Source organism: Rattus rattus, chromosome 2 (assembly GCF_011064425.1).
Source record: "Rattus rattus isolate New Zealand chromosome 2, Rrattus_CSIRO_v1, whole genome shotgun sequence".
Taxonomy (NCBI): Eukaryota; Metazoa; Chordata; class Mammalia; order Rodentia; family Muridae; genus Rattus; species Rattus rattus.
In genome coordinates, this window is record NC_046155.1 from 2109320 (window position 1) to 2245259 (window position 135940).

General features: G+C 49.7%; 11 protein-coding genes, 1 long non-coding RNA gene and 1 pseudogene across 27 annotated transcripts in view; 6 read left to right on the plus strand and 7 right to left on the minus strand.

The window, feature by feature from the left end:
• Positions 1-6349: 6349 nt before the first annotated feature.
• Positions 6350-17722, plus strand: Ovol1 (ovo like transcriptional repressor 1). 2 transcript variants are annotated; one of them, XM_032891170.1, is made up of 4 exons: positions 6350-6917; positions 13339-13556; positions 15107-15296; positions 15551-17722. In XM_032891170.1, exons 1-4 carry the CDS (start codon positions 6818-6820, stop codon positions 15844-15846), a joined length of 804 nt encoding a protein of 267 aa, XP_032747061.1. In that variant the 5' UTR covers positions 6350-6817; the 3' UTR covers positions 15847-17722. The 2 variants fall into 2 exon arrangements, with proteins under 2 accessions (XP_032747061.1, XP_032747062.1); XM_032891171.1 differs by lacking the exon at positions 6350-6917 and adding an exon at positions 7727-7928 and having other exon boundaries at positions 15551-16328.
• Positions 17723-24053: 6331 nt separating this feature from the next.
• On the minus strand, positions 24054-24799 carry LOC116890726 (annotated as a pseudogene).
• A 9022-nt stretch (positions 24800-33821) lies between these two features.
• LOC116890729 lies at positions 33822-51321 on the minus strand. Its single transcript, XR_004386779.1, has 3 exons — positions 51118-51321; positions 46407-46446; positions 33822-33865 (listed from the first exon to the last, which is right to left on the minus strand). It is a non-coding gene; the product is annotated as an uncharacterized LOC116890729 (long non-coding RNA).
• A 2210-nt stretch (positions 51322-53531) lies between these two features.
• Snx32 (sorting nexin 32) lies at positions 53532-71262 on the plus strand. Of its 6 annotated transcripts, XM_032891148.1 has the most exons (13): positions 53533-53735; positions 66339-66443; positions 66784-66894; positions 66990-67111; positions 67272-67395; positions 67547-67651; positions 67774-67879; positions 67961-68036; positions 68221-68260; positions 68826-68912; positions 69008-69167; positions 69242-69327; positions 69597-71262. In XM_032891148.1, the coding sequence occupies exons 1-13, from the start codon at positions 53676-53678 to the stop codon at positions 69648-69650; spliced, it is 1236 nt and encodes a 411-aa protein (XP_032747039.1). In that variant the 5' UTR covers positions 53533-53675; the 3' UTR covers positions 69651-71262. The 6 variants fall into 6 exon arrangements, with proteins under 6 accessions (XP_032747037.1, XP_032747038.1, XP_032747039.1 ...); XM_032891146.1 differs by having other exon boundaries at positions 53532-53735; positions 69008-69327; XM_032891147.1 differs by having other exon boundaries at positions 53532-53735; positions 66808-66894; positions 69008-69327.
• LOC116893591 (non-structural maintenance of chromosomes element 3 homolog) lies at positions 60728-61899 on the plus strand. Its single transcript, XM_032895289.1, is given in 3 exon segments — positions 60728-60776; positions 60927-60957; positions 60959-61899. Coding segments are annotated over 3 exon segments (918 nt in total). The 3' UTR covers positions 61797-61899.
• On the minus strand, positions 71014-74619 carry Cfl1 (cofilin 1). The gene is made up of 4 exons (XM_032891178.1): positions 74479-74619; positions 72287-72594; positions 71846-71922; positions 71014-71650 (listed from the first exon to the last, which is right to left on the minus strand). The coding sequence occupies exons 1-4, from the start codon at positions 74479-74481 to the stop codon at positions 71538-71540; spliced, it is 501 nt and encodes a 166-aa protein (XP_032747069.1). The 5' UTR covers positions 74482-74619; the 3' UTR covers positions 71014-71537.
• Positions 74620-76477: 1858 nt separating this feature from the next.
• On the plus strand, positions 76478-82022 carry Mus81 (MUS81 structure-specific endonuclease subunit). Of its 3 annotated transcripts, XM_032891154.1 has the most exons (16): positions 76478-76870; positions 76966-77095; positions 77710-77792; positions 78150-78251; positions 78385-78453; positions 78588-78673; positions 79091-79231; positions 79362-79457; positions 79555-79676; positions 79759-79856; positions 80352-80468; positions 80556-80651; positions 80817-80945; positions 81022-81125; positions 81685-81768; positions 81847-82022. In XM_032891154.1, the coding sequence occupies exons 1-16, from the start codon at positions 76736-76738 to the stop codon at positions 81911-81913; spliced, it is 1659 nt and encodes a 552-aa protein (XP_032747045.1). In that variant the 5' UTR covers positions 76478-76735; the 3' UTR covers positions 81914-82022. The 3 variants fall into 3 exon arrangements, with proteins under 3 accessions (XP_032747045.1, XP_032747043.1, XP_032747044.1); XM_032891152.1 differs by lacking the exons at positions 76478-76870; positions 76966-77095 and having other exon boundaries at positions 77563-77768; positions 78147-78251; XM_032891153.1 differs by lacking the exons at positions 76478-76870; positions 76966-77095; positions 79362-79457 and having other exon boundaries at positions 77563-77792.
• Positions 82023-82868: 846 nt separating this feature from the next.
• Positions 82869-90608, minus strand: Efemp2 (EGF containing fibulin extracellular matrix protein 2). Of its 5 annotated transcripts, none has more exons than XM_032891156.1 (11): positions 90103-90608; positions 89389-89506; positions 89105-89153; positions 88260-88466; positions 86894-87016; positions 86555-86671; positions 86324-86443; positions 84535-84654; positions 84324-84450; positions 83941-84136; positions 82869-83169 (listed from the first exon to the last, which is right to left on the minus strand). In XM_032891156.1, the coding sequence occupies exons 2-11, from the start codon at positions 89497-89499 to the stop codon at positions 83008-83010; spliced, it is 1332 nt and encodes a 443-aa protein (XP_032747047.1). In that variant the 5' UTR covers positions 89500-89506; positions 90103-90608; the 3' UTR covers positions 82869-83007. The 5 variants fall into 5 exon arrangements, with proteins under 5 accessions (XP_032747047.1, XP_032747049.1, XP_032747046.1 ...); XM_032891158.1 differs by lacking the exon at positions 90103-90608 and adding an exon at positions 89796-89894; XM_032891155.1 differs by lacking the exon at positions 90103-90608 and having other exon boundaries at positions 89389-89734.
• Positions 90609-96271: 5663 nt separating this feature from the next.
• Ctsw (cathepsin W) lies at positions 96272-99675 on the plus strand. Its single transcript, XM_032891162.1, has 10 exons — positions 96272-96390; positions 96921-97005; positions 97695-97808; positions 98140-98294; positions 98392-98488; positions 98566-98646; positions 98728-98853; positions 99023-99087; positions 99162-99362; positions 99441-99675. Exons 1-10 carry the CDS (start codon positions 96310-96312, stop codon positions 99549-99551), a joined length of 1116 nt encoding a protein of 371 aa, XP_032747053.1. The 5' UTR covers positions 96272-96309; the 3' UTR covers positions 99552-99675.
• Positions 99676-99844: 169 nt separating this feature from the next.
• Fibp (FGF1 intracellular binding protein) lies at positions 99845-104208 on the minus strand. Of its 2 annotated transcripts, none has more exons than XM_032891164.1 (10): positions 104049-104208; positions 103681-103879; positions 103353-103479; positions 102360-102460; positions 101523-101656; positions 101100-101208; positions 100961-101024; positions 100592-100678; positions 100404-100501; positions 99845-99974 (listed from the first exon to the last, which is right to left on the minus strand). In XM_032891164.1, the coding sequence occupies exons 1-10, from the start codon at positions 104131-104133 to the stop codon at positions 99905-99907; spliced, it is 1074 nt and encodes a 357-aa protein (XP_032747055.1). In that variant the 5' UTR covers positions 104134-104208; the 3' UTR covers positions 99845-99904. The 2 variants fall into 2 exon arrangements, with proteins under 2 accessions (XP_032747055.1, XP_032747054.1); XM_032891163.1 differs by having other exon boundaries at positions 101502-101656.
• A 3325-nt stretch (positions 104209-107533) lies between these two features.
• Ccdc85b (coiled-coil domain containing 85B) lies at positions 107534-108565 on the plus strand. 2 transcript variants are annotated; one of them, XM_032891176.1, is made up of 2 exons: positions 107715-107772; positions 107928-108127. In XM_032891176.1, the coding sequence occupies exons 1-2, from the start codon at positions 107715-107717 to the stop codon at positions 108125-108127; spliced, it is 258 nt and encodes an 85-aa protein (XP_032747067.1). The 2 variants fall into 2 exon arrangements, with proteins under 2 accessions (XP_032747065.1, XP_032747067.1); XM_032891174.1 differs by having other exon boundaries at positions 107534-108565.
• A 587-nt stretch (positions 108566-109152) lies between these two features.
• On the minus strand, positions 109153-117357 carry Fosl1 (FOS like 1, AP-1 transcription factor subunit). Its single transcript, XM_032891169.1, has 5 exons — positions 117299-117357; positions 117023-117203; positions 114575-114772; positions 110540-110647; positions 109153-110180 (listed from the first exon to the last, which is right to left on the minus strand). The coding sequence occupies exons 2-5, from the start codon at positions 117125-117127 to the stop codon at positions 109764-109766; spliced, it is 828 nt and encodes a 275-aa protein (XP_032747060.1). The 5' UTR covers positions 117128-117203; positions 117299-117357; the 3' UTR covers positions 109153-109763.
• An 18080-nt stretch (positions 117358-135437) lies between these two features.
• The window catches only part of C2H11orf68 (chromosome 2 C11orf68 homolog), a 2253-nt gene continuing 1750 nt past the window's right edge, over positions 135438-135940 (minus strand). For both annotated transcript variants that reach the window (XM_032891167.1, XM_032891168.1), the window contains exon 2: positions 135438-135940. This exon is cut by the window's right edge. The gene's annotated coding sequence lies outside the window, so the exon portion shown is untranslated.

Consider the following 135940-nt stretch of genomic DNA (forward strand, 5'->3'; position numbering starts at 1 on the left):
AGCAATGCTCTACTGTCTCAGAAAGCAAAAAGAGAAATGGGTACATATTAGAGGTAGAGGGCTTGCTTATCATGTACAAAGCCTAGTACCAACTATAGTAAGACAATTAATTTTAAAAATTGTGTTGTAAATAGGGTCCCTTGGGGCTAGGGAAATGGCTGTCAGTAAAGTGCTTGCTGCACAAATATGAGGACCCTAGTTTGAATACCCCAACACCCACATAAAAGCTGAGTGTGGTAGTGAACACCTATAATCCTAGTGCTAGGGAAGCCGGAGCAAGAGGATCCTGGGAGATCAATACGCTGCAAGCTCAGTGAGAGGCCCGGGGGGGCGGGGGGGGGGAGAGGAAGAAGCAAGGAAGGAGGGAGGGAGGAGAGGCAGGAAAAAGATAAGTATGGAGCACAATTGAAGAAGACTTTAACTCTTGTCTCCACAGACATGCACACTTGATGTATGCATGCACACGTACAAAAATAAAAGATAAAAACACACAGATTGACCAGGAAGGGGGGAGCTGTGATCGGGATGTAAAGTAAATGAATAGATGGAGGAAAAAACCAAACAAGTTCCTAGAAAACCTGATACTGATGAAAGGCAATGGCAAACATAAAACAAAATGTCACCCTGAAAGATAATTCAAAGATAACAAAATCTGGTGGTAGAGGTGACAATGAGGACGAGAATTTAGCTAGGACATCAGCTGTAGGAAGAAGGGACATTCATCTGAAGACTGAATGGGAGGTAGCCAGTTCCCAGCTGCAGAAGAGGCTAAGCTGAAGACGGAGATCTTGGGTGGAGGAGAACAGTGAGTGCACAGGGAAGCTGCAGGGAGGCACAGGTCCTCAGGACAAGGACATTGGCCCGGGGATGTGCTCTCTATTGAAGGGAGACACAGTGGGGGACATGGGTTCCCACAACACCTATGGCTGGGTGTGGGCCGGGTGACATATGGCAAGGGCTTGACCTATGAAGCAACCAGGGGAGGAGGGGTTGGAGAAGAGAGAGGCAGTGGCTTCGGGCTGTGGGGCTGTGACACTTGGAGGCTGATGTCTCCAACGTCTGAGACAGAAAGACTGTGGACACTGAGCTGGGTGGAAGCCTAGCAGAGGGGACCATGGCTCCTGTGACCCTAGCACAGGGGACCCGTGGCTCCTGTGGTGGAATCTCACCCCTCTCTTGGGTACCTGCCAAGAAAAACCAACTCCACTCCACAGACCATCCTCTGCCTATGGTCCTGGCATTTTGCCATATGGCTGGGGTAGCCCCCTCGGCATCGAGCTGAGCAGCCCCAGGTAGAAACTCCCTAAATGGAGGGGGTCTGTGTTATCTATAGCGCTTCACAGGTTATTCTGGGGGCTTCACATTTTCTATGGGCCCAAGACCAAACCGGACTGGAAAGGGAGCTTCTTTCTGGGCAGGGTATGGTGGCACAGGCTGGTAATCTCAGGACTTTGGAGATGGAGAAACCAAAGTTCAACATCATCGTCAACCACATAAGGAGTTAGAGGCCAGCCTGGACTATATGACACCTCTCTCAATTGGGGGAGGGCCGGGGTATGGCTCACACGGCTGACAAAGGAGCCCATCAGCCTGCTCTGAGGGTCTGTGTCTACTGTAGGGCTGCTGTGCTCCCAGGCAAAAGTCAGTCTCTTAACTCCCAGAAGTCAGAGCTAGAGTTAGAAGCCCCATGTTACAACTGGGGAAACTGGGACCCTGAGAGGGTAGATGACTTGGCCAAGATCCAGAGGCACTAACCGCAGCTGGATTCTTTTCTGTGTCTTCTTAGCATGTATCTCCCATGATCTTTTGTGCTTGAAAAGTCCAGGTTCACAAAGCCTTCCCTGGCTCTTCTAAGGACTTCCATGAGAACAGGAAGGGTAATTCTAAACACTTTCTTTTTTTTTCGGAGCTGGGGACCGAACCCAGGGCCTTGCCCTTGCTAGGCAAGCGCTCTACCACTGAGCTAAATCCCCAACCCCTCTAAACACTTTCCAATGCCTGTCTTCACTCCCCAGGCTCCTTGGGGTGAAAACTGAGCACCAGTCAGGAAAGCATGCAGGGGCACACTATACTGGTCCTTGCCTGCTGTGGCCCCTCATCCCTTCAGCCTCCTGTCCTCTATACCTGCAGGTGATGTCATTCAAGATACATGACTCATGGCTTGGTTTTCTCTGTGACTCAACCCACCATCTCTTACTTGGAACATCACAGTAGTTCCAACATAGTCCTGGTCTCTTTACTGCCCCCTCCCTGCCCCTATCCCACTCTGCACATCACGGGTCATGCCGCGGCCCAGCCTTCGGCTTCCCTACCTCTCAGCATGGCTGCTGGAAGCGATGTGCACGCTCTAGATTGCTTCTCTATCATGAGCCTTGGCCCCAGCTTGTCCTTCCACTTACTCTCTTTGCCACCTTGTCCAGCTCCCACCTCTCAGCCAGACCTCAGCAAGTCCACCTGCCACCATCCTGTCACCCTAGTCAATCCATCCTTAGAGCAGTAAAATCCCCAGAGCTAATCCCGAGTGGTCACTCAAGAAATATCTGGGAGATGAATTAAGAGATAGAAGTAAATGGTGTTTAGCAAACGGTGACAGAGCAGAAGCATCTCCTCACGGTGCTCATGCCTTGTCTATCTCCAGGGTGCCAACGATCCAAAGCTCACACACACTGGCAACCTGTGGGTCAAACCTAACCCACAAGAGCATTTTGTTTGACCTATTCTGTGGGCTAGCATATGGCTCAATGGGAAAATGTTTGCTGAGCAAGCACGAGGACCTGGGTTCAGATCCCGACACCCATGTGCACCTGCACTGCGGGATGGAGACAGATAGATCTCTGGAGCTCACGCTCAGCCAGAGTTCTACTCCAATGGAACCCTGTCTTTTTTCTTTCCTTCCTTTCTTTCTCTCTCTCTCTTTCTTCCTTCCTCTTCTTTTTTTTTTCTTTTTTCTTTTGAGGCAGGATCTCACTACATAGGCCAGGTTGTCCTCAAACTCAGAGCTTACCTGCCTCTGCCTCCCAAGAGCTGGAATTAAAGGCGCGTATCACCCCCACCACCCTGCCCCTGACGGAGTGACACTGTCTTTGAAAAAATTAGGTGGAATAGCTGTAGAGATAGCTTGCCAGTCAAAAGCACTTGTTGCTAGCACGTCCAGAGGGCCTGAGGTCAGTTCCCAGCACTCATGGCTGCTCACCCCATCTACAACTCCACTCTCACTGCATTTGAGGCCAACTTCTGGCCCCTCAAAAACCAGGAGTGCATGTGAGACACAGACATGTATGTATACAGGCAAAACACACACATATAAAATAAACAAAAACATAATAACTGTTCGTTTATTCCATACCTGGATCTCTCACTGGAGCCCGCAGCAACAGGTAGACAGACAGCACAGACAGCACAGACCAGGCGTCCTCTCTCCTGGACCTTGCTCTCTTCACTATGACTCTCTGGACCAGCACAGTCACTCAGGTGGTTCACCCATTTGAGTTCCCCCCCTGACTTTCTGGACATTCAAACTGCTCTCCGGTTAAAAAAAAGGGGGGGGGGAGCTGACTTTGTGTCCAGGGGCTCCAACCTCACCATAGACTCTGCTTGGGCACTCACTAGGACCAGCCTGCCATGAAATTGCACACAAAGGAGCTCAAGAAGTACTATGTAAACCTGACACGCCTTTAATCCCTGCACTTGGGAAGCTGAGGCAGGTATATATCTGTGAGTTCAAGGCCAGCCTGGTCTACACAGAGTTCCAGGACAGACAGGGCTGCACAGAGATACCCTGTGGGGAGAGAGAGAGAGAGAGAGAGAGAGAGAGAGAGAGAGAGAGAGAGAGAGAGAGAGAGAGAAATGGGTTTCACAGGGGAAAAGAAAATCAGACAGACTGAAATAAGTAAGCCAAGCTGGGAACACTTTTTTTTTTTTTTTTTTAACAATGTTGTCTTTCCCCACTTTAGCTCCCGAAGGCTGTTCTACTTCTGTCCTTCCAATTTCTCAGGCCTTCTTTCTGACTGATAAGTGTGCTCTTCAAGTGCTCTACCGCTGAGCTAAATCCCAAACCCCTTCTTCTTTTTTTAAGATTTATTTATTTATTATATATAAGTACACTGTAGCTGTCTTCAGACACACCAGAAGAAGGCATCTGATCCCATTACAGATGGTTGAGAGCCACCATGTGGTTGCTGGGAATTGAACTCAGGACCTCTGGAAGAGCAGTCAGTATCTCTTAACCACTGAGCCATCTCGCCAGCCCTGGGAACACCTTTTATCCAAGTACTCTGGAGGCAGAGGCAGGTGGATCTTTGAGTTGAAGGCCACCCTGATCTACAGAGCCAATTTCAGGACAGCCAGGGATACACAGAGGAAACCCTGTCTCAATAAAGGAAGAAAAGAAAAAAAAAAAAAAAAAAAAAACCAAGTTCAGCTGCCTCCCAGACAATCAGTGTTGATACCCCCAGGATTTATTGCTAAAGATAAGCATACAGTAGGTGCTCAACTAATGTTAGTTGCTCAGCAAGGTCCAAGTTCAGAGTGAAAGGAGGATACCAGCAGGAAGTGTGGACTATGACAGACAGCCCTCTGGGGACAGCAAAGGGAAGTGGCAAACCTTAATGGCTCAGAACAAGTGTCCTATCACCTTCCCAGTAGACCTGTGAGGTGGGTGATAGGATTCTCCAGGAATAAAAGACTTAAGACCCTGGGCAAACTCAGTCTACTTCCTGCTCAGTGAGGAGTGTTTCTGCAGGGCTGCCCCGAATTTTACTCTCTCCTCATCCACCCAGGGGAATTCACAAAAATCCTGGGAAAATGTATGGGGTCTCTATAAGTACTCCCACTTTTGAAATGTCCTCTGTAACCGAATGCCTCAGAAACCGTATTAACGATTTCCCCCTCCTTTTAACTATTGCTGTGTATGTGTGTGTGACAGCACGCACCAGTTCCATGGTGTGCCACGGGTCAGAGAGCAAGTTGTGGGATCAGTTTTCTCCCTCTACTCTGTGGGTCCTGGGAGTTGAACTCAGGTCTTCCCACTTGGTGACAAATACCTCCTGAGCCATATCCGACAGCCTTTTTTTTTTTTTTTTTTTGGTTCTTTTTTTCGGAGCTGGGGACCGAACCCAGGGCCTTGCGCTTCCTAGGCAAGCGCTCTACCACTGAGCTAAATCCCCAACCCCCACAGCCTTTCTTTTAATTCTTGTATTTGTTTGAGACAGGAATTCACGATGAAACATAGGCTGGCCTCTAACTCCGTTTTCCTACCTCAGCTTCCCACGTGCTGGGATCACAAGCATGAACCGTATCCACCTGTGACTCCTGACTTTTGAACTGTGTTAATTCATTTATCAAACTAATTTCCTCAACAGTCTGTTCCAGCAAACATTTAACACTGTGTGAGACAGGTGTACTGAAGTCTGGAATCTAAAATATTAGCAGCCTTTAACTGCAGGTCCCATCCCTGCCTTTAATAGGTCAGCCAGTAAAAGAAACCCAGCCACGGCCAAAGTGTCATAGTGAAGTGGCTCACACGAAGGCCACGGAACACTCTCGGGCAGTTCAGTGGGGGTGGGGCGTTGCCCGAACTAGGCTTGCTGAAGAACACAGCAGGGTGAATGGGGAGCTGATTGCTAACTCCAAGCCAGGGAGGACACGGGTTGCAACAGGCAGAAGAGGACCGCATCAGATCTCACTCAGCTAGGGTCCTCATCCTAGAGTCTTCCAGAACCTGAAATCCGGCTGGTTTTGACCAGAAGAGTCTGGGCGAATACGTCCGCCCATATGCCAAGGTGCTAGCCTCGATTAGGTTGGACTTAGGGCAGTTTAAACGCCCTCGCAACCGGAAGGCAGGCTCGAGCTTTGGATTCACAGGCGCATCAGAGCCTCCCGGTCCACGCGCTCCTCTCAACCTCGCGTGCCTTTCCTCAGGAATCGGGTGCCCAGCAAATACCTCTCGACTGAACCAAGAATTGCTCACCCAGGCCTTGGGGATACCTGTCCGCTGGGTTCGGGCCCGGACCGCAGGTTCCCGCTCGGCGGCTTTGTGCCTCTCCCGGCGCCCGGGGGCGCCAGGCTGGGCCCGGGCCTGTTGGGCCAGTTTTGTGCCATCGCCCACAGAGCGTGCGAGCGCCGGTGCAAATAACGTTGCCCTCCCCTCCCTTCCCGTGCCCGCTCCCTCCGAAACTCTAGTTTGCAAACGTGAGCACGCCGGGCAGGGGAGGTACGGGGCGGGCCTGCTGATTCTGGGTGTGGGGACCAGAGCACGCCCCCCAACCCTGCCCCCGTCGGGCCACCCCGCCCGGGCCGCGAGGCCACCTCACCCGCAGCGGAATGGAAACCGGTTCGACAGGTAACAAATAGGTGGGTTGTCACCGTTATTTCCCAACGCATGCGCCATCGCTCTCTCGGCCACTCCAAGCTAATTAGATCAGATCAACACCCCTACCCCACCCCCGCCCGAGCCACCAACACACACCGCCGCGAGCCAATAAAGCTTGAACCCGTCCGTCCAGCTCGCACTTGAAGACTTCGCGAGCAGCCGCGGGGACGCCAGTCTAGCTGAAAGACGCTCGCTTAGCGCTTCTCCGATCCCAGTGCACCTGACTGCACCCGCTCAGCGGACACCGGCGACCTTCGGCGTAGTTGGAAACGCCACGCGCGGTCCCTGGTACGCTCTGTCCTCAGAACGTGGACACGCCTCGGCGACTCTTTCCTTGAACTGTCCCTATTCCGGCGCCTCAACCCCGATCCAGTGGAAGAGAAGGTGGGACGACTACCCGAACTCGACTTACGGGAGCGAACCGCGCCGGGCCAGGAGGAATTGAAGATGCCCCGCGCGTTCCTGGTGAAGAAGCCATGCGTCTCCACGTGCAAGAGAAACTGGAGCGAGCTCCCGGACGAGGAGCGCGGGGAGATCTACGTGCCAGGTGAGGCGCCCCGGGCTCCGGGCCCCGGGAGGGCGGGGCGCACGGACCAGCGGTCGGCGCCGGTCAGTCGCGCGTGGGGACGCAGATTCTCGCCATGGATCGACCCCCGGCGCAGAAGGGGCGCGCGGGTGGGGGAAGGGGATTCCAAACCGAGGCTCTGCCGTTCTCAGGCCCGGGATCTCCTGCCCGCGCCGCGCTACAGGGGACGCAGCGGGGTGTGTCACCGCTCGGGCGACCTCCGGCTCTCGCGTCGTAAATCGAGAAAACCTGGGCTTTCATGAGGCAGGAGAAGAGCACTGGAGCGATGCCACTTTGGAGGGGAGGGCCGGGGAATGGAAAGGAGCGGAGCTGGAGTTTCCGCTGAAACTTGGGCTACGTTGTAAAAGAAAACTTGGAGCTTTAGTCGCCCAATTAACATTGGTGGGGTTGAGATAAGAGGGTCAAGATTCAGGCCCACCTAATTTCCCTGGACTCCTGCCTGACGGTCCAGGAGCTGTTGGGAAATTAAACCTAATGCACCTTGCTTGCCCTTGAGATGATCCCGCCTCGGTTCAGTCTCACAGAGGACACTAAGCAAAAGATGGTTCTGGAGCCGTAAGGTACCTACTCCAGGAAGCCGGTATGCCTAGTTTATTTAGGGAGGACGCCTTGACAGCCTGCACGTCAACTTAGAATTGAGTACCTGGAGTTGTCTCTTCCTCCAGCAGCATCTTCCTCTGAGACCCTAGAAAACTTCTGCCCCTTCTGTCCAAATACAAAACTCCCCTTCCTCTGTCTTGGGGGTGGGGCAGGAGCCTACTGCCCTGTGCCTCCAAGGGGGCGGGGGGGGGGAGCTGGTAATTAACCAACCGACTTTGACCCTTGATCTGTAGGTTCTCTGGCTCCACCCAGGCTTTTAAGAAAGTGGGGAAATGAGGGTGGTGAGTGAGGGGCCCTGTGTGGGTTCTTGCCTCAATTTCCCTCTTGGGCGTAATGGTGTTTTGTGCCAGACCTTCCAGGATCCGGTGGCTGGTAGGATGTTTTACAATTTAACCTTACTTAAGGGTCTGTACGGCAACTCTGAAGGCTTCTTAAACGAGGGAATGGGCCAGGAGGCCCTAGAATTTCCAGTTGTGGAGGAACAGGAGGCAAAAAGGGAAGGGGGCCTCCGAACCTGAGGTGTGGGCTTGGGATTTTGTGATTTGCGCCTGGCTGTATGTGCCGGCCAGTGCTCCACCTCCAGAAGTGCTGGTGAGGGACACAGCCTGCTCCTTGCTCCAGCCTCCTCCCCAGCCTGTGTTTGACTTGCTGCTTAGGTGCTCCTTAGGATCTGATAACTGACCTTGGACTGTGTGAAAGGTGAGCTTGTCTTGAGCCAGGCTCAGAGTGCTGTTGTTTTTGTTTTATTTCACATCCCAGACCAGACGTTGACTTTTACAAAGGACAAAGACATTCTGCTAGTTCAAATCATTAAGACTTCCTTGGGTTCCAGAGATTTTCCCCAGTACAGATCTGAGGGACACGAAGACCAGAGATCTGGTCCCATGGCCTGTCCCATTAGGTAGATAGGAGGCCTCTGGGTGGTCACTACCACCCATGACTGCTGTCCTAAGGAGGAGGCATGCCGGGAGGTGCTTCCCTCCCTCAGGGCTGCCCAGGGTGGGAAATAAAGCTCTTGTAAGAATCCCCCTCATTGCTGAGTCCTGTGGGTAGAAGCTACAGGACTTAATTTTCTTTCTACATGTCAGGTGGGCCCCTGGAGCTACAGTTTTTCCCACAGTTTTGGAAATCAAAAAGGGAATGGACCCGTTCGTTCTATGCTTGGATGCCTCGGATGGCTGGAGTACAGAGGGTGTGTTTTGTCTCCGGGCTGAGCCATTCCACCAGCAGCCAACCATGACCCCAGGAGCTGGCTGGGCACGTTTCTATCACTCCACTTCACAGACTCTTGGAGCATGTTTTGACCAGCTAAGCAGCAACCCCATTTCCAGTGGTAGGGCTGGGAATATGGGAGTATATGAGTTCTGACCTTCCCTCAAGGGCTCTTTGAGACCCTCAAAGCATCATGGAGACCACCTAGAGGGGAAGGTTTACCATATACTGAGAATGCTGGGTTATTGGGTCTGACCTAGAGAGACCCTTCACAATCCCTTCAACTATCCTCCTCACAAGCTTCTAGAATCTTCTCCCAGGGCAATCATTGTCATTCCTTCAGCTTTGCCTAGAGCTGAGAGCTGGTAGCCTGCACCAGAAGGCAGGCGAGTGAGGACATGATTCTATTCTATACCTGAGACAGCGCAGTTTAGGGGTTTGCTTGGCTCCTTTCCACCACCCGCCACCTCTGCTGGTATAGGACTCTATTTGGTTGGGTGTTCTCTGCTGACAGGAAGGATGGTGGATTTTATTTATTTATTTATTTATTTATTTATTTATTTGGATGAAATAGGCCCTTGTAGCTGGGGCGAATACCATTCCCACACTATGGAAGGGAAGGGGTCAGGGACTCGCCTTGCAGCCATTCCTCTAAAGCTGGTCCTTGCTGACTGAAGTCACAGGAAGGACTTAGGGACAGACTAAGCCTGAGCGCTGGAACTCCAGGAGAATTGCAGATGCAGCCCCCCACTTCCACACCTCCCCCCTGGCTAATAAGCCAGCTTGCTGGTGCGTTCTGGCGGCACATGTCCTAAGCTCTGAAGCTAGGCGTGGTGCATACACCTGAAATCACCACACTTGGAAGGCGAAAGCAGGACAGCCTCAGACACACAACAGCCTTGAGGCCAGCCTTGGCTGAGACGCTGTCTCAAACAAACAAACAAACAAACATACAAGCTAAAGCCCAGGCTGAAATGCAGGAGACAGGGTTCCTCCAGATAAGGTGGCCCAGCCTGACACTGCTGCTAGACAATGTAGGAACTTAACCACTTCTTTCACTGTCTGAGACAGAGTCTTACTGTGTGGTCCTGGAACACTTACAGACCAGGCAGTCCTGGAACTCAAAGATCTACTGTCAAGACACGGTTTCTCTGTGTAGTCTTGGCTGTCCTGGTACTCTTTTGTAGACCAGGCTGGCCTTGAACTCAGAGACCTGCCTGCCTCTGACCTCTTGCCAGGCTGAGTGGGACCAGCTGAAAAGTCAGCCATGAGCTGCTGCTTCGTGTAGCGTTGTGGGAAGGCTAAGCTGCTTTCAGGGGCGTCCACCAGCGGCTGAGGACACTGGGCAGTGAAGGGGTCAGCTAGGTTCTCACCTGTCTTAAGACACTGTCACCCAAGCATGGATGTAGTAAGGCAGAAGCTGTCAAACTGTCCTAGGAAAGATGGCGAGAACAGTGTTCCAGGCCTGTGGCGAAGAGGGAGTAGCCGTTGTCAGAGTTCGTACCACTGTTCATTTTCGGCACACAACGTATGACAGGCAGGGGGAGCTTGGCCCGTGCTGGCTGAGAGGCTGAAGGGATGCCACAGGAAGGACAGTTCTCATCCCATCAGAGCCAGCCCCCTTGTTGCCGTGAGAACCAAGAGTTCAGTCTAACTTCAGCATAGGCACTGAATGAAGTGAAGGCAGTTGGGAAAAGGGACAAATCCTGCCTGGAGAATGCTGACATTAAATAGAAGGGCCACGAAAGGCTGAGAGGCGGGACAGCTGGCTGCTGCTGTTCCTTTCAGGTAATTGCTAGCTGCCCTGCAGGTCTGAGGGAGCTGAGCACTGGGGACCCAGCCTCTCCAGATCAGCGCGCAAGGCAGCCTACAACAGACCTACATTTAGAACACAGTTGGTCTATATGGTTGGTCATCTGGGGACCCAAAAGTTCATGCATCTGCACATCAACTTAGCTTGCTCTCCCCAGGAAGCTGGGGATTCAGGCAGGCCTCACAGGCATCCCTACCTTGAGGCCTTTTATGGGCTAAGACTTGCCAGTCACTTGGGCCCGTGGTTGAAAGAAAGCCCTGTGGAGGGAAAGGTGGGAGATGGCCATTGGACAGGCTGCCTTTTCAAATCTGGCCCGCTGCTTCAGGCCAGCTCTGTGACATCTCCCAGGTAAAGGCAACAGGAGAGAACTTCGCAGCCCCTGAGGGAGGAGGAAGAGGGCTAGCTGGGCTGTCCTTGCCACACTCAGTGGCTGTGGGCGGAGGGAGGCGATGAGTAGTAGCTACAGTGGTCACTGCCTTGCCGGAAACATCTAATTAGGAGACAGGAGTGCCAGCAACACCCAACCAGTTTTGCCTCCTGCCATCCAGTGATACTCAGGATAGGCGGATAGCACACGACTGAATCCTCCCTGTGCGTGCAGCCCTGGCAGAGACACGTGTGGGGGTGGCAGGGAGACAGGTTTGGTGGGGTAGGTAAGTTGAGGCAAACATCCCCACCCTGGCAGACTTACTGGTGGCCCTTTGCTCTAGGTAGACACAGCACGGAGTGCTCAGCCAGCCAGCTCTGTCCTCAGCAGCCTTTCCAGGTTTGTGCGGAAGAACAAGGGTAGGCAAGGGCTCCTCCTCTATGGTGGATCCTCGAACTCCTAACTCAGCTTCCGTTCATAGAGCCAAGGAGCCAAGTGTGACACCTCACCTCACAGGCTGTCACTCTACCTTCTGCTCATCCCATATCCAGGGCATGTAGCTGGGCTGCTTTTCAAAAGTCTCACCCATCCGTACCAGCTCGAACGGCAGACTGAGGATGGTAGAGAGTTCCATTTTTCTCAACTTAGGTTGAGAAGTGGAAATTGCCAGCCGGGTGTGATGGTGCATGTCTTTAATCCCAGCGCCTGGGAGGCAGAAGTAGGAAGATCTCTGTGAGTTCAAGACCAGCCTGGTCTACAAAGCAAGTGCAAGTCCAGGACACCCAGGGCTATTAGACAGAGAAATCCTGTCTCAAAAAACAAAACAAAACAAAACAAAACAAAAGTGAAAAGAAAGTGGAAATTGTCCTCTAGCTTTGGACTTTGATCCAGGGTCTGTCAGGTGAGTGGGTATGAGAGCCACCACTGCTACTGCCTACTTCTGTAGCACAGGTATAGGCAGACCCCTCTCTGAAAGCTGGCCTCAAAGCTTGAGCCAAACACCAGTCAACATGGCTCAGAGAGAGGTGGAACGCCAGCTCAGGTGGCAGACCAGGGCCAGGAGCTGGTGAATCAACTCCTGGAATGAGGTGTCTCATTAAGGTCCCCCCTCAGCCCCCGGACAGACGGACGCCAGCGCTAGAAGAACGGGTTCTGGGCGGCAGGCGGGCGCATTCTTCCTCTGTCAGACCTTTGTTGTGTTTTGAGGGGGCGAGAACTGGGCCTCTCCCGAAACTCAAGTACTTTTATGTTTATCTTCCCCCCACAGCCCTGGCGGTCCTCTAGAAGAGGAAGGCAATAGCCTGAGCCTAGGTCCTTACCCCACCCCCACCCCCACTGACACCTCCGGCTTGGAATAGAGTATTCTGAAATCTCAAGTCTATCCCAGTTGGACTCATTCATCCTTTTTGTACTGGGCCCCTCTTGACTTTTCCTTTTGAAACTAGGAGACTTCCTAATTTTTATGCTTTTAAAGCACAGAGATTGGGTTGTACTGGCTAATTGGAAAATTAGACTTGCCTGAGCTCTGTTGGCCTTGAGACGTATTGCCTGTGTTTCTTTGTCTGTCCTATAAGATTGAAACTCAGGGTCCCAGCCCAGCCTTGCAGTCCCGGCCCGTTTAGTTCAAGGTGTTTGAGAGGGGAGCGGCCTTGTCAAAGGGCTGCCAGGTATCGGTGATGCCACGGCACTGCCGGAGGGCGCCTAGCCTGACTGCCACAGTGAGCGGTCCCGTAGTGGGGGAGGGTTGTGTAAGAGCTGGGCACGGTGCCCAGAGACTGTTACGAGCATCCACCTGCTGCTCCCTGACCTCCTCCCTCTCCACCCACCTGGCCTGTTTGCTGACAGAGTTGTGCCCAGCCTGAGCCAAGGAGTCCTGGTGGGCTACAGTACAGTGGCATGACTGGCCAGGTCAGGGAAGGAAAGGCTGAGACCACCCAACCAAAAGGTCTGCCTTATAGAAGAGGTCCAGAGTGCCAAGGACCCTTCAAGGACTAGAATGAGCCTGAAGGAGCGTCCCCTGGCCAGGGCCTCCAATGGTGCCCTTTGTCCCTAGAGTAAGGACATGCTGGAATCCAGAGCGACTGGCCCAGGTGGGGCAGGCGGACACTTCGCCACATAACAATTGGCAGGGCAACTCAGTCCTCCCAGTTCCGCTAAGACAAGTTACTCAGGGGGCAGTGACTCTTGGCTGGCGTCACCTGTAATTACCTTAATGGGGCAGGAGGGAGGTGCCACATCTGATGGCCTAGGGGCCCGCCCTGCTCCGCCACATGCCTGCAACTGGAGGAAGGGAGGCAGAAATGCCAGGTTTTCCTTGCTTGGGAATCTTCCTGGATCCCTGATAGGCCTTTTCTCCACCCACCCTCACCCAGCTGTTCTTCTCCCTCCAGTCAGCCTCGGCTTCTGCCCACCGCAGCCCTACCGCGAACCAGAGGCATCAGTGGCCGAGCCGCCTTCTTGCCCCCTGGCTTTGGACATGAGCCTTCGAGACTCCAGCTATGGTGTGGCCTCAGGACCCTGCGCGGTGGCTCAGCTGCCCCCTGAGGATGTGAACCATCTGACGGACCCCCAGAGCAGAGACCAGGGCTTCCTACGAACCAAGATGAAGGTAACAACTTTCATTCCTTCTTGAGGTCCAAGGGGGATGTGCAGAGACCTGTGTCTAACCCACGGATATGACACGGGAGGGACAGAGCTGAGCCCTGGATTTTGACTTTTGCAGAGACTCACTTAGCTGCAGCCCAGGGTAGAAAGAAGGAGATATGAAATGACAGCATGTAGCCCTTCAGAGTCTAGATCAGCAACTGATCAAGCCTCATTTCTGGCCACGAAAGAGAGGCGGGCCAAAGAAGAGCCACCTCTTTCCATGAGGTCCCAAGGTGAAGGGCTAGAGCCAGGCCCAGCTGCATCCTGCAGAATCCTATGTGGGCTGCATGGAGCAAGAGGTCTGAATCAGTGGGGTAATTAGCATTCCTTAAAGCATGTGGCAGTGACCAGGCAGTGCATAGGGCAGGAGCAACCCCTACCCTACCCTCAGCCATGCTCAGTACCACCGCATGAGACAGTTCAGATGGCCTGGTGTGGAGGAGAGGAAGCAGCTGCATGGCTGGGTCAACACTACCAAAAGCTCTAGGGCCATCCCTCATGACAAAAGGCTAGATATAGCTGGAAGGAGGGTGCTGTCCCTTCCCTTCATACCTGCAAAGAACAGGGGTGAATGATGGGGGTTGTGGGAAGGAACAGACTTAGATAATAGATGACTAGGGGCTATGATTGGTCACAGCCACTAGGGCTCTTGTAGCTTTTTTTTTTTTTTTTTGGTTCTTTTTTCGGAGCTGGGGACCGAACCCAGGGCCTTGCGCTTCCTAGGCAAGCGCTCTACCACTGAGCTAAATCCCAACCCCTCTTGTAGCCTTTTAAGCTGCACCCATCCTCTCTGCCAGCCCTTTCTGTGCCCCTCAGACCTCTACAGTTATGGAAAACAACACAGGCAGCAGAGACAGAAGACTGGGTCCTGTTCCAAAGGATCTTAACTGGCAAGAGACAGGAAATTCCCTAAAATGTCAAAAGCAGGCTTAGAGGGAAGGGCGCCCAAAGGAAGTGTGGTGTGACAGGTGCCCAGGATCTCAGGTGACTGGCTGGTGGCAGGCCCCTGACAGGGACCAGGCCATCACTGGATGTGAACAGTTAAGGAAAAGGCCCGGCCACTTGGCCATACCTTTATGGTCACACCTAGAATGCTGCAGCAGCCACTCCAAACAGCACTAGGGAATGTCACCAGGGTTGCATCACTTGACCCAGACAAAGAGGAGGGCGGTAGATATGGAGTAACACCTGCAACGGGCAAGGCATCGTGACGTTAGTCTTCCCACCACTGCATGAACTTGAAATTTTCCATAATTAAAAAAAAAATCAACCAGGCATGATGGTGTATACTCCTGTAACCTAGCACTTGGGAGGTAAAGGCAGGAGGATCAAAAGTTCAGGATGACAGCCTCGAAAAGGGGTTTTGGGAACCCACTAGGAAGTTGGACCAATAACCCGGGGTCCTCCGCAGCTCCTCCTGGCTATGACCTCTGGATGCTGGCCCTGCTTTTCTCTAGAGTGTTGTGGTCCCGATTTCTAGATCTATGTCACAAATAATGTCTTCACTCACAGGTGACCTTGGGGGACAGTCCAAATGGAGACCTTTTTACCTGTCACATCTGCCAGAAGTCCTTCACCTACCAGCGCATGCTGAACCGACACATGAAGTGTCACAATGACGTCAAGAGGCATCTCTGCACTTACTGTGGGAAGGGTTTCAATGACACCTTTGACCTCAAGAGACATGTCCGAACCCACACTGGTAAGTAAAGTCTGTGGCCAGAGGGATGCCTCAGACCCCCCTGGGACCTGAAGGCACACCCTGGAGCTTAGGGCAGAGTCCTGAATTCATAGGCAAAGACTCCTTGATTCCAGAGTCACTCAGGAAATTGTCATTTAGCCGGTTTAGCCTTGGTCACTTTGCCAGTCAAGTGTCCTGACCTCTCTGTGTGTGGATGCTTCAGACAGGCTCCATAATCTCTATCAGGTCCTGACGCTGACCCCTGTTGTCCACAGGTGTGAGGCCCTACAAGTGCAGTCTGTGTGACAAGGCCTTCACCCAGCGCTGCTCTCTGGAGTCTCACCTCAAGAAGATCCATGGTGTGCAGCAGAAGTATGCGTATAAGGAGCGCCGGGCCAAGCTGTATGTGTGTGAGGAGTGTGGCTGCACTTCTGAGAGTCAGGAGGGCCATGTCCTGCACCTCAAGGAACACCACCCTGACAGCCCACTGCTGCGCAAGACCTCCAAGAAGGTGGCTGTGGCTCTGCAGAACACTGTCACATCCCTGCTGCAAGGCAGCCCCCATCTCTGAGCAACGCAGGCTCTGGAAGGACCAGGTTCACTTCCTGCTGCTCAGCCATTCGCCTTCCTGCAACCTCTTGCTAGAACACCAGTGATCGGGACCAGAGCTCCACCGCCTCACTCCAGGCACACTCGCACAATTAGGCACTGACTTCCGCTCGGTTTGGGAAGTCTGTCTTTTGGGCAGAGCCCACTCTGAGCTTGGGACCGTGGGTGCCTGTGTCCAGGCAGGGGTGAGGCCGAGAAAGTAAAAAGAGCTGTGGATAGACACAGGCCGTTTCACTGCAGCAGGACTTTGCAGATGTGCTGAGAGGGGATCCCGAGGACAAGATGGACGACGGATGCCCATGGAGAGCAGAATTGAGACACCAGCAAAGAGCACCTGGCAAACAACTGCAGTGGTGGTGCTGGCTGCAGCCCTCGTGCCCGCAGGGCTAGCTCTCAGGGTTCCAGGGGCTCTCTCCCCTTCATCAGAGGCCCACCTGTGAACAGCCGTGCACATGTGTGTGTGTGTGTGTGTGCGTGTGTCACACTGCTCTCTGTGATCTCTTCACGTGTGCGTGTGCACTCCTGGTCTTCCCACATATCACCTCATTCGTAAGAAGCCAACACAAGGTGCCAAGGAGGTTTTATTTCCTTTTTTTTTTTTAAAGATGACAAATGTACAGATATTAATATATTTTTGGTGCCCACAGTAAGACTGTTTAGTAAGATTAAAAGGGGGAGGAGCTGGCTTTTTCTCCACTCCCATTGGTTCTATTTATCCTGGACATTTCAAACCTCCTCTGTGCCTTGGTTCTGGGGTGGTTATTCAGACCCACCCTGTTCTCTGAGATGTTTCATTAAAGACCTTCCTCCTGCTTCGCCCAGAAGATGGACTGTCCCTCCTGTCCTCTCCTGGACAGAGCCTCGCCTCTTTCCTCCCTCCCTGGCTCCACGTCCTTCTCAGGGCCCCAGTTTTCCTGCTAAGCCTGATGAGCCCTGACTGGGTGTGGCCCAAGGCTGAGGGTGGGTCCTACGGATGCTCTTCAAGTAGATGGGATGGCGATTTGACACCACGTCCAAGTCCACATCTGAGGTTCTAAGGTAAGGGCAAGAACAGGCTGGGAGTCTAGGTTTATTTCTTCGCTAAGTCAAAAATTCTTGAGTAGCAGCAAAATTTGAGACAGAATAATAATCCACATACCAGAGACTTTGAGAGGGAGCGTGTAGGCGGCTAATAAAGCTGCTCTCTTGTCTTTCTTCTGTTTCCCAAATGCCTTTGGGCCGAGTGGCTCCCCTGAGGAAGTAGGTCTTTGTCCACTGGGGTGTCTGGGTATCCTGCTGAGACCAAACAAGGGTGTGGGTCAAAGGGTGTGTGTCTCACGCACCCAAGGAGTTATAGCCGACCTGCAGGGATTAAGAGACGCAGACCCGGAACATGGCGGGCTGGGAAGCCCTTGAATGCCCAACAGTCCGACCTCCCTGCCTTATGTGTGTAGCACACAGATGACGCAGGATCTGACCCCAGCACGGGCTCTCAAGAGAACGAAGTCAAAGAAGTCTTCCTAGGCTATCTCTGAACTCCGTACGGACTGATCTGAAGACTTGTTTCATCTTTCCTCAGCGTGTCTGGGCTACCGCACTCTTAAGTTCTCGAATGTAAAAGTCACCACGACTGGAAGCACTGTGTTTACATCTCTGTGTCTGTAAGCTCATTGCCAATCTGGGGCTATCATAAGCTTTGTGTTGTCTGTCTTGTTTTATAAGCTCCTAGCCAGCCAGTAAAGTGAGAGAACTAATATTTTCTGTACTTCTGGGTTTTTGTTGTTTGTGTTTTCCCCTTGGACCTTTTTTCTTCATGCAAAGAAATTCATTAAAACAACTGCTGTTTCTTGCCAAACCTTTTCCCTTCTCAGCTGCCTGGGTTTATGTCGAGACAAGACCCTGATCTAAGCTGGGCATGGAGACAAACACCTTTAATCCCTGCACTCAGAAGGCAGAGGTGCAGATGGAGCTCTGAGTTCGAGGCTAGCCTGGTCTACAGAGTGTGTTCTAGGCCAGCCAGGGCTACATAGACCCTGCCCTGTCTTAGGCTGCGAATTGTAAAACAAACTGTAATTCCTTAAACAGGTGGATGAGAAGCTGAAGGTCAGTCCAAGATGTACAGTGATGTGAAATCCAGACCCAAAAATACTTGCCCCAACTAGATGGAGGATGCTGACCCCGGTGCAGCCTACTGTACTCTAGAGGATGGGAGGAGGGGGCCTTTCTTGGGATTTCTTCATCTCCCTAATGCTTAACCCTTCCACTGAGGCCCTCTGTGGGCTTAGGGCCTTCATTGGGGCACTTATCCTCTTTCTAGAACCTTGCCAGGGTTGGACCAAAGGGAAAGGAACCACACCCAGGGATGGGACACAAAATATCCTTTCCAGTCAGGTCCTAGAGAAGACCACACACACAGTACTTGTGGGTCCCTGGCACTCTGGAAGCACTTTTCACAGACGAGCACACCTGATTCTCCAGCCAACCTCAGGTCCACTCTGTCATTGTCCCCAAGCCCAGTAAAAGAGAGTCCCACAGTTAGGAATAGGGTCAGATTAGCATTATCTAGCCCAACTTGGTCTGTGCCCCGAAGCCCTGCATACTGACGGCAGACAGCTACACATGGCACACTTTAGGCAACATTCAGTATGTGAGTGAGGCGATGTGGGTGCCCCACTAAAAATGACAATGCCGTTTTAAAAGTGTGGTCTCGGGCTGGAGAGATGGCTCAGCGGTTAAGAGCACTGTGTGCTCTTCCAGAGGTCCTGAGTTCAATTCCCAGCAACCACATGATGGCTCACAACCATCTATAATGAGATCTGGTGCCCTCTTCTTGTATCTTAATCATAATAAATAAATAAGTCTTTAAAAAAAAAAAAGTGTGGTCTCAGTGGCACACCCATAACCCAGACACTTGGAGGCTGAGGCAGGAGGATTCGGAATTGGAGGCCAGCCTGGGTGGCAGGTTGAGTGGGAGAGAGCAGGTCCTGAAACTCAATCCTTTGATATGAAAGTAGGCCATGGCTTCCAGGTCTAAGGGTCCCCTGAGCTGGCAGAGCAGAGGGAAATGCTAGCCAAGAGCAGAATGGAAAGGAAGGATGCAAAGTACGGAGCAGTTTGAGGGCTGTGCCTGGCTCTCAGAAAGCAAACCGGCAAACAAGACAAGATGGAGAAGCGTCGCTGACACAGCTACCAAGGCCTCCTTTCACTCCCCGCTGGTCCCTGCTGGTTCCCAAGGTCAGTGGGTGGCATCAAAAGAGCAGGGCCTAATCCAGAGCCAGGGCTGGGCCTAGGCCTCACCCACTGCCTGTGAGATGCTAGGCAACTTCTCGGTTTCCTCATCTATAAAACATGTGGGTCCTAAGTTGGAAAGTCCCTTCCTGCTCTCAAGAGTCGGAGGCCTCACTTCAAGATCCCTCTGAAGAAGCATCTTAACAAACTACAGTGGAGATAAGTTTGCTGAGGCTGGCCGAAAGCCCCTGAGGAGAGGAAGGCCAGGGAGAAGTTACAGCCTAGGAGGAAGGAAAGTTTCTTTAAAAAAAAAAATTACTGGGGTTGGGGATTTAGCTCAGTGGTAGAGCACTTGCCTAGGAAGCGCCAAGGCCCTGGGTTCGGTCCCCAGCTCCGAAAAAAAGAACCAAAAAAAAAAAAAATTACTATTGCTTTGTTTTTTAAGACAGGGTTTCTTTGTATAGCCTGGTAATCCTGGAACCAGCTCTGTAGACCAGGCTGGCCTCAAACGTACAGAGATCTGCCTGCCTCTGCCTTCTGAATGCTGGGATTAAAGCCATGTGTGACAACCACCCATTACCACACTAGCTTGCTCTGTTTTGTTTTGAGACACAGTCTATGTATCCCTGGTTGCCCTGAATACATAGACTGTGAATCTGAGGCTAGCCTGGAACTCTTATGTAGACCAGGCTGGCCTCAAACATACAGAGATCTGCCTGCCTCTGCCTCCCAAGTGCTGGGACTAAAGGTGTGCGCCACGACTCCCGGATTTTCATTATAGTTTAATGTGTGTGTGTGTGTGTGTGTACACGCATGCATGCATGTATGTATGTTCACAGGAAGCACACTGAGGGCCGAGGATAACTTTTAGGGGCCAGTCATTCCTTTCTACCATGCTATAGGTCCAGGACATCAAAGGGATATTCAGACTTGGTGACAAATGCCTTTATCCTGAGTCATCTTGCCAGCCCAGTGTGGCCCTTCCTGCCACATCACATGCACACATGCATGCATCACAGTGCACACATGGAGGTCAGAGGACACCTCGCAAGGGCCAGTTGTCTCCTTCCATTGAATTTGTCCTTTCCTCAGCTGGGCAGTGAGAGGCCAGGGTTAGATGGGTGCTGAAAAACTTAAGGACTTCCCAGCCCTGACATGGCCTAACCAAGGGAGGGAGGAATGGTGCCCACAGGACTGCTGACTGAGGAAGCATGGGAACCACTGTCGGCCGTCACTACAAGGTTTCAATCCTGAGTTCAGGCAGGGCAAAAAGAATCTCCAAGGCTCCTTCACGCACAGTTCCCTGAGACTGGGTAAAAGTACTGTGGCCATTACTTCTAGGTCTAAAGGCCATCCCTAAAAAGGCAGAGCTGGAAGGACGTACTGGAGAATGGAGAGGATGAAGAGCAAACAGCAGAATGTGTGGGTCAGCTGGGAGGCTGTGCCTGGCTCGTGTTTGGGCAGCGAAAGCCTGGCTCTCTGCAGGAAGGGCTTCCATGACCCATCCTCTGGGTCTACTCCCCCCGGTGACAGCAGACACCCTTCCCACCCTGCCAGTCCTCCCCACATTACTGGATTCTGTTTGGATACCTGTGCTCCTGCCCAGGCTTTCAGACAGGAAGGGCCACACTGGCTCTTCTGACCCATTGATGTGTTCTATACTGCCTTGTGTACCCTACCCCCTCCTGCAGCTCCCCTTGGGGGACAGAAGGGGGCCATAACAGAATCAGAGCCAGAGGATTAATTGAGTCAAGTATGGAGACCCAGGCTGGGGACAGCAAGTATGAAACACACGAGATCTCCCTCGAGTCAGTGGAATGATTCAACATGGTGAGGCACTGAGTTCACTCCCTGGGACAAATACAGTGGAAGGAGAGGTCTGGCCCTTGCAAGGTGTCCTCTGACCTCCATGTGTGCTCTGTGATGCATGCATGTGTGCATGTGTGTGCACCATAAATAAATAAATAAATAAATAAATAAATAAATAAATAAATAAATAAATAAATAAATGTAATTCTAAAGCCACAACACATCAGGTCTTCTAGCTTCCTTTGGGTCCCTAGCGTTTGTTAGCCAGTTTTCTCCTCGTCTATAAAGCTAGATGATTGTGTGCTTGCTGTCCTTCCCCTCCTCCTCCTCCATCTCAATACCCATAATACAGTATTTTTGGACTGACGTGGACTTGGTACCTGAAACCATGACCCCTAGACAGAGGGCCTTCTCTAAAATGGCTGCATTTATTCCTGTCCAAATCAAATTTTTAAAATGCAATGAGACTTTGTCTTGGAACATCAACAGGAATCTTAAAGGTGATGAGTGTTCGTTGGGAGCCGTAGCAGCCAGGTCACTATGCCGTCTGCGCCAACCCAAACACCAATTTCCCTTCAACAGCAGACTTGAGGGAGAGCTGATAGTGGACACGGACCCTTCCAATCTCTCCCCCAACCCCTCTTGTCATCAGACAAGAAACCCAGGCAGTAGCTGCCCACAGTGGATAGCAGGTGAGGGCCATTGAGTACCCAGGCTACTAAAAGATGCTGACTGTCAACACAACCGTAGAAACCATTGTGAGACCCCAACATTCATGTGGAGACCAAAACACAAGGAGTTCCTGCGTCACCAAGGGAAGCTGTGTGTCACTGGCTATGAACTCAAGAGTTCACACATAGCACAAACAGTCCTGTGACCACAGGTAATCACTACCTCCATTTATTGAGCTCCTACTATGCACAGGGCCGCGGGATGCTGGGGTTTGTGTCTGACATCATCTCTAATCCCTCAAACAACCCGCAGAGGTGGTTATTATTGTGGCTATTTTTAGACAAAGAACTGAGGCTCAGGGAGATGAGCCATCTTGCTTTCGGTCACACTCGCATGTGAGCACGAATCTGAGCTGGGCCTGCTGTACTCCAAAGTTTGACTCTTGTTTCTGAAACAAAGAGGTCCTTTCTGTTTTCTTCTGACGGTTCTGTGGCCACCGAGCACTGTAACAAGTGTGGTGCAGAAGCTTTGGGGGTCCAAAGGTGAATCAGACCACCCCACCCCCGAAGTTCACATCTCTTGGGAAAAACATCTCAAACCATGCACAACAGAAGGAATGGGTTCACCTGTGGTGAGCAGCAAGCCAGCAGGTGTGCTGACTTTTATGTATTTTATATGGGCCCAGGGCATGACATTCAGTCCCCTATGGTCACTGGCCTCCATGTGGACACTGAGGAGAATGAGGAAGCACAAGGAAGGTCCAGTATTCCTCCTGACCATTCCTCCCATTGGCTCCCCTGTCACACCTGGCATCTTACTGAGCTCCCCTACCCTGAGGAGGTTAGTGTCACTTTACAGACACAGAGAGACGGGCCTACCAAGATCAAGAAAACAGCCCAGGTTAGCACGCAGAGTGTGTGTGCTCTCTCTAGAGCACAGGCTCCCCTGGAGGTGAGCAGATGTGACAAAGGGCAGTGCAGAAGGAACCTCCTCCGGGGGAAAGCCAAAGCCTGGAAGGAGACCAGGGGAACCTGGTGTAGGTGTCTAAGGCAGCGACGGAAGCTCTGCTACTTGGTCCACCTCTGGACGACAGGATAGCAGAGGGAAACTGCTTGGGAGGGGCAGAGTAGGTCAGAATGTTCCAAAGTCGTATCAGAGCCCAGGTGAACTCCCAGCATCCACCCCCAACATACCCTGACCTCCTCCCTACAGCCCTACTTCTCCACAGCCGTGTTAGAGACTCACTTCCTCAGCTCTGCCAGTCCAGCCGGCTCGCGCCCAGCCCTCTTCCTGCCTCCTCTGCTCCCGGGGACTCTAGGTAACAGGCTCAGGCGCCTCCCCCTCCCCACGCGCATCAGCGGGTGAGTCGGATGAGGGATGAGTCGCTGGAAGAGACCAGGAGAACTGGAAAGACTTGAGTCCCTTCTGCCAGCGGCACAGTCTGTCAGCGGTAATAACAGAGCAAAGGACTGGGCCCACCTGGGACTCAGGGAAGAAGAGGGCAGGCTGGCCACCCCCAGCCTGCGCAAACACAACCCTGCCACTTAGGGCCTCGCCCAGAAGCAAGAGGGCCCTGCAGACAGGGGGTCTCTGTTTCATTTCATAAAAATAAAATAGCCCTATACTTCTACACTCCCTGGGGAGTTCGAAGAGGTTCCTGTTAGAACCAGTACCTGTATAACTGATGGATGGGGTCTAGAATGGGACATCGACGTGTATCTCTACCACGTACCTTTTTCATTTCTGTCTTTTAAGACAGGGTCTTACTATGTAATCCTGGCTGGCCTGGGACTTGATTATGTAGCAGAGGCTGGCCTTGAACTCACAGAGATCTGCCTGCCTCTGCCTCTAAGTGCTTTAACACCAGGCAGATTTAATGTTGTTGTTTGTTTTTCCTGGAGACCAGGATTAAGTCAGGTCTCCAATCCACTTGGTTATCATACTGAATATGACAAGTTCTTGGACAAAAAAAGATGGCAAGTAGATAAAATCCCCTAGTACAGGTTGGGGTGGGAAGTTTTCACATAGCCATAAGGAAAATAACACACACACACACACACACACACACACACACACACACACACACACATAAACCACACATGGCAGCTCACAATTGCATCCCAGCCTTGGGAGGGGAGGGAGAAGGATCAGAATTCAAGGCCACCCTCAGCTATGGAGTGGGTTTAGCAACCGGCCTGGGCTACAGATCTCAAAAATACAATCAATCAGTGATAAAAAAATAAAGAAACCAAAAGTGTGGTGGAACAGGCCTTTAATCCCAGAGCTCAGGAGACAGAGGGAAATGTGTCTGAGAATCTGAGGTTAGCCTGGTCTACCCAGCAAGTTTTGAGCCTGCCAAGGCTACATAGTGAGACCATACCTTGAAAGAAAGAAAAGGAGAGAAAGAAAGAAAGAAAGAAAGAAAGAAAGAAAGAAAGAAAGAAAGAAAGAAAGAAAGCCAGCAAATCGAGTAAACTATTATTTTAAACCAGAACATTTATTTTATGACTGATTGAATCCTCAAAAAGAACTGGTTGCTGCAACAGCTGCCCTCTTAGGTTTAGGTGTTGTTCCTTCACGGGTTCCGTGTCTGAATCTGTGGTAGACAATCTTTGGATACCTCACCAGCCCAGCCCGGTAGCGTTTCCTCTCTTAGCTTGGCGCTCCAGTTATCCTGTCTGTTGCACTTGGCAGGGCAACCACGGTTGCCACAAGTCAACTTCTGAAGGTGGTAGGCCTTAGAGCCACAGCGGCGGAGGCACAGAATGTGCGTCTTATTGCGACGACTTCCAAAGGATGATGTTCCTTTTGTCATCTTGCTTCTGCCACCAAAGCCAAAGAGAACAGAAGACGGTTTGGTTTTTTGTTGTTTTGTTTTGTATTTTGGAGACGTTTAGAGTTTCATACTCTGTGGTCTTGGCTGGCCCTGAACTCACAGAGCTACACCTGCCTCTGCCTTCTGTGTGCTGGAAAAGGTCTGTGCAAGACGCCAGCTTATACACTGTATAAGAGAAGTATATCATATGCTGTTAATAAAAGGAGCGTAGTGATGTGTGCTTGTAATCCCAGGAGGAGGGAGGAAGAACTGGCTGCCACGAGGCCAGCCTGAGCTACCTCATGAGACATTAGCTCAAGAAAAACAAAAAGGAGAACTAAGCAAAACCAAACAAAAAGCTGTTTATGTATCAGCACTTGACAGGTGGAGAGGAGCGGCTCAAGAGGTCCTCAACAGGAGGGAGTTTAAGACTGGGCTGAAACCCAACAACAACAGCGATGGGATTGGCTTTGGTCGGTGACTGCAATCCCAGGCTGAACCATGAGGAATGACGAGTGAGTGTGAGTTCCGGGTTAGCCTGGGGTACCTCAAGACTCTGTTTCAAAAGTAAATAAGTACTAGGCTGCACCAAGCCACAGCCTCATCAAGGTTGACTTTCGAGAAGGAGCTTCACCTTCCAAGTCTCGGCATCCGTAAACTACTGTGCCCAGAGAGCTGACTAAAGTTCACGGCTTTGGAACTACAAACGCCTAAACACATTGAATGTTACAACCGGACATTCTATTTTTATTTATGTCTGGCAAGAACAACAAGCAAGCTGGTGAGGTCACATTTATGGGAGCAGCTGGGAGCGAGGGACGATTCTTCCACATACAGTTCAAGCAGATTCCTGAATCCCCAGGTCCAAAATAATACAAAGTAAGACGCTCACCCTGAGCTCAAAAGACAGTGATTGGCAGCCTTGAGGAGAGCGTTAAAGGCCCTGATGAGACATCCCAAGTAGCCATGTACTGGGCACAGGAGAAGAAAAGCAGACGAAATACAGACCGGTGGCCTCCTTCACCCAGACTTGTTTACTGATGCTTTGGCAAAGTGCTTGGGGGCTGAGTTGGGTGGACCAAGGATGCCAAGGCTTGTCATCTAAGGAGCCTGGGAGAGGCTGGGCGGCGATTCCGGTTAGATGGGTCCCCACCCTGCACGAGGCAGGTAGGCATGCTGGTGAATCATAAGCCCCTCTTGTTCAGAGCCGCTCATCGGGTTCTGACGGCCCACTCTCAGCTTTCACGGCATGGTCCTGAACAGCCTTCTAATGCTGACCTCAGACTGCCTAACTGAAATGGATTTGCCACGGCCACAATTAGAGACTCTCAACTGTGGCACTCTTAAATGAGAAGCATGAGCCGCAACTCAATTATCCTTTAACTGGGATTCTTTATCTTTAGAACGTCTCCCTGTAGTTCCTCTGGCTTTGAATGTGTGGCAAGCCTTGTCTCTGCCCTGAGTGCTCAGATTAAAAGCACGCATTACCACACATCGAATGAGACTTCCTTTTACCTTTGGCTCTTTCAATGATGCCCCATCCACCTTTTCCTAGTTGTGAATTCTTTTAATCATTCCTCAGTTTCCCCTACCTCATTTCCCTTCTCCCTCCTCTCTCTCCAGCCAGATCTGGTCCCTGAGGCTCTTCCTGCCACAGGCACCTGCCACCCAGAGCCTTCTCATGCCAGGTATTCTGAGTTCAAGCACAGGGAACTCAGGGTGAGGAGCTACCCAGCCTTTTTGTCTGGGGCCACCAAGACTGAGTACCCTCCCTCCATTGGTCACTCCATTTCCCAGTTCACCCAGTGAGGCTACACTTTTCTCCCAGTTTACCTGTCAGCTCTCCCCACTCCCCCCCTGCTCTCTGTCCCGTGAGAGTCCTGGGTTTTATCTCCTGGCTGGTGCTGACTTGGCCTGGACTGAAAGCGCGCTCTGTAGCAAGTGAACTGAACAGCACAGGACGCTGCTCTCCAAGGTGGACACAGGCAGCAAGGGTCAGCTTTGCTGGGTTCTTCTGGTTCAGCTGCTGCCTCTCTGGTCCAGGCTTTCCTGTTTACCTTCCCCCTCCCCCATATCCCATGGCATGTGAGACCTGGGCAGGATGGGAGTTCTTCCTGTCTCTTTTGTGCCTTAGAACCCTACCCACTATGTTTTTTTCTAATCCAAATCTTATTTCGAAATCTCCTGCCAGAGGGGTTTCCCAGTCCCTCCCAGGTTTGAATCAGTGCTGATCACAGCACTCCTGAATGAGGAGTAGAGGTGTTAGGTGGGATTGGCCTGGCACCAGGCCCTGAGGACACTCCTGTGTATACACTCATCCTACAAGCAGCATCTAGACAGACAGCCTTATTCCCTAGCTCCTGTTCTCAGAAGGAAAACCAGGTAGGTTTGAGCAAAGACCAAGGACTGGCTGGAGGGCAGAGAGCAGCCTGGTCATGTCCCTCTCCTGGAGTCACAGCTTCAGGTTGTCTACACCAGGGGATCCTCTCCTGGTAGTGACCAGATCCTCTTCCACGATGTCTAATGACAGCAATTCTGCCTTTTTAGTTCCCCACCTGTGGCTTAGCAGGTCACATTTTTAGACCTATCCCCAGGAGCAGTGCCTAGTCTGGAGAAATATAAACCTGGTCTGACTTTCATGTGCTGCCTGTCCTGTGGCTGAGGGTCTTGCTATTCTCCACAAGTGAGGACCCTGAGGGCGAGTCCAGGGTGAGAGGATCACCTCCACATCTGTGTTCTAGCCACAGACTCCATTCAATCTCACTTTTTTTGTTTGGTTATTTTGAGACAGAGTCTCATAAAGTTGAGACTGGCCTCGAACTCACTCTATAGCTGGAAACAACCTCTACGCTGCTCAGAGCCTTGCTTCTGTATCTTCCTCAAAGAGCCAGGTCTTTTGTGCAAATGAAAACATGGTATACAAAATGGCCATCTGGCTGTCCTGGAGGTTCCTGCCCCTCTCACCCAGGCAAATGCTGCTGACTGGGATTTAGGCTTTCTTCTCTCTTCCTGGAAATCAATGGCGGACACGGAGTTTGTCCTAGTACAGGGTATCACTCTTGCTTCACTTGGCTGAGTCCTGAGTCCAAAGCACCCAGTTGTCTGGCAGTGACCACTTCAGGGGAGCAACATTCTAGCCCCCCATACATACCTATGTGCACATACACATACCCTCCATGACAAGGGCCTGGCTTTCCAGGAGAGGCAAGTGTCCAAGTGAAAAGGTAAGGTCCATTCTTGCCCCAAGGGTGTCTCATGGTAATTGCAAAGAAGGAAGAGACACGTGGAAAGACAGGGGAGACAGCGTGGCCCTCATCTTCCTGGACTAGGGCTTTGGGGGAATTACTGGTTATTGTTCTTGACTAAACCCTCCCCCAGTATCCTGGAAGTATAGATCCATGAGTACTGGCCTAGCACACCCAGATCCCAGGGCCAATCTTCAGCACCACAAAAATAATAATACACTGGAGTGTACCTCTGCTATGCATTAACTGCCTGGCATGCATGAGGCTCTAGTGCCCTACAAAAAGAAAAAAAAAAGAAAACCCAGGCATGGGGGTGCACATCTTTAATCAGTCTAGCACTTGGCAAGCAGAGGCAAGAAGATCTGAAATTCAAAGTCATCCTCATCCAAATAGAGGGTTCTAGGCCAGAGAGGGATACATGATAATTTGTCTAAAACAAAAACAAAGCAAAATAAAAAACAAAACATTATAATTAGGGATGAATAGAAGACACTCAGTATTAGTCTCTGGCTTCTACACATACACAAAACTGAAGAAGATCTCTTACCACCATGCACACATGTGAGCTGCAGACATCTGTGCAGGCACAACACACATAGGGAAGAAAGGGGAGGGAGGGAGAGAGAGGGAGGGAGAGAGAGAGAGAGAGAGAGAGAGAGAGAGAGAGAGAGAGAGAGAGACTCTTAGTTTCTAAGAAAATAACTAAGTAAAGGAGGAGAGCCAGGCCTGTGAGGTGACTCAAAGGGTCTTCGCCCACTCAGCAGCGCTTGCTGCAAAGTCTGACGACCCCAGAATCTACATAGTAGAAAGAAAACCACTCCCCCAAGTTGTACTCTGACCACACATGTAATAACACACACACACACACACACACACACACACACACACACACACACACACACACGCATCTTTTAAAAATGTTCTTAGATTTATTATTTCTTTCTGTGTAGTGTTTTGCCTTTAATACATGTAAGTGCACCACACGCATGCTTGGGGCCAGGGAGGTCAGAAAGTGGCATCGGATCCCATGGAACTGCAGTTACAGATGATTGCCAGCCATCGTGTGTGTACTGGGAACTGAGCTGGGGTCTTCTACAAAAGCAATAAATGCCCTTAACCAGGAGCCACCTCTCCAGGCCACACACATTTTTTTAAATGTAACAACAAAGAAGTCTGGGATGTTGCTTACATAGTGTGTTCCTTGCCCTAGAGTGAATCCAAGTACTGATGAGAGAGAGTGTACATGTGTGTGATTGGGGTGGTGATGAGAGAAAGTGTACATGTGTGTGACTGGGGTGGTGAGAGAGAAAGTGTACATGTGTGTGATTGGGGCAGTGGTGGTGAGAGAGTGTACATGTGTGTGATTGGGGTGGTGGTGAGAGAGAGAGTGTACATGTGTGTGATTGGGGATGGTGGTGAGAGAGAGAGTGTACATGTGTGTGATTGGGGTGGTGATGAGAGAAAGTGTACATGTGTGTGATTGGGGCAGTGGCTCTCGAAGATCAGGGTTAAAAGACTACATTACACTGCTGCTGAGTAGACCTGGCTCAGCTCCTAGCCCGTGTTGGACAGCTCACAACTCCCCGAAGCCCCAAGACCAAAGGGATGTCAAGGCTCCATTCTCTGCGGCCCCTGCACTCACAGTGCACAGCCATGCAGTGCTTGTATTCACATGCACATACACAAACATGCAGCTAAAACTTAAAATATTCCTACGTGCAGGTCCTTTACTACCCCTGAGGTACTCAGGTGAAGGAGACATTTGACAGGCCTTACACGTCACAAGCTGAATGGAGGGCTAGTATAGCGAGGCCTGCCAAAGGCCATGTGTCTGTCTGTGCTGTTGGTCAGGCAGCCTCACCCACAAAGCCTAGTGCCATGGTGGTTAAGGCTCGTGGATGCCTTCGTGTTCCTGGACTCCTGGCTGTCTTGGAAAGAGGGACTCTTGCCTCACTAGGTGTGGGGTGAAGAGGTTAACCATTTCCCTGCTGCCTCCCCTTTGAAAACATCTCATAAAGGTGTGTCAGAGGAAACAGGCTTCTGATCCCACCTATTATTAGCTCCTGAGACAGGCGGAAGCTCATTTACCTCAGAGATGGCGAAGAGCAAAAGTGGCAGAAGTGCTTTGCCTTTTGAAGATAAGGCTGTTGACATCAAGTCAGGAAAAACCAACTCTGACACAGGACCATTTGTAGCAACTGGGTACCATGTCTTACTTGTCTTGGGCACCGTCCCCAAGCCAGAAGATGGAAAATCTAGACAGCGGGGAGGGGTTGTGAGGAGACCCAGGTATGATGGTGAGCCTGCTGCAGCCTGCTTGAAGTAATCCACAGGATGATTGCTAACCTCTACATAGACCTGAAAATATCCAAGGGAAGGAGGGAGGGAGGGAGGGAGAAGAAGGAGAGGAGAAGGAAAAGAGCAAAACTCTTCTTGTTTCCCACATAAGGGAATGGGGCTGGGCATGGTAGCATATGTCTCGCAATGCTAGCACATGGGACATCAAGGCAGGAGGGCGGCCGACAGTCTCAGGCCATTGTGACACAGCTCAACTGGCAAAGTGCTTCCATCCTAGCAAGCACAAAGCACGGGTTTGATCCTGACCTCGTAAATCCGTACATAAGGCTTCATGCCTATAATCTCAGTGCTCGACGGGCAGAGTCAGGAGGACCAGAGGTTGAGGGTCACCCCCTTGCTACATAGTGAGTCTGACGCCAGTGTGGACTACATAAGACTCCATAGAAAGGGAGGAAGGAAGGAAGGTTAGGAGGGAGGAAGGGAGGAAGGTTAGGAGGGAGGAAGGGAGGATGCAAGAGGAAGGGAGGAAGAGGAAGAAGGAGGGAGGGAGGGAGGAACAGGAGGAGGAGGGAGGGATGTAGGGATGGATACCCATGCCTATAATCTCAGTGCTTGGGAGACTGAGCCAGGAAAACCACCAAGACTGAAAGTCATCCTGACTACGCAGTGAATTTAAGGCCAACTTGGGTTACAGAGGAAGACTCTGTCTAAATAGGCAGATAACATTGTATAAACATATACTGCGGGGTTGGGGGTTTAGCTCAGTGGTAGAGCACTTGCCTAGGAAGCGCAAGGCCCTGGGTTCGGTCCCCAGCTCCGAAAAGGAAAAAAAAAAGAAAAGAAAAAAAATCCATATACTGATTATGGCATATTTATTAAATAATAGAAATAAATAAATAGAAGGCTTCCCAGGGAAAGGCGCTTGCTGCTAAGACTGATGACCTGAGTTCTATCCTTGGGACCCGCATGGCAGAATAAAAGAACGCCCCTGGCCAGTGTCCTCTGGCCTCCACATCTGTGCTGTGGCACACACGCCCACAGCTACACCACATCCGCACACACAGTTAGAGAACCAGGAGGAACAGGTGAGCCAGCCCCCGCTACTGTGAAGGCAGGATGAAGTACAAATAAAACCCTGATCCTGGCTCCGCCGCCAAAGGCAACATGAAAGTGTGTGTGTGTGTGTGTGTGTGTGTGTGTGTGTGTGTGTGAGTGAGAGAGAGAGTGTGACTGTATGTGAACGAGTGTGAGTATGTGTGTGTAAATGTGTGTGAATGTGTGTGTTAATGTGTGTGAATGTGTGTGTCTATGTGTGTGAGTGAGTGTGTGTGTAAATGTGTGTGAATGTGTGTGTTAATGTGTGTGTGAATGTGTGAGTGTGTCTATGTGTGAGTGTGTCTATGTGTGTGTGTGTGTGAATGTGTGTCTATGTGTGTGAATGTGTGTCTATGTGTGTGAATGTGTGTCTATGTGTGTGAGTGTGTGTCTATGTGTGTGTGTGTCTGTGTGTCTGTGAGAGACAGAAAGTGTGTGAATGAGTGTGAGAGTGTGTGTGTGTCTATGTGTGTGAGTGAGTGTGTGTGTGTGTATAGGGTAAGGTTCAACTCCCAACACTAGCAGTCTCTTATGGTTCAGACTGATGTCAAGACTTTGGTTGAACTTGAACCACTCCCCCATCCTGTGGCCCAAAAGATACCAAGCCAGAAATCACTCCGCCCTGCCTTCTATGAACTGTAAATAACAGGGACGCTCGCTGGAGTAATTAGAAGAAACTGCTGGCCAAGAGCTCCGAGAAGGGTTAGGTGTGGCTTGAAGCACTCTGTGTATTTTCGCTAAGCCAAACATGTAGCCAGTCAAAAATACACGTCGTTTAATGAGCTTATAAACTTGGAGTGACTCTTCACATCTTATAGTGAGGTCTAGGGTTCAAGCATCTCAGCATCAAAGGCCTACTGCATGGTATTCCGCCCCGACCACTTCCTCCAGCCTATATGCGGCTTCTCCCTCAGCGTATTCTTCTGCCCAGTTAGCTGACTGGCCCAGACAATCCAACCTCCAACGTTGGTGAAGGAGGAAAGGACTCTGGACAAGTCGTCTGCCGTCTTAGCCTTCCCTTTCCTCCCTCCTTCACCTGACCAAGAGTCTCACAAGGCACTGGCACCCTGCCAACCTCCTATCCTCTCACAGGAGAAGAGCACATCTGAGTTAGATTCATCAGCTTGCCCTGGCTCTCCGATCCTGAGTTCTGAGCGCTCTAGTTTAAGCCATTGTGCACTTCTGGTTCCTTTCCAATATTTCCTCTCTACATTGTTTCTAAGTGGTGAGGGAGCTGAATAGAGGTGTACAGCATCTTGCTGACAGGGTGAGTCTAGGGCAGGAAACACCCTATAGCAACTGTTCCACACGTGACTTGAGTTTGTCACAGCCTCTGGGGCTCCTCTTGAGGTTGCAGTGGGTGAGGCAACTTGTCTGTGGCTTACCTGGCCACAGTTGGATTTCCTGATCTTCCCTTGCATTTTCTTCCCCAGATTTAAGATTGGGTCTGTTTCTCTGCCACCCTCTACTTCTGATCCATGCTAACCTAGAAGCAGAGGCAGAACGGATCTCCAGATGAACACTCTTTTCAGAGCTATGGGTGACCTTGCTGTCCCACACCATACAACTATCTACTAATTAAACAGTCAGGCAACATTATAATCAGGTCAGCTACATGTACTGATTTGAGACTTTGGCTCCATTCCTTTCTCTCCAGGATTTGAGCATCAAGAGGGAACTTCTCAATGATCCAACAGTGCAATTTCTCACACACCAAGTGGACTCCTTAACCTGTCTAAACCAACCCTGACAGTCTAGGACTTGTGGCATCTGCCCCAATACCCAAGCTTTTCCTGTGACCTTTTGTTTTTCTGCTTTCCAAACTCTGTTGTTCATATTGGACTCCCTGTGCCTTCAAAAGTAGAACCTAGGGACCAGAAAAACATTCAGTAGGTAAAAATGCCTGCCACCAAGCCTGATGCCATGGTAAATTCAACCTCCAGGGCCAGAATGGTGAAAGGAGAGATTGGACTCCTGCTTGTTTTCCTTTGCCCAATGCATGCACACACACATACACACAGACACACATACATACACACACACAGACAAAAAGACATACCCACATAGACACACAAACATACACACACGCACACAAACACACACACACGGACACAGACACACACACACACATACACACACATATACACACACACACACAGACACACACAGAGACACACACACAGACACACACAGACACACAGACACACAGACACACATAGACACAGACACACACACAGACACAGACACAGACACACACAGCCACACACAGACACACACACATACACACAGAAAGAAACAGAAAACACACATAAACTGTATGTGTGAGAAAAGCACAGAACAGACGCGCGCACACACAGACACACTGACACACACACACACACACAAAGAGAGAGAGAGAGAGAGAGAGAGAGAGAGAGAGAGAGAGAGAGAGAGAGAGAGAGACTATTATTTGATAAAGAGAAGACCTAATCTTATATGCACTGGATTTTGGAAAACCATCAGGACATGCTAAAAATTCATGACACAAAAGTTCCTCACCCCCATCCCTGAACCAGTTGAATCACATTTGTCCCTTCTCCAAGATGGCATGACTCCATGAGACAGGCAACTAGGATCTGTTTCCTCCTCCCAACAACAGCCTAGAGGTGACAGCCCCTCCAGGAGAGAGTGCCACCTCAACCCCTACCTTTGATTCGGAGGAAGGCCTCAGGAAAGGGTGCTCTGTGATGTGAGAGGCCAGGTGAGAGGCCAGGTGAGAGGCCAGGTGAGAGGCCAGGTGCAATTGAGGAAGGTGTCAGGAGAACGTCTGTCGAGCAGGTCTGGTCTAGAAGTCTTAGGAACTAAAGGACAAAAGAGAAACAGTTGAAATTCAGACTACCCTTCCTTCAGACTCATCCTCATAGCATGCATATATATGTTTTGTTTTTTGGGGGTTTTTTTGAGTTTGTGACACTCACACGTACCCTTTTCCCATCCTTTTCTCAGAGGAGAGCACCAGGCTCTGACTTGTCCCATCTTAGGTCAGATGGGTCAATGGGTCAATGGGTGGATTGCTCTGTTTGTAGACATCAGCTACATGTAAAGAGCACTACAGATGCTATCTCTCAGCATGTTGGGATCCACAGTCCACACTGGCTTCTGGCATCTGCCCTTATTTGGGAGAGGGACTGCTTGGTTATCTTTCAAAACAGAATTACATGTAACCCAGGATGATCTCAAACTCCCTACAGAGCCAAGGATGGCCTCGAACTCCTAAACTAATTGTCTCCACCTCTCTGGAGCTGAGATTGCACAATATGATTTACCACAAGTGGCCCCTTGACCCCAAAAATCTCATCTCCAGTTAGATTAGAAGACACTTGATATTTTTGGTCAAGACTTGCCACTGGTAGCAGGCACTCAGCCTTACTTAATCCTCTCCCTCTTACCCAGTGCTGGCCGGAGAGCCCTCACACGAGTGAGCAAGCCCAGCATGGGCCACCGTAAAGTTGACTTCTCTGACAGTGCTCTCCCGAGCTTGCTTGCCTCAGCAGAATCCAGCAGGAGCAGGGCACTCTTTCCAGACTGGTCCCCACCACACACAGCTCCTTTTCCTCCCATTCTCATCTTTGATTTTTCTTTTATTGCCAAATAAAAAGTTTGCCACCTCAACAACAAAAAGGAAGACTGATTTCTCCCCTGATACATCAAAAATCCTTTAAGGTTTTATAAACACAAGTAATTACCACAAAGGGTTGGGGTTATGAGGGAAGAAATGGAATCAAAAGCTGGCCGTGGAGCACTCTGGGGACTCCCGTCTCTGCCAGCCCACCCTTGCCAGCCAGTCCGAAGGGGAAGGCCTGTGGTTGCTGACAGGTCTCTGAGATGCCTACAGTTTTAGAATGGACAACTGATAGGTGATCTAACAAAGGCCATTGTGTCTTCTGTCTGAGAAACAGAGACTGTCCCAGAAATCAGAAGGCACCTGGTTCTGCACAGGACAGCTCCGAGAAAAGGCCATCCTTTGCCACCTGCAGCTCAGACAAAGGTCTTCATGTTGTCTCCCCTTGCTCTCTCTCTCTCCAGCCTATTTTCTCCTTGGACACCAGGTTCATTAGAGCAGATAGAAAAGCCAATCAATTTATCTACACTTTGCATTCTCAGTTCCATTTGCTCCCTCACTTAGGAGATGAGTTAGCAGGAAATGAATTTTCTCCACATCTGCTAGCTCTGAGCAGGAGGAAAGTCTTATGGTCTTGTATCAAACTGGCTCTTTCCGGATTAAAAAGTAATTATTCCAAAAGACGGCTTTATGGTTAAAATTAAACTAGCTGAAAGCTATTAGAACCTGGACTTTGGACAAATGCCAAAGAGGGCGCTCTGGGCATCTTTTGAGAAAGGGGAGGAACTCACTAGAAAGAAGAAATCTTAAGCAAATGAACATATTAAAAAAAAAAAATAGGGAAAACGCTGAAACCTGTTCCACCACCCTCCCTCAGTTAGTGGCACCTCTACCATTAGGAAAGCGAAACCAGTGGTGGGTGGGGTGCAACAGTTGCCAGGTCATCCTGCCTGGAGAAACCCAAGACTGTGCCTACATGAGAGACGTGCAGCCAAGGCACAGAGGCAACAACCAGTCGGCAATCTGCGTCGCTCTTTGGCTGGGCATCGGGCACGGGGACTGAATGAGGCAGGTCCGTGTCTGTGGTCACTGGCTCACTGTTTGAAGTGACTTCAGTGGCTTGCCCTGGTTTGTTATTCCACACTTTGATTAACAAGCAGCTAGGAAAACATAAGAGGGCACTAGTGTGCAAGAAAAAGCCCCAGGCGCTGAAAGCTTGCTGGGTCAGGAGTACTGGAGTCCTAATGGGTGTGGTGGGGCAGGGACCAGAGCACTGCACCTGGTAGAGTCAAGACGGTTCCGCAGCGCCCTCTGCTGGTCGACTGCGACCACACCTGAGGCTGGACGTTTTCCTTCTCAGCCTGCCCTCTGTTGGACAAAAATGCTTTCTACCTTCACCAGGCCTTAGAATACAAGTGGTGTTAGGAATATCTGGTGGGGGAGGTGGGAGATATCACGTCCACATCTAGACAATGGTAATGGTGGTCACACTCTTGACCCAAGTTTATGTCTGGGGCTGTACTCCAGGGCAAAAGAAAATGCTCATGACTTTCTGTTTCCACCCTCACATGGTCCGGCTCATTTCCTTGGAAGATCTTTCTCCCCAGTGTCTATCAAAAAAAAAAAAAAAAAATCAGTCACAGCCTATAAGAATTTCAGTTATTGGGGGCTGGAGAGATGGCTCAGTGGTTAAGCGCACTGACTGCTTGTCTAGAGGTCCTGAGTTCAAATCCCAGCAACTACATGGTAGCTCACAACCATCCGTAATGGGATTTGATGCTCTCTTCTGTTGCATCTGAGGACAGCTACAGAGCACATAATAAAAAAAAAAAAAAAAATCTTGGGGTTGGGGATTTAGCTCAGTGGTAGAGCGCTTGCCTAGCAAACGCAAGGCCCTGGGTTCGGTCCCCAGCTCCGAAAAAAAGAAAGAAAAAAAATCTTTAAAAATAATAATTTCAGCTGTCTTGTTCACAAATTGACCTTCACTTCTTCCATCCTGGGTATTGGGCCCAGGGCTAGCAAATGTTAGGAGAGCAGTCTGGCTGAGCTAACCCCCAACTTCCCTCTTCTCTCCGAGATAGGCAGATCTGGAACTCACCCACATCAGTCTCCTAGGTAGCACGGATTACAGGCCTGCATCACCATGCTGGGTCAAAAATATTCCTTTTTTTTTTTTAATTTTTTTGGACAGATGGACAGATGAGCCAACAGTTAAGAACACTTGTTGCTCTTGCAGAAAACACAGGTTTGGTTCTCAGAACCACAAGGTGGCTCACAACCATCTATAACTCTAGTTCTAAAATGTCAGATTTCCTCTTCTGGCCTCCACGGGCACCAGGCACTCACGTAATTCACAGACAAACACACAGTCAAAACTCATACACATAAAGTAAAATGAACTGCGTTACACTGTTTATCCATGTGTGGGGGAAGGGTGTGGCTCTCCGGTGCAGCTCTGCAGGAACCCACTGTCTCCTTCCGCTCTGTGGGCTTCAGGAATGGAACATTTTACCTCCTGAGCCATTGTACTGGCTCCCATGGGTATTTAACACAATTTTCTTCTTTCCCTCTTTCCTTCCTTCCCTATTCCCAGGGCCTCCTGTATCCCAGGCTGGCCTTGCTATCATGTATCACATGACCATGTGGGCAAACACGACTTTAAACCTCTCATCCTCCTGCGCCCACACCTCAGTGCTGGAACTATCGGCATGCTCTACCCCACCGAATTTACCAGAGTGGGGACTGCACCCAGGGCTTCATGTTTGCTAGGCAGACACTCTGCCAACTGGGCTCCATCCCCGGCCCCCAGTGTGCAGCATAGTTTAACTTGCTGTCAACTATATGCTCGATGTATAAAACTCCTACTAGCCTCTCTGTGTCCTGGATAAACAGTCATTGCTGTATCCTTAGAACCTACATACCACAGGGCCCAGGGGAGCAGTATGTAGGTGTTTGGTAAAATATCTGTTGAATCAAGCGTCGATGAATCATAGGAACTGGAATATGACAGCCGGAAATGGAAGTAACAAGGTCCCACAGCCTGGGAGGAGGAATTCTATCTCAGGAGAGGCGCTACAGTGGCATGTGTTTTTCATTCCTGCACTTGAAAGGCTGAAGCAGGTAGAACTCTGTGTGGTCAGTCTGGGCTACATGGTGAGTTCTAGGCCGGCCAGAGTTACACGGTGAGACCCTGTCTCCCGCAGCATATGCTACCCCAGCTCCATGAGGGGCTGAGGAGATGGCTCAGCAGTTACAAGCTCTAGTTGTACAAGCCTAAGAACCTCATTTCAATCTCTGACTCCTGACACTCACAGCGGAAGGGGAGGACTGACTCTGAAAAGTTGACATCTGACTTCCTCATGTGCACCACGATACACGCAGGCTGCAGCACACATAATATGCCCTCACCTCCACGCGTGTAAACATACACACTAGTAATGCATTTTAATATGGGGCTGGGAGGCATCTTCCAGGTTGAGCACTGCACAGCATGTCTGACGCCATAGGTTCAGTCTCAAAGCAAACAAACAGACAGAGCAGGGGAGCAGGCCTTTCATCTTGAACTAGAGTTTGTAACATATTTTGAACCCGCGAGGTGCTAGTTTCACAACACAGCAAATGCACTAATTGCCACGAGACTGTAGCTTTAAAATGCTAATTATATGTTACATGAACTCCACATCAATAATAAAAAATGAAAGGACAGGACTGTAATGTAATAATTATGATCTTTGACCAGTAGACATTACAAGTCCTTGAGGAAGTCTGCACGGACAGCACGGCTCTCCTGCAGCCTCGTGGTTTACACAAATGGTTTACTGAAGAGATTCCCTCCAGCACACCACAAGTGCACTCGGGAAATAGGTAACGCGTGATAATCCCAGTGAGCCCAGACACATACCCTGTCAAATGCCCCACACGGGCCGCCCGCTGCCCCCACTTCTTTCTCACTCTGCTCAGTGCCAAGTCATCAGAAAGCTCTTCCTAAGAACAGTCTTCCTCCCCTTCACCCTTTAGGCTGCTTGATTTTTTGTTTGCCTTTTGGATTGCTTTGTTTTTATTTTTAAGGTATAGACTTTTTATGTAGCCTTGGCTGTCCTAGAGCTGCTTGACTTGTAGACCAGGCTGGCCTCAAAGTCACAAACATTTGTCTGCCTCTGCCTCCTAAGTGCTAGGACTTAAATGCATTAACATTACATTTTTTTCTCTTATGTTATATGTGTGGGTGTCCGCCTGCCCTGTCTTTGTGCATCATGCGTGCCTAGTATACAAGGAGATGTGAAGAGGGTGTTGGACCCCTGGAACTGGAACTACAAACAGTTGTGAGCCACCATGTGGATGCTGGGAACCAAACTCTAGTCCTTGGCATAAGCAGTAAATGTCCTTTGGGATGTTTTGTTTTGTTTTTCAAGACATTTTCTGCGTAGCCCTGGCTGTCCTGAACTCACTTTGTAGACCAGGTTGTCCCTGAACTCAGAGATCAGCTTGCTTCTGTTTTAACCACTGAGCCAGCTCCCCAACCTGATGCTGCCCGAAATGATTTAAGCAGAACTGGGCTGTTTGTCCATCTGGTTCTAGTTCTATGAGTATCCTGACATGCCTAGTGGTGCCAGATGACACAGGATGAATTCTTGTTAAATACATGGAGAGAGCTTTGCCATGGACCTGCCAAGACCTTTAAGAGGGGCTGTATTTTTGATGAAACACCCCCAACACAAAATGTCACTGAGATTCAAAAGTAAACAGCAAATAACGACAAAAGCCAGGCGACAATGTCACACACCTTTAGTCCCAGCACTTGGAAGGCAGAGGCAGATGGATCTCTGAGTTTGAGGCCAGCCTAGTCTACAGCATGAGTTCTAGGGCAGCCAGGGCTACACAAACAAACTGTGCCAACCAACCAACCAAACAAACAAACAAACAAAACAAAACCAACCAACAATCAAACAAACCAAATATCCAGCTATGGAGACTGAAACCCAGCTCTGCCGGTTCAGTCCTGGCTTGGGCTCCTGCTGTCCTCAGCTCTGTGGGTGTATTAACCTCCTCATGTCAGGCTCTGATCTGGATCTGTGAGACAGCAAGGGAGTGAGGAGAGAACTCCCCCAAGAACAGCCTAGGAATGACCCTAGCAGTCAGGGCATCACAAGAGAAGAGCAGGACATAGACACTGGAGAGGCTTCAGAGTCCAGCGAGGAGGGGTGGGGTCTCACAAAACCCTTGTAATCTGGACAGAGATGCTCCCTGACACCCAACCAACATGGGCCTCAGTTTGTCCCAGGGGAAAGCTTGCAGGGCAGGCCTCTAGAGGTTGAGTGATATATTGCAACAGGGGAGATAACCATTGTGGGATGCAAAATAAGCCTCAGAGACACAGGGGACCCCAAAATCAAGGCCAGTGACCTCCTTCTGCAGTCTCAGAGCTACACAGCCACTACGAGACCAGAATCTGGGAGAACAAGCCCCTGCACTCTAGTGTCCGCTGAACTCGCACCTGCTCCAGTCTGCCTGCCTCAGGGCAGCTCCCCGGGAGCAGGCAAACTCACACAAGGAGGAAAACATGACCATCTCTCCAGCTGACTGTGGCCTGAGTGCGGTGTCCCTGCTACACTTTAAAACACTCAAGCTCGCGCAAGGCCCTGGGTTCAGTCCCCAGCTCCAAAAAAAAGAAAAAAAACAAAAAAACAAAAAAACACACAAGCTCATGAAACCAGAAAGCTTCTGTCAGGCAACAGATACCGTCAATAGGACAAAATGGCAGCCTACAGAATGGGAAAAGATTTTCACCAACCCCACATCTGACAGAGGACAAATATCAAGATATATATAAAGAAACTCAAGAAACTAGATGTCAAGAAAACAAATAATCCAGTTAAATATGGAGTACAGATTTAAACAGAATTCTTGATAGAGGACACCAAAATGACTGAAAAAAAAATTTTCAGCATCCTTAGCTATTAGGGAAATGCAAATTAAAATTATCTTGACATTCCGTCTTATATCTATTTGAATGGCTAAGATCAATAACACAAGTGACAGTTAATGCTGGTGAGGATGTGGAGCAAGGAAAACGCTCCTCCATGGTTGGTGGGCCTGCAAACTTGTACAGCTACTTTGGAAATCAAATAGCATTTTCTCAGAAATTGAGAATTGATCTGCCTCAAGACCCAGCTATACCATTCTTGGGCACACCCAGAGGAGGCTCCATCCTACCGCAGGACACTTGCTCAACTGTTCATAGCTGCTTTTTTGTTTGTTTGTTTGTTATTTGTTTTTTGCAGACAGGCTTTCCCTGTGTAGTTCTGGCTGTCCTGGAACTCAATCTGTAGACCAGGCAAGCCTCAAACTCAGAGATCCACCTGCCTCTGCCTCCTGAGTGTTGGGGTTAAAGGCATGAGCCACCACCACACTTCTCATAGCAGCTTTATTCATAATAGCCAGAAACTGGATACAACCTAGATGTCCCTCAACCAAAGAATGAATAAAGAAAATGTGTTATAGTCACACAATGCAGTGTGATTCAACTGTTAAAGACAATGACATCATGAAATCTGCAAGCAAATGGATGGAAGTAGAAAAAAAAAATCATCCCGAGTGAGGAAACCCAGACCCATGACAAACATGATGTGCACACACTTATAAGTGGGCATTAGCTGTTACTAAAGGACAATCATGCTATAATCCACAGACCAAGAGAGGCTAAGTAACAAGAAGGGCTTGAGGTGGGGGACTCAGGGGTCTCCCTGGGAAGGAGAAATAGATTTTGCAAGTGGACTGGGGGCAAGAGGGATGGAGGGAGAGAGTACTGGGAGAGAAGACTGGAACTGGGGGGCATTTGGAGGGCTATGTGAAAACCCAGTGTAGTGGGAACTCCCAGGAGTCTATGAGGGTGACCCTCATAGATCCTAGTAATTGGGGATATGAAGCCTGAACCAGCCATTTTCTATAACGAGGCAAGGACTTCCCACAGTGGGATTGGGACATCAATACAGCCACAAAACCTTTAGCCTACAATCTGTCCTGCCTGCAAGATGTGCTGGGGCAATGGTGGCCCAGAACTGGTGGGAGTGGCCAAGCAATGATTGGTCCAACTTGAGGCCCACATGAGAGGGAGTCGGTGACTGACACTGTGCGGAGCGAGGGTCAGGAACCAGAGCTGGGCAGTCTAGAGACCCAGGGTAGAACCAAAAAGGACTTGGGGGAGGGGAAGAGGGGGGAGGCAATGAAATGACTGCTTAACGATATACTCTGCTATACTCATAGATCAGTGCCCAACCCGACTGCCAGCAGAGCCAATCAATGGGAGCAGATAGAGACACCCACAGCCGAACACTCTGGCAGAGCCAGGGGAATCCTGCAGAAGGTGGGAAGGACCGTAGGAGCCAGCGGGATCAAGGTCACCACAAGAACACCTGCAGGTCAGGCACTCAGCCCCTCACACTGTGATTCACAACCATTTGTAACTCCAGTTCCTAGAGATCTAATGCCCTCTTCTGACTCTGAGGGCACCAGACATGCTCACAGACATAGATGCAGGCAAAACACTCATACACATAAAATAAAATAATCTAAACAGTAATTTTTAAAAACTTCATAATAATAAAGTATCTAGCTTGACAAGATTATCTGTTTGCCAACCTGGATCTTGAACTTTCACTCCATATGCAGGAACATGTTGCCAAGGTTAAGTAAAATATAAAACTTAAGAACATGTTGAAGGGGTTGGGGATTTAGCTCAGTGGTAGAGCGCTTGCCTAGGAAGCGCAAGGCCCTGGGTTCGGTCCCCAGCTCCTAAAAAAAAGAACCAAAAAAAAAAAAAAGAACATGTTGAAATTGGGTCTCTAAAGAAAATGTTCAGCTGTCTGAACTGTGGAAGGCACCATCATGTACATCTATACAAGTCCTCCCCCCAAAAAAACTTCCTTAAAAAATAGCCAGTCTACAGCTCAAAACCTAGAAGATGATCCATCACAAAGAAACAAACAGCAACGACAACAAACTCACCACAATTGTCTGCCGCCTCCTTTTGCCATTTTCCATTCCTAGCTACATTTGTTTCTCTTCTTTCGTTGGGATTTTGAGACAGGGTCTTCCTAGATACACCAGGCTGGTCTAGAACTCAGTGAGTTTCCCTCCCTCCAAGAGCCCGGGGGGGATCACAGCATGAACCAATCTGCCTGTTGCTATATTGTAGTTTAAAAACATTTTTTTCACGCTGGGTGGGTCTTGCCCAGGCTGACCTCAAACTCACAGAGATTCACCTGCCTCTGTCTCCCAAGTGCTGGGACTAAAGGTGTGCATGGTCACTTCGGGCCTCTGCTGCTTTTGATCAGTGCAGACCTCAGGACGACAGCCATTCATTCCCCTTTGTTCTGAAGCAGCTGTCATAACCCCGCTCCACATGGGCTCAAGAACCCTGAGTACTGAACACTCCCCCCTTTTTTTTCTTTCAGTTCTCACAGCATGAAGGAAAAGGGGAACAAAACAAACAAGGCATGGGTCTGGTCTCACATTCACTCAAACTCAGAAAGGATGCTGAGGCAGGAAGGCGGGCCTGGGCTCAACACTGATTAAAGTGCAGACTGACATCTAAGCCACACTCAGGTTCCTCTCACGGTGGAACACTGGTGCAAACATGGCAGAGGTGGGCGGGGACCCAGGGGGACTGGAGCATCCAGGTGAAGGGACCAGACAGTTGTCTACATTTGCTGCATGGGTCTGATGCGGCCAAGTATCTGTTTTCTCCAGGAAATCCAGAAACATAAATTTTAGTGTGAATATCTAAATTTTTGTTTTGTTTGTCTACAAATTTTAATTATTTTAAAATATAAAAGTTTTTAAATTTTAATTGTTAAAAGTTAATTAGTTCCTGAAAATGATCCCCATATAACATGTCTGTGACTAGAACTACTACCCAAGAGCCTGGCTGTATGCATTTGGGCTCAGCGAGCAGCTCTAGGCCTATCTACCAAGCATTAAATGTTGCAGCTGCTTCTCTCCCTTCCCCTCTACTTTATGTGTTGTTGTTGTTGTTGTTGTTTGTTCGTTAAGACAAGATCTCATATAGGCTAGACTCAAATTCATTTCTTATCCAAGGATGACTTTAAACCCCTTATCCTTCCTTCAGCTCCTGAGTGCTGAGATTACAGGCTCCACCACACAGTTTCTAACTGCTTCCCTGGGAGCTGACCTGACCGGGAATAAAAAAGAAGAGGCCCTGAACAGGTTTAAAAATCCTATTCAGGGGGTTGGGGATTTAGCTCAGTGGTAGAGCGCTTGCCTAGCAAGCGCAAGGCCCTGGGTTCGGTCCCCAGCTCCGAAAAAAAGAAAAGAAAAAAAAAAATCCTATTCAGAGCCAGAAAGTGTAGTGCACACCATTAACCCCAGCACTTAGGAAGCAGAGCTAGCCTGGGCTACAGAGTGAGTTCCAAGACAGCCAGGGCTGTGAAAAAAACATCTAACCAACCAAGCAACCAACTAACCAACCAAGCAACCAACTAACCAACCAAGCAACCAACTAACCAACCAACCATCTAACCAACCAACCATCTAACCAACCAACCAACCAACCAACCAACCAACTAAAAAGAACAAAAACAAAAACCCAGCTGGAAACAAAAGAAAGCCAGAAGCCACAGCACGCACCTGTAATCCTAACACTCCTACAGAGACAACAAGCGGAGATAGGAAGTTCTCCTGAAAGGCTGAGAGCCAACAACCCTGAAGGTCATAGCCCAGTGGAGACAAGAACCCTGCTACAACGAGGTGTAAAGCAGTGATCCACCCCCAAGAGCTGTCCTCTTGACAGCCATACCTCCTGTGACTCACTCTCTCTCTCTCTCTCTCTCTCTCTCTCTCTCTCTCTCTCTCTCTCTCTCACATACACAGGTGCACACACACCCACACACACCTAAGTAAATTAAACCCCACAATCTCTCCCCAAGGCTGTCTCTTGAGGCCGCCCTGAGGTGCGCATCAGCCAGCCTGTGAGCTGGGTGCCTCCTCCCTCACCACTTATCCACAATGAATGAGCAAGGCTTGCTTGAATACTTTGGTTTTGGTATTTGTTTGTTTGTTTGTTTTGGTTTTGGTGTTTGTTTTGGGAGGGTTGGGGGCCGTTGAAACAGGGTTTCTTTCGCTCTACCACTGAGCTAAATCCCCAACCCTGAATAGGATCTTTTTTTTTTAAAGATTTATTTATTTATTATATGTGAGTACACTGTAGCTGTCTTCAGACACCAGAAGAGGGCATCGGATCTCTTTACAGATGGTTGTGAGCCACCATGTGGTTGCTGGTTGAACTCAGGACCTCTGGAAGAGTAGTCGGGTGCTCTTAACCTCTGAGCCACCTCTCCAGCCCCTGAATAGGATTTTTAAACCTGTTCAAAACCTCTCTTCTTTTTATTCCCAGTCTTGCCTTAGTCCGTAGTCCTGCCCTCTCCACCCTGGACCACTACAATGATCTGATTTCCTGCTTTGAGTGGCCCCTCCCCTGGGCCCAGGAGGTTCCATCTCTAGGCTTAGTCAATTCCATCAGTGAAATACAGGTCTGCCGCTGTCACACTCCTGTCACCGACAGAACAAAGTCTAAGTCCTCTCATCGAGGCTCTTCCCATGTCAACATCTGCTGGGCCCGGACAACATCGCTCCTGCTGTGGCTGTACCAGATCCTCTCCATGCCCGTTCCCGAAATCCACTGGGCTCCCATCACAGGCAGGCGTCAGCACACTCTCCTTTCTGCCTAGACAATCTATCCTCCATGGTCACCTGTATGGTCCCTGCTCCTTTTTATTCTTTATTATTTTCTCAAAGTCAGGGTCTCACTACAAAGCCCTGGCTGGCCTAGAACTCTCCAAGTAAACCAGACTGGTCTTCATTTCACAGAGATCCACCTGCCTCTGCCTCCTGGGTGCTACTACAGCTGGCCCTTCTTACCCTTGTAACTCCAGTCCTGAGCCACATACTGAGACCTTGTCTTGAAGAAAAGAAAGAAAGAAAAAGAAACCAGATCACTGGAAATATTCAAAAGGAAAAAAAAATCAGAAACACATAAAATCACTCGGAAGTCCTTAATCCCCAAATGTGTGAATTTCGGCTGACTTTAGCAGGATAGGGTATTATATACACAAACCCATCCAGACGAAATGTTATGGCCCTGTTATCTCAGCCGCTTGGGAAGCTGAGGCTGACAGTCATGAGTTCAGTGCCAAACTAGGCAACATAGCAAGAGCCTTCCAAATAAAACAAGGGCTGGGTGTAGAATGTACACTTTTTTTTTTTTTTTTTGGTTCTTTTTTTTTTTTTCGGGGCTGGGGACCGAACCCAGGGCCTTGGGCTTCCTAGGCAAGGGCTCTACCCCTGAGCTAAATCCCCAACCCCGAATGTACACTTTTTAATCCCCCCAGCTTGGGGGCAGAAGCAAGGGGATCTCTGTGAGTTCAGAACCAGCCTGGTCTACATAGAAGTTCCAGGCCAGCCTGAGCTACATAGTGAAACAATAAACTCAGTAAACAAACAAACCTAGACAACCCAACACAGCTCACTGACGAGGCAGGTGACACTTGTCCAGCTTGACTGTCGCTGGTGTTGGGGGCTGGTGGAATGCATCTGATATCTCGGGTGAGTCACCCAGCCTCCGTGCAACAGAAACCCGGTGACTCATCAGAGTCCACACTTCCCCAAGTGTAGGCCATTTCCCATACAAGGGCAAACGCTGAGTCTTCTCCTTGTGCCTAAGAAGACGCCTCAAAGAGAGGACAACACTTCACTCGCAGACTCACCAGAGGAGTCTTCAGACGACGGTCTCAGGTACGCATAGGCCTGAAGAAGAAAAGAAACATTAGTACTTTTTTGAATTTGTGTCCTTTCTTTAAAAGATGTTTTTATGGGTTGGGGATTTAGCTCAGTGGTAGAGCGCTTGCCTAGGAAGCGCAAGGCCCTGGGTTGGGTCCCCCGCCAAAAAAAAAAAAAAAAAAAAAAAAAAAAAAAAAAAAAAAGATGTTTTTATGTATATGAGTATTTCATATACGCACACATCCATACCCCACGTGTGTGCAGTGCCTGAGGAAGTCAGAAGAGGGCATCTGAACTGAAAGTACAGATGGTTGTGAGCCACCATGTGGGTGCTGTGCTTGAACCCCACCCAATCTCCTGAAAGAGCAGCCAGTGCCCTGAACGGTTGAGCTGTACCCAGAGCCCCTGCATTTATGTTCACAAAATTGCCACTGAAGTGATCCTTTTGCAAACTTCGCTAACTGAATGGAAGGGTTGTTTATCTGCCTCCCCCTTACTCCAGGCAGAGCCTGCTTTGGCAAGCTAGTAAACGAAGTCAGCTGGTCCAGGGACAATAGAGAGTGATGTGTAGCAGAGGAGGTGGCTCTGAGGTCAGGCTGGCTGAGGTACAGCCTGGCTCTGGCAGTTCTGAGTGAGTAGACTTGGTAGAGGAATGGTGCCTATTGCAGAGAACTGAGCAATGGGTTAAATGATAGAGAACATTCATAGTGCTTGGTCTGGACCTGTCCAACTTAACTGCTCATATCAAGAAGCCAGACGATCAGTGTCATTCACCACCACAAGATCTTATGACCAAAGAAAGGCAGGAATGGGGCTGGAGAGATGGCTCAATGGTTAAGAGCACTGACTGCTCTTCCAGAGGTCCTGAGTTCAGTTCCCAGCAATCACATGTGGTTCACAACCATCTGTAATGAGATCCAATGCCCTCCTCCTGTGTGTCTGAAGACAGCTGCAGTGAACTCAGATACACTTAAAAATCTTGAAGAAGGGCTGTGAGATGGCTCAGTGGTTAAGAGCACTGACTGTTCTTCCAGAGGTCCTGAGTTCAATTCCCACAACCACATGGTGGCTCACAACCATCTGTAATGGGATCTGATGCCCTCTTCTGGTGTGCATGAAAACGGCTACAGTGTACTCATCTAAAATAAATAAATAAAAAATCTTGAAGAAAAAGAGGAGGAGGAGGAGGAGGAAGAAGAGGAGGGCAGAATGGCCTTGCATATTTGCAATGTCAGCATTTAGGACACTGAGACAGGATCGAGAGGTTGAGACCAGCCCGGGGTAAGGCAAGACCTTACCTCAAAACAAACAAACACACAAATGTACCGGAGAAATGACTCAGTGATTGAGAACACTTGCTGACTTTGCAAAGACCTGGCTCACAACTCCGGTTCCAAAAGATCCAACACCCTCTTCTGGGCTGCATGGGCACAGCACCCATGTGGTGCATAGACATACGTGCAAGCAAAACACTCATACATGTCAGAAGAAATCTCTTTAAATTTCTTTTGAAACGAACACAAAAAAAGCACCCTGCTGGTAGGCCGGAGGCAGCAGGAGCTTATCTTTACAGGGTTCCACGTCCACTATCTCGCCTTGATTGGCCAACCACAGGGTCAGAGTTCTCAGAAAATGGAAGAAAGGGGGAGCGATCAGTTTATGGCCGAGGAAGGAGCAGACACATCAGGGTCAAAGAGCAGAAAACAGGCCACAGCCACAGACTGTCTGGCTGTGTAATTGGCTCCAGCGTAAAAATAGATCTACAGTCCCAGTGGCCACTATGGAGGAAAACAAAGCACATCGGCGAGTGCGCACGCATTCTGTGCCCAGACAAACCTCAGGGTCAAGTGTGGAACAAAGACCTCTGTGAGCATCACAGAGACAGTCACGCAGGAAAACCACTGCAATGATTTATCCCTTGATGTCAAATGGTACTGAGAAGGGTAGAGTCAATGAATGCAAGATGGATTCCGTGAGTACACACTTAGTGGACTACGGCAGGCCCCACAGACACACATTTCTGTTCTCGTACAGCTTACATGCTGGAGAGGACAGGGAGATGATTAATAACTACTACAGGCACAGTGTGGTTTGTAAGTCTAATACTCAGTAGGTGAAAACATGATTGAGGGTAACAGGAAGACTTGTCTCAAGGTGGGAGGGGCAGGGAACTGACACAATGTTTGACTCCTATGGTCACTTTCTGTGGCATCTACCAGATGATGTAACGGACCAAAATAAGGAAAAGAGGGATGGGGAAACTATCTAAGGGTTCACCGTGCACACGGAAATATAGCAAAGGGCTTAAAAATCTTTGGAAAAAAAAAATCTTTGGAAAACAATGAAAAAGTATGAGACAGCCAAATGCAGTGCCTGGCATTTCTGATTCCAGCTGAGGCAGCTATGCATTTGAGGCCAGCCTGGGCTGCACTGCGAGTTGTAGGCAAGGGTGGGCTATAGCCTGAGACCTTGCCAAAACAAATGAAGGCTGGAGATTTTTGGTGCTGTCAGAGTGCTTGCCTCGTGCACAAGCCCTGGGCTCCATTCTCAGCATCACATAAATTGAGTATGGTGGTTCGCACCTGAGACCTCACAACTCTGGAGGTGGAGTGAGGAGGGTAAGAAAGTCAAGGTCATTGTTAGCCACATATTGAATTTGAGAATCTGAAGCCAGCCTGGGCTACAGAAGACTCTGTTTCAAACACACACACCACTATCACCACCACCACCACCACCACCACCACCACCACCACCACCACCAACAACAACAACAATTAAAAAACAATTAGGGGATTGGGGATTTAGCTCAGCGGTAGAGCACTTGCCTAGCAACCTGCAAGGCCCTGGGTTGGTCCCCAGCTCAAAAAAAAAAAAAAAAGAAAAAAACAATTAAAGACATGATGCTATCACATGCTAATGACATTCATATGAAAGTTCTATTCAGAAATTGTGCTTTAAAATAAAAATAGCCGGGTTGGGGATTTAGTTCAGTGGTAGAGCACTTGCCTAGCAAGCGCAAGGCCCTGGGTTCGGTCCCCAGCTCCGAAAAAAAAGAAAGAAAAATAAAATAAAATAAAAATAAAAATAGCCAGAGGAAAATGGGGGTGAAATATCTTTTTTTTTTTTTTAAAGACAGGCTGTCTTAGAAATTGTTCTGTAGATCAGGCTGGCCTTGATCTCAAAGAGATCTGCCTGCTTCTGCCTTCAGAGTGCTGGAATTAAATGTGCCACCACCTCAGGCTTGGTGAAATATTCTATTCTATCCACTCTACTACTCTACCATAGGAACCTATCTTAATAATGGTGCTTTGTTTGTTTGCTTTTTAGGTTTTTGTTTTTTGTTTGTTTTGGGGTGTGTGTGTGTGTGTGTGTGTGTGTGTGTGTGTGTGTGTGTGTCCAAGGAAGTAGTAAACCTCCAGTTTAGTTCTGGGAATAGAACCCGGGTCTTTCTCAAGAACAACAAATGCCCTTAACCAGTGAGCCCACTCTCTAGCCTGATCATGGAGTCTTTTTTTTTTTTTTTTCCTTTTTTTTTTTTTCGGAGCTGGGGACCGAACCCAGGGCCTTGCGCTTCCTAGGCAAGTGCTCTACCACTAAGCTAAATCCCCAACCCCATGGAGTCTTGACAATAGCTACTTGAGCCCTTTTCTGGTCCTTGGGATGAGGGAAGATTATGAACAAGGCGTGAGTCAAGTGTACAAACCTGCAATACCAGAAATCAGGAGGATTGAGACTCTGATGCAGCCTGAGCTAAGAAGAAACAGATATTCCAGGCCTTGGGAGACAGAGGCAGGTAAATATTTGTATTTGAGAGAGCAGCCTGGTCTACATATAGTTCCAGGCCAGTCAGGTGTACATCTCTAACCCATCATCAAAACCAAACCAGACAGACGAACAAAAACACAAAAAAACAGGTAACTGGATGAATAATTAAAAGTGAAAGATATAGTCAGGTTGTGATGGCCCACATCTTTAACCCTAGTGGAGGCAGGTGGATCTCTGAGTTCCAGGACAGCCTGGGGCTACATAGAGAAACCCTGGAGAGAGAGAGAGAGAGAGAGAGAGAGAGAGAGAGAGAGAGAGAGAGAGAGAATATGAGAGAATCCAGGTACAAAGAAAAACTTCGGGGTTGGGGATTTAGCTCAGTGGTAGAGTACTTGCCTAGCAAGCGCAAGGCCCTGGGTTCGATCCCCAGCTCTGAAAAAAATAAAAAAAAAAAAAAAAAAAAAAAAAAAAATCAATAAAACCAAAGGGGGGGGGGGAAGCCCAACAAATAAAAAATAAAAGCGCAAGGCCCTGGGTTTCACCCCAAAAAAAAAAAAAAAAAAAAAAAAAAAAAAAAAAAAAAAAAAAACTTCACATTAAATCCAGGCACTTCAAATCTGATGTCAGCAGTGGTGAGTCTGGGAAAATGAGATTAGTGACCAGTGATGCCGAGTTTAGTCCAGACCCACAGGGCTCTGTAAGAGGACTGTCAACACAGACTGCACGGAATGTATAGAAACAGTAAAGGAAATCAATTTAAAATTCGATGCACGCCTTTAATCCAGCACTCAGGAGGCAGAGGCAAGTGAGTTGGAGGCTAGCCTGGTCTACAGAGCAAGTTCCAGGATAGCCAGGGCTACACAGAGAGACCCTATCTCAAAAAACTCAAAAAAAATAAATTAATAAAAAACAAAAAACAAAAAACCAACAAACCTAAGCGCTGTGGCAGGGTGTGGTCTCTCATCTCCTTCACCTTTTATTCAGTTGATGCTTTCCTCTTCGCTTCTCCCAGCTGGAGCCCCTCTGCTGGTGTCTGCTTCAGGCACCTCCTTCTTTGCTGCTTCTCCACGGCCTTCGATGTCAAACCTTTATCCTGCTATAATCTGTTTTTGACCTTCTCCTACATCTCATAGCCCTGACCATGTCCATGTCTGTCAAAATCCAGCTACCTCCAGACCCTTTTCTCAAACGGTTCTTTAAGCAGAAAACAGTCAGTTTCCTTCTACGTAGCATTCACTCCCAAATCGTTTCTGTCTCCTTAAAATGCTTCCATTGTCCTCTTTCCCACTCTTCACGTCCATTGAGGCTGGCTTGGCCTCCATGTCCAGTGGCTCCTCATGCTCCTATGAGGCCGAGATTCCTCACTCACATTTGCCCTTTCATGACCAACGAAGTCCTTGACTCCAGCTTCTCCTTGATGTTCAATACTCCAGTCTCCTTCTTCACCTCCATCTTTTCATTCACCCGGTTCCCTGGAGCTTTCTCCGAGTGTGTCTTTCTCTTCCATAGGAACAGGTTTATCAGCAGTATCTCCTACTCCATCCAAGACATCAACGCCCACCCCTTTCTCTGCCCCTTCTTGGTCGTCTATTGCTTCCACACTGTCAGAAGGAATTTGCATTTCCTGACTCATATTTTCCATCAAGCTTCCATCACCAGTGACATTTATCACTCTTTCAATAGTTTCTTCGGTCACACTTCCTGCTCTTGAAGGCTCTTCTAGTTTCACCTCATCAGACTCCAGTTCCTCAATATTTGACTCCAGTATATCTTCAGTGGATCTCAAATTTCTATCACCAGTCCTCAGCTTCTCTCTACTGGGCCTAAGTTTCTCTCTTCCCAACTTTGCCTTCTCTCTGGACCCACGCCTCTCTCCACTGTCTGACACCTTCTCTCTGATGGATCCCCGCTTCTCTCCACTGTCTGACACCTTCTCTCTGATGGATCCCCGCTTCTCTCCACTGTCTGACACCTTCTCTCTGATGGCTCCCCGCTTCTCTCTAGTGTCTGACACCTTCTCTCTGATTGATCCCCGCTTCTCTCTAGTGTCTGACACTTTCTCTCTGATAGATCCCCGCTTCTCTCCACTGTCTGACACCTTCTCTCTGATGGATCCCCGCTTCTCTCCACTGTCTGACACCTTCTCTCTGATAGATCCCCGCTTCTCACTGTCTGACACCTTCTCTCTGATAGATCCCCGCTTCTCTCCACTGTCTGACACCTTCTCTTTGATGGACCCCCGCCTCTCTCTACTGTCCATCTTCTCTACAACAGACACCCGCTTCTCCCTACTGTCCATTTTTTCATCAGCAGACCTCCGCTTCTCTCCCTTGCCTATCACCTTCTCTCCAATGGACACCCGTTTCTCTCTCTTGGACATCAAGTTCTCTCCACTCAACTCCGCATTCTGCCTCAGTTGATCCCCTCTGGACCTCAAGTCCTCTTCAGTGGTTCTCAACTTGCCCCTGGATGTAGACTTCAAGTTTTCTTCATGCCCTGCAGTCATCTCTGTACTCTTAGATACACCAGCTTTGAGTCTGCCCTCCAGCTTTCTCCAAGCCTCCTCTGGGATGTCATCCTCCAAACCTGCTGGAGCCTGCACCGTCCTTCTTACACTGTTCAGGAGCTTCACCTCCACTGTCTCCTGCTGCAGCGTCGATTTCTCTTTTGAGAGCCTCTTCCCTGTGCCCTCCAGCTTCCAGTATTCAGATTCCAACTTTGGGTTAGACTTTAGCACGTTTCTGTCCAAGAGTTCCACTCTCTTCCCAATCACGATGAGTCCATTCCAGGGTACCCACACCTTCTCTTTCTCTCGCACTTGCGCCTTCTTGGAGTGTGACTCCGGTGATGATCGCCTTAGGTCCGGGCGGGGCTTCCCCTGGGCGCCCGGTATCGGGGCCTTACTGCGTCCCCGCGGCTCTGTAAGCTGTTTCCTCCATTCTTTCCAGCCCGGGTGTGAAAACAGTAACGGAAGCTCTTTCTCCACAGACATTGCAGCCTGCCCTCACCCTTAGACCCCCTGACCCACTCTGGTTCCCCATTCCTCCCTACCCAAACCTCCCTCCCAACCCTCTCCCCCCTCCAGACTCCCCGCCCCGCCCACCGCCTGGTGGCGCCAAGTTGCCCTAGTGCGCCTGTGCACTTCTGCTCGTGCCCGTTAGAAGAAGGCGGGGCCCGGAACGGCCGGATTTCTGGGGTCCACTCGCTGGACCCGTACGTGACCTCTGTGACCCTAGAGCCCCTCAGGCCCTGGCCTATCATGGGCCAGCTCTCTGGTACCGCCTAAAAGCTCACGTAAGATTGACAGGTCTCTCAGCCAATAGAGGCTCATGTGGTAAAATTGATGCCCAGTCAGAAGGAGCAGCTGTGGGCAATAGGAACCACCCAGGGAGGCGGCAGCTAGTGTCAATGTCAGCGGATAGCATCCCTACAAGATTCCCTCATCCAACCTCTTGGAACGCGCGGGCCGTGACCTGTCGTAGGATTCTTGTATGTCCCAGCTAAGGAGAATCATGGAGGAGAATCATCAGGAAGCTGGGAAAGAGAGTAAGGTAAAGGAAGGAAATAAAATCTCTTCCTACTCCACCTCACTTCATCATACCATATCAAGCAGGGAGAGAGACCCGAGCAAGGGAACGCGGCGCTTCTATAAGGCCCCTGCATAGGGGCAGGTTGAGGATGCAAAGATAATCAGGATTTTTTTTCCCAGCCTGAATAGATGGAATCGGACCTGTCACTGTCCCACCTCCGCCCCCTCCCCCAATCAACCCAGTACTGTCTTGATGGGGAGAACAAAGCAGTCTGCAAGTACTGAGAAGGGTGAGAGTCCCGTTGAGTTTACAGGCTCGCCTGTGTATGTGTGTTCATATATTTGTAATTACGCCATCCATTCTTCATTTATTTCCTTCAGCCTCATTCAATAGTTATTGGGGGTCTTCATTGTTTTGGGATTTGCATAAATTCACACTTGAGATAGCAGCGTAGTGAGCTGGGACAGAGATAGGGAATGGAACTGCTGTGGTCTATTCTGGAAGTCACATCTCCCTCAAGCAGCTACCCAGCAGAGTGGGTCAGAATAGAGATAGATATTAGGAAGGAAACCAGGGACAAGGGGCCTGACTGCAGCAAACAGCTAGTCTGCCTGTATTTGAAGGTGGAGGTGAGGGCAGAACGCCTGCCTTGGGAGTGTCAGAGAATCCAAGTAGCACGTGGGATTCAAATGGAATTTGGAGGGATAAGGCAGGCCGACCATGGCTTTCTGTTTATATATGTTCATATTAGAAATATATATATATATATATATATATATATATATATATATATGGGTTGGGGAGATTGCTCAGTGGTTAAGAGCACTGACTACTCTCCCAGAGGACCTGAGTTCAAATCCTAGTACCCACATGGTGTCTTACAACCATCTGTTCTCTTCTGGTGTGTCTGAGGACAGAGACAGTGTATGCATATACAATAAATAAACAAATCATATGGGGCTGGGATTTAGCTCAGTGGTAGAGCGCTTACCTAGGAAGCGCATAAGGCCCTGGGTTCGGTCCCAGCTCAAAAAAAGAACCAAAAAAAAAAAAAAAAAACAAATCATATATATACATATATATATATATATGGAGGAGAGAGAGAGAGAGAGAGAGAGAGAGAGAGAGAGAGAGAGCACTAGGCATAGTGAGACACACCTTTAATCCTGGAACTCCAGGGGCAGGGGCGGAGGCGGGGGTGGGGGCAGGAAGACCTCTATGAATTCCAGGCCAGCTTGGTCTACAGAGTGTTGTAGGCAAGTCAGGACCTTATAGTGAGATCTTGTCTCAAAAGTAAAAGGATGTATATACATATAGATGTATATGTGTGTATATAGATATATGCTTAGAACATGTTTATAAAGTGATTAGAATCCAGATGTAATCTCAGCATTATAAGGGTGAGGCAGGAAGATTTCCATGAATTTAAGGCCCACTGGAACTACAATGCAAGACTCTGTCATAAATACATAAACTTATTTATTAGAACAATGCCTAATATATTATAAGGCCAAATATAAATGTTACTTATCGGTATTGTTGTGGGTGCCATTATCATATGGGTTACTGAAAGTGTGTTGAATTATTAAACTGATGAGTGTGCCCGGATTTGTACAGGCAACATTTTCTGAAAATTCTTTTTTATATTCATCCTCTAGGTTAAATACTGCCTTCACAAAGGGCATCTTTCAATTTTAAAGACAAAGCAGGAGAGATAGCTTAGTCATTAAGAATTCTTGCTACTCTTGCAGAGGACCTGAGTTTGGTTCTCAGCACCCAAATTAGGAGTCTCCCAACTGCCTGTAACTCCAGCTACTGGGGCTCTGATGCCCTCTTCTGGCCTTCATGGGTCCTTGCATTCAAATGTGCATACTCCTGTGCACACACATAATACATGAATACAAATTTTAAATTAAATGTAGAAATATTAAAAGGAACATAAAGGACTTGGAACGTGTGTTTTAGTGGGATATTACTTGCCTAGCAAGGAACCCAGTTTGAGCCTTAGCACTGCAAAAAAATGATGATGATGGTGATGGTGGTGATGATGATGATGATATATGAGTAAGAAAATAATAGGGGAGGAGAATGTGTGTATATTTGATAATCTTACTAAAGGCAAGAAAAATATAAAAAGATGAGACACACCAGGACAAAAAGATGATGCACGTCTGAGGATGGGTGTACATATGCTGATGTCACACTGGAGCCAAGACTTAGGAGCTGGGTCCAGGAGGATCATGAAGAGTTCAAGGTCATCCTCAGCTTCGTGTCGAGGTAGAAGCCAGCCTTCTACACATAGGGAGGCCCTGGCTCAAAGTGAGACAAAGAGCAAAACAGAAAACAGAGATAACTTAAAAGAGAGCCTGGGAGTTTTCACCACACAGATGACGAGTCTTTAAGATGAAATGCTATAGGCAGTGGTGGCTCTCACCTAATCCCAGCACTTGCAGGCAGAGGCACAGACGAGCTCTGTGAGTTCAAGGCCAGCCTGGTCTACAAGTGGAGTTCAGGACAGCCAGGGCTACACAGAGAAACCCTGTCTCAGAAAGGGGGGGGAGAAGAGGGGAAGAAGAGGAAGTGGAGGAAGATGCTAATTCCTCTGATCTGACTGTTTCTCATTATACACACATACCAAATTATCATCACTGTACCTACAAAGATATAAAAATGTGTCAATTAGGGCTTGGGGATTTAGCTCAGTGGTAGAGCGCTTGCCTAGCAAGCACAAGGCCCTGGGTTCAGTCCTCAGCTCCAAAAAAAAAAAAAAAAAAAAAAAAAATGTGTCAATTCAAAGAAACTAGAAAAGATGTTTCTGGCCAGTGAGATGGCTCTTTGGGTCAAGGCCCTTGCTAACAAGCTTGACAACTTAAATTTGATCCCAAGACCAACATGATAGGAGGAGAGACTCCTACCAGTTATCCTCTGACCTCCATATGCTACCTTGGCACACTTGTGCCAGCACACGTATGCACACAGATAGGTGTAATAAGTGTAAAATAAAGAGATGTTTAGCTGTGGACATATCTACATTTAGAGATAACTTTGGAGAGGTTTCCAGTTGCACATTCACTTCCTGTAAGCACCTCAACAGATGCTTGTTTCATTTTTGATAATGTTGCAATTTTTTCAAGGAATTTATCTAAGCCTTGAAAATTACCTAATCTATTTGGACTAAACTTGTTTAAGAAGACACTGGGCCCATTATTATTATTATTAGGTCCATTACTACCACTGCCGCTGCTGCTGCTGCTACTTCTATTGAGACAGGTTCTCTCTGCATAGCCCTGGCTGTCCTGGAACTCGATCCATACACCAGGATGACCTAGAACCCAGAGATCCATCCTCCTGTCTCTGCCTCCTGAGTGTTGGGATTAAAGACATGTGCCACAAGTATGTTTATTTTAAAACTTTTATTATGTTTATCTGTCTATCTATATGAGAGAGAGAGAGAGAGAGAGAGAGAGAGAGAGAGAGAGAGAGAGAGCGCAAACATCAGATGGCTCTGTATGTTCTCCACAGGTACATACATGATTCACAGACATACATACAGGCAAACCATATAATAGGTTTTTTTAATATAAAGAAAAGGCATTAGCTTATTTTAAAGTGCAGAATGTCGTTTTTTGTATTCTTGAGATACGCTCTTATATAATCTTGTTTGCCTCATATTTTAGTCACCCTGCTTCAGCCTCCTAAATGCTGAAATCACATATTTAAGCCACCATACCCAGCTGGAACGTTTGACTTTTAATTGAACCATTTAGACCATTCACAATTATTGAAATTACCCACATAGTACACTAAAAACTTACAATCTTCCTTTGTGTTTTCTCATCCCATTTTTTGGCCTATGTGTGTGTATGTGGTGAGTGTGTGTATTTGAAGGTATATTGTCGGGGTTGGGGATTTGGCTCAGTGGTAGAGCGCTTGCCTAGGAAGCGCAAGGTCCTGGGTTCTAATCCCCAGCCCCGAAAAAAAGAAAAGAAAAAAAAAGAAAAAAGAAGGTATATTGTCTGTGCATGTGAGCCCTGAGGCTAATGTGCCATTTTTTGAAAATATTTACTCTTGGGGGTTGGGGATTTAGCTCAGTGGTAGAGCGCTTGCCTAGCAAGCACAAGGCCCTGGGTTCGGTCCCCAGCTCCGAAAAAAAGAAAAGAAAAAAAGAAAATATTTACTCTTATTTCATGTGTTTCATCTGTCCGTATGTCTACACACTGTGTGCAAGCAGCGCTGAAGGAAGTCAGGACCCCTGTAACACAGTTGTTAGCCACAGTTTTAGCCACAATACAGGTACCAGGAACTGACCCTGATCCTCTGGAAGAGCAGTCAAATGCTCTTAACTGCTCAGCCATCTCTCTGGTTCCTTGTTGATGTCTCTTAATTGAAGCCAGAGTTTGCCGTTTGAGCCAGCCTGCTCTAGATATTCAGTCTCTCCCTGTCATAAATTCTGTACCAAGCCTACCTGGCTTTTACATGAGTTCTGGGGATCCCAAGGCCTGCCTTCTGTTTATATAGCAAGCAGACACTTTACCTATCTCCCCGGCTTCCCACCTGTTCGGGGTTTTTTGGTTTGTTTGTTTGTTTGGTTTTTAGGATCTTAAAGTATTTTTAACTATGTATAGGTGTGGGCTTGCCTGTGGTATGTGTAGATGAGTGCGGGTGCCCTCAGGAGCTAGAGGTATCAGATCCCCTGGAGCTGGAGTTACAAAGGGTTATAAACCACACCGGTGCCGGAACTGCAGTTGTTCTGGAAGAGCAGTAAGTTCCTGTCAATGCTGAGCCAGCTCTCCAGCCCCTACTCTCCTTCCTCATGAGGTAGCCCAGCCTCACTGCGTGGGCCAGATTACCTTGAATTCTTCATAACCCTCCCTCCTCAGCCTTCTGAATGCTGTGATCACAGCATTGATGGCTCTACACCACGGTCAGTGTGTCATTTGTCTCCTTTCTAATTTTGAAATAAAGATTTATTTCTATTATTTATGTGAATGTCTCTGTGTCTGAGTATATGCACATGCCTGTGGAGTCCAGAAGTTCAGGCTGGCCTTGAACTCACAGAGATCTGCCTCTGATTAAAGATGTGGACCACCATTCTTGTCGTATAATTTTTTTTTCCTTTTTTCTTTTTTTTTCCGGAGCTGGGGACCGAACCCAGGGCCTTGCGCTCACTAGGCAAGCGCTCTACCACTGAGCTAAATCCCCAACCCCCGTATAATTTTTTTTTAATGTTTTAGACTTTTTGTTTGTTTTGTTTAATTTGTTTATGAAGATACTGTCTTTGTTGGTGATGGTGGTGGTTTGGTTTTTGTGACAGAGTTTCTCTTTTTATCCCTGGCTGGCCTGGAACTCAGAGATCCAGCCACCTGCCTCTGCCTCCTGAGTTTTTGGATTAAAGGCATGGGCCACCACTGCCCAGCCTTAATGTTTCCTTTTTATGTGTCTGGGTATTTTCATGTATGTATGCACACCACATTCATGCTTTGTGTACATGGAGGAGAAGAGGGTGTCAGAGCTGCCATGTGGATGCTGGGAACTGAACTCAGGTCCTCTGGAAGAGCAGCCAGTGCTCTTAACCCCTGACCCATCTTTCCAGCCCCACAAATTATTGAAAAACAGAAACAGAAGAACAACTCCTAGCTTATTTCTCTCTAGCCATCTGTCAAGAGGAGAGATGAGTGTTGGTGACAGCCACACAGCAGGAATATCCCGAGTGCCAGTGGCCTTACCTCAAGATGATGGCTCCAGTGAGAATTCTTACTGCTTTAAATTTTTTAAATTGGGGCTGGAGAGATGGCTCAGAGGTTAAGAGCACTGATTGCTCTTCCAGAGGTCCTGAGTTCAATTCCCAGCAACCACATGGTGGCTCATAACCATCTGTAAGTCTGAAGACAGCAATAGTATACTCATGTACATGAAATAAATAAATCTTTAAAAAATTTTTTTAATTAAAATTTGTTGTTGTTGTTTGTTTGTTTTGATTTTCAAGGCAGGTTTCTGTGATGCCTCTGCTGTCCTAGAACTCACTCTGTAAACCAGACTGGCCTCCAACTCAAAGATCTTCTTGCCTCTGCCTCCTGAGTGTTGGGATTAAATGTGTGCACCACCACTGTTGCACTTAAATTTAAAAAAAAAAATTAAGGTTCAGTTTTTAAATGTGTGTCTCTGTGTATATGTCTGTGTGTGTGTCTGTGTGTACACGAGAGTTCAGGTGCTCTCAGTGGCATGGAGTCCTTGGAGCTGGAATTACAAGTGGTTACAGGGCCTCTGGAAGAGCAAGTGCATGCTCCTAACTGCTGACCCACCCCTCCAGCTCCTGGTTTTAGTCTTTGTTTTTATCTATTATTACTGGGGGGCTGAGTGTAGAAAAACCTGCCGGGGAGATGTGTGGAGATCAGAGGATGATGACCTTTGGGATTCTGTCCCCTCTTCCCCAATGGATTCCAGAAAGCAATCTCAGGTCACCAAGTTTGTCCACCAAGTGCTTTTATCTACAGAGCCATCTTGTTGGCCCTCAAATGGGATAGTCTAAATTAGGTGTATTTGACAAAGTTTTGTCAACACTTGGCAGGTGGAGGCAACGTGAAGAGTTTGAGGGCATCATCAGCTGCATAGGCATCCTCCCCAACGAACAAAAATGTACATGTATTTTATCACCCTACTCCCAAAGTCATCAGAAACATTAAGGGAAAGAGGCCAAATGTGATGGACGGTTCCAACCGGTACCAGACACTCCAGAGAACAAGACAGGACAGCCAGTTTGGCCCAGTGGCAGTTTCCTGCCAATCCTGATGACTTGAGTTCAATCAGTCATTCCACTTGGTGGAAGGTGGGAACCGACTCCCTCTGACTGCCAAGTGTTGCCCTCATAAAACCAAGCCTTGCTGATAGCTGCTTGCTAGCATGTGCAGGGGCCTTGGGTTCCATCCGCAGCACTACAAGAAAAAGGAGAAGGACAAATCAATCCACAAACCATAAAATATGATCAAGTTAAATTAGGAAGATATTATGCCAGGATGATAGTTCTGTCAGAATGGAAAATCGCAAGACAACTGGGAATGCAAGGTGCTAGGCATTTGAAACCAGCCAATAAGATCCAGCACAAATTCAACTAGGAAGCATGGTTTGTCTCCGCCCCACCCTCTCCCCCTCCCCCGCCCACCCACTGCGCGGGCGCCTGCAGGTGACCCCTAATCGTCGGTGTGACCGTTACAGGAACATCTCCACCTGGTCACATGTTGCAAAAACGAGAGCAGGAGCCACCCTGGTGCCCAGCTAGGCAGTGGCTGCTGCCCGAGTGTCTCAGGAGAGATCCCGAGCGTGGCTGGACATCCCGATGCCTCTCTGGACACCCTAGGCGCCCGGTCGCTGAGCTCTCAGGCCCAGGCCACCTCCACCCGGGAGCTCCGGACCCAGAAGCAGCTGGAGCTTAAGGTGGCAGAGCTGGTGCAGTTCTTGCTGATTAAGGACCAGAAGAAGATTCCCATCAAGCGGTCCGGCATCCTGAAGCATGTCATCCGAGACTACAAAGACATCTTCCCGGACCTGCTTAAGCTGGCTGCTGAACGGCTCCATTACGTGTTCGGGTACAAGCTGGTGGAACTGGAACCCAAGAGCAACGCCTACATCCTCATCAATGCCCTGGAGCCAGTGGAGGAGGATGGTGAATTGAGAGGCTACCAGGGAACGCCCACCACCGGTCTCCTGATGATTATTTTAGGGCTCATCTTTATGAATGGCCACAGCATCCCAGAAGCCGATGTCTGGGATTTTCTACGTCGTTTGGGAGTGTGCCCCACCAAGAAGCATTCAGTTTTCGGGGATCCGAAGAAACTCATTACTGAAGACTTCGTGAGACAGCGTTACCTGGAGTCCCGGCGGATACCCCACACAGATCCTGTGGACTGTGAGCTCCAGTGGGGTCCACGAGCAAATCTGGAAACCAGCAAGATGAAAGTCCTGAAGTTTGTAGCTAAAATCCACAATCAAGATCCCAAGGACTGGCCCACTCAATACTGTGAAGCCTTGGCAGATGAGCAGCGTAGGCTCAGACCTGAGCCAAGTGGTCCAGCCCCAACCTCTTGAAGTAAAAGTCCTAGATTCTCAAGCTCACACTGGAAGAATAGGGAATGTGGGCGTGGAAGGAGCATATTTCCACAACAATTAAAATGTATTACCCTTAAGATGTGTTTCTGGGTTTTTTTTCCTTATAGAATGGTGGGAGGTGAATCTCTGTGTTCAAGGCCAGGGTGGTCTCCAGAGTGAGTTCCAGGACAGCCTGGGCTACACAGAGAAACCCTGTCTCGAAAAACAAACAAAAACCCTACAAAAACAAAAGTAAAAGAATTGTGTTAGAAACACTGTGTGCGTGTGATGTATGCACATGCACACGTGTGCCATGCACATGTAGGGGTCTGAGGACAGTGTATGGGAGCTCGTGTCACACTGTGAAGTGAGAACCTGATCAGGCACCCACACCCACTGAGTCACGTCATCTGCTGATACTTGTTTTTTGGTTTTGTTTTTTGTTTTTAGTTGTGTGTTTCTCTGTGCCCTGGAACTTACTCTGTAGACCAGGCTGACTTGAACTCACAGAAATCTGCCTCCTTCTACTTCCCCAGTGCTGAGAATAACGGTGTGCGCCAGCACCACCTGGGGTTTTTAGTTATTTTTAAGCAAGAGTATTTTTTTTTTTTTTGTTCTTTTTTTTTCGGAGCTGGGGACGGAACCCAGGGCCTTGCGCTTCCTAGGCAAGCGCTCTACCACTGAGCTAAATCCCCAACCCCTAGCAAGAGTCTTTTTAAATTATTTATTTTATATATAAGCACACTGTAGCTGTCTTCAGACACACCAGAAGAGGGCATCAGATCCCATTACAGATGGTTGTGAGCCACCATGTGGTTGCTGGGAATTGAACTCAGAACCTCTGGAAGAGCAGTCGGGCTCTTAACCACTGAGCCATCTCTCCAGCCCTTAAGCAAGAGTCCTATGTAACCCAGGCTTGTCTCAAACTTCTTATCCTCCCCCTCCTGAGTGCTGCAAAAACTCAGGCATGGTGATGGTGTACCTGCAATCCCAGCACCCTGGAAGCAGAAGTCAGAAAATTAAAGATGGAAGCTAGCCTGAGCTATATATCTTTGGGCCAGCCTGAGCTACATGGAAATACTCTGCCTCACAAAATAAAAAAATAAACCATTTTATTTTAAATATTTTAATTTTTAAACTCTGTATCTGCGTGCGGGTATATGCATATGAGTGTAGGTACCTTCAGATGCCAGGAGAGGTTGTTGGGTCTTCTGGAACTGGAGTTACAGTCAGTTAATAGATGCTGGAACCCCAGTTCTCTCTTTTTTTTTTTTTCCGGAGCTAGGGACCGAACCTTTCAATGACTTGATTTCAATGACTTGATTTCAATTGAGCCTTTCGGTTGCTAGGCAAGTGCTCTACCACTGAGCTAAATCCCCAACCCCTCTCTTTTATTTTTAATTTTATGTCTATGGGTGCTTTGTCTGCAAGACTGTCTGTACAGTGATCACATCTGGTGCAGAAGACTTAGGATCACATGGGGCTGGAGTTCCAGATGGTTGTAGCCTGTGGGGTTGACACCAGACCTCTGCAAGAGACCTTCCCTTAACTGCTGAGTCATCTCATGAACCTCTGCATAAAAATGTTAAAGCAGAATAACAGGGACGAGCAGATTTATCCTGAGAAAGGGAGAGAAATCTGATACAAATCAGCAGCCATCTAAGGAGCTTCATTAATATGATAAAAGACATGGAAAACACCTCTTTGAACTTTGTGTTTTAAAAATTTGTTCTGTGTGTGTGTGAAAGTGTATGTGAGTGTGAGTGTGTGTGTGTGTGTGTGTGTGTGTGTGTGTGTGTGTACATGCGCGTGTGAGTGTCACAACAGGGTGGTCAGAGGACAGCTTTGAAAACTTATCTTTCCTGCCTCCTTTAGGTAGTTCCATTGCTTTCAAAACAAATGCTGTGGGGTTGGGGATTTAACTCAGTGGTAGAGCTCTTGCCTAGCAAGCGCAAGGCCCTGGGTTTGGTCCCCAGCTCAAAAAAAAAAAAAAAAAAGAAAAAAAGAAAAGAAAAGAAAAGAAAAAAGAAAAAAAACAAAACAAAACAAATGCTGTAACTGCCTAGACTTCTTGCTGGGCCCAACATTGAATTTTGAAAGCATTTTTTCTTTGAACTCTGGTTGGTTGTTGTTGTTGATGTTGATGATTTTATTCTATGTGTTTGAGTATTTTGCTTTCGTGTAGATATGTGTCTCATGTGCCTGTCTGGTGCCCTCAGGAGGTCAGAAGAGGGTGTCAGGTCCTTGGAACCGGAGTTACAGACGGTTGTAAGCATGTGGGTGTTGAGAACTTATCCCAAGTCAGTTAGTGCTCTCGATCACTGACCCATCTCTTCAGCCCCTATTTTCCTCGTAGTTACACTTTTTTAAAAAATGTGGGGGTGATTGTACCAAGACAAATATGTGGAAGTCAGAGGAAAATTGAAGGGACTCAATTCTAGACTTCTACGGTAAGTCACATTGGAGTCATCCTGCTGGGCTGCAGGGGACATTACCAGCTGAGCTGTCTCACCAACCCTCCAGCTCTCTTTTCCTTTAGTGAGGCAGTGTCGTGTGGGTCAGACTGGCCTTGAACTGACTATAATAGTCAAATCTGGCCTTGAACTCTGCCTACAATCTCTTGAAGTAATTACGGGCTTAAAGTCTTGATCTTCCTGCCCACACCTCCCGAGTGATGGTTTGCACTGCCACACCCAGCTGGGAAGTCATTGTCTATGATCATAAACGGCCAAGGGCTTCCTTTATCGCCCACACTATCTGTCGCTTATGCAGTCATAGAGGGCAGTAAGACAGACGCAGGAAACAAAGATACAAAGGCTGGAAAGAAAGAGTAAAACTTAAAAGTTATAGGTTTATGTAAGTACTAAACCTAAAAGAGTCTAAAAACTAATGGCAAATTTAGCAAGTGTCTTAGGGTTTCAATTGCTGTGAACAGACACCATGACCAAAGCAACTCTTATAAAGGACAACATTTAATTGGGGCTGGCTTACAGGTTCAGAGATTGAGTTCATTATCATCAAGGTGGGATCATGGCAGCATCCAGGCAGGCATGGTGCTAGAGGAGCTGAAAGTTGCACATCTTCATCCAAAGAAAGCCAAGAACAGATTACTATTTTCTAGACAGCTAGACATTCTTCCTCCAACAAGGTCATACCTACTCCAACAGGGCTGTGGCACTCCTAATCGTGCCACTCCCTGGGCCAAGCATATTCAAACCACAGCAAAGTATTGTGATGACTTACAAGAACAAGCAGAGCCACAACTCAACAGATACATTTGATGCAGATGATAAAGGATCTCTTGAGCTTAATCTCAAGCTAACATTCTGCCTTAATAAAGTACCTCATGACCGAATTAATTTAAATATTTGCATCAGGAAAATCACAATCATCTTCAGAGCACTTTCATCAAGAGGTTTTTCAAATATTTGCTGGAATATAGCAGCGATATGAAGAAGAGACACCAATGACTTTCATATGTAGAGTGCTGTTCTTGTTTTGAAAGGTTTTATTTATTGAGGCAGCATCTCTCTGTATAATCCAGACTGGTCTGTCTCTCTTTTTGTTTCAGCCACCAGAAATCTGTGGGTTCAGGTTTATTTAGGTATACCTGGCATTGTTGTTTTTAAATAGTTAATAGGAATGAAGATATAAAGCTTTAAAGATGAATATATTTTAAACAATACTAGCTTCCTCTCCTGTGCCTTTATTGTTCATAAAGAAACTAATATATAAATAAAAATTAACATTCAAAAAATAAGCAGAGCCTAGAGCCAGGTATAGTAGCACACACTTTTAATCCCAGCACTGGGGAGGCAGAGGGAGGCAGAGGGAAGGAGATCTCTGTGAGTTTGATGCCAGCCTGGTCTACAGAGTCCCAGGCAGCCAGGGGGCTACACAGAGATACTCTGTCTCATTCATAAATACATAAGTAAATACATAAATATGTAAAAAAATAAAATAGCTTGGGCTAAAGTTTAGCTCAATGGCAGAACACTTGCTTTGCAAGTGTCAGGCATGAATCCAGCCATGCCCAACACTACGGGAAAGGTGATGATGGTGGTGGTGGTGATGATGATGATGATAGTAATAACAGTAATAATATAATGTGGGAACTAATAATTCTAATATAAAGGCCAAGACGGAAGGACTAGTAGGACAGAAGACTGGCCTGATCAATATATCAAGTTCCAGGCCAGTCAGACCTATGTAGTAAGATGCTGTTTGGAGAAGAATCCCTGATAAAGCATAAACTATTGCTCAATGGGCAACAAAAGTTAAAAACCCACCTGCTACTGCCATGCCTTCCTGTACGACCTCTGCTCACATGACCAAAGGAAAAACTGTCAGACATTGGCTAGCCTTGAACTCTTGGTCCTCTTAGACACGACGGAAGTAGGGACTGAGCAGACATTCTGCCTGCCTGAGGATGAGAGCTGAGGAAAAGCTTTGGTCGGTAATGGTACACTCTGAGCAGCATCTCCAGAGAGGAGGCAAGACAAAGGGGCTTCAATCAACCAACTTGCCTTCTCTGCTCCACAGCCTTCCTCCATGTCAGTGGATCTGCAGGGGGACAGTCCCTTACAGGTGGAGATTTCTGATGCAGTGAGTGAGCGGGACAAGGTGAAGTTCACTGTGCAAACCAAGGTAAGGTGGCTTGTTGGTCAGGAGGTGGACAGCTAGCCTGGGGTGGGAGGCAGAGCCAGTGCAACTTTTAGCCCCTTAGAAAGCGTCATCTGGTGTTGGGGATTTAGCTCAGTGGTGGAGCACTTGCCTAGCAAGCGCAAGGCCCTGGGTTCGGTCCCCACCTCCGAAAAAAAGAAGGGGAAAAAAAAAAAAAAGAAAGCGTCATCCCTGAGTGCCGATTGACGACAAACAGGTCTCAAGTGGGGTTTGGGATGGGAATGCCAAAAAATGGGTGCTCAGCAGGTTCGGTGACGGCAGGCTGGGGGAAGATGGGGTCTCATGCAGGTCTCTGGGCTTCCAGAGTGGTCTCCCTCACTTTGCCCAGCCTGAGTTCTCAGTGGTTCGGCAGCACGAAGAGTTCATCTGGCTACACGACACCTATGTGGAGAATGAAGAGTACGCCGGCCTCATCGTGAGGAGGGGCAGGGCTGGGCTGGGAGGTCGGGAACTCGGGTTAGGACAGAAGGCTGTGACAGCCCCTTGGCAATGCATCCCTCCTTTGAGCAGATTCCCCCAGCCCCTCCCAGGCCAGACTTTGAGGCTTCACGGGAAAAGTTGCAGAAGTTGGGTGAGGGTAACAGCTCCATCACCCGGGAAGAATTCGCCAAGATGAAGCAGGAGCTAGAAGCGTGAGTATCCAAACCCCAACCCATCCCCCCCAGGGCTCCAGAGTCTCTTCCCCAGCTATGGTAGATGTCCTGAGACCGTGACCTCTGTGCCAGGTCTGTTGAGGGGGTAATTATCACGATGGAGCCCAGTGTGGAGGTCGAGCTGTCCATGTTCCCACAGGGAGTACTTGGCCATCTTTAAGAAGACTGTTGCGATGCATGAAGTCTTCCTGCAGCGCCTGGCAGCCCATCCCACCCTTCGTCAGGACCACAACCTCTCTGTCTTCTTGGAATACAGTCAGGATGTAAGCTGGTTGAGCATGGTGGATCTGAGACCAAGGTGGGGGTAATCAGACCTGATAATGTCACCCAGTCTGCTTCCAGTGTGGGCGGCATTTGACCAGGGTAGAAGGTACAAGTGCCCCACCAGAGCATCTCACCCTCCCCTGTGCTTAGCTGAGCGTTCGAGAGAAGAACAGGAAGGAGGTCTTGGGAGGGTTCCTGAAGAGCATCGTGAGGTCTGCAGATGAAGTCCTCATCACCGGCATATCAGGGCTCAAGGTGACCCTTTGGCTGTGGGAGACCCATTAATGGTGTGGGCTGCCAGGAAAGTGGCACATGGGATGCTTATACTGCCATGCTCCTGGTACCTGGATAAGAAGTGTTCTGTTTCCAACCCTTAGGAGGTAGATGACTTCTTTGAGCATGAGAGGACCTTCCTGGTAGAATACCACACCCGAATCCGGGACACCTGCCAGAGGGCCGACCGTGTTATGCACTCCCACAAGTGTACGAGAGTTGAGGGTTCACACCGTGGGTGGGGCTTGGCGTGCAGATCTAGGGGCTCTAACTGAGGTTGCTCCCCAACAGGCCTGGCAGACAACTACATCCCTCTCTCTGCTGCACTGAGCAGTCTCGGAACCCAGGCGGTCAACCAACTGAAGAGGTGAGGCTTTACCTCCGTGCCTGTACCTGTTGTGTGCTCACGGGGGTGTGCATTCTATAGAGATCCAGGGGTTGGGGGGGCTGTGCAGACGCTTCTGAAGGAGTTAGGGGAGAAAAGATTCCAAGGAGGGTTTGAGGGAAGGGAGGCCTTGAGCTGCCCCAGATCCTTGCCCTCCACATTCCAGGAGCTTCCTGAAGCTGGCAGAGCTCTTCGAACGACTGAGAGTAAGTACTGCCTTCTGCACCCCGTCTTCTCTAGAGCTGATAGGTGAGCTTGGTGGTTCCCACTCTAGACTGGCTTCCAAAGACATGAAGACATACAAAAAGCGAGCCGTCCTAAGTGAGTTATGAGACGGTGAGGGGTGGGAGTGGGAGCAAGGCACAGGGTATGCTCTGGAAGACTGTCTTGAGCCCATCATTCTGTTGAGACGCATACATCCCACCCAACATCTTCCCAAGGAAGCAAGCCACATGCCAAACTCTAAGAAATGTGCTCAAGGGCCTGCAGGGCCTTGTCCACTCCAGAACCCAACATACAAAGCCCTTAGCTGGTCCTTTAGGCCTTTTGTGATCTGGTCATAGGCAGCCTACTCTGTTTTGGCTCTGTACCCTACTGAACATATGGTTCACTAGGCTTGCACCCACTTCCCTGGCCTGCCTTCTGAAACCCAGAGCCCCATGTGTAATAATTATCAAGAAGTTCTCATCTGGGTATGTAGAGGAGAGACCTCCAACCCTTTAGGTTCCCTCTTTCTCAAGCCCCCTTCCTGGTCTCACCTTCCTGATATAGAAGCTGGAAGGCAGGGTAGCCTCTGACGAGGACCTGAAGCTGTCTGACATGCTGAGGTACTACATGCGAGACTCACAGGCAGCCAAGGTGAGAGGTAGCCCTAGATACTTTCAGGGATGAAGGCCATGTGGAGGGCTGGCAGGAAATCCATAACAACAGTCATCTTGTGCTGATGGCCTTAGGACCTGTTGTACCGGAGGCTTCGGGCACTGGCTGACTATGAGAATGCTAACAAGGCACTGGACAAAGCTCGGACTAGGAACCGGGAGGTGCAGCCGGCAGAGAGCCACCAACAGCTGTGCTGCCAGCGCTTCGAGCGCCTCTCTGACTCCGCCAAACGGGGTGAGACCCGAAGGCTGGCATCACCCCACAGTAAACAGCCACCCTTGCCCTTACTCCTTTCCGTTTCTCTGCAGAGCTCATGGACTTCCAGTCTCGCCGGGTCTCCTCTTTCCGGAAGAATCTCATTGAGTTGGCAGAGCTGGAGCTCAAGCATGCCCGGGTGAGTGCTCACTGCCCATGAGCTCTTTTGCTCTCCCCCTCTTTCCCCAAGATTGGGGGGGAGGGGGGGCGTGTGTGTGCGTGTACACTCGAGAGCAGTGGCAAGGGGCAGCAGTGTCCAGCCAGGCCTGAGGTCAAGGCAATGCGCTCCTCTCCTGAGGCCAGTGTTTTTCCCTTCTCTTCCTTGGGTGGTAGGAGGGGGAGCTTAAAGGCTGAGGAATGTATACAATAGTACCAGCCCTCAGGGAACTGAGGTCCTTTTTCCTGCAGGCCAGCACCCTGCTTCTCCAGAACACCCTTGTTGCCCTTAAAGGAGAGCCTTAGTGAAATCAGCTGCTGCTCTCCAATGGCAGCTGTCCTCAGTCTCCTACCCACTCCCTGCAAAAGAGCCCCCTTCCCTCCCATGGTGGCCACTATCCACACCCTTACTCTTCCTTGGGCAAATCCAGGCCCAAAGGCAGTTAGTTGGCTTTGCCTGACAGGGCAGCACGGGGGACACATGGGACACTCGGGAGGGACCTAGCCCTCCTGACAGGCAGACTGAGTCAAAGCTTCACACCTCCATCCAGCCACTGGGTTTTGAAGAGTTCACTGGCATCCCCACCTGCTCCTTACAAATAAACAGCCCTGTTTTACTGCCAGGAGTCCACTTGCCTTTCCTTCCCACAAGACCTGGAAACCACACGACCTCTCCTCTATTAAATGGCAGGTTCATGCTTCTGGGATTTGCATCACCCTCAGTCCTTGCAAGGAGTTTCCCAATCTGTTGTTATAGCTCAGAGGTAGTATGGTTGACGACCATGCAGAAGGCCCTGGGGCTCAGCGCCCAGTACCACAGAAAAACTAGTGTCCTTCCTATGTCTGTCTTCTTATACCAAACAGCATAAAATGGGCCAGCCTTAATGGCTCTGTGGTCTTCGTTAAGAATTCAAAGCAACATGTAACATAAAACCTCAATAAAGAAAAAGGCAGTGGTAACGAACACCTTTAATCCCGGCACTCAGGAGGCAGAGACAGGCTGATCCGAGTTCAAGCCCAGCCTGACCTACAGAGAAACCCTGTTTAAAAAACAAAAAAGAATTCCCTCCACCCTTGCTATCAAAAGAGAACAGTCCCTTCCTGCAACCCTCCCAAAATTGGGGCCAGGAAAGGAATTGGGCTCTTCTGCCCTAGAGTACCAGCTTTTCCAGCCCTTAGGCCAGAATCCACAGAATCCAAGCTAAGGGCTCTAGCTGGGAAACAGTAGGTGGGGCAAGACACCTGGGTCTGAAGTCCCAGACTCCACCTGCTGACCCACCCTAAATGGACTCCAGCCCCAAGTACAGGAGGCCAAAGGCTCAATTTAGCACCTCATAGCACCACTGAACCTGGCAGCAGGGTAAGCCAACACCTGAGGGAGAGATCTAAGGGAACCTTAAAACTCAATAGATCACCTGAGTGAACTGTATTTAGCCCACAGGTAGAAAAGGGGTCAGGGCACCTCACTGTCCACTATAAAGGTCCATTAGCAAGAAGTTTCAGGTGTGATACACTGTGGGCCCAACTGCCCTATTACCTTGGCGCTAACTGTAGCACGCCACCTCAAAAAGGAGATGCATTTGCCAGGGGCTGAGCTAGGGGTGCAGCACGGGAAAACAAACCGATACATCTCTCATCACAGGGTCTCCAAGATCCCAAACCCAAAAGCCACATTGTTAATTAGCCTTTTTATTGTGTTTTTTTTTTTTTTTTTAAATTGAAGGTCCCTTACTGGTCCTGCTTCCATGAGTGGCCAAGATCAAGGGAAAGGGGAGGGCAACCAGCTGGTGTGTGTGTGGGGTCATTTCCACAGTTCATTTACACACAGAACTAAACAGACAAGCACAGAGTCACTGTCGTGGTTAGAAGTTGGCAGCATGGGATGGGACGGATGAGGAGTAGGGGTGTCGTTAAAAAATACAGGCTCCCCCCAAACTGGGTGCCTAGGACAGGACTTGGTCTGCTTCAACCCAAGAGGAATCAGAAGATCAAAAGCAGTTTGGGAAGGCCAGAACCATCAGGGATGGAGGGAAAAGGGGGTGGGAGGGATGTTTGGCAACTGGGGTGAAGGGATAACCCTCCCCCTGCTGGAATGCCCCCAGCCCCTCCGGTCTGGCAGGAAAAGGGCAGCCTGCAACACCCAAGAGCAGGTCTGGGGCTGCTAGATGCTCCAGGCAGGGGGCTGGAGGTGGCTCACAAAGGTTTGCCCTCCAGGGAAATGACGGCGCTGCCACCTAGTTTCTCTGCCAGGGTGCAGCGGTCCTTGACCTCCTCGTAGCAGTTAGCTTGTAATTCGTGCTTGATTCCTATGGGGTAAAAAGGAGAGCAGTGAACAGGAAGCACTGGACTGGGGAGGCTTTATCTAGGAAGGAGCCATCAGAACAGAGGACAGGAAGAAGGTACCCCAGCTGTCAGGACAACGGAGGACCCCAGTATTGTCATGTATTCCAAACTGCCATCATGGCTCACGCAGAGGTGCATACAAAGGAAGGGATCCTTACCTGTCAGTTTCTTCTTGATGGCATCCTTGGAGCTGGCATAGATCATTTTGCTCTTAAGGGGTGCACTCTCGGGGGCCCTGAAGACAAAGCGAGGAAAAGGATGCAGCTACATTCAGGAAGAGAAGACTCCGGAGAAGAAACCTTTAGGATACTCAACAGTGGGGATTTTCTTTTCCCAAATTCCCCACTGGTTTTGGTGGTGGTTGTTTTTGAGAAACAGGGTTTTCCTGCAGACCAGGCTAGACTCGAACTCAACAGACATCTGCTTGCCTCTACCTCCCTCAACCTGGGTACCGACACCACTATGCCTAGCTCCTCTCTGGGAGGGTTTTGTTACAACCCTAACCCTCCCCACCAAGATCTGGGACAATTTCTGTTAAGCTCTGAGGTAGGGAACAGGAGGCAGGCAAAAGAGCTAGGATAAGGAGGTAAGGCGCTCACCAGAAAATGAATACCAGGTCCTCCTTCTTGCTCTCCTTGGTCTCATAGGTTGCGTCATAGAGAGCATAGCGGCAGTCCTTGTCTGGCAGCATCTTGACAAAAGTGGTGTAGGGGTCGTCCACAGTCTGCCCCACATCTCCTACCAGAATCTCCTTGCCCTCCTCCAGGATGATGTTCTTCTTGTCCTCACTCAGGCAAAAGAGCACTGCCTTCTTGCGTTTCTTCACTTCTTCTGGCGTTGAAGACTTGCGTACTTTCATGTCATTGAACACCTTGATGACTCCATCAGAGACAGCCACACCAGAGGCCTGAGGGACAAGCCAAATAATATGCCTTGTAAGGGAAAAGGATTCTGGGGTATTCTTTCCAGTTACAGGAAACCTCAGTCAGGGTAACAAAGGGTATAGCACACTTCTCAGCCCCACACAAATTAGTAAGGTCCCTGTAGGCGAATGACAATGGTTTTTTCCCTATCCAATTCATCATCTAAGAACTAGTTGGGACAAACCCCCTGCAAGGGAGAGATTCAATTATCTAGTTCAACATTCCCATAAATGTTAGAAACAGTACTTATTAAAAAGAAAACCTAGCCAAGAGTGGTAGAGCATGCCTTTCTCTGAGTTTCAAGCCAGTCTGAGCTATAGAATGAGTTCCAGGACAACAGGGGCAACACAGAGAAATCCTATCTCTAAACGCCCCCCCCCACCTCTGCTGAGTTGTGAACACGAGATTCAAAGGACCGGAAAGTTACTGATTAAAATGCTGACTTAGGACAGATACAAAAGACCAAACTCCTGGGCCATGGTCTCATCTCCACGAAAAAGGGAATCAGAACATCAGAAATTCACAAAAGACACCAACAGCTGCTCATTAGGCCCATCAGAGCCTTCAAATGAAGTCACTGTATATATAAACGACACGCTTCCTTGAGAGATCTCCCGAACACAAGAATTACAACCTTTAATTAAAGCCCTGCTGGACAACTCCGTGTCATCCAAGAGTACTAAGAGTCCTTTAAAAAAAAAAAAAAAAAAAAAAAAAGACTAATAGGTCAAACCGTAGTGTCCCAAATCGTCTAAAACTTTCTGCTTTGTATGGCCCTGGGGGACGACCCAATCAGAAATCTACAACCAACCCTCCCCACCACCACCATGGAACTGCAGAGGAAGCTATGCACGTGATTCACCCGCTTCCGGAGTAGGCGGAGAAAGATTGGGCTAGGTTCAGGGCCTCCCCAAGAGACACTCGTCTCCCGGAGGCAGCCAGGCGGCGAGACTTCAGTTGTCTCAACGCCTTTAGGAATAGGCGTGAGCCCAGTCAGTTTGAGAGGTAGCTTGGGCCAGTCAGTCCACACAACAGTTTTCCATGCCCTCAGGCTAAGCATAAAAGCTGGGTGGCTTCCGGGCGGTACCCGCCTCGGTCACTTCCCTAAACGCGGCTCCACCCTCGGCTCCATCCGGCACAGCAGCAAAAGGCCTTAGCTGGTGTAGAGCTGCGGCCGGGATGGCAGGGCCCAAGCATGTGCGCACGCGCTGTTCTAGCTCTAGCCGAAGTACACTGAATAGAGAAGAGAGTGTGTAATCGTTCTTTCTAGAAAGGGGGCGATAGCCTGTATAAGACCCGTGTTGAAAGGAGCCTCAGGAGCCGGCGTCTCAATCAGGTTCCCTGATGCCTCAGCATCTCCGACAGCCACGCCGCCCCCGCCCCTCCCAGGCGGCGGAATCCCTGCCACCTGCTGTGGAGACCAACCTATCCGCAGAGGGATGATGTGGGGAAGGGAACAGCCTTAGGGTGGGGCGCGCGCAGACACCTCGCGCGCTTTTCTCTAGTGGCCCCGGGGCAGGGTTTGGATGCCGCGTGCTCTGGTCCAGCGCGCGCCATCGAGAACCAGAGAGCGTTGCCCGAGGCTCCGCACACTGGACCCCTCCCCCACGGCCAGTGTTCGCGCTGGCGCAAAAGCAGAATGGGGGAAGGGAAAGGAGCCAGGGGGCGCGCGAGCGACGTCCGAATCGGCCCTTCCCAGCGCCCACAGGCGCGCACGCGCGGCCTGCCCTTCAATGAGACCCTTAATCTCGCTCGGGGTGCTGGGGGATGGGATACTAAGAACGCTTCTCTGCCGCCCCCACCCCACCCGGCGCGCAAGCGACGGATCACGAAACCGCTTCCCTTAGGCGCAGTGGCCTAGTGCTCACCATGTTTCCGGAAACGAAAGGGAGACAGAAAAGAGCTACAGAAGAACAGAGCCGCCGCAGCTGCTGCCGGGATCCGACTGAACGCGGCCTCTCCCGGCCCCTTCCGTTTAGTAGGAGCCGCACAATGAGGGGCGGGGCGGCCTTCCGGCGCTCGCCGCGCGGGCCGACGGGAAGTGAAGTCCGAGGATTTTGCACCGAAATAGAACTAGCTGCTACCCAGTTCCGCAGAGCTTGAGGCGCAGAGTAGGCGGAGGCCGTGAGGCGTGGGCTGTTGCACGGAGAGTGAACCCATTGGTGCAATGGACCAGAGCACGCTCTAAGCAAGAGGCCTATCGCTTGATAAAAATGACCTGAAAATAATTCTCTACTTGAATCTTTATCTCAGAAGTGGTGTTTTTTTTGTTCTTTATGGTTCCTAAAAACCAAGATTTTTCTTTTCTGAATCATCGGCTTGGGATCTTCTCCTAAAGAAAAGAGAATCGCAAGTATAACGGTGTCTTTAAGCCCATAGAAATGCTTCCGTGGAGTGAAATTTCAACAAATAGGATTTTTTAAAACGGGAAATACTACAATATAGTTTGAGAGCTTTGGCTTTTTTAAAAGACATTTGGCAAATTCTTAAGTCAATGGGTAATTCATGGGGAAAGGGTGAAGAATTGTGCATTAAAGACTTTATATTTCATTTACTAGGATACAAGAAAAGGAATACTTCAACTTAGTTCCCGAGTTGATAGATTTATGATTATTTTAACACAAAGACTCTCTGTGAAAGCAAGAGTTTAAAATAAACTGGGGTGGGAACTCCAGCAAGTTTTCTCTGACCTCAAACAATGACCATGGACTCACACTCTGCAGAAAAAGAGGGCAAGGTCGCAAACAAGTCAGAGGCAGACGAAATACGGGCCTTGACCTCCCCAAGCGGAATAAAGGGTGTAAATGAGGAGCTACCCCAGGAGCAAGGCAACACGCAGAGGATGCCGGGGGTTGTAGTCAGGGGCTTTCTGCTGCACGAAGGGGCTAAGCTGCAGGAGCTCCAAGTGGAGGCCAAAGCTTGACCCCCTCCTCTCCCAAGTGTCAAGGCTAAAGAGAAGACGAGCTCCGCCTTTAACGAGACTCGCAGTTTCCCAGAGCAACGGGGGGAGGGGCTACGCAGTTACCCTGGAGACGCGCTTCTTCCGCCCCCGGCCGCGGGATGCCCTAGATGTCCTTATTAGGGCATGAGCCTCCAGAGGGCGTGCCCAGCCCAAGCGCCAGCTGCAGGCTCCTTATAAGGCTGCTTGAGGGAGGAGGCGGGTGTGGAAAGCTAGATTGAGACGAGGGTCTGCGAATTGGGCGCCCAGCGACTTCCGGCATGACAGCTGAAGACCGTGCGTTGTTCCAAACCCTAAAGGGACCACTGTGCTCTATTGAGCCTTGTGTCCCTCAGCCTGAGTCATCCTTCCCTCAGCAAGGTTCCCATCTTTATCCTCCCTGAGGCTCCTTCACCTTTAATGAGCCACAAAAGCGAAGTGTCTACCAGCTTTCCCGGGATCCAGCCTTGTGCCCATGTTCGAACTCCCCACCTGCCAGGACACACCTTTTATTTCTCCTTGCCCTTGCGATACACATCCTCGTCATTCACCTACCCTGAGACTTCTGTGCCCATCCCCGACTTCGCACATTTCGAGATCTTACTGCCACTCCTGCCTTACCTTTATTTCATCCCTTGCACCCCATCATAGATGTCTCTCCCACAAATGTTCTTGGGCTTGTGTCCATCCTTCTCCCCCCACTTTTCTCAAGCCTTTTTCTAGCCTCTTCTAGGATAGTGAGCCTGAAATAGCCTTGAGACCTTGAAGCAAGGCAAGTTCAGCTTTCTGAGCGTACCCCCACCCCCACCCCACTCCCCGCCGCCAGCCAGCCCTCCCAGTCACAAGGGGCGCTGTCCGCTCTTTTAACAGTCAGCCTAAAAAACGACTCTGCTCTCGAATTTTTGGGTGAGAGGAAAGGGTGGATCAAAGCTCGGTGGCCTGGGTGGGGCCTGTCCAAAAGGCTGGTGCTGGCGGCGAATGGGGGCGGTCCTAAGAGCAAGGAGATGCATGCCGAACTTACAAGCCTCTTGCTGCATAGTACATGGGGAAGGGAGGACAATCTTTGATCTAGTGCCCTACTAGGCTGGAGAGGTCCTACCCTCAAACAAGTGTCCTTATACCAATTGAACCGTCGAGATCCCAGTCTCAGGGTGTTTTGAGACTCCGAAAGAGCCAGTGTAGATCTTATGGCGGAGCCGGTCCGCTTGGGCCGGAAGCGTCCGCTGCCTGTTTGCCCCAACCCGCTCTTCGTTCGTTGGCTAACCGAGTGGCGGGACGAGGCAGCCAGCAGAGGGCGCCACACGCGCTTTGTGTTTCAAAAGGTGAGTCCCAGCTGTTTTCTGGTGACAGGCGCTGGCAGAGCCAGGTGATCATGAATCCTAGTTTGATGAGTTCCCTTCTCCCTTGTGCTCGCCAGGCACTGCGCTCCCTCCAACGGTACCCGCTACCATTGCGCAGCGGGAAAGAAGCCAAGATACTCCAGCACTTTGGAGACAGGCTCTGTCGCATGCTGGACGAAAAGCTGAAGGAGCACCTAGCATCGGGCGGTGAGCACCTCTGGAAGTTGGTGATCTAAACTTCTTAGGTGCTGGCTGTGTCCACTTTTTCAAATATCCCCCTCCCAATGTGGTTGCTGTTCCACCCAGGGCTAGTGATTGATGCTCTGTAAACCTCCTAGTTCTCACGAACAAAGCTAGCTCACTGAGACAGGGTGGGTGGGTGGAGTTGTGAAACAAGACCATGAGGGTAGAAGAGTCAGAAGCATTCTCAATTTCATAGGGACTTCAAAGCTAGCCTGGGCTACCTGAGGCTATCTCCAAAAAATGACATGGGTTGGGCATAGTGATTAATGCTTTTAATCTCAACACTCAAAGGAAGCAGAGGCAGAAAAATCTTGGCGAGTTAGAGGCCAGCCAGGGCTTCACTCAGTGAGACCCTGTCTCCAAACCAAAACCCCAGTTCTGGGGGATCCAGCCCCCACTTCTGGCCTCTTCTAGTATTGCATGCAAGTGATACACAGGTGAAACACTCACATACATACAATAAAACACAAAAAAGTTTTAAAATACGACACTCAAATTCACAAAGTGAGCAGACTACATCTAGGCTCCTCCTGGGAGCCAAATGGTGTGCAGGACTGACTTTCTTCTGATCTCTGCAGGTGACCATGCCCCCAGCTCACCATCTGGAAAGAAGAGAGCCAGCAAAGGGCCACCTGCCCAACTCCAGGACTCTTCCATGCCAGTGAGGATTGGGAAAGGAAGTAGAAAGCTAAGGGGGGTGGGAACGGGGGCGGGGGTGTTGAGAGTAAGACTTCTTGGTTTGACTGAGATTGGCGCAGGACAGTCTTCTACCCTCTGTGAGAGGCTCTATCTTAATTCCTAAGTAGGATTATTGACACTGCTGTATACAGAGTTCCAAAGGGAGCTGCTAAAAGATCCAGCCTAGAAAGCTGTGGGACATCTACCATGTTATTCTTCCATAGTTGTAGCTGGGGACTGGGCCTGGCACATACATCCAACTTTTGCTGCTGCTCTCCCACCATCACATTCCAGATTTGCAAGCGTTTATAGCTTCATCTCCCTCCTCTGTCTCTCTCAGGTTCCCACCCAGCCTCAAGCAGGAAACACCAATGCTGGCTATTGGCCAGCTCAGAACTCAGGTGCTCGAGAGATCCTGCTGCAGCTCTACAGGGAGCACCTGGTAAGCAAGTCAAGCTCATGGGTGGGATGCAGCAGGATGGTCACAGAAGTGCCTGGGTAGTGTGTACTGGCCACTCCATGTCAGGGTGAGGAGCCCGGGACCTGAACCTACCTCATCTCTACCACTGTTTCAGAATTCTGATGGCCACAGCTTCCTAACCAAAGAGGAGCTGCTGCAGAAATGTGCCCAGAAGACCCCCAGGGTGAGCATCCGCCGAGAGTGGGCGGGTAGAGCCCACTGCAGTTTTCCCTTCATGGCAGACACCCTTGGGGTAAACCTGATCCAAATGTGGCGTATGGTCAGGGGCCTCTCTGAGGGTCTCCTTCCCTTTCACAGGTAGTGCCTGAAAGTTCAAGACCCTGGCCTGCCCTCCGAGGGCTCCTCCACAGGAACCTAGTCCTCAGAACTCATCGGCCAGCCAGGTTGGGCAAGGAACGGGGAGCACATGAGGCAGGGATGGGACACATGCAGGATTTAGGGCATTCTTAGCCTTTCTAATGACCCAACAAGTCTTAGACCTGGTGCTGCTGAGGCTGGGGAAGGCCAGCCTACCTGCTAAAAAGCCTGATACTGGAAGACCTGGGGAGTATGAGCCTCTGTGGGGAGGGAGGACAGTATGATGTTGAGTGAAGACAGGGGAAGGAGTTGGGAGACACGCATTGCAAAGCTGAGACACCATTAAGGGAGGTCCTGAAGAAGCTGACCTGAGGGACAAGGAGACAGAGGAGATGGGGAGCCATTGAACTTATACCAAAGAGGGTAAGGCTCACCTAGTTGAGGGAAGGAGAGCATGTCAGGGATAAAGAAGATAAAAACTTCATGTGTCCCTCACCTCCTAGGTATGCACTGACACCAGAGGGCCTGGAGCTGGCCCAGAAGCTGGCTGAGGCAGAAGGCCTGAGCACTCTGAACACTGGCTTTCAGCCAGAGGAGCATCATGAAGAGGAGTCACCAGTTCCAGAAGCCATCTTGTCAGAACCGTAAGAGAGAAATGGGGCAACCATACCTTTATCTCAGAGACTTATAACTGAGCCCGATGCCCTATGAGTCATGGGAACTACTCTGGCACTGAGGGTTCTGGCCTTATGCACAGCCTCCACTCCATTCTAGTGGCACTACTGAGGTGGGCGTCCAGCAGAGACCACTGGAGCTAAGGCCTAGCGAGTACAGAGTGCTGTTGTGTGTGGACATTGGCGAAACCAGAGGGTAAGGGAGTAGGGGAAACCTTGAGAATGACTTGAGGATGCTGGAATGTGGTTAAGTGCTGGTTCACCCTGACTTTGGCCTTCTTTCTTGAAATCAGGGCAGGACACAGGCCAGAAATGCTCCGAGAGTTACAAAGACTGCGTGTGCCCCATACAGTTCGCAAACTGCATGTTGGGGACTTTGTGTGGGTAGCACAGGAGACCAGGCCCAGAGACCCAGGTAAAGGGCCATGGACAGGCATGGGAGGCTACCCAGGATGGATAGAATGAAGACAGTAAACCTCTTCTTGGTTTCTTGGCAGAAAGACCTGGGGAGTTAGTCCTGGACCACATTGTGGAACGCAAGCGGCTAGATGACCTGTGCAGCAGCATCATTGACGGCCGCTTTCGAGAGCAGAAGGTGCCTTAGTCAGCCTGCCTCACTCCTTGCTTACCTCAACCTAGAAAAGCTCCTGGGTAGCCCCGAAGCAGAGCCTCCAGCCACACCCACTTTGAGCCCTTTTCAAGTCATACAGGGGTACAGTTGGAAAATAAGGCTCTCTCTGCTGGCTGGAGAAACTTAAAGAGCCCTCGAGTACCTAGCCCTAGAGCTCTCAGATAAACAAGAGGCAAACCTCTAGGATTGGAAATGCAGGGTCTATACCCACGTCCCAGCAGCAGGGCTGACCCTAGAGGCCACAGAGCCCAATAGGCCAAGGGAGGCTTGGAGAAAGCATAATGTCCAGAGATTCGGGGCTTTCCGAGGAGTCATAGCGAGAGCCTAGTGTGGTGTTGCTTTCAAGATACGATAGGAGCCAGTGAAGATGAGACTGTAGGGTCAAGGTCTCTTAACTGATGACTGGCCCAGACGTGGGCATTTGGGCCTGACCCACCCTACTTCTGCCTGCTTTCCTAGTTCCGCCTGAAGCGCTGTGGCCTGGGGCACCGGATATACTTGGTAGAGGAACATGGGTCTGTCCACAACCTTAGCCTTCCTGAGAGTACATTGCTGCAGGCTGTCACAAACACCCAGGTGAGCTGGGAGGGCAGGACCAGGCTGGCAGACTTTATAGCCCATGGCTCAGGCCAGGAGCTACCTTCCTTATGTCCTCTTCTCCAGGTCATTGATGGCTTTTTTGTGAAGCGTACCATGGATATTAAGGAGTCAGCTGGCTACCTGGCGCTTTTGACAAAGGGCCTGGAAAGACTGTACCAGGTGAGCAGGTGCCTCTACCCAGTACTGGACCCTTGCCTGGTGTTTGCTGCCCAAGCAAGGAAGGGTGGGATCCCAGTTCTTTAGGCTTCCCACTGGGGCCTGGGAAAGGATTAGCTGGGGTTAGTCTTTAGAGCCTACCCTGGCCTCAGTCCCCTCTTCCATCAGGGCCACACCCTACACAGCCGCCCTTGGGGAACCCCAGGGGATGCTGAATCAGAAGCAAAGCCTTCCACAAACCCTCTCTGCTCACTCCTCACCTTCAGTGACTTCAATGCAGAAGCTGTCAAGAACAAGGTACCACCCCTGCCTCGCCTCTGCTCAGGTGACCTAGGCCGAGGTCACCCCTAACACAGTCCTACCCCAACCCCAGGCCCAGTCTGTGCGAGAGGTATTTGCCCGGCAGCTGATGCAGGTGCGTGGACTGAGTGGGGAGAAGGCAGCAGCCCTGGTGGATCGATACAGCACCCCTGCCAGGTACACCCCAGAGAGCTGCTGAGGGTTCCTCTGCCCTTCCTTCCTACATGGAGTTCAACATAAACAGTGCTCCCAGAGAGTGAGCTTGGCTCTACACGGGAACCTTGGCAGGCTCTGTCCCAGTGTTTCCCAGGGAGGGCAGGCAGGATGGAACAGGAGCTCTAACCTCAGAAACAGGAAATGTGTAGCATTTAAGATTCTTCCACTCGGGGTTGGGGATTTAGCTCAGTGGTAGAGCGCTTGCCTAGGAAGCGCAAGGCCCTGGGTTCGGTCCCCAGCTCCGAAAAAAAGAACAACAACAAAAAAAAAAAAAAAAAAAAAAAAAAAAAAAAAAAAAAAAAGAACAACAACAAGATTCTTCCACTCTGGGGTTGGGGATTTAGCTCAGTGGTAGAGCGCTTGCCTAGCAAGCACAAGGCCCTGGGTTCGGTCCCCAGCTCAAAAAAAAAAAAAAAAAAAAAAAAAAGATTCCTCCACTCTGGGCTAAACCCCCCTGCCTTAGCTCTCATGTCTCGTAATGCTTGCCCAGATAATCAGCCTTTATGTGCCTCATCCCCAGTCTCCTGGCTGCCTATGATGCCTGTGCCACCACCAAGGAGCAGGAGATGCTGCTGAGCACCGTCAAGTGTGGGCGTCTGCAGAGGTATGGGCAGTTACAATCTGGAGAGAAGACCGGGTTGCCTGAGGCACCAGGCTGACCTTCTCCTGACTTTTCTTGCAGAAATCTGGGACCTGCTCTGAGCAGGACCCTGTACCAGCTGTATTGCAGCCACAGCCCTTTGACCTGAGCTATACCTGGAAATGTTCCCCAGCAACCATCTTCATCTCTACCAAGGCTACCTTTTAACAAGTCCTCTGGGCTTTAATAAAAATCCAAATGTGTGTGGTGTTAAGGAAGCAATGCCAAGGTCCTTATGAAATGTGCAGGAACTGGAAGACTGCGGGAGATCCAACTGTGTGGTAGGTAGTGCCAGCGGTGGAACACACAGCCTCACACGTGCCAGGCAATTCCTCTTCCACATAGCAACGACCTGCAGCCTTGTACAGTGTCTCCTTACCCACTCCTAAAACCAGCTTGGTCTAGAATTTGCTATATAACCCAGGCTGGCCTAGAACTCCCAATTTCCCTGGCCTACCTGCCAGATCCTAGAATTAAAGGTGTGGCCACCATACCATGGTTCTTTTCAAGGCCAGCTCCTAGGCTAAACATGGCTGTGCACAGCTATAATAAGAACTTAACTTACACCAAGCCAGAGACCCTAAGGATGGATAGATGGGGATGGGGATGGATGGATAGATGGATGGATGGATGGACGGATGGTAGATAAACACTCCTTAAGAGTTGGGAATGCCCTGGTCAGGGAAGGGTACTGTATTTTTGAGTGCAATTAGACGGCCCTAGTCAAATAGTTTGAGAACAGTGTTCTCCATCCATTTGCCTCATCTTAGTGATTGGACAATAGGGCTTGTCCAAATGCACAGCTTGGGTAGGGCTAAGACAGTCACCCCAAACTCCTAGCACTGACCTGAACGTGGTTTCTGGGCCCAATATCAGCCAAGCTCTTGAATAGGGCCTGAAGTATACACTCTGGAGAACGCCCAGCTCAGGCTGATTCTGAAGGATGACCTTAGCTCTGGAATCTCCTCAGCCTGAATATAGAGAGGACTCCTGTGTGGAATTTGCCTGCCTCTCACAAGCCAGCCCCTTCCCAGGCTGAGGTTACTCACCCACCTCAGCCAGGACTCCTTCTTTCTCCCTTTATTGTCCTTCACATCATAGTCCCTTTAAACAGAACAGTCATCCTTAAGCCCCCAGGGCTTCTTAAGCTATGGGGGGGGGGAGAAGGGGCCCCCCAACACGACCCTTCCCTGAGGGTCTTCTTCAGAAGGTATAGGCTCCCACAAAGACGGTGAGTCTCAGTACAGAGCTGGCCCGGTAACTCATAAGGGAGTTCATGGTGACCATCTCCAGGTCCAGGACGTACTCCCGGGGTCCTGTCACCGGTCTGGCAAGGACCAGCATGGCGCTGACATTGTTGATTTGCTGCAGGGCACAGTGGATGGCAGAACATAGAGATGGTGTTAGCCTGTGAGCCAGGACCCTACTCCAGGATCACCCCTCCCTCCTGTGTCCTGAGGTCAGGAAAGTCTGATAAGACCACTGCGTATCCTTCCCCAGCCCTGACGTCAGGACATTCCCTCAGTATCTGAGTCCCTGCCACTGGCTCTCCTCATCAGCTCCATCCTGACCCTATCCACCCTGCGTTTCCCTCCATCATGACTACCTGATGGCTCGAGTTTCAGGGATGATGGGCATTTGGTGACCAAGAGTGTCCCATTTCCCCTCCAAAGTATTCAGTTCTGTCATCGCTCTAGTGCTGGGGAAGAACTGAGGGCCTACTGAGTGGAGCTGCCATGGAGCTGTGACATCAACCCCAAAGAGGTTTTGAAGCCAAACACCTCAGTGCTGAAGGCAGCATAAGGACCCACGTCCAAGATGCCAGCCTCCCTATCTTCCCCTTGCCAGCACACGGGAGTCCCTGACCCCAGCCCTGCAGGAACTGTTCTTGTTTAATGGATAAGGAAATCAAAGCCAGGCAGGAGAGAGCAGTACTGGGACTCACCCCTAACCAACTACTCCTGAGAACTGCCTGTAGCTTGTTCACTAGGAATATGGAACATCTCTGACTTCCGCCGTGACCCCTGCTTCCTAGGACAGGGCTTTGAGAGAGGAGGCAGGGCAGCTCCCGCTTAAGTGATTTGAGGCATTCTATTTTAGATAAGTCAGTTGGGTCTGAATAGAGAAGCACCTTACCCTAATGTAGAAGTCCCCCTGTGTGTTCCCAGCACGGATCTGAAAGGCATTGTAGGCGCCAGGGTAGACAGAGGTTGCCTGGATCTGAAACACGTCGGCAGGCACACTTCGCTCTGAGGTGATGCTCATGTAGCGGTGCACGATTGATGACGGTTGCTCTCGACAAAGGGGGTTGGAGGCAGGACAGAGGCAGCGGCTAGAGACCCCAACACGAAACAGCAGTGAGGGCTAGGCCCATCCCCCAATACCTACTTCCTAAAGAGGAAAACCCGACTAATTCCCATGAGATGTCATGGGTACTCACCAGCCTGACTAAACCAGTTAGCCCCACAGACCTCTGGAAATTGTAGTTACCACAGCAAACTGCCACCAGGTTGACTCACTTGTCCGACACTTGGACATAGGGCTCCACACAACGGTTGGTGTCCACACAGCGGTAACCCCCATGGAAGTTGACGCAGGTTTGGGCCTCTGAACACTGGTGTGCACCTGTTTCGCACTCGTCAATGTCTGTGCCAAGGGAGGTGGAATTGGACTCTAGGACTGACAGTAAGCTGGCAGCCTCTCAACTCCTGCCCACCCAAGCACCTGTACCTTGGCAGAGCCTTGTGGCCAGCAGTTGGTAGCCTTGTGGGCAGTGACAGGAGAAGCGACCTGGCTCATTGACACAGCGGTACTGGCAGAGGTAACTGGAGTAGCTGCACTCATCGATATCTGAGGGAGGGTGGGGATGAGGACCCTGGGCCGAGGGTAGTCCTCACAACCAAGTCCCACAGACCTTTACCGAGAGAGCCCAGCCCCCCCATAAGGCTGGATGTGGGAAGAGAGAGGGAGTGAAGTAAACCCATAATGCTCAAAAGGGGGACTGAAGGTTTCAGAGGAAGGTTAGAGGGGCTGGGGATATAGCTCGGTGGTAGAGTACTTGCCTAACACGCTTGAAGCTCTAGGTTCCATCCCAGCAAGGAAAGGGAGAGGAAAAAGAAAAGACAAAGAATAGAAAGGTTTGAAGCTTGGCATGGTGCTATAGTCTACAATCCCAGCATTTGCGAGGTAGAGGCAGGAGGATTATACCAAGTTCAAGGTCAGCCTGATCCACACGGGGAGCCCAACCAGGATTATATTAAGATCAAGACCAGCCAGGACTACATAACAAGATGGATCGTGCCTTGAAAAGCAAACAGTGGGGTGTCTGATCACAACATCTGGGAGGCAGAGGCGGAAGCAAGCAGGTCAGTGTGAGGCAGCCTGGTCTACATAAGAGACTCCAGGCCAGCCAGGGCTACACAATGAGACCCAGTCTCAAAACAACAGCAGACCTTCAAGCATATAGAGCACCTCTCTCCCAGGACTTTAAGAATACGGAACAAAGCACTAGCCTAACATGGTGGCCTGTGCCTCTGATTCTAGCACTACTCAGCAGATTTCTGTAGGCTAGCCTGATCTATACAGAGAGCTTTACAACAGCCACGGTAACATAGGCTCTGTCTTAAAAAGCAACACCAGTCTAGAGGCTTGGGCGTAAGTCCTACTAACTAGTTTTAGAAAGGGTCCACGTTGAGCCAGTTAAATGAGTAGGTTAGACTAGAGGTGTCCTGAGGGGCTAACCTGCTCTATTCTTTTCTGCAAGTCTTGCGATCTGCAGTCAGAATGCCCAGACTGGCTGAGCGTGTGACCCACATGCAGCATCCTATCTGTCTGCTCTTGCTCCTTTCACACAGCTGAACACCAATGATGCTGTGCCTCACAGAGCACACAACAATGAGGGCGGGCCCGGGTGACATGCTGAGATGCCTGGGGTAAGCCCAAGCCCGCCTCACCCTTCCCATCTGAACTTGGACAGGTCACTTCATCTCTGTAAGGGGAAAGTCACCACTGTCTCCCAACGTGCTGCTTACTTTCTACAGTTCCACCAACACACCTTTAACGTCCTGTTTACAAAAGTAAATCATCACTGACCAGATTAAACGAGACTGAAAATTTAAGTTATAAATGCATGGCACCTACTTTTTCTGCCTGAGACTTGATGAAGCCTGTCAGTCACTGTCCCTAACTCTCCAAATAGCCCATCTGCCGTAGAAATGTGCCCAGGAAAAAGAGACTTTCCCAGAGCAGGATTCCAATGCAAGTCAACTCCACTTTCAGGAAGACGGGCACCTCCATCCCTCTCTGTCTCTCCAGCAAGCTTCAGAAGCACCTAACCTACCATCCCCCCACGCTGGGAGTGCCAAACAACCAGCTCAAGATGGAGTTCACGAAGGCCTGCGGGTGCAGAGAGCGAGACACCGAAGCCTCAAACAAATGACTGTGTGACTGGAGTTGGTCCAATACGTTGCAAGTGCCGGGGGTACCAATGCAGTATCCGGTAGCACAAGTGGACTCTCACCACTGCAGGAGAAGCCATCCCGGTGTAGCTCATAGCCCTGGTTACAGCGACACAGGAAGGTCCCATAGGAGTTGAAGCAGCGCTGCTCACACGGGGCTCCCATGTCACACTCGTTCACATCTGAGGGTGCAAGGACAAACACCCACTCGATGTGGGCTCAGGAAGGAGATCCTGCCCCTACCTCACCCATCTCTACCCAGGATCCCAGAACCTGGTCTGGCACAGCCTCACCCACACAAGAGCGGTTGTTAGGTCCCAACTGGAAGCCGGGCTCACACTGGCATCGGAAAGAGCCCGGCAGGTTCACGCATCGGTGCTGGCAGTAGCGGTAGCGACACTCATCTATGTCTGAGATGGGAGGCAGGAGACAGAAAGTAGAACACAAGCAAGGTGGGGCCTGAGCCAGCTCACCTCAGCACCCAAATTCACCCCTGCCTTTGTCAGGGAGCTGTCTAGTGGGTCTGGTGACAGGAGTGCACCAGCAGCAGAGGGCTGGGGTGACCTAAGGCATTAGATCAAGAGGCAGACCAAGGTCACAGAGCAGGAACTTAGGAAAGCCACTGAACTCACCTACACATTCGGGCCCAATTTTTCGGTAACCATCGGGGCAGGTGCACTGGTAGGAGCCAGGAAGGTTATGGCAGTCCTGGCTAGGGCGACAGTCATGTATAGCCTGGGTACACTCATCCACATCTGTGGGAGACACCATTCAGCCTTTGCCTGGAGTCCCCCATATGCTAATGACCGTGTGAGGAGGGGGCCCACGCACATGGGTAGTTGGCATCAAATCATGAACATTTAATTGAGATCATTCCAATAGTCCAAAAAAGAGTCCACCAAGCAGTTACCAGGAAAAGTACCCATTAGGAGAACATACTAAAATAGGGTCTTGTGGGAACTGGTGGCACACACCTTCAATTCCACCACTGCAGGGGAAGAGAGGCAAGAGGCTCTCTGTGAGTGCCAAGCTAGTTGTAGCTAGGGCTACAGAGTGAGACACTGTCTTAAAAATAAATACATAAGTAAACAGACAAATAAAGCCTTGTCCATTTATACCCCGCAGCTGACTGCAGGGCCAGGATCTCTCCTCCTCCCAGACCAATGATTCCCAAGTCTGACTCCAGATCAAAAAGCTGGCAGAGGCTGGGAGCAGAGCTCTCACATGTCTGTCCAGGAACTGAGGCTGCTAGGGACATCCTGGGCCTGCAGACCATGCACTGAGCCTGCAGTAGATGAAAACTTGGATATGTCTCTGAGCAGCCAGATGGAAGGAGCATGGGGTCTGGGGTATTAAATAGGGAAAATTACTTTATTATTTTGTTAACTGTTTTGAGGTAAGATCTCGGGCAGCCTCAGGTGGTCCTCAGAAGTTCTTACGCAGCTGAGGATAACCTGTACCTTCGGATCTTTTTGCTCCCTCCCCACTGGTGGGTTACAGGTGTGCGCTACCATACTTGTTTTTTTTGTTTTGTTTGTTTGTTTGTTTTTGTGGTGCCGGGGATCAAATCCAGAAACGATCTCAAAACCCAAAGTACATGGCGGGGGTACAGAGGCAGGTGGATCTCTGAGTCAGAGTTCTAGGACCGCCAAGGCTACACAGAGAAACCCTGTCTCAAAAATCAAAAACAAAGAAACAAACTAAGGAGGACTAAAATAACTCTACTGGAGGATTAAAAGAAACAAGAATGAAATATGCCGAGATGGCACCATGATAAAACACATTACTTTGAACAGTAAATACAAAGTTAGTTTTGTTTTTTTTTTTTTGTTTTTTCTTTTTTTTTTTTTTCGGAGCTGGGGACCGAACCCAGGGCCTTGCGTTTGCTAGGCAAGCGCTCTACCACTGAGCTAAATCCCCAACCCCCAAAGCTAGTTTTTTAAAAAAAAAGTTTATAAAAGGCCTGGAAGCCTAGGTGCCAGCATGGCCCCCACTTACCCACACAGCTCTCCTGTTCATCAGGTTCATAGCCCGGAGGGCAAGGATTTGGATGTTGAGCAGAGGCTGGTGGTGGTGGAGGTCCTTCACTGTGGAGATCACTGATGACCGCAGCAGAGCGAGGCAGACACAAATAGCCCCCGTAGTGGTTGATGCATTTCATTTCACCCTTGCAAGCCTCGGGGATGGTCAGGCACTCATTGACATCTGCAGAGAGGGGCCTGCTGGGCACAGCCAGTCACCTGGGCTGGCCCTGGAGGTAGTGGGAGGCAGAAGCCCAACTTGGCCTTCTCTAAACTGAGCAACACAGCAAGGCTTTCTCTCTGCTCAGCAAAGGCTGCCGACCCAGAACCCCTCCCAGGCATTTGCAGGACTGGGTGTGTGGCCCCCTATTTCACACTGTTACCCCCATTCTCTTGCCTCCATGTGAGTTTCTGTTCCTCCTCAAATCCCTGCCTCTACCTTTGCCCAAGAGTAATTTGCAGGCCTCCTGACCACAGAGCTTGTACTGCCCTCCCAGGGTGCACTGGGATAGAGCTGGGCTGGGAGAGTGCAGTGCAGTTCAGGGAAGATGTATGTATTTCCTTCTTTCTGGGCAATAGCCAGGTGCTCTCTTGCCTCCTGCAGGACAGAGGCAGAGTTTGTTCACCCTCTTGAAGGGGTAGGGCTCCTAACTGAGTGGCACAAGAGAAGCATGGCTGCCTACCAGATGGCTGGCTACCAGGGTGGACAGTGGGAAGGCCATCAAGTTCCTGCAGCAGCTCTGGGAGATAAGGTGTCCCTGGGAAACAGCAGTAATCCCCTTCCCAGTTCCTGAAGATGGCTAGTACCCCAGACATACTCACCCCGGCAATGCTGGCTGTCTGCATCCCACTCATAACCATCTGTGCATTCCTGGAAGGGAACCCGATGTGGCCAGTGACCACCCTGGCTGTCTCCTCCAACTAGTCAGGCCAAGACCAGGGCCTGAGCTCAGTCATGCTCAGGTCAGCTCCACACAATGGCCTCCAGCTTTCCACCAACCAAGCCGGGGAGAATCATTCCCAGAAGCAGCCTCCCCAGGATCCTGCCTCACTCGCTGTCCTTCCCATCCCATCCCATCCCAAGCTGGTGACCCCAAGGTCCCCACCGTGTAGCTGTCCGGCTCTTCGGAATCCTGTGGGGACGCTGCTCCCAAGAGCAACAGCAGAAACGCCCAGAGCAGTAAAGACCCGGGTAGGCAGGAGGCAAATGGGAGCATCCTGGGGCTGAGAGGGGGTGGGCAGAAGTCAGGGGTTTCTGCCACGGCACCCCCCATTCCCTCTATCTGGAAGGGGAGGCTGGGTCCCAGCTGTCTCGTCCCAGGACTGTTCTGGGAGCACCGAAACCTTCCAGGGCTGGGGACCGAGTCCCTTCGCAGGCCTGGGGCTCAGGGCTGCAATCCTGGACCGCCCCGCCCCCGCCCCGCGAGTCATGAAGCGCAGGCCTCTCCGCTCCGCGCAGCATAGACTCGGCCGCAACATCGCCCGCGCCCTCCCTCCGCTGGAGGCCACTCACGCGTTGACTCCAGCAGTGCCTGCGGGCGGACGGACGGACCGCGCAGCTCACTGGACGCGCGGCCCCAGGAAGCGCCCCCCGCCCGCCCGCCGCGGCCCACCCCGGCGCCTCCGCCCGCCCTTCGGCGGATTCCTGAGCCCGCGCCAGGGGGAGGGACCCCGACCCCCCGGCTTCTCCGCCCCGGCCGGCCACAGGCCCCCACCCGGTCCCCCGCGGCGCTGCCTGGAGTCGCCTGTGGACGCCCAGTCAGTTTCCCAATGTTTGGGTCCTTAGACCATTGACCTTGATGCTTGGCACCCAAACTCACCTGGGGACCCCAGGCCCTCACTCAAAATGATTATTCTGTCCACCTAGACCCTATCTAACCTGTGCCTCCGGAATCCCTCTGTGCACTCGCACCTCCGTGTAACCGGATTCTGCGCCTCCCAGAACCTAACAAACATTTATTTAATCCTCAGATCTCCAAATGCTACCACTTTCAGGATTTTATCCAGTGTTACACTCTTAGATGGTCCTAAAACTTCATCCATGGTTTCCTGACCCTCGTCCAGGCATACAATTAATTGTCCAATTCCCTCTGTATCCACCTCCACCACCCCCAGGTGGTCTCTTTACTCAGGGCACTGCTTCCCCAAGCCCTGCCTGCGCAACGCTACAGTAGTATGGGGGCGAGGGCAGCAGTAGTCTTGGCCCGAAATGAATGGAAGCCCCTGAGAAGGCGGACAAGCTTGAACTTGGTCGCGGAGGACACAAGGGCCCAGTGCCAGGCCTTTCCCGACCCTCTTCCCATCCAAGTCCCCCACCCAGTTTCCGCCTCCGCCCCCAACGGAGATCATGCCTTGGAGGCGGAGTCTGGGTGCCTCTGGCGCCCAGGAACGGGTGAATGGGCGGGACTTCGCGTTGCCCACGTCTCAGGGCGGGTCTAGACGGGAAAGGGTTGCGTGTCCAGGGTTCCCGTGCCTGGCCCAGACCGCTAGCGGCAATAACCCGGCCTTCCTTCCTTCCTTTCCCTTTCCCAACCTCTTCCATCTTTTTTTGTTTGTTTTTGTTTTGTCTTTTTGCGACAGAGTCTCAAACTGTAGCTCTGACTGTTCTGAAACTCACTTAGTAGATGAGGCCTCGAACTCACAAAGATCCGCCTGTCTCTGCCTCCTAGGTTCTGGGATGAAAGGCGTGCACTACCATGTTCCCCTCTGCCTTGACGGAAAAATAAAAATTCTGCTTCATTTCATTTAGTTGTCTGAGTGGTAATGTGTGTGGTATGTGCGTGTGTGCCTATGTACTAATGGAGACTATCGCTTTTCACCTTAAAAAAGGGTTTTTAAAAAAAAAAAAAAAAAGTAAAAAAAAAAAAAAAAAAGACAGGGTTTGTCACTGAGTCTGGAACTTAATATTTTAGCTAGATTGGTTGGCTGGCTAGTGTGCTCTCAGGTCTGCCAGTCCCCACCTCCCTGACCATCTAGGGGTTACAGACATGCATCACCACTACAGCTGGTCTTTATGGTAGAGCTGGGGATCAGAACCCAGACCCTCATGCTGTGTAGCAAGCATTTTACCCAATAAGCCATCTCCTCAACTTCCATTATCTTGTATTGGGGTTGGGGATTTAGCTCAGTGGTAGAGCGCTTGCCTAGCAAGCGCAAAGCCCTGGGTTCAGTCCTCAGCTCTGGAAAAAAAATTTTTTTATTAACTTTTAAAGATGCATATGTGTGTGCATCTGTGTAGAGGTATGTACACCCGAATGCAAGTGTGCACAGAGTGTGGATCTGGAGTTACAGGAAGTTGTTAGCTGCCTGACTTGGGAACCAAGTCGCAGGTCGTCTGGAAGAGGAATACTAGAGTCATTTCTACAGCACTGACTTTTTTTTTTTTTTTTAACAATAAAGGGTTAGGGGTGTAGCTCAGTAGCATCCTGCTTGCTTGGTATTACCAAGATCTAAAGTTTAATCCCAGTAACTCCTGACACACTAGAGTGTCTGTACATGAGTGTGTGTATGTGTGAATGTACGTGCCTGTATGTGAGTGTAAGTATGTGTATGAGTGTGTGAATGTATGTGTGAGTGTGTAAATGTGTGAGTGTGTAAATATGTGTGAATGTCTGTATATGTGTGAAAGTATGTGAGTGTGTGCATGAGTGTGAATGTGTGTTGGAATTCTGATGTAGAACAAAGCCCACAGAGGCAAAAAAAAGTATGGGGAGCAGATGAAGTCCTGAGCAAACATGGATCCTATTAACATAGGACCCAACCACTCAGACCTGTGGGAAAGGCAAGGCCTTCTCCAGGTCAGGCTCAGGGAACTGCCAAGGCCTTCCATGAGCACAGATGCTGACAGTATGTGTATTTTGAAAGCCCAGATGACTGCAGCCTGAGACTGCTTCCCTGCAGAGATCCCCTAAGGAGATTAGCTAACTCTGTTCTTCCAGCTCATATAATAAATCAGCTGAGTTTCCAGGCTGCTGATGTCTCCCTCAGAACACATGGCCCACCAGATCCCTAGATTTTCTTTATGCCTGCCTGTTCTTTCTTCATTCCCCATTGCCCAATCAAGCCAATCTCAAAGCCTGATTGGGGGAACAGAAGGGAGGGGAGGGAGGAGGGGAGGGAGGGAGGAGAGAGAGAGAGAGAGAGAGAGAGAGAGAGAGAGAGAGAGAGAGAAACATAAGGGGAAAATGTGCCTGACCTAGTGGCACATGGCTTTAATCCCAGAACCTGAGGCAGGTGGATCTCTGAGTTTGAGACCAGATTGGTCTCCATAGAGAATTCCAGCTACATTGAGAGACACTGTTTCAAATATACATATAATCCTTGGGTTTTTTTTTTGTTTTTTGAGGGGAGGGTCTTGGTGTTTGAGATAGGGTTTCTTTACATACCCTGGCTGTCCTGGAACTCTCTCTGTAGACCACACTATTCTCCAAATCAGAGATCCAACTGCTTCTGCTTCTTAAGTGCTAGGACTAAAGGTGCTCACCACCACACTGGCTTACATCCATTATTTTTTTTTTTTTTTTTTTTTTTTTTTAAGATTTATTCATTTATTATATATAAGTACACTGTAGCTGTCTTCAGATACACCAGAAGAGGGCACCAGATCTCTTTACAGATGGTTGTGAGCCACCATGTGGTTGCTGGGAATTGAACTCAGGACCTCTGGAAGAGCAGTCGGGTGCTCTTAACCTCTGAGCCATCTCTCCAGCCCCCCCATTATTTTCTTAAGAGGTGAGTTGCAGCTGCGCAGTGGGGGCTTACATCGTTTATCTCCGCCTGAAAGAGGCAGAGGCAGGTGGATCTCTGTGAATTTGAGTCCAGCCTGGTCTACATAGTGAGTTCCAGGACAGCTAGAGCTACACAGTGAGACCCTGTCTTGAAAACAAGAAGACAAAAAACAAACAAACAAAAAAACCACAAAGGTGGGCTGGAGAGAAGGCTCAGCGGTTAAGAGCACCCGACTGCTCTTCCAGAGGTCCTGAGTTCAATTCCCAGCAACCACATGGTGGCTCACAACCATCAGTAGAGAGATCTGATGCCCTCTTCTGGTGTGTCTGAAGACAGCTACAGTGTACTTATATATAATAAATGAATAAATAAATCTTTAAAAAAACCCACAAAGGTAAATTGCATAGTAAGCAACTTACATCTCAGTTAATCTGTTGTTGCTGTTTGAAACAGGATCTCATATAGACCAGGTTGGTCTGGAACTTTTTTTTAAAAAGATCTATTTATTTATTATATATGAGTACACTGTTGCTGTCCTCAGACACACCAGAAGAGGACGTCAGATCTCATTACAGATGGTTGTGAGCCACTATGTGGTTGTTGAGATTTGAACTCAGGACCTCTGGAAGAGCAGTCAGTGCTCTTAACCACTGAGCCATCTCTCCAGCCAGGTCTGGAACATTTTAAGAAACCAGGCTAGTCTTGAACTTCTGGCGAGCCTCTCCTCTCAGTCTCCTAGGTGCTAGAATTACAGGCGTGAGCCACCATAACCAACTAATTAAGATGTTAATAACGTGAAGTAAAACTCCTGATGATCAAGATCTAACCATCGCAGACACTTGCAGGGACACACTGCAATCTTGCCAAGCCAGAGATGGGATTCCATTGCTACTCCCTTCACAGATGGGAAGGCTGAGAGATTGGGAAGCAATCAAATGGGAAGCTGCCCAGGGACATGATGCCAATCCAGGAAAGTTAGGTAAAGTCACCAGGGTGGCAGAGGACAGAGGGGGCTGTCAGGAAGGCAGGGGCAGGATGACTTGGGCTCACTGGTACAAAATTGGAAGTTCCTGCTCAAGTTTGAGTCCTCCACTGTGTTTCTGAGTCCTCTCTGTCTGGGTCTTGGTGCTGTAAGTGACAACAGCAGCTCTGAGTGATGGTGTGGGACTTGAAGAGCCTGGCCAGGTGTTCAGTCATGGTTCCTTCTTGTTCTTCATGGGGACAAGGTTCAGTCTTAGAATCAGCAGGATCTGAGTTCCAACTTTGTTCTCATTATGTTGATGGCACCTGGGACAAATTGTAGAGTGTTCTCTTTCCTCAAAGACAGTGAGGTTCCTGGACTTACAGCCCGGCCCTGACTGGTTGGTCGCTGGGCAGGAGCTATAGGATAAGGGAGTGACCGAGTGATCAGGAGAGTCACTCATTCATTTAAGTGTTTTCTGAGTGGCCACTGCTGATCAGAATGTGCCAGGCACCAAGGACACAGTGCTGTCCAAAACACCATCAGAACCTGTCCTTGCAGAGTTCATGTTTGAGGGATGGAAGGAACCAGGAGTAAAGTCCCCAGTCCTTCCTTTAGCCTTCCACAAGAGAGCACAAATGACATGTCACCTACATTCAGCCCACACAGCACAAGATCAACTTGGGGTACATATTTGGGCTGGGGGAAACTGGGCTAGGCACCTATGGACAGTCTGTCCTCTTTGTTTTAAAGAGAGTAGCATTTTTTAGAGAGGTCCCTTGGCTTACTGTCCCAGGGAGAGATAGGGGTGGAGTTGAATGGAGCATAGCTTCCTAAGACAGCCCCTAATGTAGATGTGAGGTAGAGAGCATGTAAGTGGATGACTCCAGGATTAGACCCCCCCTCCTTTGCCCCAAGCATGAACCCTGGAAAGCCAAGTCTTTGCACCTATCTCTGGTCATGGTGGCTGTTTCCCAGGTTGAACGTCAGTGGTGGGGTGGGAGCTTCTTTAGCCCCAGGACCCACTTAGAATGGAGAAGGAGTCCACAGATGTCAGGTGCTGCCTATCCCCAGACCACACAGCCTTTGGGCTTGTTTTTTCTTTCTTTTTTTTTTTTTTTTCTTCCAGGGCTGAGGACCTAACCCAGAGCCTTGCGCTTGCTAGGCAAGCGCTCTACCACTGAGCTAAATCCCCAACGCCCCCCCCCCTTTTTTAAAAAGACTTATTGATTTAATGTATATGAGTACACTGTAGCTGTCTTCAGACACACCAGAAGAGGGCATCAGATCCCATTACAGATGGTTATGAGCCACCATGCGGTTGCTGGGATTTGAACTCAGGACCTCTGGAAGAGCAGTCAGTGCTCTTAACCTCTGAGCCATCTCTCCAGCCAGAGCTTGTTTTTTCTAGGATACTTTCTCTTGTCTTTGTCCTCATTTGTAGACCATGTTGAGCAGAAGAAATGGGGCAGAAGCTGACTACAAGTTTTCAGTCACCCAAAACACACTGGTGTCTCTAATGGGAGTATTCAGGTCTAAGCAAGAGTGTCAGGAATTCATCTTCCCCAACTACCTAAGGAATTTAAGGCTCCATGAGGTCCACTTCCTTCTCACAAAAGAAGCCCCAAACTGCCTGGTCTAGTAGCACCTGCCTTTAGTCCCGGAACTCAGGCAGAGGCCAGCAAACATCTGTGAATAAAAGCCTGGTCTATCTAGCTGGAGTTAGACCAGCCAGGGTTACTTAGTCCCTGTATCAATAACAACAAAGAAACTAAACAACCTGAATTAATCCTCACCAACCTGCCCCACATCTCCAGATTATCTAGACACAGACAGATCAGACACCTTTGTGGTTGGGAGGGAGATGAATGGACAACGGGGGCTATGAACAGTTAATACTAGAGGTTGGGCTCTTAAGCAGGGAAGGTTTCTTAAAGAAAGAGGCCCTTAAGTTGTTTCACAAATAAAGCAAGAGAGAGTCCCTAAGGAATCCTGACCCGCTCATCACTGACTGGACACCAGGCACCTGTGGCTTGTCCTTGCTAGGTTTTCCATCATAGCATTGATACCAATAGCATCTTTGTCCACTGACATCTGTCTTCCTGTCTCCTTAGTGACAGATATGCCTTTATATCCCAGAATGGTCTGGAGTATAGTAGCCAAGAGTTGCTATCGAAAATAAGTGGGTGGGGGTTAGCCAGGCAGGCGGGCAGGCAGGCAGGCAGGTGGAAGGCCGACCCTCCTCCCTAAGCCTGGTTTCCCCTCGTGGTTTCTCCAGCTCCGCCCTTTCCAACTTAAGTCTACACAGCTTCCTGCCCCCAGCACTTGTGGCTGCACCATGACACTGACAGCCCATCTCTCCTACTTTCTGGCCCTGTTGTTAGCAGGCCAAGGCCTCAGTGACTCCCTCCCCACCAAGGTAAATGTTTCTAACTTGTTTTCCATGCCCTTCCATGCCTGCTCCATGTCTGGGGTCTTAACTTTATGAACTGGCACATTTTTCACCTTTCTTTTAAATTTTCTTAAGACGGGGTCTCAAAGGGCATGGTAGAAGGAGGATCTCTGCGAGCTTGGTCTACATAGTGAGTTTGAGGACAGGGCTATGAAGAGAGACCTTGTCTTTAAAAAAATGACAAAGGTCTCACTTTGTAGCTCAGGTTAGCTTTTAACTGTGAGCCCAGGGTGGCTTCACTGGCTTAAGACTCAGTTGTCCTCCTGCCTCAGCCTCTTGAATGCTGGAATGAGCATTCACCTAGAGGGGTGAGCTGCCCTGTCTAGCTTTATCTTTCCTATTTCTCAGAGGGCGCAGTTGGTACTGTGTGGATGCTCACGTTTGGAACAGAGAGGAGTGCAGGATGACCTCTTAGCCCTGTCTTTGTACCTTAGAGATAAGATTGGGCACACAATGATTCTTCTCCGTGACTCCCCCCACTTTTGGCTCCTTGCCAGGATGCAGGTCCCCGACCACTGGAGCTGAAAGAAGTCTTCAAGCTGTTCCAGATCCAGTTCAACCGAAGTTACTCAAACCCAGCAGGTATCATGGGCACAGATGTTTCCGGTCCGACTCCCTCTGTCCACCTAAGAGATGAACTTATGGTTTCAGATGGGGAATAGACCTGGTCCAGGCCGTTGAGTGGGAAACAGGATGCATAGTGCACTCCTTAGCCTGGTCTATAGCCACTTAACTGTGACTCCAGGCAGGGCGTGGAAGACCACCATAGTCACATTTTCAATCAGAAGATACCGGTCTCCAAGGTGGCAACCTCAGTCCCAAGCTAACACAAAGGGCATTCTCATTCTCTCTCTCTCTCTCTCTCTCTCTCTCTCTCTCTCTCTCTCTCTCCTCCCTCCCTCCCTCTCTGTGGGTATGTGTATGCATGCTATGCCCCATCCCCTCACCCCACCTGCCCATCCTCCAAACCTGTGGTCAGATGTGTGAAGAGGAGACAGAGAAGGTGCAGCCACAGCAGCAGGAAACCGACCTCCAGCCACTTTAACTTTTCTGAGTTACTGCCTCTAAAGGCCTTGCTCAGCTTCCCCCTAGGGTGGGCCTGTTAGTGTCTTGGGGGGAAATTCTAACCTCATGTGGGCTGGATAATCACTTTCTTGCACTGAAGTTGTAGTGACGGAAAGTGCCAACAACTACCTGAGTGGGTGTGAGTGGCCAGACAGTGGCCACTTCCTGCCCTGGGACTGGCCTGTGACAACTCTTCTTTGGTCTAGAGTACACTCGCCGTCTGGGTATCTTTGCCCACAACCTGGCTCAGGCACAACGGCTACAGGAAGAAGACCTGGGTACAGCTGAGTTTGGACAGACTCCATTCAGTGACCTCACAGGTACCAGAGGCTTCCTGGCCTGTAAGTGGTGGGTAGGGTAACTGGCAAATGGGCAGGGTAAATCTCCCCTTTCAAGGTCAGCGTGGGTGACTGTCCTAAATCCTAGAGCGTAAGACATGACTTCTGTGGCCTGTGTCCTGCTTGGCTCTCAGGCCAGCAGCAGGTATAGAGACTGCACAAGCACAAGCTGGACCTCTCTAGGCCTCAGTATCCCACCCGATGCCTTCAAAGGTATCATAGGGACAAGAAGAGCCAAGACAGTGCCAGCCAGAAAGAGAATATGGAAGAGAAAGGTGCCAAACCCATGACTTCTCTGGCGGTCTGTCCCTAGAGGAAGAGTTTGGCCAGTTATACGGGCACCAGAGGGCACCGGAAAGGATCCCCAACATGGCCAAAAAGGTGAAGTCTGAAAGGTGGGGGGAATCTGTGCCCCCTACCTGTGACTGGCGTAAAGTAAAGAACATCATCTCATCGATCAAGAACCAGGTATCTGTCCCCACCCAGTTTGGCCCAATCTACCACAAGGAGTAGGAGGTGAGGTCAAGGCATTGACACTTTACCCTGTCCCACCCTATCCACTCAGGGAAACTGCAAGTGCTGCTGGGCCATGGCAGCAGCAGACAACATCCAGACTCTGTGGCGCATCAAAACACAACAGCTTGTGGACGTCTCTGTGCAGGGTATGACAGGGAGTGGCCATGTGACAGGGAAAGTTGCCTAGGGGCCTGCTCACCTATGTTGTCCCTTTCTGTCCCAGAGCTGCTGGACTGTGACCGCTGTGGAAATGGCTGCAATGGTGGCTTCGTGTGGGACGCATATATAACTGTCCTGAATAACAGTTGAGTACAGGGCCTTGTGGGAGGACAGCAGGGATGGTGAGTGTTCAGTACCCCAGGCTCCTTCCTGGTCTTGTCTTCAGGTGGCCTGGCCAGCGAAGAGGATTACCCATTCCAGGGGCACCAGAAGCCCCACAGGTGTCTGGCGGACAAGTATAGGAAGGTGGCCTGGATCCAGGACTTCACCATGTTGTCCAGTAATGAGCAGGGTATGGCCAGGGTAGACAGGGAGGGTGGGGGCAGAGAAACAGGAAGGAGGCAGACAGCCTGGCTACGGGAGACCCAATTAAACTCCATTCCCCTGTGAGAAGAGCAGCAACCGCAGGGCAGGCAGGGCTTGATGGCACCCTCAAGTCTCTAGTAATTACCTCTTTCCAGTAATTGCCGGCTACCTGGCCATCCATGGCCCTATCACGGTGACCATCAACATGAAGCTACTGCAGGTGGGTGGATCGGGGAAGAGTGAGGGGCGTATGGAGATGCCCTAGACTCAGCTCTTCTGTCCCCACCCCCGCAGTATTACCAGAAGGGTGTGATCAAGGCTACACCTAGTACCTGTGACCCACGCCTTGTGAACCATTCTGTCTTGCTGGTGGGTTTTGGCAAGGAGAAAGGGGACATGCAGACAGGGACACTCTTGTCCCATTCTCGAAAACCTCGCCGCTCCACCCCCTACTGGATCCTGAAGAACTCCTGGGGAGCTGAGTGGGGCGAGAAGGTGAGTGGAGTGAAACGGAAAGGGGACAGACTACAATGTCTTCTTTATCTTCTGGCCCTGATACCCGCGACTTCCTAGGGTTACTTCAGGCTCTACCGTGGGAACAACACCTGTGGAATCGCCAAGTACCCGATCACAGCTCGAGTGGACCGACCAGTTAAGAAAGCCCCAGTCTCTTGTCCACCTTGAGGCCAGCAGCCACTCTTCAGCCTCTCCCACATGGCCACTGCCCTCCTTCTCAGCCCCGCCCTGAGCTTCTGCCTGACTTTCCCATCCTGTCTGTATGGCTTCATAAACCGAGACATGCTCCATGGCTTCTGAGTGGATCCAGCTGGGGTGTGGAGAGGGGAGGTGGGGGTGGGTCTGTGCCATGGTCCGGTCCCTGAGGTGCTAGTACACACATCCTTACGAGTGAGGGCACCTGAGCACACGTGTGCACTGTGGAAGTCCCTAAGAGCTCTCAAACCTGGAACAAGGCCCAGTCTGCAAACTTATGGCAACTTTATTCTCGGGGTATGTCGGAGGGAGGAAGGAAAGGGGCTTTAATCATGATAGAGGCGCAGAAGGCAGCCACGGAGGGTGCCCATGTAGCGGTCCCAGAGGGCCTGGTGCCTGCAACAAAGATGACAAGAATGATAGCTGATGTCCACTGCTGCCATGCCCAATACACCGCTATGAGTGCTCTCACTAGGCTCCTCCCTTTTTGAGACAGAGACTCACTCTGTAGCCCAGGCTGGCCTGGGAAACACTCCGCATGCCCCAGTTTCCAAAGTGCTAGGATTATAAACCTGAGCCATTATGCCCAGCTTCCTTCTCTCTGCGCTCCACCCCTGCTGAAGACTGATAGGACTGATAGTCTGCATCAAGTCTTAGCAGTCTTCTGGCTGTATCCTCAGTTTACATTCACAAAAGCTAAAGCACAGAGTAACTTGCCCAAGGCCACAACAACGAGGCGGGACTTCTACCCACAGGGTGGTTCAACAGGGAACCCTGAGTCTATGGGAGGATAGGGAAGCTGGCCGCAGGCCTGGCACCTCTCACCGGAAGCCATCCAAGGAGTGGACAGACGCTGAATACTGGTTGAGGAAGAGCCTCACGTCACTCAGTGGCCAGTGGTCAGAGCGGCAAGGTTCCACAAACTGTGGGGCCAAGGGGACAAGTAGCATAACCAGTACTGCTCAGACACAGGAAAGGCTGGGGACCATGAGGTGTGGGACAGGACTGCTTACCTTCTCCACAAGGTCCACAAACAGGTCTCTGACATCCTTATTGTGGGTCAGCTTGGCAGCCACGTTCACCAGCCCCCGGGACAGATTCTGTGGGCAAGGATCTCAGGAGTTCTGTCTTCTGCTCCAGGAGTTGGAGGCTGAGCACTGAGGCTGAGGGAGGGCCAGGCCCCTCCCCAAATATATCCACCTCCCTCAAAAAATCAAGTCCCTTTTGTTATGATTGGGACCCCCTCACAGGCAGACAGAGAAGGAACAGCAGTGCCACCTGCTGGTCAACTTCAAGCATGAGTAGAGTTGCCTGGCAGGGGGTAGAGCACAGAAGGAAGCTCCTGACACTTTAGGGGGAAGGGTCTGCACAGGGTGACAGACCTTGAAGTTGGTTTCCATCTCAGAGAAGACACCCAGCTTCCCCCGGAGGGCAGTACACACCAGGCTGTAGGAAGATACGGTCATGCCTATAACCATCGAAGACAATTTTATACCCTGTCTCATGGGCCCCCATAGTTACCTCTTGTGCAAGTCTAGAAGGTCCTTGTCAGCTACTAGAACCTTGAGCTCCTTCAAGTCTTGGAGAAACTCCTTATCTAAGTCCACATCCATGTCATCCATCTGAGAGTCTGCGAAGACCACGAAAGAAGTTGTGAGTGGATGAGAGAACATCTTATGAGGTACTGAACCTTCTTCACCGCTACCTCACTGGAATTCTCAGAGACTGAAGGTGGAATGTCTCGCCCCAGGCCACACAGTAGTAATGAGCCCTTGGCCTGCAGACAAGTGTGTGTGGAGCAAGGGAACTATATGTAGCAAGGGGCTGAGGGCTGAGGAGGAAGGGTGCTGGGTACTGTAGAAGCTATATATACACATCAGGACGAACTGACAGCAGTCCCCAGAGGGTAGGGAGTCCAGGCACCTGGGTCGGTGGGGGCCTCACCGACGGCTCCAAGGGTCCAGTTCTGGATCATAAGCTCAGCACAGAAGGCAAAGTCGCCAAAGCTCAGATACTGCAGCTTTTTCTTGCCTGTTTCAAACCGGTTGTTGGCAAAGAAGACGATGGCTGCATAGTCTCTGCAGACAGGGACAGTGGCTGTCTTAGGACAACAGGGTCTGATTGGTGAGCTCACTTAGGAACCGTTCTTTGTTTTTTTTTAAATTCATTTATTTATTATATACGAGTACACTGAAGCTGTCTTCAGACACCAGAAGAGAGCATCAGATCCCATGCTGGTTGTGAGCTACCATGTGGTTGCTGGGATTTGAACTCAGGACCTCTAAGAAGAGCAGTCTTAACCACTGGGCCATCTCTCCAGTGCCCCAGGAACCATTCTTTTTTTTTTTTTTTTTTCGGGTGCTGGGGCCCGAACCCACCCAGGAACCATTCTTGAAGAAATTCTTTATTGTTTTAAATCCCTCTTAGCAGGTAGCTCCCACCTGCAACCTTCACTAAGCGTTTTAGTTCTTGTCTGTTTCTGCTCTAACTCACCAAGTGACCAACCATAGACCATTTCCTTACCAACCTCCCATCTCTGCAAAGGGAAGATCCGGCCAGTCTTCCTAAGGAACAGAATGGCAGGCCACACTGCGTCACTGAGCACTTCTTCAGTGCCTTACAAATGCCTTAACCTCAGCAATCTGGTGCAGTTTACAGATCACCAATAGAATAGTCATTCCTCCAGAACAGTCAGAGGTAAAAGGGTGAGGATAGGGAAGGTGGACCAGGCTAACGGCCGAAGGAAGCTTCATGTAGGAAGGGAGGTGGCTGGCCCCTCACCTGGCTAATCGGTCAGAGAGGAGAAAGTGTTGCTGGATGTTATCCACCAGGGAGCCCCGCATTTCTTCCACCACCTTGAAGACTCGCTTGAAGTTGTCAAACTGTAAGGCAATTAAAGAAGACTGGTCAGAAGATGTTCATGCATGAGATGCTAGAGGACCTCTCTCCTGTCCACCTATCCGGTTAGCACTAACACTTCCATTAATGACTAGGTTTTTGTTTGTTTGTTTTGAGACAGTGTTTCTCTGAGTAGCTTTGGCTGTCCTGGAACTCACTCTGTAGACCAGGCTGACCTCAAACTCAGAGATCTGTCTACCTCCTGAGTACCGGGATTAAAGGCGTGCACCACCACACACTGCACGACTAGGTATTAAGGACTGCCATCATTTGACTACTGTTTGCCAGCTTTTGGCATTTCCCTTAAAAGAACACTTATTTGCTCCTGTCCTTAAGTTCAATTTAGCATCATGATCTCTGGCTCTTCAAGAGCCTGAATTAGAATGGACTCTCCTGAGCAACTTGAAATGAACTAAGTTGCATACACGGGAGAACTCATGGGAGACACAAAGGCACCCAGGACCGTCTGAGCCGAGTAATACCCTGGTACTTCTCCCATGAAGTCAAAGCTCATGGATAAGGTAGTCTCTAGTTCCCTTGTAGATCTCAAGGGGTAGACATGGCCAAGAACAGCATCTTCTAGGCAGGAGTACCATGAACAAAAACAAACCTGGGGCTCAAGAGATGTAAGCCCAGAGAGGCCTACAGGGATCCAACCCGAGTCTGAAGGTCAAGGGCAGTGGGAATCAATGAAAATAAGCAAAGGAAAGCCACCGGTCAGATCGAGCCTATAAAAGGTCACTCTGGCCAGATGGAGGGAGAAAGGGTTCATATGAAGAAGCTGGCTCCACAACCCTAGGCTGGAATGGAGCTGGGGTGGAAGCAGAAGGATCAAGGGCTGGGCTACATGGGTAGTGGCGTATGTGTGGAACCCACCTGCCTCCGGCAGCTCTTGAGAGTAATTCCGGTTTTGGTGCTGATGTCATCAAGGTCTTTCTTGGTACCCTTGGACAGCTTCTTGCCCAAGACCTCCCGAACAAAGGCCTCGTCAAATGTGTAGTACCTTGTGGAGGCAGGCACAGGGCATTATTGGTGATCCATTAATGAAGGAGAAGGGAGTTTGGAATTGGTTTCTTTTGTTCTCGACTTTTTAATTTCCTGAGTACGTCCCATCCCTCCCTGAGCCTCAGTTTCAGCCTACAAAATGGGTATAAGTCAAATTGATTGACATCCCAGCCACCCTCCCCTCCTCCATGGTGAGCACCTCTCGATGAGGAGTGCCTGTCGGGAGGGAGGAATCTGGAAGATGAGCTGGTGCAGCAGCTTCGGCGGCGCGTGCAGCAGACGCTCAAGCATGTGAAAGGTGCGGTAGTGGTCCATGGTGTCGCTCTGCAGTACTCCTGTGGTGGCTCCCGTCTGCTCCAGGATTCCGGAGCGTACTCGCAGAGCCACTGCATCGTTCACTGAGGAGCGGGTGCTACCATAAGACCCCAGAGGCCCAGGGCTTCCACCTCCAATCCTCAGACTTCCCTGACTCCCCGCAGTCTGTCCACTTCCCTAAACCAAGCCTAAGTCCTAGCCACGCCCCCTCGCACCCAAAACAACAGCTTCCCGGGAGGACGCCTCACAGACCTGAGTAACCATCCAGCCAGAGGCGATACACGTCTTCATCTATAAGGGTCGTGTTGCCCACGAAAATGTCTAGTTCGCTGGTCATGACGATGCCCGGGCCGGGTTCGCCCGAAGCTGGAGCTTGCACGGCCCGGGGCCGGGCTAGTAGCCGCAGAGCCACTTCCGGGAGTTCGGAGATTTTGCTCCGGGCACCCGGAGCCAATGAAGGACCACTTCCGGGACGGAGCTGGTGAGAAACTGCTCCGCTCTTTACTGAGCACTGTGAGCCGTTTTTTCGGAAGATCTTGGGATAGCCATTTCCCAGTCTCCCGTCTTGCAGATTCTCCCACTACTTCCTTCTGTCTCTCCCATCTTCTCAGTTCTCTCAGAGCCTCCCAATTTTGACCCGTATCCTAAATTAGAATGTTTCCGGGGCTCTATCCTAAATCGCTAGGTGTGTGTGTCCCTACTTCCATAGTCCATCAGACAGACAAATGAGCATTTTTCTTGTTCCCAGCACGTATTTTATTTTTATTATTTTGAATTATGTGTATTTGGGGAGAGGGTGTGTGAGTGTAAATGCCCTTCGAGACCAGAGGAGGAGTCCCTGGAGTTAGATTTACATGGTTGTGGGGAACAGAACTCAATTCCTGTACAAGAGCAGTTCCTTGCTCCTAACCACTTAGCTTTCTCTCCAGCCCCAGTTTTTCAACACGTACTACACCCACATACAAGCTAGTGACTTCTCTTAAAGTCTTTCCGAGCTCTGCCTGGATGTGGGCATCTGCAAGGGCAATTATCTCCTAAGGCTTTCCACTGTCTCTGTCTTCTCGTAAGGCATTAAAAGCTTACGCAGGAGCCACCAAGCGTGAGTTCGGTCTCCAGCACCCATATTGTGTAAGGAAAAGACTATCTCCGTTTTTCGTTTTGTTTGTTAAGGTCTTACTTTGCAGTCCAAGCTAGTCTAAATTGGCAGCAGTCTCCCAACTTCAACATCCCAAGCACTGAGATCACAGGATAGGAACCTCCTATATACCCAGCTCTTACCATCTGACCTCTGCATAGGTCTGCTGTATTCCTGCATACACTGTAGCTTACTGTTTGTAATTACCAAAACATAAACCTCGAATAACTGTTAATCCCAGCACCCGGGAGACAGGCAGATATCTGAAATTTGAAGTTAGCCTGGTCTACAGAGTAAGTTTCAGGACAGCCAGGGCTACACAGAGAAACCCTGTCTCAAAAAACTGAAAAGAGGGGTTGGGGATTTAGCTCAGTGGTAGAGCGCTTGCCTAGCAAGCACAAGGCCCTGGGTTTGGTCCTCAGCTCAAAAAAAAAAAAAAAAAATCTACAGAAGCCAGTTTATCTCAGTGCACTGAAAAGACAGGAGGAAGTCCTGACTGTCATGGTTAGTAAGGTAAAGTCTCCCGCTCCACCTCTGATCCCTAGGCGGAGCACATTTTAGGGTTCCTAGAGAGATCCCTCTCGCTCCTGTCCGTTTTCCTGTAACCTTATCTCAGTGGCAGCCCCAGCGGCCATCCAGTTCTGGAAACCTGGGCTGTCTCCAAGTTGCTCTTGTGAGGCGTTCTGAGCTGTGGATGTGCTTGCTGCTTCGAGCCGCTCTGTGTCTTACTCCCCGCCCACTGACTCAGAGCCAGCCTCGTCCTTCTGTGCACAGCTCTTTGTTCACTGACACAGTGTTATTAATCTAGAGAACACCCTGCCACCAAAGTCCACCCCACACAGCACATTTGGAGACGTGGGGGTGGGGGTTGGAATCGGGGATGAAGTCTCCTACAGCTCAGGTCTTAAATTTGCTGTGGGAGGATGACCTTGAATTCCTGAAGCTCCTGCTCCCCCTTCCAAGTGCTGGGATTACTGGCTTATGCCCACACAACTGGCTTCTGAAAAGACTTTTTAAAATGTATATTTTCTTGGGTGTGGTGGTTCTGCATTCCTACACAGAAGCCAGAGAATCTCCATGAATTGGAGGCCACCCTGGCTCTCCAGGATATATATATATCCTGTCTCACACAAAACATTTTGAAATGTTATTTCCCTGTTTAAAATTCTTTTTTAAAAAAAGATTTATTTATTAGTACACTGTAGCTGTCTCCAGACACACCAGAAGAGGGCATCAGATCTCATTACAGATGGTTGTGAGCCACCATGTGGTTGCTCGGATTTGAACTCAGGACCTCTGGAAGAGCAGTCAGTGCTATTAACCACTGAGCCATCTCTCTAGGAAGTTTAAACTTCTTACTGGCCTTTGGAAACCCTCTATTTAAGCATTGCAGGTCCTTAAGAACCCAACATCTATTTACCATTGAAGCATACCTCCCTTTTTTGCTTTGTTTGTTGAGACAAGGTCTTACTTCTAGGCTAGTGTAAACTCACAGCAGTCTTCCAACATCAACCTCCCAAGCACTGGGATTGCAGGAGAGGTGGCACCAATACACCCAGCTCTTCAAAGCCTCCTCCTCTAACCACTCTCTACATACCCACACTTACCAAACTCAGAAGTAGCCTTTCACTTAACCCTAAAGGAGCTGACTCCCCAGGGCATCAATGACTTTTCCCACACTGCTTGCTGTCTCTTACACACTTTTTCCTCTCTTGGCAGTCTTTTGTTTTTTGATGACAGGGTCTCTCTATATAGCCCTATCTATCCTGGAACTCTCTGCTGGCATCTTATGTATTTTTAAGGGCCCCTCAGATATTTGGAAAATATTTTGGGGGATCTCAGGGACTACTTCTGTATCACATCCTTCTTTTATGGTCTAAGAATGAATCGGGGCCTTCCACGTGTTAGGTAAGTGCTTTATCATTGAGCCATATGCTCGGTGTGAGCTCGTGCCCTCTCTCACTCTTCCCCAAAAGATTCTCTCATTCTCTCTTTCTCTCATTCTCTCTCTCTCTCTCTTTCTCCTCCCCCCCCCCAAAAAAAGACAAGGTTTCTGTGTAGCCTTGGCTTCTTCTGTCAGATTTTTGACCTTTTTGGTCAAGTACAGGATTCTCGTTAAGTTTATTTCTGAACGGACCTTTCACACAACAAAGGTTTATTAAACAATCAAATCCTTTGGATGGCTCATCCTGCGGACAGGAAACGGTCTCTGGGAGGGAGGGTTGGTTGGGAATGAGCCAGGACCTTTGACTCTAAATTTGGAGTAGCTGGGAGTGATGCTTCAGAGTTCCAGCAAAGGGGAAAAAAGCCCAGTAAGACATCTGTTTAGCTTCTGTTGAGGGGTGGGCAGGAGTCAAAGGCAGACACCTGAATATCAGTTCTCAAAAAGTGCTTGAGGAGATTTGGAACATGGAGTCCTGCAACGCCTTCAAGTCCAGCTGAGATGACCATAGAAGGAAAGGAGAGAGAAGGTCCCTGCTGTTTGAGGGTCGTGACATCCAGGTCCGGAGTGGGCGAGAAAAAAAAGCTCCAGGCTTAGGCTCCGCCCCTTCCCAGGAGGCTTTCTGGATTGGCTCTTCTTCGGCAACATCATGAGGCCCCGCCCCGGCGCGCGCCCTGCCTCGTGCCCACCCCAAGGTAGCCGCTGCAGCCTACGCTGCCTCCTTCACTGCCTACGGTCCTCGGAGCCAGAGCCCGGGCCGGAGCCTGAGCGGCAACCGGCCCGAGGAGGGGCTTCAGAGCCGCGGCCGTGGGCGGGCGATGCTGCAGCTGCCTGATCAACTATGGAGGCCGAGGCAGGCGGCCTGGAGGAGCTGACGGACGAGGAGATGGCGGCGCTGGGTAAGGAGGAGCTGGTGCGGCGCCTGCGGCGGGAGGAGGCGGCGCGCCTGGCAGCGCTGGTGCAGCGCGGCCGCCTGATGCAGGAGGTGAATCGGCAGCTGCAGGGTCACCTGGGCGAGATCCGTGAGCTCAAACAGCTCAACCGGCGTCTGCAGGCGGAGAACCGGGAGCTGCGCGACCTCTGCTGCTTCCTGGACTCAGAGCGCCAACGAGGACGGCGTGCGGCGCGCCAGTGGCAGCTCTTTGGGACCCAAGCATCCCGGGCGGTGCGCGAGGACCTGGGTGGTTGTTGGCAGAAGCTAGCCGAGCTGGAAGGCCGCCAGGAGGAGCTGCTGCGGGAAAATCTGGCCCTTAAGGAGCTTTGCCTAGCACTGGGCGAAGAGTGGGGCCCCCGTGGTGGCCCCGGCGGCGCAGTGGGCTCAGGTGCTGGGCCCACACCCGAGCTCGCCCTGCCACCGTGCGGACCCCGCGACCTAGGCGATGGAAGTTCCAGCACTGGCAGTGTGGGCAGCCCGGATCAGTTGCCCCTAACCTGCTCTCCTGATGACTGAGGGCGCCGCATTTTCCACGCCAATGCCTGCCTGGATTGCTCTCTGAGCGTGGGGAATGCCGTGGACCTCCAGACCTGGTCGCAGCTTCGGCTGAGCACCAGGGCGCTGGCATGGACTGAAAAAGCCCTGGCACTGAGGAGGGCCCCTCGCTCTTGCTGGCAGAGCAGCAGGGGAATGGAGACTGAAGTGGAGGGACTTGCTGGGTGGTTGGGTGGGGACTAATAAACTGGGAAGGAAGCAGAGCCTGAAGCCTGGCCAGCTTGTGTCTGGAACTCGCCGGGGTTGGGAAGAGGGCGGAAACCCAGAGATGCGGTGCAGTTCCCATCAGCGGTGCTGCAGAGCTAGGGCGGACTCCCCATCACCTGGATTTGGGGTAGGATTTGAGACTGTGGTAGACCACTAACTCCCCCGAAGGGCGCCAAGACAGGCCGAAATCCGGCCACTGAAGTGGCTCCAGCTCCCTTCCAGGCTCCTTCCTGTCCAAAACAATGGGACAGGAAGCAGGTGTTGGGGGCCTAAAGCCCACTGAGCCCGCCTGGTCGGATGGTGGAAGGATATACTGCCGTCCTTCCCTGCCCCCAGTCCTTAAGACAGAAGTAATGTGGGTTCCCATGGGGAAAATAATTGATAATCTTCTTTGCTTGCACTCCAAAGCATTCTCAATCTCTCAGTACAGGCAGAACAGAGGTAGCCCCATTCTTCAGGTGAGAATATCGAAGTCCAAAAACATATATGGCAGTTTCTTCAAGGTCACAGCTAAGACTGGAACCTGGAGCTCCTGTTCCAAACGGTTTCCTTTAGCCTCTGGATCCAACATGACAACTCAGACTAGAGCTTCAAGCCTTTTATTCCATTTTGGAAGGTTTGTATAAAAATAGTCTCTTTAGGAAAATAAATAGCAGCTGCCCTTGCTGTGGAGGCTTGGATACCCCGGAGCTAAAAGCTTCTCAGAGCTAGGGAGTACAGCTCAGCTCATCACGGAAGCCGTTGGTGCCTCCTGATCAGGAGGAGCCTGCAGGGTGTCCTGGTGCTGCTGGCTGTTGGTGCTGTATGAGTTAGTGTTCTAGGCTAGTTAAAGGGCACCTTCTATCTAGGCTTAGAGTAGGCTGGATAACATGAAGAAAGTGACATGGTGTGGGAAAGTGGTCTGCAAGGCATCAAAGGACCACTGGGGATCTACAAAGTCAGAGCTGCCAGGCTTACTCTGGCAGAGGGGACATATTTTCTCTGTGTGCAAATTATGATAGGCCAGCTCTAGAGAAACAGTGAGCAGCTTTGGGGACCCCCAAGCTGGCTCTATATCAAAGCATAACATGTTTGTTCTACTTGGAAGAGATAAAAGACCTGCTGGTTTGGGGCATGGGTACGGTCCAGGCCTGCTGGATGAACGGGAAAGGAGATGACTAGGGGTAGCACCCGCAAGGGGTGTGGCTGGGTGCCTCACAAAGCCAGGAGTGTGGGAGAACCTAGGGGGTCGGAGGAGGGGTCACCACTGCTGCTGCTACTCTTTCGATGAGCTGAGGAACAAGGCTCTGGTGTGCTAGGATAGGTGAAAACCAGACTCGGAGTAAAAGGAGTCAGAGAGGGTGTGGTCATGAGTGTGGGGGTATGCAGTGCTTCCGGTTCAAGTACGGGTCCTGGAGAAAGGGAGATACAAGGCACTGGGCGGCAGGGGCCCGGTGGGCTACCCGCCCCACTCGTGCTGCTGGTACCACCTGTGTCCTTCTTGTCTTCTTCTGGGATTTTGCAGATGGGGCGATGGGCTTCCAGCACCAGCTCAAGGCGTTCCTTCTGCTTCTGCAGCTCTTCGATCTCACGCTGCAGCCCCGATTTCTCATCCTCCAATTTGTCGGTCTCCTTTACAGGATTAGCAGAAAGTTAGGAAAATGAAGGCTGGAGTAGGGATTGTGCCTGGAATCCCCAACAAGTCTGGACTGCAACTCCCATGAGCCCCTGGGAGAAAATGGGCATGACTCCCATCAGGCCCAGGCGTCTTAGGAGATTTGCCTACCAACTTGGACTCTGCCTCGAAGCCCAAGACAAACAATATTTAAGCCACTTTCCCTTATCCTTTTTCCAGGACTTCCCCTCGGACAGGGAGGAAGGCAGAGTGTGGAAGAGTAACTTATTGGGTCTCTTGTGTTCCTGGAAGCCGAGCCCCCTCTTAGGCTCGGTGGTTCCGGGCCTGGGGACCCTCTGTATCAGATGATGCTCACCGCCTGCAGGAAGTCTGTCAATTCCTTTCTTCGGTTTCTGCACTTAGCAGCTGCTAGCTTGTTCCGCTCGCGTCTCACCCTGCGGCGCTCTTCCTCCTCCGGGCTGATCTAGGTTGGGAGAGAAGAAGGGGGACAATGAGGCTGACCCTGAGCCACCAGCTGCCCTGAGCTGGCCATCCAACTTTCCGTCAGCCTGTGGTTTAGGTACCCACACTCCACAGTTGCTTCTGTGTACCAGCGGCTGGTCACCTCCTAGATGACGTTCCCAGCCACACCTGGCTTTACTGCTGGTTTCTTTCCTGTAATGCTTTCCCTCTCCATAAACTTTGACCTTCCTCATCTTAGGACTGGACTAAGATGTTGGGACCCCAGGAGGCCTTCTCATCTCTCAGGCTGAAGTAGTCGTCTCTCCTGAGTGTGTGAGACATGATTATCTCTTTTTACAGAACTCTCTCAGCCTTCTCATCTGTGGAAGATGGGATTTCTTTCCCCACAGGAGCTATGAATAGTAGGAGGTGCCCTTGAGTGCCAAAAGTTACTAGCAAAGCACTTTCTAGGACTTTCATTTAGTGCTAGGGATCAAACCCATGGCCTGGTGCAGGCTAGCAAATGCTCTACCACTGAGTTACACCCCTTACATAGATTTTTTTTTTCTGCTTTTCAGTTTTGTTTCTTTGTACTTTAGACAGAATCTCTGAGTAGCCCTGCCTGGCCTTGAAGTTGATTTATAGACCAGGCTAGCCTGGGACCCACAGAGACCCACCTGCCTCTACCACCCAGGTGAAGATGTGTGCTGCCACATCTGGCATGTGTCTCAGGCTGGCCTTAAACTCAACATGTAGGCAAGACTGGTCTCAGAGCCCCATTCCTCGACCTCCACCTCCTAAGTGTTAGGACTGCAACCTTGTGTCAGCCTCCGTCCCCCATCCCTTTGGTCTTCCCTGTGTAGATTCTTTTTGTTGTTGTTTGCTTTGTTTTTAAAGCAGGGTTTCTCTTCATAGCTCTGACTGTCATGGAACTCACTCTGTAGACCAGGCTGGCCTCAAACTTCACCCGTCCCAAGTGCTGTGATTAAAGGCATGTTCCACACTATGCCTGGCTAGAGTCATAATATTCATATATATAGTCCTGTGTGTGTGTGTGTGTGTGTGTGTGTGTGTGTGTGTGTGTGTGTGTGTAAGTATGCCATAGCACCTGTGGAGGTCTGAGGACAACTTTTGAGAGGTTGGTTCTCTCCTTTCAAGGATGGAACTCAGGTAATTAGGCTTGGCAGCAAGCACCTTTACCCACTGAGCCATCTCACCGGCTCCCCTACATAGATTGTTTGGTTTTTGAGAGGGTTTCTCTGTGTAGCCCTGGCTGTCCTGGACCAGGCTGTCCTCAAACTCACAGAGATTCACTGCCTAAGCCCCTTTTTTTTTTTTTTTTTTTTTTTTTAAAGATTAAAAAATGTGGACAGGAGAGATGACCCAATGCTTAAGAGCACTGACTGCCCTTCCAGAGTTCAATTCCCAGCAACCACACAACGGCTCAAAACCAACTGTAATGGGATCTGATGCCCTCTTCTGGTGTGTCTGAAGACAGCTACAGTGTGCTCATATAAAAAATATAAATAAATAAATTTTTTTTTTAAATTAAAAATGAGCTTGGGGCTAGAAAGATGTTTTAGCAGTTAAGAGCACTTACTGCTGTTTCACAGGTCCTGAGCTCAAATCCAAGCACAACCATCTATAAGAGGATCCGATGCCTTCTTCTGGTATGTAGGTATACACACAAACACTCATTCATAAAATTTACCAAAAAAAAAAAAAAAATGGCTTGTGGTGATGGCGCACACCTTTAGTCCCAGCACTCGGGAAGCAGAGACAAGCAGACTTCTGTGAGTTTGAAGTCAGCTACAGAGTGAGTTCCAGGATAGCAAGGGCTGCACAGAGAAACCCTGTCTCAAAAAAAAAAAAAAAAAGAATCAAGGAGATTCTGTGTGTGAGTGCTTTGCCTGTGTGTGGAATGCACAGCACATGCATGCAGTGCTGGTGGAGGGCAGAAGAGGGCATGAGAAGCTGTGGGGGAATATGGACAGAGAGTTGCTACATGCTGGGAATGGAACCTGGGTCCTGCACAAGAGCAGCCAGAGCTTCTGCTGAGTCACCTCTGCAGACCTCTATATACTCACATGTAAGGAATTGAAGCTCAGGAAGGATGACTAATTTGTTAGAGTTCCAGAGTACGATTCTATATCCACTCAGTTCACACTGAGTGGAAGGCTGTTTGATGGAGCCACCTACCCTCAGCTCACTGCTCACCCTGGGCTTGCCTCTTTTTTTTTTTTTTAAGATTTTTTGGTTCTTTTTTTTTTGGAGCTGGGGACCGAACCCAGGGCCTTGCGCTTCCCTAGGCAAGCGCTCTACCACTGAGCTAAATCCCCAACCCCTTTTTTAAAGATTTTGTTTATTATATATAACTACACTGTAGCTGTCTTCAGACACACCAGAAGGGGACATCAGATCCCATTACAGATGGTTGTGAGCCACCATGTGGTTGCTGGGATTTGAATTCAGGACCTCTGGAAGAGCAGAGCATGCTCTTAACTGAGCCATCTCTCCAGCTCCTGGGCTTGCCTCTTGCTCATGCCCCAGCTGATCACAGAAGTAAGCGGTTCAGTTGCTGGGAAGCCTGCTGCTGGCTCTTCTCTGGCCGCTCTCACATATCTCCCAGGGTCTTGCCCTCCCTCTCCGTCCTCTACCGAGACATCATGGCGAGGGTGCGCCTTCACTTGGGAATGTGTATACACTGGGGATTGTGTCCAGGGTTTCAGGCTTGAAGCAGGGTCTGCACCACAGGTAACCCCCCCCAACCAGGCTTGTTTCTTACATCATATTTTCTTACTTAACATTTAAGTCGAGTTTACTGTTTGGTTATCAGAGACAGAGTTTATGTATCATAGGCTGACCTTAAACACTCCATGTTCCTGAGAGTGGACGTGAATGGCTCCTCCTGTCCCTACTTTCCAAGTCCTGGGATCACAGGCCCAGCACACTAGCTTTGAATAAGAGAGCTCCCTGCAATAGACTCATCTCAGTACTTCAGGGGGAGGAAAAGCAGTGCCAAGACCTAAAAGGTCTTTCATCCCTGCCAGGCTTCTAGCACACCTGTAATCTTAGCATTTGGGAAGACAGGAGGATCTCAGGACCCTACCTCAAACAAACCGACCAAAACATGACCTTATTTATTTTAGAAAGGAGTTCAGGGAGGAAAAGTTCTCAGCTCACTCTGTCTGCAACCTCCTGGGAGCTCTGGCTGAGACTGGCTCATTAAGCTCTAACTTTGGGAGTTGATAGAGCTGAGGCCAAGGCCAGAACTGTCTCATTCCTCACGTTCACATGAATTTGAATGAGTGAGTGTCTCTCTATGCTTCACTTCCTCTGCTGGAAGACGGAAAACCTGAAATACACTTCCCATTCACTTTTTCTTTCTTTCTTGAGGCAGGGCTTCTCTCTGTAGCCTTGGCTGTCCTAGAGCTCACTCTGTAGACCAGGCTGGCCTCGAACTTACAGATCTGCCTGCCTCCGCCTCCCCAGTGCTCAGAGTTAAGGCGTTCACCACCACTGCCCACTCACTTGTTGTGGTAATTAAAAGAAATAGGGAGGCTGAGAGTCAGAGAATGTTGAAAAGAACACTCATTCCTACTCTTCCCTTGACCCAAGGGACAGCATCAGCCTTCCCTCCACCCTGTGCACGAGACAGTGGAGACATGTGAGCAACTTTACACTCTGTCCCCTCCACCTCGATTCTTGTGCCTTCAACTCTATCCCAAAATGATTCTTTTCAGCTTTCCATACACAAATCGTATCAGTGGTCTAGGTTAACATGTAGCCTTCTCCAGGAAGCTTCCCTTGACTCGAAGGTGACCTTTTACCTCTTTCTTGGTGTCCCAGGGACTCCTATGCGGAATAGAAATTCCCTCATAGCAAGATCCAGCCCCTGTCTAGTAGGACCCCTAAGGGCTATCGAAAGTGCAACATCTCTGTTCCTTACCTGCTCACAGGGCCTGCGTCGCACCCCTGGAGGTGGCCCTAGGGCTCGTATGACTCCTGGTCGGGGCTGAGGGGGACTGTACTGGGGATAGGTCAGAGGTCGGGGATAGCCGCTGGGTCCCAGGAAATGAGGCTGCACCATCCACTGCAATTCCTGGCTGCCACTGACAGCGTTGATGCTTGGCACAAGGTGGAACTTCTGAGAAACAAGGAGGGAATGATAAGGTCTGTGTGAATTGAGGGGCTTCCAGGGTACAGAAGCTGGACTTCTGTCTCCCTTAACATCAGTGTAGATACTGGTTCTGGGAGACCACAAGGAACCACAATTTGTCAATCAGAAACTTACTTGTTCAGGAGCTGTGTGACTTTGGGCCGGTCACAAGATGTCTCTCTACCTGTTCCCCATCAGAGATAGTTTTGTTCTTTTTTTGTAAATCAAGTATGGACTGTTCAATACTGTTCCAACTACTGAACAAACAGTGACTCAGACAGCTGCCATATCCTCCTTTTCAGACAGGAGAACAGTTACCCATAGACCCACAGCTAATAAATAGAAACTGAGATTTGAGCCTAAAATGGCAGGGGCTCACGCATTCCTACACCATCCTCGAAGACAAACATACTTTCAGCTTCGAGCTCCCAAAAAGCTCCCAAGGCAACTTTGAGAATCAAGTAAGAGAATTTGTTGTTGGGGGTTGGGGGGAAGGTAATCATGTAGCTTAGGCTAGACCTAAACTCTTTTTTTTTTTTTCTTTTTTTCAGAGCTGGGGACCGAACCCAGGGCCTTGCACTTGCTAGGCAAGCGCTCTACCACTGAGCTAAATCCCCGACCCTAGATCTAAACTCTTAATTCTTCTGCCTCCACTTCCCAGGCACCCAGACTATAGACGTGCAGCACCATAACTTGGGAGTCTTGTTTCAAGCATCAACTTGGCCATTGGCTGGCTTTGAGACTGAGGCACATTATTTAGCCTGTGTTGCCTCAGTTTCCCTTAATATCATTCTTATTAATACCATTCAACATTTCATTGCTGCTGAGAAAGCCGGCTCTCATAGCTCAGAAATCAGTTTAATCGGCTCTTTAATTTTTAATTTTATTTTGGTTTTGAGACAGGGTCTCTCTATTATGTAGCTCTGGCTGGCCTGGAATTCACTTTGTAGAATAAATTGTCCTCAAACTTCCAGAGATCTGCCTGCTTCTGCCTCCTGAATGCTGGGATTCAATGCATGCCCCGCTGTCGATTCAAAAACTTGAAGGTTCAAAATTGATGGGGTTTTGAGTCCATGAAATAAGGTAAAGAGAGTAAAAGTCTCCCATAAGGGGCCTGACATTCTTTCGTTCTTTTTCTTCCAGAAATCTGAGGCATGTGTTAGGATTGAGTGGTGGTGGCAGTGGGCGTGGGGGCTGAGTGTCCTGGGAGAGAAAACTGGGTTCAAGTTCTGTGAGCTAAGGGTGTGGGGCCCCTTCAGTCCAGGAAGCACCTCACACGCCTAGACAAGTTTGGACATCTATGTCCCCAGCCCAATACTGGGGGATGCAGCAGCTCAGTGACCCCCAGTTCTGGGCTAGAAGCATTGCCAGGGGCATCTCCCGCTCCCAGGTCGTCGGTCCTAGGGGCCGTTTGGGGCCAGGAAGGGAGGGGCACCCAGGGTGACTCAGCCTCAGTGACTCGGCCGCTGTGACTCGGCGAAACGGACGCAGTTCTTCCCTCCCCTGGCGACACGTGCTCGCGGCCCCTCGACAGGAAATGGGCACCTGCAACCTCACAAGTGCCCCTATCCAGCAGTGGGAGACGTCGAGTGCCGAGAAGATGGAGCGCGAAAGTTGCCGGGCAGATGACCCCGGCGCACGTCTCAACACTTCGTGGTCTCCAGGAACCCCTCAGAGCCACTGCCTGGGGCCCATGAGCTCTATCTATACAGCACACAAAAAGATGAGGATTTGACCGCGTAAAGGGACACGGACAATTAGAGCGACACACGAACAGCCACTGACGACAGGCTGCTAAGAATTCGCTGTCCCGACTGGGTTCTCATGGACCCCGTCTCCTAGGTGCCCAGACTCCAGGTCCCAGATATCAATTGGAGATGGAGTCCTCTGATCCTGTCCAGTCTGGGATGGGGCAGGTATTTGGGGGAACAGCGTATTTAGGGGGCAGACATGAGGAAATTAAAGACCGTAACCGAGATGGAGGGGCAGATTGACAGTCAGCCAGGGGAGCGAGAAGGAGAATTAGCAGATCTTCGCGCTTCCCGCCGCGCGCCTCCCCTTGGCCACCCGGTACATGGGTTCCCGGACCACGCAGAATGTGCAGGATCCTCGGTCGCGACCATTAGAGTTAGCTGCTGCTCAGGGACCCCCAGTCCTAATCCCGGGCATACTAGACTAACTCTAGCATCCCCAATGCTGTCCAAACTCAGATCCCCCGGGGGATTCGGCCAGACTCACCTGCTGCTGGACTGTCTGTGCCTGAGCTTGCGGGGGCTGCGCGGGGCGACCGTACGCGCTGCCAGCCCCGGAGCTCGGTCCCGGTTCCCCGAAGTCTCGGTACATGCCCTGGGCTGGATGTTCGGTAGGGTCCGCGTCGGCGGCTGCGGTTCTGACTCACTCGCGCCTCGCAGAGTCTGGTCTTTTTTATGAATGAAAAGTTCTTGGGCTGAACCACTGCACCGCGGGGGGTGGGGGTGTGTCGCAGCGGCGCCTTTCACCTCGCAGGGGACCCACCTCTCCAGATGAACCTCCGTGGACCCGTCCGCTCGGAACTTCACGACCCCCAGTTCTGGTGGCAAGCCGCCTCTACTGGGAAAAAGCGACCGACTTGGCGTCCCCTAGCATCCGCGGCGGCCACGCCCCCTCTGACGCAGCTGCCCATACATGGTGCAATTTCCTTGCCGCGCCCAGGTGCAGCGAGGATTCCCCTTGACGCACCTAGCAGAGGTTGGGGCTTGTAGCTGCGCCCCGCCCCGTCCAGACTAGTCAAGGTTCCCAAGCCACAGAACAAGGCGAAACAAACAATCCTGTAGACACCTGGTCTCGCGCTGAGACTTGGAAAGAAGAAAGGGAAAAGTGTCTGAAAACTGTGAATTATAAATATAGGTTATTTATAATATCATCATCATCATCATCACCACCACCACCATTTACCTGGCAGTCACCCAAGTCTGCTGTCCTGTCTTTTTTTTTTTTTTCCCTCGGAGCTAGGGACCGAACCCAGTGCCTTGCGCTTGCTAGGCAAGCGCTCTACCACTGAGCTAAATCCCCAACCCAGCTGTCCTGTCTTAAGACCGCTCTGGAAGGAGGTGTGAGGTCTGTTTAGTTGAGCTTGCTTTACTTGTTGTTTGTGGAGGGAGGTCAATTGAGATGGAGGTCTCAGGTATCTAGTTGAGACTGGCCTTGAACTCCTGATCCTTCCTTCACCTCTCAAGTGCTGGAATGTGCCACTGTCATACCTGGCTTTTGTAGCTAGGGTCTCATGTAGTGTAGTGCAGGCTGGTTTTGAGCTCCTTAGTAGCTAAGGATAACCTGGAATTCTTGCTTTCTCTTCCGGAGTAGAGGGCAGACATTACAAGAGTGCGCCACACACCCAGTTTCAACTGCTGTCAAGGCTTCTGATAGAGCAAAAGGTTGTAACAAATCAGGGTTACAAAATGTTGTCATATTTTAATACTAAATGAAGTGACATTTAAGGTACCCACAGATAGAATGCACTACATGTTTGAGACCATCTCTAGAACTATCACAAGTTTTAATCCAGGCCTCTACAGACAGAGAGAGCCTACAGAAGGACACAGGTATCTTGAGACACATTAAGTAAGGCTTCTTGACTGGCGTTTTGACTGGAGGCACTTCTCCAGTACTGTGTGTCAGCATCCTACTTTGGAAGTATGTGAAAGGTCTTCATAAGTGTGAAGACCTGGCCAGGTTTACTGGGGAGGTAGATGCCATCATAACCCCCATTTAACAGATGGGGAAAACTGAGGCTGACAGGTATTGAAATGAGTTGCTTAAGGCCACTGAGTAAGTGGCTGAGTCTGGTGACCAAGTCAGGCCATGAGCTTCATTCCTTTATATTGCACGTACATGAAGAATGGCAGACAGGGAGCTCATGAGTCCCCAAACTCTTTCTCTGATTCCTTCCATTTCAATGGAGACTGAAGAGACTTGCCTTCAGGGAAGCAGGGTCCTGGGTTGTCTTCCTTGGGAACAAAGGCTAGGGTTTTATGGTTTAGACTCAGGCCTGGAGGCCAGAGTGACCCTGGGTTTCTAGTCATAGAACTATATACTTTGTGTCCATGTGGCCCAGGCAGGTCACCTTCCCGAGTCCGTGTTGGGCCTCACTGTTGACCTCACAGGGCTGCTCTGAGACCAAAGGAGACCACAGATGTGAAAGTGCATGGCTGTTGAAGCATCCTCAGAAAATCCCCAGCCTAGTGCCCCTCCCTTGCCCTGGTGCTTGGAAACCCTGAGAGAAATAACAGCAGTTTGCCAGGAAGAGAAATGCAGGCATGAGGGGTTGGGGATTTAGCTCAGTGGTAGAGCACTTGCCTAGCAAGCGCAAGGCCCTGGGTTCGGTCCCCAGCTCTGAAAAAAAGAAAAAAGAAAAAAAAAAAAAAGAAATGCAGGTATGTGTGTTGGGGGTTAGGGGAGAGAGGGAGATGAGTCTTGGTGGTAGTGAATCCGTAGAAAGAATACGCATAGATACATGTTACGCTCAGGACGCTCTGGGTTCTAGGTTTGAATTCTGGATGCGATGACCATCAACTGTGAATCTGGGATGATTCACTCAATCTGTGAGCTCCTGTTTCCGCATTTGTGAGCTGAGACACAGTGACAGCCACATCTGAGAATTGCTGGAGATATGCACACCGTAATGTCACAGGGGCAAGCCTGGCGCTGAGCACTAAGGTCCCAGAGTGCTAGAGGTGAAGCGGGAGGAGCGGTGGTGTTCAAGCTCAGCATCTGCTACACAATGAGCTTAATCAAGGCCAGCCTGGGCTACATGACACTGTCTCAAAGAAAACCAAACAGGGCCGCAGAGCTGTCTCTGCAGGTCAAAGTGCTCGCTACAACAGGCCAGACTACCTGAGTTTAATCCCTGGAGCATATGATGTCTGGAGAGAACTGAGTCCCAAACACTGTCCCATGATGTCCTTATGAGTGTTGTACGTGCACTCTTGCACATGAACACACTCACGCTCCAGCATGAGCAAATGGAGAACACACGCACAAGCACGCATGCATGTACCCGTGGGTGCGCACGCACACAAACACAGAGAGAGAGAGAGAGAGAGAGAGAGAGAGAGAGAGAGAGGGAGAGAGGGGTTGGTGTTTGAACTCTTTAGCAGAAAGAGAGAGAGAGAGAGAGAGAGAGAGAGAGAGAGAGAGGGAGGGATTGGTGTTTGAACTCTTTAGCAAAAAGAGAGAGAGAGAGAGAGAGAGAGAGAGAGAGAGAGAGGGATTGGTGTTTGAACTCTTTAGCAGAAAGAGAGAGAGAGAGAGAGAGAGAGAGAGAGAGAGAGGGAGGGATTGGTGTTTGAACTCTTTAGCAGAAAGAGAAGAGAGAGAGAGAGAGAGAGAGAGAGAGAGAGATATTGGTGTTTGAACTCTTTGGCAGAGAGAGAGAGGGATTGGTGTTTGAACTCTTTGGAGAGAGAGAGAGAGAGAGAGAGAGAGAGAGAGAGAGAGAGAGAGAGAGATTGGTGTTTGAACTCTTGGGCTGACCAGTGTTAGACAGGTGACATAGGCAGTCAGGTGGTGGCCCATGGGAGAATTTCAGTCCACCCTGTCAGCATTCATCTTCCTGCTGCATAAAGGATGGTCCGACACCCTCCTCACACTGTGGCAGCTGAGCCGGGCCCAGGTCTCCAGTGGAGTGTGTGTACGTGACTTTGAAAGTCCCTTCCTGCTGTAACTGTGGAGCCACAAGAGGCCTTTTCAAAACCAGCACATTCCAAGCGCATCAGTCATTAACTCCTGCCTTGCGGTTGCACAGACGTTCCCCATGCCTGACCTCACCAGCTTGTGGCTAGGGAGCCAGAGGAGAACCCCAGGGGCTGCGGACTGCTGGGAAGTTCTGCCATTGTCCCTTGGTTGCTGGGTGCTCTAGGTTCAATGCCTTCCTGCCTCTGAGCCCAGAGAATCCCCACCTCTTGAGATGCAGTGAGGCCAAAGGAGGTGAAGGAAGAAAGTCTGGCATCTAGCGGTTTCTCAGGGTCACCAGGGAGCTGGAGGTGATGTCTGTGTTCTCCAGTTCCCCTTCTCTTGTTAAATTGGTTTACTTTTTAATTGAGGTGAAGTTCACACAACACACCATTTTAACTGTACAGTTCCACGTCTTTCATGTACTCACGCGTTGTGTAACCACCACCTCTCTCTGCTTTCAAAACTTTATTGGTCTAGAAAAACACCCTGCGTCCATTAAGTAATCACTCCAATTTACCCCTTGCCCCATCCCCTGCTAGCCACTAATCGACTTTCTGTGGATGCAGCTTTGCCCAATCTGACCATTTCACGGAAATGGACTCACACAACATGTGACCTTTTCTGTCTGGCTTCTTTAACTCAACATAAAGATTTTCAAGGTTCATTTGTGTCCTCTCATGGATTTGATAATTTGTATCTTTTGAGGGCTGAGTAATATTCTGTACTGTGTATGTGTTACAGCTTATCCATAAGTCCCTGGACTGGCGTTGCTCACTTTGGGCCAGATACAAACAGCATTTTGATGGAGACCAGAGCACCAGTTTTGGGGAGGACGAAGGCTTTCCTTTCTCTCAGGTATTTGCCTTAGGTGGAAATGGTGTGTCTCCCTCAGGAGCCTCCAGGCAATTTTCCTAAGGGACTGTGTACTGTGAATCTTCCAAAGTGGGGTTTGAGGGCTTAGATTTCTTCAACATGGCTAACCCTCGTTAGTTTGCAGTTGGGGAATCTAAAAATTAAGACTACAGGCTGGAGAGATGCCTCAGCACGTAAAAGACCAGCTGGTCTTCCAAAGGACCCAAGTTCAATAACCAGCACCCAGAGAATTCAAGAGCACTAGGCACTCATGTGGTGTACACACATGCAGACAAAACACACACAACACATAAAATAAATACCTAAAATTAAAGAAAAGAATTAAAGATGGGAGGATACACAGTGTCACCTCATTGTTCTCTTTGTTTGGCTTTGTTTTTGTTTTTCTTTGATATGTTTTTATTTTTCTAGACAAGGTTTCTTTGTGAAGCACTGGCCAACCTGGAGCTTGCTGTATAGACTAGGCTAGCCTCAAACTCAGAGATTCACCTGCCTCTGCCTCCCAAGTGTGGTACCACTTCCTGGCTTGTTGGCCTCTTATATACAATATCTATTCTAGTCCTTTGTTTCTGAGGTTGGAGGTTTTTTTTCTTTTTGTAAAATAGGATCTTATGTGGCCCAGGCTGGCCTACAATTTTCTATGTAGGTAAGAAGGATCTTGAACATCTGATCCTCCTGCTTCTGCTTCTCAAGTGCTGGGGTCACAGCTGTGGGACACCACACTTGGTTTTTCTTTTTCTCTTTTCTTTTTTAGTGAGTCGTATAGAATAGTTTTTTATATTATGACTATTAACACTTATCATTTACAAATGTTTATTTCTCATTCTATTGTTTTTGTTGAAAGGCAGAGTCTTGATATGTAGCCCAGGCTAGCCTTTGATTCATAATCCCCTCTCCAGTGATTATAGTACAGGCTTACCCCATGATATCTGGCTTTTAGCTGCCTTCACATCTTTTTATTACATTTGATTTATTTTGTGGGCATCACTGTTGTGTGGAGGTCAGAAAACAACCTGAGAGAGTAGACTCTCCCTTCGTGCTTTCCACTATGTGGATCCAAGGGATCGATTGAACAAAGGTCTTCAGGCACAGAAGCAGGCTCCTTTATCTGCTAAGCTGTCACATCACCCTTCCTTTAAACACAGACATGGACTCCAGCGTTTGAACTCCTACATGATTGCATGAACAACCACACACACACACATTGGATGTGGTGGTAAATACCTTTAATCCCAGTACTCAGGAAGCAGAAGCAGGAAGATCTCTGAGTTTGAGGGGCCAGCCTGGTCTATATAGTAAGTTCCAGGCCAGTCAGGGCTACAGAGTGAAAGTGTGTGTGTGTGTGTGTGTGTGTGTGTGTGTGTGTGTGTGTGTGTGCGCGCGCGCGCGCGCATAGAGGATGGTTTTAAGCCCTTGGTGTGTTTTAGATAGATCTGTTTATAAAGTACAGATTTTCTGGAACTCAGATTCTCCTGCCTGGGGCTCTGGAGTGCTAGGATTGCACGCATGTATAACTATGTGTGTATAGTTATACTGTGCCTGGGGATAATGTTCTTTTGCTACTGTTTGTTTCATTTGGAGACTGGGTCTCATGAGCTTGGACTAGCCTCAAACATGCTGTATAGCAGAGGCTGGCCTTGAACACTCCTGCCTCAGTCTCCAAATGTTGAGATTACAGCCCTGCTTCTGACACTCAGCTTGCTGTTGTCCTTCTGTCCTGTTTTGGCTACAGGGTCTTACCACGTAGTTGTAGCTGGCTGGGAGCCACCATGCCCAGCAATAATGTCCTTTCAATTCACAAAAATTTAAAAATTTTGTTTAAACTAATTTATGTATTTTTTCATTTGTTGACATTTTTTTTTCTTTTTTTCAGAGCTGGGGACCGAACCCAGGGCCTTGCGCTCGCTAGGCAAGCGCTTTACCGCTGAGCTAAATCCCCAACCCCTTATTTCTGATGATAAATCTAAGAGTCAGCCAGGCAGTGGTGGCACACACCTTTAATCCTAGCACTCAGGAGGCAGGTGAACTCTGAATTTGAGGCCAGCCTGGTCTACAAAGTGAGTAGTTTCAGGACAGCCAAAGGTACACAGAGAAACAAAACAAACAAAATGTAATCTAATATAAAGTCTAAGTCGTTTGTTCAATTCAGAGTCAAGAAGCCGTTCTGCTTTTCTTTACGTGTTTTATCACCTTAGCTCTTAGATGAAAAAGAAACTTAAGGAGGACAACACCTGGTGTGTTTGACTCACCGCCATTTTTGTTGTTGTTGTTGTTGTTGTTGTTGTTGTTGTTGTTGTGTATTTGGTTGGTTGGTTTTTCCAGACAGGGACTCACTGTGTAGCTCTGCTGTCCTGGAACTTGCTCTGTAGACCTTAACTCATAGAGATCCACCTGCCTCTGCCTCCCAAATGATGGGACTAAAGGCCTGTGCCACCACTGCCTGGCTAGTTCAGACTTTGTTTTTAACATATATACACAACCCCTTGTAGCTGTCACCCATGTCAAATGGAGTGGTATTCCATGAATAGTCCTCAAAAACTCCTCCTATTTTACTGCTGATGGCTTGAGGACGCTTCCAATTTAGAGGACGAGGGCATGGGGAAGAAGGTGGTCATAAGCATACCTGTTATATCCTTCGGTGGCTGGTTACTGTCATTTCCTCGGAGGGAATGCTGGGCCCAGAGAGTAAGCCTTTATTTGGCTTCCATGGATTTCCACTGATTGCTCTCCAAAGGTCATCATCTTCTGGTTACTTCTGTTGGCTTTGGCTCACTTATATTAAATTATTTATTTATCTTTGTTTTATGTGTGTGAGTGTTTGTTCTGCATGTATGTCTGTGGACCACATGTGTGCAGTGCTTAGGGAGGCCAGAGGAGGGTGTCAAATCCCCTGGAACTGGAGGTCGTAGATAGCCATTGTGTGCGTGCTGAGAACTCAACTCCAGTCCTCTGCAAGAGTAGCTTCTGCTCCTAACTGCTGATCTGTCTCTCCAACCCCTGTTTTGAAACAGTCTCATATACCCCAGGCTAGCCTCAAAATTGTTGTGTAGCTGAGGCTAGCCTTGATTCCCTGATCCTCCTCCCACCACCTCCCAAATGCAGAGGTTACATGTGTCCTTCCTGCACACTGGGCTTCCTTCGCCCTGGCTGCCCTGCTGTACTGTGAGCCTCTTCAGTCTCTCAGAGGGGTCTCTCTGCTCTGTGTTCTCCCTTCTCTTCTCACTGCCACTCCCATCCTGCACCACTCAATTTCCCCGCTATTTCCTTTCCCCAGACTCATTCTGTAGTGACAATTCTGGAATTTTTGTTTCTTTAAAAAACACAGAAATATTATAAGGATATGTTTTCATTTTAATCCCAGGTGTGGGATGAGGGATATCCATATCCCAGAATGTTCATAGCAGCAGACTATGATTTGCCCCATGCTCTGGCAGGAGCATGGTTTTTTGCCAGCTGCAGATAATTGTGATTGTGTGACATGTGGAGCTCTGGGGACTTTTCAGAGACTATGTAAATGCTAGGACCCTGAGAGATGGAGTGTTGGTTGGTCATTGTTGGTGTTGGTTTGTTAAGTAGTGTGCACAAAGAGACAACAAGAAGAAATTAGATATCCTGATTGTGAAAGTCAAACTTGCCCAAGGAACTCAATGCCCCCAGTCATCATGAAGTAGCCTAGCAATAACATTGCCTTCTTTCCGACCCCTGGCTCTATTCAGGGATCTTTTTCCTCTCCCCTCTATCCCTTTTCTCTCCTGTCTAGTGTTAGGGGTTGAAATGGTGGCAGAAAAAGGGTGGAAAAAGGTGGAAGAGAGAGAGAGAAAGAGAGAGAGAGAGAGAAGAATCCACAAAGTAACAAAAGATTGGTCACACCATTCTGGGTCAAATCCAAATCCCTCATGAAATACAGTTTGTTTCTCCAATTCTATGAACAATTTCACTGAAAACAAACAAACAAACAAACAAACAAACCTCCTTCCCAGAATGCTTTCTAAAATGTGGTAATTGGGAGAAGTTTATGTATGTGCCTACATCTGCGTTTGTGCCTATCTATATCTCCCAAGTAAGGGGACATAAAAAGGGCTATGGGGAAGAGATTATTTTAATGATTTTATTTTTCGTTTTAATCATTAGTTTGCTTTGTTGAGCTGGGGTCTCACCTTATAGGCCAGGGTCAAGCTGTTCTCAAATTCATGCAGTCTTCCGGTCTCAGCTTCCCAAGTGCTAGGATTATAGGTAGAAGCCACCTTCCACAACTTTTTTGTGCTTATTTACTTTTAAACTTTATTGATTTTAGCCAGACAGTGTTCTTATCCCATTATCCACCTCTCCGGCCCCGTTTTTTTGTTTGTTTGTTTGTTTGTTTGTTTGTTTGTTTCTTTTTTTTTTTTCGGAGCTGGGGACCGAACCCAGGGCCTTGCGCTTGCTAGGCAAGCGCTCTACCACTGAGCCAAATCCCCAACCCCTGTTGTTTGTTTTTTCTGAGGCAGGATCTCACTCTGTCGGTCAGGCTGACACTGACTCACACAGTCCACTTGCTTCTACTTCCCACACCCTGGGAATGAAAGTCTGTGCCACTGCCTGGCTACCCTCTTCTCTGAGTATGTTTATGTGTCTTATTTTTTAGAAGGGGGTCTTGGGGACTGGGTGGGGGTGGTACACACCTGTAGTCCCAGCTACTCTGGCATCTGTGGCCAGAGGATTGCGTTAGCAGCTGGGGCCAACCTGAGCAGCATAGCAAATCCTTTCTTTAAAAAAACAAACAAACAAAAAAACCACGTGTTTGAGGTGTGTTTGACATTTAATACAACTTGCACTTTTTCAGTGTATCGGCTATGTGTGATGACTTATGTAGCCATCTTCCAGCCACGATACCACACATCTGCACTCCCCAAGGCCCTCCTGCCCCTCTGCAGTCGGCCTCACTTCCATAGATTAGTCACAGTGCATAGGCTTTCAGTTCTGGCTCCGACTCTCATTATCTTGACTCTGCAGTCCCTTCACAGTGGGTGTGGCTACCTTGGACTCTTTTCTGACTGTGTAGTATCCCATGGATGCAACCCAAGCGAACTACACTAAAGGTTGAATGGATTGGGGTATAGTGCGATCCCACAACTCAGGGAGGGGGAATCCCTGGACGTTCAAAGCCACCTTAGTCTACGGCGTAGCTAGTTCAAGGCCAGCCTGGACTACATTAGAGGAAGTAGAATGGAGTCAGTTGTGAGGGAGGAAGGGCTGATTAGAAACAAGACACTGACAACCTAGAGAGGTGGTCAGAGTACAAGGGAAACAGTCGTGGGGCTAGAACAACAGCATGGGGGCAGGAGCCTGAGAGCATCTGGGGCTTTGCCAGAGTCCCCAGGAAGGAAGCATTCTTTGCAGCTGGGGTGGGGGCCAGTGGGAAAAGGGTTCCTGGCAGAAAAGGGCTGAAGGTCAAGGGAGAATTCCTAGGGTTGGAGGCAGTGAGTGCAAAGGTCTGTGGGTGGGCAGCAGGGAAGGCCCGTGTTGGCCGTGATCAGGGTACACAGTAGAATGTGTGTTGAGGGGAATGAACAGGAAGGTGGGCTGGCAAGGCCTTAGCCAAGGCTGAGACAGCAGGCTGAAGAGCCAGACCTTGGGGACAAAATATCTGGGGTAGATATTTGAAAAGGGATATGGCTGGGGTCTGGGAAAGGGATTGAGACCCCTGCTGACTCCTAAGGTTCAGACCAAGCCATTTGATGGGCGGACTGTGGAAGGAGAGGCAAGGAGAGTGAAGCTCCAGCAGGGGTTGGGGGCTCCTGCTGTGTGCATGGCGCCTTCCTCCAGAACACCCCCGCCCCCCCATTCACATGTGCCACATCATCTGCTTCACCCAGGCCACACCGCTGTGAGGCACAGCAAAGAGGTGACGGGGACCAGGGTAAATGCCACAGGGTGTCAGGGGCAGCTGTGGTGTCCTCAGTCTTATAGAGAGTCCCTGTCACCATGCCAGTCACTTTCCAGAATCCAAGAAGTGACTTGTCCCTGCTGGGCCATACAAGTCACTAGACCATGACGCTCCGTTTTCCTCTGGGACCCTCAGTGGTGTCCTTTAAGTGTCTTTAATTTTTTAAATTTATTTGATTTTAAAATAGGTCTTGGTACCTGTGCCTGTGGGCATGAGCACGTGAATACCGGAACCCAAGGAGGCAGAAGAGGCTGCCAAACACGGGTGCTGAGAACCGAACCTCTGTTCTCTGGAAGAGCAGCAGTGTGTCGTCGTCGTCTGGCTGATCTGGAACTCTTTATGTAGACCAGGCTAACCTTGAACTTTTAGAAATCAGCCTGCCTTTGCCTCCCAATTCTGGGATCAAAGGTGTATACTGACCCACTTTCTTTTCTTTCTTTCTTTCATTTTTTTTTTGACACGGTTTCTTATGCATCCCCAGCTATTCTGGAACTTGTAGACCAGGCTGGCCTCTGCCTTTGGCATGCTGGGATTAAAGGCATGATCTATTATGTCTGGCTCTTATTTCATTTTTTAAAGATCTCTCTGTCTCTGTCCCCACCCCATCTGCCGTCCGTGTGTGTGTGTGTGTGTGTGTGTGTGTGTGTGTGTGTGTGTGTGTGTGTGTCTACAGAGGCTAAAACAGAGTGCTGAGTCCCCTGGAGCTGGTGGCTGTGAGCTGTCTGACATTCGTGCCAAGCACTGAACTAAGGTCCCTGGGCAGAGCAGACAGCTCTTTTTTTTTTTTTTTTTTGGTTTTTTTTTTTGGGAGCTGGGGACCGAACCCAGGGCCTTGTGTTTGTTAGGGAAGCGCTCTACCACTGAGCTAAATCCCCAACCCCCAGACAGCTCTTTTAAGCATGGAGCCATCATCCTTCCAGCCCTACTTCCTCTTTTTCACCCATCACATACGGAGTTCCTGGACCTAGGAGATCTAAGGGTAGAGAGGCAAACACTGGGCCTCTCAGTCCCACTTCAACCCACGCAGCTGGGGAGGCAGGGGAGGGCCTAGCAGGGTATCGGGCTGTGGGAACAGCTCCCCTAGAGAAGGGAGACTATGGCTGGAGCTAGATGTGTCCACTAGGCTGGCCAGGATGTGTCAGATGTCCTTTCTCACCCAATGTATAAATAAGAGGCTCACTGTAAGAGCAAACGCATATACAAAACCACGTGGCAACCGTCCTTAAGGCAGATAGGGCATCAGCTTATTCCCTCTCTGCAAAACCTCCTTTATCACGGCGGAAACTGCCTGACAGGTAATGCCAGCAGTTCCTTCAATGTCTATGGCTCAATCTTCATTTGTTTCTGGGGATGCTCGGGGGAGTGGAGAGGGTAAACCATGGGTAATGCTCAGAGCGAGATTCCCAGAAATGCAGGTAAGATGGGTGCCATGTGGCCCATTTCTTTTTCTGTGGGTCCACAATGGCTCTGCCCAATTAGCCTGAACCACAGAGTGGCTCCTGTTCCATTTAAACCCACGCTCAGGAGGGCTGGTGTCTGTCTCACAGTTTTTCAGCTTTCTAAAGCCCAGGCCTAGGACTCCCCTCCCCCATGGACACTTCCTGTCCCCAGGCTTCCAGGAGCTTGCACTACTGATCCCAGGGGTGCCAGCTTCTGCTCTGGGCCAGGAGTGGGATGAAACGCTCATCCTGGGATGAAACGCTCATCCTGGGATGAAAGGCTGGCGAGCCTGGGCTGCACCCATAAATTGCCCCACCCGAGCTGTGAGGACCTCCAGGCACTGGTGTAAACTGAGTCATGGGGGGCAAGGGAGTGAGTCATGTAGCCTGTGAGAGAGCCAAGTGGGGCAAAGCTCGTCTACAGGAGGGCAGCTTGCCACACCTCATGAATCCACAGCTTTTAGGCCCCCTTGGGTACCTACAGGCAGAGAGGATCAGGACTATCTGGGGCAATAAAGCTGGACTTTCACTGTGTGTCTGCTTGTGTGTGTGTGCCTGCCCGTGTGCATGTGTACACTTGTGTGTCTGTTTCTGTGCATGTACATTTGTGTGTGGGGGGGGAGGCTGTGTCTATGTGCATGTGTGCACACGATGCAGGAGGGTGAGCATCAATACAGGAAAGGGAAGCAGGGAAGCTCTGGATTGGGGTTTGGTCAAAAGTCAAAACTCTGGAGAGATTCTGACAGGATCTTCACTGCCCTCTCCTGGCCTCTGAATGTTTGGCTGATTTTTTTGATTTTTTTTTTTTTTTTTTTTTTTTTTTTTTTTTTTTTTTTTTTTGTGGCAGCCAGTTTTTGTCCCCTTCAGGAGCCACAGAAGAGGAACCAGGGCCTGGTATAGGAAGGACCTGGCTATTCCCCAGATTCCCCAACAGGCAGAGTTGGGCCCAATGGTAGAAGACCCACAGAAACCAATCAGACTTCATCTTTTTTTTTTTTTTTTTCTGAGCTGGGGACCGAACCCAGGGCCTTGCGCTTCCTAGGCAAGCGCTCTACCACTGAGCTAAATCCCCAACCCCTCAGACTTCATCTTAAAGAGGCCTCTAACTCTGGGAGCTAGAATTGCTCTAGGACCAGAGACAGAGTGCCCTGATGCCCTAGTGTAGGAGACATACTTAGTCGTGTGGGCTATAAGAGCATTGGTAGCCTTGGCTTTGGACAATTTTCACTTTCTCGTTTGTTTTGAGACAGGATCTCATGTAGTCTAGGCTGGCCTCACACTCACTGTGTAACTAAAGGTGGATTTGAACTCCTAACCTTTCTGCCTCTGCCTCTCAGGTGCCTGGATTATCTTTGATCATCTTAGCATCTTTTTTTAAAAAGATTTATTTATCTTATGTATATGAGTACACTATAGTTGTCTCTCAGACACACCAGAAGAGGGCATCAGATCCCATTACAGATGGTTGTGAGCCACCATGTGGTTGCTGGGATTTGAACTCAGGACCTCTGGAAGAGCAGTCAGTGCTCTTAACCACTGAGCCATCTCTCCAGCCCATCTTAGCATCTTTTGATCTCAGTTTTCACATTAATAAAGGAGTGCTGAGGGGGTGAAGTGAGCTGAGGAATGTAAGGTTGCCAGTGTGTGCTGTGCAGAGCAGGCCTGTGTACAAGTTTGCTCTTACGATGAGCATGGTTGTTTCATTCATAAAATAGACAAGAAAGGACACCTGGCTTCATTCCAGACACAATCTCTGGTTTCCTTTCCTGGAAAGCTGTCTTCACAAACCTGCCCCCTGCCTTCTCATCCTGCCCAACCTCAGGTTTCCTATACCCTCCTAGGAGGCCAGTGGCCAAAGAAACACCAGGTAAAGTGTTTGTCAGACTAGTGCCCTTAGCTTTACCCTTCAGTGCCTAGGGCATGTACGTCACAGAAGTGGGGAGTTTCCCTCCTCAGTGAATCAGCCGTGTGACCCAATCTTCATCCCTGACAAGGCCCCTCCCAGTCAGCAGGAGTGGGGTGCAGCTGGCCTACTAGGAAAATCCCCCAAATCCTGCCAAAGCTTTGGTTGAAGCATCTCCCAATTCAGCTGTTTCCTGTATTCCCGAATTCTGCCCCAGGTCCTAGCTGGAGTTGGGGGTCAAATAGAATCTCCCCCTCCTAGAACATCCCTTTGTCCCAGGGGTTTGAGGAAGGCATAGCAGGGTATGTCTTTCTGTCTCTCAAGCCTCAGTCATAGCTCTCTCAGTTTTATTAATGGAGCAGACAGAGGGGCTTGTCCAAGTTTGGCCAGCCCCTACACAACCCAGTGTTTCCATAATTCCATGTAGGCAGGAACTAGCTATGCAAGAGAAGCCCTGCTAGCCAAGGTTTTGGGAAACCCTTAGCTTGTCAGGGAAGCAATCCTTCTTGTAGGCTAGAGAGACTTCCTTTCCAGACAGGCTGTACCCAGCTTCTTGATCAGTGTTGAAGGAATCTGTGTTTGGGCCCAGCCTGTCTTCCAAGTAATTCTGAGAACCTACCTTGTGTACTTCCCAAGTGAATCTTATGTCCTTGCAGGGCAATATTTCTTCTTGTAGCACCCCTGCCCTCAGAGCACATTCATTAGCAAGACTTAACCATGTAGTAGGTACTCTAGAGTTGAGTGATCTGAGTTCAAATCTTGGCTCTGCCATATGCTTGCTGTGCAACCTTGAGACAATTAACTGGAATTCTCTGGAACTCTGTTTCCCTTTCTACAAAAATGGTAAGAATACCAGAGCTAGAGGCTAGAGAGAAGGCACACAGGAGTTAAACACTGGCTGTTCCAGAGGAGGCAAGTTTGGTTCCAAGCATCCACATGCAGATCAAAACCATGTGTAACTCTAGTGTAGGGAATCCAACATCCTCTTCTGACTTCCCTGGATAAGAACGCATGTGGCACACAGGCATAGTCAAAGGAACAACATCCATACATATAAAATAATTTAAAAATAAAAGAACTAAATGGAGCTTAGATAATGTATGACTTCCATACAATCACCTTGGATTCAAGAATGTTATTTGGTGACTGTACCAAGCTTGACTCTGACCTGGATGCTGAAGGTGCCCTAAGGATAAACCAGTTATTGTCCCTAAGAGTCTCCAGACATATAGTTTTAGGGCATCCATGGGAGAGCCACATGGTTAGAGAACTAGTGGGTCTGAGATGTGCCATTAGTTAGCGGTGATGGTGTCAGGCATGCCAACAGAGGCTACCCATCAACAAGGGCATTGAAGTGGGAAAAGGCAGAACGTGGGCAGGAGAGCTGTGTTCTAGAGGAAAGATGAACAAAGAAAGATACAGCGGAGAGATCCAATAGGTGGGACTCACAGTACCTGGATCTGAGGCAATTCTTTCATTTAATAATCTCTGAAGCCGTTATTCTACACTGGGAGATGAAATGTAGACAGTGCTCCTGCCTTAGTAGAGTACAATCTGGGTCTGTGGCTCTGTAGTTTGGGGACCAGCGGCAATTGCTAAATAACAGCAGATTCTGTGATTGGTACCACACAGCAGGTGTTCAAGGACAAAGAAAGCCTGAGGCCCGAGGCTCCATGCCAAGGTGGAAAAAGATGTTCCAGTTGGCTTCAGTTGGGTGCAGAGACAGGAAGATGTGCCTAAGGACAGCAGAGAAAGCTATTGGGGGCATGGTCAATGCCAGCCCAGGACAGTAGACCTTGTTTTTAGTTGCTGTAGAATCCCAATAGGACAGGAATGTGGGCATCTCTGTAGTAGAATCTGTGAACCTGGCTTATGGGATAGGACAGAGATGTGGGGTGGAAGAACCAAGTTAGTGGCTGTTGTTGTGGTTTGAGAGAAAATGAGAAAGGGCAAGGGGCCAGGCAAGGCCAAAGAAATACAGAAGAGGGATGTGTCACTTTGTAAGGAAAGAAAACCTGGGCTTTCCATACCACATAGACATCTTTGTGAGAACACAAGGCTTTGCCAGGATGCCACTCCTCTGCCTAGGGAGAGTTGACCCACTTTTGTCAAGTACAAAGCACTGACAATTAGGCAGGCAGGGCACTTGGCTCCAACTCTGAGCTCTGGGGATTTCCCAAGTTTGGGCTGAGGTGGACTCGATCCTGGGGAGGCTCAGGATAGGGAGGCAGCTGGGGAGGGGGTTAAGCTAGCACTCATGACTCAGCCACTTCCACCCAGTCACCCCAGTGGCATCTCCGCTCCTCTGCTCCAAATTCCAACTCAGTGAGGCTGCTGGAGGCTGACTCAGCGCTGGCACGGCACGAGAGCAACATCTCAAGTTCTCTGCCAACACCTCTGGCCCTTGACCAAGGCCTGGGAAGGCACTGGTCTGAGGAGACAGGACAGTGCACAAGCCGGGCCCTTGAGACTCTAGCAGCCATGGAGAAGAGGATAACTAAGAGAAAAGATCACATGAGTATCATGAGTATCCTGCTCTGTGGGTTGTGTTTGTCAAGACAAGAACAAGGTCAAGGACCACACTGCCTGAGAAGGGAAGGATCAGAGCCAAGTCCCAGCTCTACTCTCCAACTCCATCACCCAGATCATCCCTTCTCCTCTTGGCCTCAATTTCCCTCCCCACCTCCCTTATTGAGATGGACTTGTAGCTGGGACTGTCATTGAACTTGCTGTGTAGACCAGACTGTCCTCTAACTCCCAGAGGTTCATTTGCTTCTGTCTGCTGGTTCTGGAATTAAAGGCTTATACCACCACACATGGTAGCAGTTCCTTGACAGCAGGATGTGGCCAGCATTTCCTTAAAGAGGTCCTGAGAACTGAGATGGCATGTGTAAAGTTCTTTATAAACTGTTGAGTGGCTTCTGGAAAAACTGCCCATACATATTCAAGCTGGTCACTGGCTAGGTTGTTCCAGCCCTGGATGCTGAAATCCAGCCCATATCTTTTTAGAAATCTATGTGTACCACCTGGAACTGCAAGGAGAGTGCCTTTATCTAAATCCTGTAAAACACACTTGGTGGTTCAGACCTGTTAATCCCAGCACTCAAGAAGCCGTGGCAGGAAGATCAGAACTCAAGTTGTGCTACACAACAAAACCCTGTTTCAAAAGGCCAAAGTTGTAGGAGAGGGCCTGCGGATGCAGCTACATTGGCAGAATGCCTAGCAGGCACTGGGCTTAATCTTAGTCCCTGTATAAACCAGGACAGCACTATATAAACTTGGGTGTGATGGTGCACACATGCAGCCCTAACACTCAGAGAATGTAAGCAGACGATATTAAGTCAAGATGAACACATGGGAGGCAGAGTCAGGCCTTGAGTCCAAGGCCAACTTGGTCTACATAACAAGTTCCAGGTCAGCCAGAGCCATATAAAGAAAACACGAAAAGACAAACCGATCGGTGGTGGTGCCCACCTTTAATCCCAGCACTCAGAGGAGGTAGAGGCAGGCGAAAGTCTTGAGTTCCAAGCTAGCCTGGTCTACTGAGTTCCAAGCCAGTCAGAGCTAGAGAGAAACCCTGTCTCAAACAACAAAAACAAAAGGAAAAGTCTGAACAACTGAGGTGGTTCAGATGATAAAGGTGCTTGCTTGCCCGGAGCTGGATGTTCGGTACCCATACAATGGAGGAAACTGACTTTTTTTTTTTTTCCGGAGCTGGGGACCAAACCCAGGGCCTTGCGCTTGCTAGGCAAGCGTTCTACCACTGAGCTAAATCCCCAACCCCGGAAACTGACTTCTAATGGTCCTCTGACCCCCAAATATGTGAGACGAAACAGCCTCCATACCCCCCCAAGTATGCTTTATTGTTTTCAATTGTAAAGATTCATTTTTCCATGAATGGGAGTTTTGCCTGTATGCATGTCAGAGCAGCATGTGTGCAGTGCCTGCACAGGCCAGAAGAGATCATTTTATCCCCTGGAACTAGAGTCAGAGGTTGTTACTAATCACCATGTGAATTGTGGGAATCAAACTAAAGGTCCTCTGGAAGAATAATTCTTGCTCTTAATTGCTCAATCATGTTGACAGCCCCACCCCCATACCTCTTTTGAGATAGGATCTCATTGTATAGTCCAGACTAGCCTGGAACTCAGAGAGATCCACCTGCCTCCGCCTCCCAAGTGCTGGGATTAAAGGCTATGAATTTTTTTTTAATGAGACAGGGTCTTTTTACGTAGGTAGCCCTGGTTGTCCTGTCCTGGAACTCACATTGTTAAACAGGCTGGCCTTGAACTCATAAAGATCCACCTGCCTCTGCCTCCCAAGTGTTGGGGTTAAAGGCACTATGAACAGAATTTTTTAAAACCTAAAAGCTGGAGATGGTGGTGCAGGATTTTAAACCCAGAACTTTTGGTAGGCAGAGACAAATGAATTTCTGAGTTACTGGCCAGCCTAGGGTACATAGTAAGTTCCAGGCCAGCCGAGGCTACACAGTGAGACCTTTTCTTTTTTTTTTTTTTCTTTTTTTCGGAGCTGGGGACCGAACCCAAGAGACCTTTTCTTAATAAAATAAAATGACAAATAAATATACCTTGGGACCAAAAGAATACCCCCCTTGGCCTCCCTGGAAAGACCTAAGAAACTGATTTTGATCCATGGGTTACAGAGGGAGAACAGCTTTAAAGAGGTTCTCAGCTGTGGAGCCTGGCCCCTGCAAAGCAGCACACCATCTTCACTGCTGAGGGAGGAAAAGGCTAGCTCGGTCTTTCTCGAGAGACAATGCAGGTAACCATTAGGACAGTATTTTTAAAAAACACTCAAGACACAGACCCAAGCTGGGTTTTATTGAAATGCCAGGAGCAGGCACATGTCAAGGGAGCCAGGGAAGGGATATTGGTGATGCAGGCTATGAGTGTGCAGGGAGGAGCAGACCTCATGTCCGACCCTGCATCTCCTCTTGGCCAGAACATGTTTGGGTCCCAATAGCATGCTCAGTCCTGTAAGGGTCCTGCCACCTGGGCCATGATGGCTCCAAGGGCAGGGACTGGAAGCACTAAGTTTTCTCCCTTCTGAGGGAGGAAAGAAAAGGAAAAATGCAGGCTAAGTATAGTAGGGACAGAGGTGGCCAGGGCAGACTTTCTTGAGTATCTGCACCCAAGCTGTGGTCCTGGGCAGTGGTGGGGAGCAGCATCAAAGAGGCAGCCAAGGGCCTGGCCCTCAGAGAGCCAGAGCCCCAAACCTGTGGAGGTTGGAGTTGGCCCTGCACAGAGGTTCAAAGGGACTGAGTGCAGGCAGTTCCCAAGTCA

Bases quoted from the DNA above. Each gene is read 5' to 3' on its own strand.
- Snx32 (XM_032891146.1), top strand. From the start codon at position 53,676: ATGTCCCAGCTAAGGAGAATCATGGAGGAGAATCATCAGGAAGCTGGG. The intron at 67,396-67,546 runs GTAAGCTGGTTG...CCCTGTGCTTAG, and splicing joins TCTTGGAATACAGTCAGGAT to CTGAGCGTTCGAGAGAAGAA. The intron at 67,652-67,773 runs GTGACCCTTTGG...TCCAACCCTTAG, and splicing joins CCGGCATATCAGGGCTCAAG to GAGGTAGATGACTTCTTTGA.
- Fibp (XM_032891163.1), bottom strand. From the start codon at position 104,133: ATGACCAGCGAACTAGACATTTTCGTGGGCAACACGACCCTTATAGAT. The intron at 101,025-101,099 runs GTAACTATGGGG...ATCTTCCTACAG, and splicing joins CTTCTAGACTTGCACAAGAG to CCTGGTGTGTACTGCCCTCC. The intron at 100,502-100,591 runs GTAAGCAGTCCT...TTGGCCCCACAG, and splicing joins TTGTGGACCTTGTGGAGAAG to TTTGTGGAACCTTGCCGCTC.
- Fosl1 (XM_032891169.1), bottom strand. From the start codon at position 117,127: ATGTACCGAGACTTCGGGGAACCGGGACCGAGCTCCGGGGCTGGCAGC. The intron at 110,648-114,574 runs GTAAGGAACAGA...CTCCCAACCTAG, and splicing joins GACGCAGGCCCTGTGAGCAG to ATCAGCCCGGAGGAGGAAGA. The intron at 110,181-110,539 runs GTGAGCATCATC...AATCCTGTAAAG, and splicing joins TGACAGACTTCCTGCAGGCG to GAGACCGACAAATTGGAGGA.
- Ovol1 (XM_032891170.1), top strand. From the start codon at position 6,818: ATGCCCCGCGCGTTCCTGGTGAAGAAGCCATGCGTCTCCACGTGCAAG. The intron at 6,918-13,338 runs GTGAGGCGCCCC...TTCTCCCTCCAG, and splicing joins CGGGGAGATCTACGTGCCAG to TCAGCCTCGGCTTCTGCCCA. The intron at 15,297-15,550 runs GTAAGTAAAGTC...TGTTGTCCACAG, and splicing joins ACATGTCCGAACCCACACTG to GTGTGAGGCCCTACAAGTGC.
- Ccdc85b (XM_032891174.1), top strand. From the start codon at position 107,715: ATGGAGGCCGAGGCAGGCGGCCTGGAGGAGCTGACGGACGAGGAGATG.
- Cfl1 (XM_032891178.1), bottom strand. The intron at 71,923-72,286 runs GTGAGCGCCTTA...CTTTGTCTTCAG, and splicing joins GACCTGGTATTCATTTTCTG to GGCCCCCGAGAGTGCACCCC. The intron at 71,651-71,845 runs GTAAGGATCCCT...TTTACCCCATAG, and splicing joins CATCAAGAAGAAACTGACAG to GAATCAAGCACGAATTACAA.
- Ctsw (XM_032891162.1), top strand. From the start codon at position 96,310: ATGACACTGACAGCCCATCTCTCCTACTTTCTGGCCCTGTTGTTAGCA. The intron at 97,809-98,139 runs GTACCAGAGGCT...GTCTGTCCCTAG, and splicing joins TCCATTCAGTGACCTCACAG to AGGAAGAGTTTGGCCAGTTA. The intron at 98,489-98,565 runs GTATGACAGGGA...TTTCTGTCCCAG, and splicing joins TGTGGACGTCTCTGTGCAGG to AGCTGCTGGACTGTGACCGC.
- Efemp2 (XM_032891155.1), bottom strand. From the start codon at position 89,556: ATGGGGGGTGCCGTGGCAGAAACCCCTGACTTCTGCCCACCCCCTCTC. The intron at 86,672-86,893 runs GTGAGTTCAGTG...CTCCCATCTCAG, and splicing joins AATTGGGCCCGAATGTGTAG to ACATAGATGAGTGTCGCTAC. The intron at 84,451-84,534 runs GTACAGGTGCTT...CCCTTGGCACAG, and splicing joins GGCCACAAGGCTCTGCCAAG to ACATTGACGAGTGCGAAACA.
- Mus81 (XM_032891154.1), top strand. From the start codon at position 76,736: ATGGCGGAGCCGGTCCGCTTGGGCCGGAAGCGTCCGCTGCCTGTTTGC. The intron at 78,252-78,384 runs GTAAGCAAGTCA...CCACTGTTTCAG, and splicing joins AGCTCTACAGGGAGCACCTG to AATTCTGATGGCCACAGCTT. The intron at 79,232-79,361 runs GTAAGAGAGAAA...ACTCCATTCTAG, and splicing joins GAAGCCATCTTGTCAGAACC to TGGCACTACTGAGGTGGGCG.